General features: G+C 40.8%; 1 protein-coding gene across 3 annotated transcripts; it reads left to right on the plus strand.

Annotated features, from left to right (window-relative positions):
- The first annotated feature begins 22,980 nt into the window (after window positions 1-22,980).
- Window positions 22,981-91,280, plus strand: ITGB6 (integrin subunit beta 6). 3 transcript variants are annotated; one of them, XM_032638320.1, is made up of 16 exons: window positions 22,981-23,104; window positions 23,199-23,274; window positions 24,022-24,101; window positions 26,666-26,870; window positions 27,488-27,734; window positions 36,500-36,665; window positions 37,926-38,087; window positions 41,188-41,283; window positions 56,730-56,819; window positions 64,357-64,491; window positions 64,713-65,130; window positions 71,721-71,943; window positions 74,720-74,817; window positions 79,763-79,882; window positions 85,151-85,317; window positions 90,978-91,092. In XM_032638320.1, the coding sequence occupies exons 1-16, from the start codon at window positions 23,060-23,062 to the stop codon at window positions 91,074-91,076; spliced, it is 2,427 nt and encodes an 808-aa protein (XP_032494211.1). In that variant the 5' UTR covers window positions 22,981-23,059; the 3' UTR covers window positions 91,077-91,092. The 3 variants fall into 3 exon arrangements, with proteins under 3 accessions (XP_032494211.1, XP_032494213.1, XP_032494212.1); XM_032638322.1 differs by lacking the exon at window positions 22,981-23,104 and having other exon boundaries at window positions 23,260-23,274; window positions 26,666-26,697; window positions 90,978-91,280; XM_032638321.1 differs by lacking the exons at window positions 22,981-23,104; window positions 23,199-23,274; window positions 26,666-26,870 and having other exon boundaries at window positions 24,037-24,101; window positions 90,978-91,280.
- The last annotated feature ends 15,352 nt before the right edge of the window (window positions 91,281-106,632 follow it).

Below are 106,632 nucleotides of genomic sequence, written 5' to 3' on the forward strand. Positions count from 1 at the left end.
GTTGCATGAAAGAAGCGAAAGCTAACAAGAATGGAGCGTTCTTTCTAACTGTGAAGTGCACCTCCAGAGGTAAAGCCCTGGAGTGTGGTGTGCAGGAGGCACGTCCCTAATGCCATGGAGGGAACCAGGTCCTTTCCCATCAACACCCCCAGGAAAAAGAAAACAATGTTACTTAAACAGAGCTGAATTCTAAGTACAATAAGAAGTTAATGCAACAACCCTACCTTTCGTGGTGGTCTAGCTGTCCCCACTCAAGAAAAGATTCTCACATTTGGTTTTGTTCCATTGATGGGGAACCTCTGAGTGTGTATGTGTGGATACGGTCAGTGAGGTGTGTGCGCCCATGAGTGTTTGTGTGTTAAGTTACCACAGGATGGAAATCAAGACAGCCTAGGGCCACAGTGGTGAGCCCTGCGAACGCCACTGCTAAGTGGGCAGGGTGGACACTTAAAAGCTAGCCTAAAAGCAATGGGCTACTGCCATCATTGAGTAACCCAGAGACCTCTGAACAGTCAGAAAAGAAAGCCCTGGGTCAGTGTGGGGTAGAGCGGAGGGTTGGTTTTTGTGACTAAAGAGGATGAAAATGGTCATAGAGTGGCAGATGTCTGCTACAGCTGAGTAAGGAGCTCACAGCTACACCTCACCTACCCCTCCTTAGATAGGCCTCCCTGGGGCCGCTCAGCGGACCAGCCGGTCACTTTGGTCCCACGTGGAATCCAGGCAGCATGGCCACCAGCTCTGGGAAGTCTGCCTGTCTCACAGTTGACTTCACAAATAGATCTCCCAGGGATTGTCAGGCGAAGGCCTTGGACTTCAGCATCTCGGGGCTATCTGGTGCATTGCAGTCATTGCTGTTGCATCACTACAGCTGCTGTTACCAGGAAGGCAATGTATGCTCTAGGAAACATATCAGTCCTTGTAGGGTAGCCCTCCTTTTAAGAGTTCAGGCAACTCCAAGACCCTGACTGCAAACTCATATGACTTTTGGCAGCCATACATCCAGGTTTCCCAGAATACCCCCAACCTCTGATATCCCGCTCCCTTGCAGGCTGGGTAGACTTTGTGAATGCCGGCGCTTCCTATGGGTTGGGGGGGGAAGTATAATTGCCCTAGTCAGATCACAAAACTAGCTTCTTTCCATCAGCTTTTCCTTCTGAAATGATGGTGATTTATCTGTCCCCACCATCTTCGGAGCTGAAGGTGAATCATCACGGAGGCCGGAGATGGCTATGCAGACCCTGAGGGCCTGGGTGGGAATGAGAAGAGTGAGTCAGACACGACAGGAACAAGCCAGCTGTCCTTAGCCACCCTCTCGGAGCTGAGCCACGTTAAGCTTGAAAATAAATGGAATCCAGTTTTTCTCCCACCACTGTTCACTTTTATTATTACTACCCATTGAGCCAGAAGCGGAACGGTCAAAACATTTCCCAATGAAGCTGAATTTTCAGGGTATTTACAGTCAGCCTGGAAGCAGGAGGAGAGGGATTTATAGGTTTGTATTACCAGGCAGGCAATCTCCCAAGCCTCAGCATTTGGACTTGTTTTTAATTAAATAAATGTGCAGGCTTTAATCGGACTGGATCTCTGGAAACCTGGAGGATCTCCCAATAAATTGAGATAAGATCCTTAACCCAGAGACATTTGCATCCCCTAGAGAATGCAGACAGGTGGGCGTTCCAGAAAGTGGGAAGGATGATTGCAGTGAAATACATTCCTGGGAGGTCAGAAAGGACTTGGCAGGTATGAAAGGTGCTGTCACATCTATGACTAGGCTAGAAGGGAAAGGTTCTTGCGGCATAATGAGTTTTTTCAGCAGTGGAGAGGCAGAAGCCATTGGTGATAAAAGCATGGCTCATTCAGCTTGGGTTCAAATCCCAAACGTCTCCACCAAAGGTTGCTATCGGCAAACTCAAATGGCCGCTGATTTAAAAGCCCTTATCTGCATACATCGAATCTCACGTTACTCCTCCTGCTCAAAACCCTCTAACGCTTTCTATCTCATCGAGAGGGAAACCCAAGTGCTCTCTCGGACCTTCAAGGTCTGGTCCCCTGCTAGCTCTCTGCCCCACCTCCATCACTCTCCCCGAACCCATGGTCCCAGCCCACCTGACGGTCCTGGCACACAGAGCGGCCTGCATGCTCCAGCCTCAAGGCCCTTCGAACTTGTTCTTTCCCTCCTGAAATGCCCCTATCCCCGTGCACTCCTCCTCGAGGGTCATTTGAGATAAAATGTCACCTCCTTAGAGAAGACCACCCTGACCACACTGGATAAACTTCCCCAACACTCCCTGAAAATCTGGTGACTGAAAGACAGCAGGGTCTCAGCATCGCCCAAAGGTCTCCCAGATATTGCCCAGGGGTTGGCTTCTGAATCTGTGAGGTGTGTAGTTATGGCCACAAAGACAATTAGCATCTCTCATCCCGGGGGCCCCCTGGTCCCTCTTCCTCACTCACAAAGCTACAGGCAACCTCTCTGCCACCAGCCATCCTGAGGTGGGCAGGGTTCCTGTCAAGGGCACAACGGCCACCCGATCCCGAGGCCCGCAGTCCTCGGGGGCAGAAGAGTCCCGGGCGCCAGGCAGAGAGGAGAGGGACTCCTTCCCCAGTGGCTGTCACTGGGCCCGAGGCAGTTCACTGACCACACTTCACCTCCCGAGGCTTCCTGAGCAGCCTTTATCTCCTTTGGACACCTCCCACCACCCCCATGACCAGAGTTCGGAGTCCTCTAAGCAGGAGGAGGATAAAGAACACACCAGTTCCCTCCTCCAGCAGCTTCTTCCCCAATTTCCCTCCCCAAGAGGAAAGAAAAGAGCTCTGTGCAACGACTGTATATAGACACCAATAGACGCGAACAGAAATCAATAGCGAGGCATGTGTGTGAGGAGGGGCGTGATCCAAGGAGACTGATAGTACCCACGTGGTACCTTTATGCGAAATTAGAAAAGAAGGGGCTTCCCAGGTGGCGCAGTGGTTGAGAGTCCGCCTGTCGATGCAGGGGACATGGGTTTGTGTCCTGGTCCGGGAGGATCCCACATGCCGCTGAGCGGCTGGGCCCATGAGCCGTGGCCGCTGAGCCCGCGCGCCCGGAGCCTGTGCTCCGGAACGGGAGAGGCCACAACAGTGAGAGGCCTGCGTACCGCAAAAAAAAAAAAAAAATTAGAAAAGAAGTTACCCCTTCCTCAAGACACTTTACTTTTATCTCTTAGGAAATTGTCACAATAATTAGACAAATCTACGATGTCAACAACGGAATTGTTTGCCCAGCTGCCCCGCTATGCGAGTTACCTGAATTAAGCAGGCACCTTCATCCAGTGCCTGAAACACTGTGAGCAACCTTTGGATTCTTCAGTTAATCATGTCCATCGACGTCAGGAGCACAGTCAACAACCTGGCCCTTCCCACAATTCTCAGCTGTCTGCAGATGACTGATCCTCCCAGCCTCTCTCTCTCAATCTATGAAATGGGAACAAGGACATTGTGAGGGACATGAGGGTTCTGCCTGCCCCCAGACCACTCCCAGCCACCTTCCGGGTGTCAACCTGGTCATCCCACCTAGAGCCAGGTGGGGTAGGAAGCAGGGGCTCGAGGCGGAGGGCAGCCCGGGTTAGGTCCGGAGCATCTTTCCGCTCCCCTCCAGGATCTGCTGAGGAGTCGGCAAGGACGGTTCAGGGAGGGAGCAGGAGGTCTGGGGCTCACCTCCTTCCCCATGCCACCCGTCTCAGCCTCACCCACAGCACAGGCCTCCACGTCAGACCTGCAGGAAAGTCCCAGGCCTGGAGACGGTGGCTGGGAGGATGGACTTTTTGCATTGTTCTGCTTGTTTGGTTTGAAGAAGGGCCTTCCAGCTATGAGGCTAAGCAAAACCACATCACCCTGGGCTGGCTTAATTCATGGAGGACCAAGATTTAAAGCCTCAGCTTCCTTCTCAAACACACAGGCCAAACACTTGGAAGCCCCCAGCAGATGCCAGCACCTACTCACTCCTGCCAGGCGTGCCCCCTGCCCCCGCCCCCGCCCCGGGCTCCTGGCTGTCCTGACTGCACACGCTCACGTGAAGCAGAGAGAACTCTCAGGCAGGGCTGCAAAGTGCTTCCTGGGATGCCAGGTCCTGAACTCTCGACATGGCAGGTGTGGGCACCAGCAGCAGCTGGACAGGCCATGTCTCTGGCCCCTGACCGGGCTGCACTCATGCCATCCCAGGGTGGCGGGAGAGGGGGGTGGGGAGAGCAGCCTTCTGAGTGATGACACAGGGGGATACAAAGGAGAGAAGTCCTCGCAAAAGTGAGCAAAAATGAGACCCCAAATGAGAGTTATGACCAGGGCCCTGGAGTTAAAGGGGGTTCTGAATCCTCACTTGAATTCAATTATTATCAGCATGACATTGGGCAAGTTACTTAATGGCTCTTAATACCAAGCATCAGCTATCTTATTTATGAAAGGAAAGGAGGAGAATATTTACCTCACTGTACCAGGTGGAGTCCCAGCAGGAGACAGAAACTACACCAGTTATTTCAACAGAAAGAATTCACTATAAGGAATTGTTGACTGGGTACAAAGTTTCTACCTAGACATCTGAGAGGGTAAAAAGTTACTACAGTATCACCGAGGTAGCAACTGCAGGAAGTAGCTCCCATCCTTACGATTGGGAGGAAAAAAAGGAGGGATCTGGGATTATTAATTTAGAAATTTAAGGAGGGTTCTCAAAGGGCCAAGACTCAGAGCTCTGAGGAGGGGCATTGCTGGGCTGGCACTGGGGTCTCTGAGTGAGCGTGAGAAGGCTGGTTCTGCCTCCTGGTTCTGAGTGTTGAAAAAACAGCAAACTGGATTCAACCCTCATCATTGCAATGAACTCCACTGCCAGGGCTGGGAGGTGCTGCTTGGGAGACTCTGGAACAGGAATCAGACAAGAAGAGGCAGGTCCCTTCTCCCTGCCCCGGCCCTGCAGCCTGCCTCCATGGCTCCTGTTGGCAGAGCCTAACACGAAGCAGCTGGCAAAGCAGAAATGTGGTTTGCAGAGTCCTGGTTTCAGCGTTGCAAAGCAGGGTCTAGAGGGCTGGGTCTGGAGTTCAGAGACATTAGTTTAACAAATGGCCCATTCACAGTTAGGATTAAATGAAAAAATGTACAGTCATCCCCCCCTTATTCTCAGTTTTGCTCTCCACAGTTTCAGTTACCCACGGTCAATCCCAGTCTGAAAACATTAGATGGAAAATTTCAGAAATAAGCCATTCCTCAGTTTTAAAGTGTGTGCTCTTCTGGGTAGTGTGATAAAATCTCATTCTGTTCTGCTCTGTCCCACCCAGGATGCGAATCATCCCTTTGTCCAGCACATCCCAACGGTTAGTCATTTATTAGCCATCTTGGTTATCTGATCAGATCAACTGTGGAGGTATCACAGTGCTTGTGTTCAAGTAACCCTTTTTTTTACTTAATAATGGCCCCCAAACTCGAGAGTAGTGACGCAATTCGGATACACCAAGGAGAAGCCGCAAAGTCCTTCCTCTAAGTGAAAAGGTGAAAGTTCTCAACTTAACAAGGAAAGAAAAAAAAAAAATCACATGCTGCGGTAGTTAGGATCTATGGTAAGAAGGAATCTTCTATCCATGAAATTGTGGAGAAGAAGAAACATGGTGCTAGTTTTATTGTCACACTTTAAACTGCAAAAATTATGGCCACAGTGTGTAATAAGTGCTTAGTTAAGTCAGAAAATGCATTAAATTTGTACAAGATATTTTGAGAGAGAGACCACATGCACATAACTTTTACTGCAGTATATTGTTATAATTGTTCTATTTTGTTATTAGTTGTTGTTGTTAATCTCTTACTGTGCCTAATTTATAAATTAAACTTTATCATATGTATGTGTGTTTAGGAAAAAACACAGTATATATAGGGGTCAGTACTATCCGTGGTTTCAGGCATCCACTGGGGGTCTTGAAGTATATCCGCCATGGATAAGGGGGTCTACTGTATACAAGATGCTTAGCACAATGCCAGGCATAGTAGTTGCTAAGTAACTACTATTATCATTTATTATGATGATAGATAAGTGGGCTTGGCAATTAGATGGAGGATAAGCAGACTCTGTGATGAGTTGATACTGAGAGTGGAGATAATTTTGGATTCCTTTTTGGAAGGTTCACTGATTTCATGTGTAATATAAAGGACAAGAGTTACATCAAATAGTAGGAAGTCTGTAAGTCAGTCACATGAATTTGATCTCTAAAATGTCCATCCCTCTTCACTCGCAATGCCCTGCACTAGATCAGATACCCTCACCTCTTGCCCAGCCTCATTAATGCCCTTCTCCCACCTCAAGTCTATCTGAATCATGGCTCTGGGTCCAACAGTCATTCTTACAGCACTTTTGTCATCTCAGTAGACCCCCAACGCCTGCAGATGAAAAGCCACATTCCTGTGATTGACATCTAACACACTCAGTGATCTGGTGGGAGCCCCAGAAATACTACTTTCCATTGGATCTGGTGCTGCCCTCCCAATGTCAGGGTCAAATTAGAAAAGTGAGGAGTGGGAAGGAAGTCAGGTTTGGTCTGACACCTGAGGAATCTCCCTCCGGTTGCCCTAATGTCAGCTCTAATTCAGAATGTCAGAGCAGGACAACTTTAGTAGGTTCCTTGTCATCGCTGAGATGACATCCTAACTCCCGAAGCCCATGAGATGCTGCTCTGCTTTCCCTCATTAAATTAGCAAATCCCTTCTCCCTGTGTTCTCTTTAATGAAGTCTTCTTTTATTGTTATCTGCATGGTCAGCTAAGGCTAACATAAGCTAACAAATAATTCCAATTGAGAGATTATCATACTAAGTGAAGTAAGTCAAACAGAGAAAGACAAATGTTATATGATATCCCTTATATGTGGCATCTAAAACACAAAACAGATTATTTACAAAACAGAAACAGACTCACAGACGTAGAAAACAAACTTATAGTTACCAAAGGGGAAAGGGGAGGCTAAGTTTGGAGGAAAATTAAGTCATCTAGCTCCTTGCTACTATTCTTCCCCCTATCAATTTGCCTTTTTAAATTTATATCCATTTCTCCAACAAGATGATAACCTGCTTTAGGGTGGGAATGTCTCATTCATTATCTGTTATAAAAGACCCTTGAGATATATTATCTCTAATTCTAACAACAACGTTGCTGGGTAGCAATTATTCTTCTTTTACCAGTGAGAAGATTAAGGGTTAGATAAGTCAAGTTATGAACCCAAGATTAATTAATCAGTAAATGAAAAAGCCAGGGTTTATTGAACACTTACTGTGTGCTTGAAATTGTGCTCAATTCTCACTTCAAAAAAAAAAAAAAAAAAAAGAAATACAATTTACTTAAAAAATAAATGACACAACTTGAATATAGTTCATAACAAATCCTAAATGAGTAATGTATTTAGGACTATGGGAAATCATGTAAGGCAGGCATTGTGGCCAAGATACTTAGAAAGAGATTGGACTTGAGCTTGGGAATTAAGAAGGCACAGGATACGTTTAATCTAAGCAGATGTGGTGGTTGAGTGCAGACATTTGCAACAAGGGTAAGGGAGTGAGCAGAAATTGGTAAAACTGGGTTGCTTGGAAATAGGGAAAAACCTGTTTGGCAGAAGCCATAGTTTTCATAGGAGACTCACGCACAGTAAGTTATAACAATAGATCAGGGCAAAGTTATGGAAGGCTTTGAACGTCAGGTTAAGGTATTTGGAATTTATTCTGTAGGTTATGGGGAATCACCGAAGATAGTTGACATACAAAAGTAGTGTTTTAGCCAGTTGTGTAATGGGTAAAGGGAGGAAAAAGGACTGGGAAATAAGAGACTACTGAAAGACATCATGAAGTGGATTAAAGATTATTTTAATCGCTTACTCTAAGTGAGAAGCCTGGCATAGGGATGCGCAGGTTTGGAGGGTGATGGAAATAATATTATTGGTACTGGAGTTATTACTGCTGTTTGTGGAGGTGGGAGTTGGCAATGTGAAATATAAATATTTTAAGTTGTTTGTTTAAAAACAGACAGTCCTGTTTTCCTGAAAACACGTATGGAAGGGTCTAAAAGCTAATGAAAATAATTCCTTGAAAGGCGGGGAGGGAGATTCTGTTCCCAGAGAGTTAAAAAGATTTATACCCACAATCCCATTCTACCTATCCTCTGCATGGTCTTCAGTGGTGTGCTTCTAATACATACTCTTTAATTTGGCTTTTTTCTTTCATAAGTAAACCTACAGTTCAGCGAGCATCCACATGAGGCTAAATATGGGCTGCTTTCTACCTAATGGCTTCTGAATTCACGGTATCTCTTCTTATCGATATTATCAGCACCTTTATTTTTTTCTATCGAATTCTTTGAAAAATAAAAGAGCCAAATTTAACAAAATATTCAATTTGTTGCCCGAATGGGAATCAGTAGGTAGGGTAGGGATGTCATACCCACAATGAAGGTTGAATAAATGTTGAATTTAAGACGTATAGATCAATGCATTAATTATTTGCATACATTTCTTTAAAACTTTCTTTAAGAGCTTTTTGTTTTCCACCTTGGAATCATTGTTGGGACTCCTCTCTGGCCCCTCTCAAAACTCAGGGTCTCTCTTAACCTTGGAGCTCAGGAGGATCTGGAAGTATTGGCCTAACCAACAGCAATGGTAGTCAAAATTGACCACATAACTCCCAAATACTATACCTTATTCAGGTCATGCTTGTTTCACCTTTCACAGGGCCAACTTATACATTTAATTGGGTGATCCAAGAACAACTGTGTGGCCTGCATCTGTATATCTGATGTCTCAATCTCATTTCAGGGATAAAGGGATGGAGAACATTTCAGTAGATTTTTGAAGGTCTAGAAAAAGGGTCTTCAGCCAGCATGACCAGTTTCCTTTCCTTCCTTAGGGGTTCTGAACTTTTTTGGTGTGACATGAACCTCTTTGACTATCTAATAAAACCTATGGACCCCTTTTCAGAAAAAAAAATGTCTGAAATAAAATACATACAATTAGAAAGAAAGCCAATTAGATTGAAAAATAGCTATCAAAATACAGAAAAACAAATTTTTGTTATAGTAACACACATACCTCTTTATTAACACTTTATCAAAGCCCAGTGGCAGGTCTAGTGACTACTGCGATTTGGACACAATGATAAGTGTTGACAACATTTTGAGATACCTGCAACAACTATAAAGTGATATGAAAAATATGTGTGATTCCTCTTGGTGAGAATTACAGGTACTGCTAATGACCGTGGTTTCTTGTCTACATTTATAATGAAGGAAATGTTTAATTTCAGTTTGTGATAGTGCAAATGATACAACTTATTTCCCCTTCCAAGGTCATGGACCTCGCCCCCCACCCCCCACAAAGGTGCTGTTAAAAGATAGACCTCAGGTGAAGAGCACATATATTAAACAATTGTTTCTAAGTAAAACATAAGCTATCAGTGCTCATGGGAGATCATCTGGATGCTTACTCAGCAATGTGGAGGTGACCCACTGTCGCTCTGGGAAGCTGCTCTGTAACTAGCACCTAGCATCATGCCTTACCCAGGGTAGATGCTCAGTACAGATCTGGTGACTGACTGAAGAAAGGGTCGGAGAGACAATGGAGTGGGGTTGGACTTGGCTTTCTAAAGGCCCTTCCTGCTGCCCTAACATTCTGAGACTGTGGCTCTCTGACAAATGCAGAAGGAATTCAGCGAAGCCAGCTCGGAGCCCTGTGGCTGCCAGAAGTGACCGCAGGAGACAGTGCAGGCGGCGGGGGGTGGGGTGGGGGGGGTAGGGGGGGTGGGGGGGTTGGGGGGGGGGTGGAGAAGCAACGCAATGCAGTGGGGTTGGAGTGAGTTGTAACTCTGTCCCCAAGATAAAGATCTAGATCAGAAAGTGGGGTTGCTGCATGCAATGACTGCAGAGGGTAACCAAAGGGCAGAGAAACAGCTGAGACTTTCCAGCTGTTTTTCTGCTGCATGTCTATCAGCCTGGGCAACGGACAGGAAATTCATTCATCAGCACCCTGGCTCGTAATTCTCTTGAAGAGGAGATCATTTATAAGCTTAAAGCCCTTCAGTGTTTCTGACAAGTGTCATTAGCTAAAAAGGGTTGACTGAGGATGCCCCTCCCTCCTTAGCACGTAGAAAACGTATACGAAAGGCTGAATTCAACCTTGTGGAGTTCCTGGCAGGGCTATATGTTAGAAACTAAGAAGACCATAATATGAAGCAATTATTAAGGATAATAAGAGTCATATAAACTAGACATAGATGAACAAATTTATTTCAGTTGAGACATTTACCTAAGTTAACACTTTTGTAATGGGGGCCTCATATTGTGCTAAAGAGTAATAATAAAAAGGACGGCTGTGTTTGAAACATGTCTAAGCCAGCATCAGGTATCTAGTGTAATTTTATCTCATTTCATCCTCACAACAATGCTGTGTGCATTACCGGCTCCTATAGCGGTATGAATGGTGGTCCCATCAAAAGATATGTCCACCCAGAATCTGTCATCTTATTTGGAAAGGGGTCTTTGCAGATAGAATTAAGTGAAGGAGTTTGAGATGAGATTATCTTGGATTATTGGGTGGGCCCTAAATCCAATGACAAGCGTCTTCATAAGAAGAGGAAAAGACACGGAGAAGGAGAACACACAGAGGAGAAGGTCATGTGAAGAGAAGGCATTGGAGTGATGAGTCTACAAGTCAAGAAATGCCAAGGGTTGCTGGCGGCCACCAGGAGCAACGAGAGAAGCATGGAACGGACTCTCCCTCAGAGCCTCCAGAAGGAAGCAACCCTGCCAACACCTTGATTTTGGACTTCTGACCTTTTGAACTGTGAGAGAATAAATTTCATTTGTTTTAAGCCACTTGGCTTCCTCCAGAATCTATCTACTCAAGGCTCTGAGAATCAGGGAGCTATTGTCCTATTACTGAAAACTGCCCACGTGACTATGGCCAGTCCCAGACTAGGGACACCTGGATCAGGTATGCTCACCTCTCAGCTGCCTGAGCTGACAAATAACTTAAGAAATTCATGCTGAAATAATACTACTAGGGTAACAATAGACAAAGGATAACCACATGCCTGGAGTCAGACTGCCTAGATTTGAGGCCAACTTTTCCACTTAGTAACTATGAGACCATGGGTAAGTTATTCAGCCTCTCTCTGGGCCACATTTTTTCCTTTCGTATGATGGAGAGAATTCAAGAGGAGCCTGAGGAGACATGACAACAGATGTAATGTGCTTTCCCGGATGGGATTTTTTTTTTTTCAGATTCTTTTTCATTACAGGTTATTACAAGATATTGAATATAGTTCCCTGTGCTATACAGTAGGTCCCTGTTTTTTATTCATGGATTGGATTCTTCAATCAAAAAAGGACATTAAGTAAAAACTAAGGAAATTTAAATAAAGTTTGGACTTCAGATGATAATAATGTATTGGTTTATTAACTGTAACAAATGTACTATACTAATGTGAGATGTTACTAATAGGGAAAAAGAGAGAAGACTGGTGCGAGGTATATGGGAACTCGCCGTACTAATCTAAAACTCTTCTAAAATATTAAATTAAATTAAATTAAAAGTAAATATTATTTTTTAAATGGGGAAAATTTCAGTACCTCACAGTGCGATAAAGATTTAGAACAGTGCTTGGCACATTGTAAGAGCCATCGTTAGCAATTATTCTTTTACAGCGAGTATCAAGACCGAGGGATTAGTATTTGCAGTGTTCCATGAAATAGGCTAAATAATTTTTTTTAAAGTTAAGATGATGCTATATTTTTAGATGCTATGTATATATTTTTATAAATCAAGAACCTTTATTAAACAAACTTTTTTTAAAATTTATTTTATTTATTTATTTTTCCTGCATTGGGTCTTCATTGCTGCGCACAGGCTTTCTCTAGTCGCAGAGAGTGGAGGCTACTCTTCCATGTGGTGCGCGGACTTCTCGTTGCTTCTCTTGTTGCAGAGCATGGGCTCTAGGTGCACAGGCCTTAGTAATTGTGGCATGCAGGCTCAGTAGTTGTGGCATGTGGGCTCAGTAGTTGTGGCTCATGGGCTCTAGAGTGCAGGCTCAGTAGTTGTGGTGCACAGGTTCAGTTGCTCTGCAGCATGTGGGATATTCCCAGCCCAGGGATCGAACCCATGTCCCCTGCATTTGCAGGCTGATTCTTAACCACTGCACCACCAGGGAAGTCCTAGATGTTATATTTTGATGCTATATTTTTAGGGTAAGTTTGTCCAAAATCTGCTACTAGATTCAATTTTTTTAAACACCTACGTTGTACTTTACCTTCTTTTTTGGCAAATCAAGCAGAATGAATTACAACGACTCTGCTATTTTGACATCCCACAAGGTAGACAAATTATGTTTCTTATATATTCACTTAGATTCCCAACTCAATGAAAGAATAGCACTTTTATTGTTAAAGAAGGACATGAAACTGACCATTGTAAGAAGAGAGGTTTTTCAGGAGAATGATGACATCAAGAGCAGAGATCCAGACTCAAGCAGACTGTTCCCACCTTGCCTGAAGCCGTGTGTCCTAAGACCCTGAGAAAGCAGGAAAGAAACAGATTTGTAACAAATTGTCGCACGCTTTCTCACCTGAAGAGAAGCTTCTTACCCAAAGGAGAGGATGCTGTTGTCTTAAGGGAACTACTCTTCTAGACCTTCTGCAAGCAAGATGGGTTGGTTGATAGACAGATGAGAGCTTGAAACTGAGCTCAACAGCTCAAAAAGGAATAGGCAAAGGATTGACTCATGCAGCAACGGGGTGCCCTCTGCCCAGGGGAGAGTGTATCATAAGACAGCAACATACAACGGTGCTTGGAATCCATTTCACAAGGGAAGCTAGCCTAGCTTAAGACTGTAATGTTTGGGCTTTTAAGTAATCAAGGTCAAGACCTGGGTATGAGTTTAGCGATGAGTCATCACTACTCCAAGTACTTCATCTGAACTATCATCTAAATGGAACCGCCCTCTGGACTTCCCTCAGAAAAAAGAATTTTCTCCAAGAAGATCCATCTTGAAAGGTCTTTGAATTGGATAATGCATTCACAGTGCAGCAGGAAACAAATGAATTCACATCAGGATTTTCTTAAGACATCTGGCTACAATTTTTTTTTTTTACAATTTTTTAATTGATTCTGGGTCTCCTCTTGACAGCAGGATAGGTAAAATTTCATAAAACTTTCAGTACATCTGTACTCTCTTCAAGCACCCCTGAAACTATATCAGGTAGAAATGCTAATAAGTACAGGGAGGAAAAAAGGCTTACTTTTTGTTTAATTGTTAAACAAAGGTAAGCAATTCTCTTCACTGTGGGGCTTCTTAGGGTGTTTAATAGATGAGTGTGTATCACCAATTTCTAATAGGGGAGATTTAATAGTCTATAGTAACTAAACTATCAGAACGTTTCACTTTTAGGGCAAGGAGTACAGTTTGGGAAATAATATTGATACATGATTATTATCTAAAGTCCATACTTTATTCAGTGCTCTTCCTTTAGGGACATACATAAAAATAAGTCATTCTGTAGGTTAACATTTAAATCCTGTCTTCCTCACCCTTGATTGCCTGAAGTTTAGGCTCCAAACCATTTCTATAGATTATACCATGCAGCAAACGGCCAGTAATCCACCAAGGTCTGGACTGAGACCAGGGCTCACAGCTGCATTTTCCTATTGGAAAATAGGAAAATGGAAAATTGGAAAATAGTCGTGCTATTGGACACGACTCTACGGGTGTCCAAGATACCATAACTTCATCCATGTGTAAGGAATATTTGCCCCCCCAGACCTCCCAAAATATATGCAACTAACAGCAGTTTTCTCCTGTCAAAAAATTTTCACTATATGTGTTTGGGTCGGAACTTTAAAACTTTGAACTCAATATGAAGAAAATTCTTTTTTTTTTTTTTGGCTGCATTGGGTCAGTTATGGCATGCGGGATCTTTTCCTTGTGGCGCAAGCTCTTTGTTGCGGCCTGCGGGCTTCTCTCTAGTTGTGGTGTGTGGGTTTTCTCTCTCTAGTTGTGGCACACAGGCTCCAGGGTGCACGGGATCTCTAGTTGATGTACACGAGCTCAGTAGTTGTGGCACATGAACTTAGTTACCCCGAGGCATGTGGGATCTTAGTTCCCTGACCAGGGATTGAACCCACATCCCCTGCATTGCAAGGCGGATTGTTTACCACTGGACCACCAGGGAAGTCCCCAGAAAATTCTTAATGAATGTTGAAACTACGGTTGAGTCGTTCGCTGCACCAGGCATGGGTTGAAACCCTGTCACTCTCCCGTCAGTGACATCTGGAAGGGCCATCTGCAAACACAGCTTCACCCAGAGTGGTGCTGAGACGACAGGTCGCAGGACAGGCGGGTGGCTGTCATACTCCCTCAAACTAGCCTCTCACATCTGACAGCTCATTGGAGCCACTTCTTGTCTGAAAGTAATTACACCCAGCAATATATAGATTCATTGCTTCTGTTGTATAAAAATCCAACTTACCTTTTAATTAGATGCCAGCAGAGTTTGCTTTTAAAGGTTTTTCTTCTTTCACCTCTTCTAATCCGGTTAATTTTGAATAGCTTTTTAGAATAATTTACTGTTTGGTCTTTTTAACGATTAGGGTGTTTGCATCACACTCAGTCCTTTTCCCTATCCAATTTTTGTAAACGTACTGATAGGATTCAGTGAGTGGGCATCAGCCACAATCAGAGAGGTCCCTAAACTGGCAGTTGAAATAAATCATCCATGGACCTCCTCAAGGATATTCCTCAAATGTAATCATTGGTCACCATTTTCCCCAGTTTTTTAAAGAATAACAAGCTTCTTTAGTGTTGCGGCTTCATAAACTGCCTCTTTAAGGTGAAAAGAAGTCTGAAATCCTACTTTGCAAGATTCTTTTTTTAATGTAAAATATGTCCATCTCACCTGCCTTCCTACAGTGGCCTAATGAGGAATATGTTTTGTTTTGTTTTGTTTGCACTACGCGGGCCTCTCACTGTTGTGGCCTCTCCCGTTGCGGAGCACAGGCTCCGGACGCGCAGGCTCAGCGGCCATGGCTCACGGGCCCAGCCGCTCCGCGGCATGTGGGATCTTCCCGAACTGGGGCACGAACCCGCGTCCCCTGCATCGACAGGCAGACTCTCAACCACTGAGCCACCAGGGAAGCCCCAGGAATATGGTTTTTTTTAATCTGTTAGGACAGATTCTTTTGCTACTGAAGCTGACCCCAGTAGTCTACCTGTGCAGCCAGAGAGGGCTGCAGGACCACAGGGATATTGCAGATTTTCTTTTGTTCCCGCAAACCAAGTCACGGTGAATTCCAGAATAGAAGATGCCAGCTAATCACACTTTCACTGGACTGAAGGAATGTTGACAACACAAGCGTGTAGACGGTCTCACCCTAGAGCACTTCCTGCGTAGTTCTGGCCTTTGCTGTTCTGCCACAAAACACCTTTTGCACAATTATCATTTCATGGGTTATGAGAGTTGACTAGAGCTCACTGTGACTCTTTTGATGGGCATGCACTAGACCACGTGTCTCTGACACACCTGGAGAAACCTGCTGGTGATGGTGGGGTTACCACGTGGGAGCCTCCATTACTCTTGGAGTCATCCTTGAGCCCCCGCTTTCTCTCCTTCCCTACAAGCAATCCATTTGTAAATCCTGTCTGCCCTGGGAGTATATCCAGAAACCAATCACTTCTCACAACCTTCCTCGTCCAAGCCTTCATCTTTGGCCTCAAAAGTTGACATGGCCTCTGATAGGTCTCCCTGCTTCATCCTTGCTGCTTCTAGAGTCTCCTCAGAGGGATCCTTTCAAAACATAAGCTATATCATCCCCCACTGAAACCCCATAAAAACTTCCCTTCACACTCAGAATACAAATCCAGAGTCCTGACCGTGACCCACGGGGCTCTGGTGACAGCTCTTCACTGTCCCTGTGCCTCTCTGGCTGGTCCCCTGTTACCTCCTTGTGATCACCCGTCACTCCTCTCCGGTCTCACCGGCCACCTTGCCTTGCTTGTCCCCAGACACTCCTGTCAGGGGGGCCTTGTACTCATGTCACCTTATCAGAGGCTTCCCTGGCCAACACACCCTGCTCACTCTCTGACCTCTTACCATTCTTTGTTTTGTTCAGCACGGATCACCATCTGACATCTTTATTTGTTTGGGTGTCTATCGTCTGTCTCTCCTACAGGAACACAAGCTCCACGAGGCAGAGACCTTGGTAGTTTTAATCAACACTGTGTTCCCAGAACAGTGCCTGGCAAGTAGTAGGATCTCGGTAGATACTTCCTGAATGAGTGAGTGAGTGAATGAATGAATGAAGAATCAGAGCTTATTTTTGCTAATCATGTCCACCCCATGGCAACCCCAGACGTAAGAGATGGTGCTCATCAGAAAAAAAAGAAAAACTATGCTTAAAACGAAGGAATCCTAACGTCGGGTTAGACTGCTAGAGTTATCTCTTGAAAGGAAAAGAGAAAAGAGTGCTCAGCAGTTTTGCAAGCTGTGAATGAGTGAATTACTCTGCAATCAACGTTTCCGTCTGTTCACATGGACTTCCTGCCATGACATACCATTTGCTTCATAGATGGGGAAACGGGCAACGAAGAGAGAGTCGTTCTGAGAGTCAAAGCAGATTAAACTCATATTCTCTGATATTTTATGGAAAATCTCATCTGTGGATTTATTCCACAGCTCAAAGACAGAAGGAGCTCAGGTCTTTTAGGATTTCAAAATAAGTTCCCTAACAATTTCCTTGAGTACTTTTCCCAAGCAGGTCTGACGTACAAGATTGGCATCAGACTTGCCGAGGGAGAACCGTCCTCCTTTTCCTAGTAGGTGACTGACTCCTGTGCTCCAGAGTGAGGTGCAGGGTGGCTGCCACCGGAGGCCCAGGAGTTAATCAATCCTGAGTCACCGCCGGCCCACGAGAAATGCCGGCCACCGCCCTCTCCTGGACACAAGGCCAGGCCCAGCGCTGTCACTGTCCCCTGAAGGGCAACAGGTTTTGTCTCCCTTGCTTTTTTTTTTTTTTTTTTTTTTTTTTTTTTTTTTTTTTTTTATGCGTTACGCGGGCCTCTCACCGTTGTGGCCTCTCCCGTTGCGGAGGACAGGCTCCGGACGCGCAGGCTCAGCGGCCATGGCCCACGGGCCCAGCCGCTCCGCGGCATGCGGGATCCTCCCAGACCGGGGCACGAACCCGCGTCCCCTGCATCGGCAGGCGGACTCTCACCCACTGCGCCACCAGGGAAGCCCTGTCTCCCTTGCTTTTAAGTGATTTAACGGGATGCAAATCAAAGGAGGAATAAGAAAAACGTTGTACAATCCAGGACCACATTTCTGTCTCATTTTTGGTGGTGAATGATCCACAGGATGAACAACAAGCAAACCAAAAAGGAGACAGCTGGCTACAGAGCTAGAGCTGGAACGAGGGGTCTAGAGACGGAGAGACAGACTTACCTAAATGTTCCTTGGGGAATTTCATTTCTTGCTGACAGCTGCTTTAGGATTCTCCAAACATCTCTTATGTACCAGGAGGCAGTTTGCACGGTGATGCGGAGCTCGGACTCGGGGGAGAAATCCGTCTCCAGGGCTCTGCTGGCTGAGCAGCGTTGCAACGGTGGGCAGGTTCCACGGCTTCTCCTGCCTCAGTTTCCTCATCTGGTAAATGGAGGTCAAACAGTTCCTACTTCTGAGGGGTATTGTGAAAATGAAATAGGTCAACACTAGGAAAATATTGAACAACACCTGACACAAAGGAAGTGCCCAATAAAGCTATCTACGATAAACACAAATCCTGAGTGAAGTCAGATGGGGATTTACCATAAACAGATGGAGCCTCAGTCCCAGCCCCTACCTTGTCCAGGTGCCTGGGAGCTGCAGGTGGCTCCAGGTGGGGATGGGAAGCCAGATTACCACTAGGAAGCATTTCTGGGTAAGCATTTCTGGTTAATTTACCTAATGTGATATCAAGAAGAAAGGGCCTGGACTCTCTAAGCCTTCAGTAATTTGTTGTCATGGTTTTGTTTTATTTTCCCCCCTCTCTCTTTCTCACTTTAAATAAATATACACTTTTATATCCAATTTATTTCCCATTTGCATTCCTTTTCTTAAACAGGGTCCCCCAAATTATACAATCTTCAGGCCCTACCCAATCTGGGTTCATTCCAGAATGGTATAATTAAATCTTCTCCATAATCCTGAAAAGTGGATATTATCACTATTTCACAGACTAGAAACTAAAGTGCCGAGAGATACATGGTATCCCCAAGGACATACAGTAGGACTAGACTCAGGTACTGTACACCAATATTCATAGCAGCATTATTCACAATAGTCAAAAGGTGAAAACACCCCAAATGGCCAGCGACAGATGAATGTTAAATAAAATGTGGTATATCCACACAATGGAATATTGTTCAGCCTTAAAAAGGAATGGAATTCTGCTACAAGCTACAACGTAGATAAACTTTGAAAACATTATGCTAAGGGAAATAAGACAAACAAAAAAGGCTTCATTGTATGATTCCACTTATATGAAGTACCTAGAACACTCAAATTCATAGAGACAGAAAGTAGAATGAATGGTAGTTTCCGGGGGATAGGGGGTGGGGGAAATGGGAAGTTACTGCTTAATGCACACAGAGCTTTGGTTTGGAATGATGAAAAATTTCCGGAGATGGACAGTGAAGGTTGCACAACAATGTAAATGTACTTGATGCCAATGAACGATACACTTGAAAACAGGTATAATGATAAATTTTATGTTATGTATATTTTATCAAATTAAAAAAAGTAAACTCCAGACTAGAATGTAAGTCCCAGGCCACAAAAAATTTCTCTAGCACTTAGCATGTTGTGGGCATTACACACTAAGGTGACAGGAAACTGTTACACATCCTTCTTTATTTTTATTATTATTATTTTTTTTTTTTGCGGTACGTGGGCCTCTCACTGTTGTGGCCTCTCCGGTTGCGGAGCACAGGCTCCGGACGCGCAGCCTCAGCGGCCATGGCTCACGGGCCCAGCCGCTCCGCGGCATGTGGGATCTTCCCGGACTGGGGTACGAACCTGTGTCCCCTGCATCAGCAGGCGGACTCTCAACCACTGCGCCACCACGGAAGCCCCGCACATCCTTCTTTAAAAGAATTTTTCTGAAGATCTTGAAATGTGAAATGAAGGCGTCCACTTCCAGATTCTGTGCCCCCAAGTTACACACATCTGAGGTCAGCCATAGCATCTTGTGAACAGCCCGCCATGCAGTGTATCACAAACACAGTTACAGCAGTGCCAGACGCAAAGGGATAGCATTCATTTCTACGTGTCCTTTCAGCTACTCAGTATAAAATGCTTCATAGAAAGACAACTGGAGGGAGACTTGTCACTGGTACTTGAAAGAAAGCTGGTAACATAGCAAGGCCATCCCAAGAGCTGGCAGTCATCACTAAGGTCACTACAGTTCAAATTGGCTCCCAGCCAGGTTCACTCAGTGTTTACTCTCCCAGGAGTGTTTTCAGGTGCCCTGGGGCTGGCCCAGCTGACCCTAGATGGTTATTCTCTGATGTGAATGATAGGCTGGGTCCGGGAGAGACCCAAGCCAAATACGGTGAGTCAGATGGGTTCCTGAGGTCAGGGTTCCACTGAAGACAATCTCAGAAGCAGAAGGCAGCTGAAGAGAGGAGTGCAGGCGACGTGGCTTCCCTGGGCTGTGTGGTGCTCTGCTATTCCACCCACGCCTCAGCTCAGACGGCTTGGCCCCCAGATGGAGTCAGAGTCCCCGGCTGGGGCTCTGAGCATTTGGGATGGTAGAATTCTATCCTATGGGCCCAAGCAGCCTGTCTGAAAGTCTTAATGGTGTGACTTAGGATCTCTCGATTTTAAGAAATACAGAGACACCCTCAACAACCCATAAGCAATGGGAATTTGTTCTAAGAATACACATTGTTCCAAGAGACAAGATCCTGGGGAAACCCAGGAAGGGCCGGGCCTCAGAAAGATCCAATCTGGAAGGGCATTTGGAATCATGGCAGCTGTCGGCCTGGGCCGTGTTCCTTCCCCTCGGCAAAGTAAGTCTGTGGGTCTAACTCTAGTGTTTTCCATTCATGTGACTCAGGGGCCCTTCTCGGCTGCTTTGACTAGTGATACGCTCAACCCACCCCCTTGTCTACTCATTATAGATTTCCTCTGCCTTGGGCTTCTGTCTCCTCGTAGCTGCCGATTCTTCCTAGTATGGACTCACTCCAGAGGCATCACTTTTCCTTCCACCTGAGGTCCTCTCTCTGCCAGCTTCAGCTCCCATTATTGAAGCCCAGTTTTAGTCTGTATTTCCCAGTTTAAATTCCATATATATACAGAAACAGAGGTAATTAATCTGGTTGGCTTGGCTAAGGGGACAGAGTTTTCATTCGGGCGGGTTTATGCAGCGCTGGCCAGTTTATGGAACAAGTTGGGCTCCCTGCACCCCCAGGGGCATGGATGGGTACTTTCCAGGAGAGGGCACCAGGCACCACATCTTCAGGAAGCCAGAATACTTCCCCTGTGCCGAATAACCTGGTACGGATTCTCCACAGTGGTGCCAAGATAAAAACAGAGTGGATGGAGGTTTTCTTGTAGCGTTGTTCTACTTTGTATGTTCTCTTCAATTCTGCCCCTGTCCTCCACCCTGCATTTTAAGTCTTTACTCAGCTTCCTCACAACGCAAGCAGGGGACGTCTTTCCTCTCTCCTATCTGCACTCACTGCGTGTCTTCTAAAACCATTTATTCATTTACACATCTGTTTACTCAATATTCGTGGAGTAGTTGCTTTGGCACAGGTAAAATACTAGACAGCCAAGACATAAAATGTATCCATTTAGCTGATGAATATTAATTGACTACTTACAAAGTCTGGCATTATGCTACTTGCTGGGAATAGAAAGATAACTGAGACACTGTCCCTGCCTGAGACATAGTAAAGAATTCAATAAATACTCGTTGAATAAATCAGTGCCGTAAAGAACTTCACAGTCTACTGGGGGAGAGAGGCAAGGATCTTGGCAACTACAAGCAAATTGGAAAGGGCCATCCTGGGGAAAGTCCACAGGAAGGGAGGCCTGGCGAGACCAAAAAGGTCTCCCTAAGGGCATTGATGTCTGTACTGAGACCTAGACAAGAGCTGAGTCAGCCAAGTGAGAAGAATGAGGAAGAAGCACACGCCTCCAGACAGCACAAATGGTGTGTGCTCAGCCTTGGAGGTAGGGGAGGGAGTGCGCATCACAGGGGCTGTGACTGAGGACAGATGGTAAACAAAGCAGCACAACTAGGATTTTAGGGCTGGGGTGGAAGTCTGTACGTAGGCTAGTAAAACAACACACCCTTCCTACCCCTCTTTCCTCTTTTTTTTTTTTTTTTTTTTTTTTGCGGTATGCGGGCCTCTCACTGCTGTGGCCTCTCCCGTTGCGGAGCACAGGCTCCGGACGCGCAGGCCCAGCGGCCATGGCTCACGGGCCTAGCCGCTCCGCGGCATGTGGGATCCTCCCGGACCGGGGCACGAACCCGTGACCCCTGCATCGGCAGGCGGACTCTCAACCACTGCGCCACCAGGGAAGCCCCCCCTTTCCTCTTGAACCCAGATTTATCATTTTTCATAGCCCTTAGGACAGCCTGATTTTAAGAATCTGTCTGTTCCCCAGCCTAGAATATATACTTCACAGGCCAAGAGCTTGGCTTTGTTCACTGACATATCCTCTGCTTCTAGAACAATACTTAACACAAAGCAGATGCTCAATAAATATTTATTGAATAATGGATGAATGAATGAATACATGAATGACAGCTAATACAGGATACCAGTATTAACCAGAGGTAATATGAGGGACACAGATATCTCTGCCTTAATCTTTCTTCTTCAGCCTAAATCAACTGATTTCATATAACGTATTTTTCTCCCAAAAGGTATCCTCTCAAGTCTTTAATAATTCTGGTTTCTCTCTGAAGGATTCTTGCCATGTTCTTGCAGATTCCTGTGTATGATGGAGCTCAAAATTGAACATAGCTTTCTGAGAAGAACCTGAGCAGACTATAATTAGTTTTCTCTCTTCACAAGTTTCACATGCTTGCCTAGAAATATACCTTTAAAAGATAATCTCCCAGGACATAAGCAAGCCACAAAGAAGCCTGTCTAAGGTCAAGCAGTTTGGAGAGCAACGAAATAAATATTTGTTTGCAGTATCTGCAAACCCCAAACACTGTCTGGAATATATTAGGAAAAACACATAATCAAACCCTGAAATTAGCCATAGATTGTTGTATTTTAAATGTGTCAGTTTTCTGTTCAACAAATAAATATCTTCTATGTGCCAAGTAGTGAGCTGGGAGCAGGGACCGTACGTGAGAAAGAGAACTTGGTCGCTATGCGGAGGAGAGGGATTCAGAATCTTGGGCACCATTGTTTCTGTTTCCACTGTTATTGTTTGAGACTAATTTTGAAATATTATATTTTTTCTAATAATGCATTTAAATAGGAATTTTATACTTATGGAAAAATATCTTTCATCCAACTTAAAAAACAAGGGAACACAGTATTTTGCTTTCCCTAGACTGCCTTCCAAATTATAAAATAATGATTTTTATTTTTCAGAGTTCATCTCAATTCTCTGAAAGGATTTAACAATGGAACATAAAAATCTCAGGTATTTTCCTTTAGCTCATTTTTTAAACCCTCCTTATACATAACTTACATATTTGTGTTTTATTTATCATCTTTATTGTTTACATTGAATTATAATTATTTTAGAAACAACTTTAGATCATATTTCAATTGTTCTTTTGACATTTCATCGATCAATATTTTACTAAAGGTGTCAACTTTCTCTAGGATGCAGAGAGACTAATAGAATTTACACAAAAATTTCTACTGAATGAATTTTCCCCACCTTCTTGGTGATTGTACACCTGCCTTCCTTATAAGGAGAACAAGGAAGTAAATCATGCCGAAGTTGCTCTTAAGCACAGCTTTTCTTCTTTACCTGTCCAGGTAGCTTCTGTTTTCATTTCAGTCTTAATGAAAACTTTTTTATTTACATCTCAAGTTGCTTTTCAAAGCAGTGTAAGTAGTATTTACAATTTTACACTTCAAGAAAGATGTTCAGCTTTAGTCTTGTAATGTTGAAGGTAATTCATTTTTTAATCTGTCTGCACAGCGAGAACTGAAACGGATGGGGATTGAACTGCTTTGCCTGTTCTTTCTATTTCTAGGAAGGAATGATCACGTACAAGGTAAGACTTTAGTTCTCCAATATATTGCTTTCGTAGTGTGCTTGACAAACCTGCTGTGTGATTCAGAAGCTAGATCAGAAGTCATTTTTTATTTGATCTGTTCAATTGCTCTTTTGCCATTGAACGAACACTTGAACAAATTACAGGCAGCCGCAAGGCTGTTCCCACAGCGAATGCTCCGGGCTTAAGATAAATAAATACAAAGGTTGCATGGGCACCTTAATGAGAGAATTAAACAGCACTACTGCACAAGAGGACTTCTTAATACTCTTGTGACAACCATTTTGGTAACTTTTCTAGCTACCTTATTGTACAACAGGGCCTTCCACTTGAGAGTGATAACCTTGAGAGAGAAAAGGGACTTAGTTTTTAAATAAAAATACAGTACATTTAAGAGAGAAGCATTCTTTAATGGGTACGAATAATTTTTAAAAAGTTAAAGGGGGGTGATACTGAATGAGGACGATAAATATGATGATCCTGTATTTGTGAACGTTAAGATATTTTCATATCTTAAGAAAAAAGAGAGTGATTATTTTTGGCTACTAAGACATGCCTGTTTTCAACGTGATAGATGTAAAATATGAAGTTTACTATGGATTGCTCTCATTTTGAGGACTGATCTTTGAAGACTAAGAAATGAACTTTGGTATTGTTTTGCTCAAGTACCTTAAGAGCCGTAGATCTCATGAATGGAGTGGCAGAGAGTGTGCTGAATCCCTTGTGTCTTGCTGGGCTTAAAAACAGGTGGCTGTGCCATGGGGGATGCAGAGACCTGTGAGGACTGCTTACTCATTGGACCTCAGTGTGCCTGGTGTTCTCAGGAGGTAAAACAAATGACCTCAGCCCGTGTGTAAAAAGTGCACTTACATTTACGGTAATTCCATCCTTGAGTGTTCTGATAGCTTCCTGCTTTCTCTAGGGTTATAGAAGTAAAACAGATCAGGAAAGGAAAATGTAAGCGTTTGTGATTCCAAGTGTCCTTCGTGTGATTACATTCAAAAGCAATTTGAGGGCAGAGTGAATGTCAAATTATTCTGAAATATACGTAACTCAAGATTCTTTATTTAACCTGATGCCTCCTCTGATTTTAAAGCCATTTCTAATTGCTTACATGTAAAATGCTGAGGCTCTGGGTAACCAGAGATCATGAAGTTGATAATTTTCAAACATACATTTGATTTCAATATCATAGTTGTATTCCATCTGTGGACCAGCATCCTTTCTGAATCATTACTAGGGTCTGAGGGAAGTGTTCTAGGCTTGGGGTAAACTTTACTGTTCAGACATTATCCAGTTCTTTTAAAAACTACGTGAGCTTGGTGACTCTGTACCACACTGATGACAAAACCCGAAACAGACATTCCTTATCTGATCAAACTGAAAACTACGTGAAGGTAGCAGAAGGGGATTGGGGAATGTATAACAAGCCATCCAGAATCAGTGTCTCCTGTGACACAACTGGGCAATCTGTAAATGATTCCTGGTAAGAAGGAGCTGCCTTAGCTCTTTCTGGAATGAAAGCAGTTCTCTGCTGAATCTCATAAAGAGAATCTAAACACAAATCCAACCATACGAATGCCAAGTTCAACAAGAATTGAGTAGCATGTTCAAGGGAAACAAACCTGGTCGCCTAACTCAGGTCCAGGCTGTCACTGTTAAAACCCACATTTCGGTTACATGTGTCCGTGGAGGGGCTCGCAGACCGGAGCACAGACACAGCTCACTCCCCCGCTATCGCCTCTGCTGAGGGGCGGAGCCCACGTATCAAAAGAAGGTTTGGGACTATACAAAGAGCGGAAACCCCACATTTTTTGACATTGACTCTCTGAAGAAGTCAATGTTAGTTTCATGATAGAGACATAAAACAACAAATCAGTCTAACAAAATGCCCATCTCTAGAATTTTCACTTACGTGCTTCTTTAGCACTTACTGAAGAGAAGCTTTTAAGTTACTATGGATAGCTTTGCTTGTGGATAATACTCCGTAGTCAAATTTTCATCAAATTTGAAGACCAGATTATTCTGAGAGGTCACTCACTGATATAACTAATAGTAGAAGTAGTGATATCAGTAGAGACAGTTGGAGCAAAAAGTAAATTAGGTTTCTGCTTAGAGCAGATAGAAAATAGGTTCCAGGGTTAGCACTGCCTCTGACCTTTTGGCAGACAGAGTGATTACAGGTGGTAGCAGTGACACTGTGTTAAGAAGGATTCTGAGGTCTTGTCAAGCCATGGTTTGCTTTGGATACATCATGAGAAGTTACAGAATTTGCTACCCCTCTCTAAGGCCTTAAATATACACAGGCCTTGCTGATAGATAACACATTATATTCTCAAAAAATCAACTTCCGAAGAAATGTAACTTTCTTAGTTGGTGAAACAGCAAGAGTGGCTTAGAATTCTGAATGAGGAAAAACAATATGAGCTTGGTTTGCTTCTCTCCAAGTATGAGAATCAACGGGCCCCAAGATCAACCTTGCCCAGACGCTCACCTGCTCTAGAGCAGCCATGGCTATTAGGTGAGATAGGTGTTTATCACTTAACTGCATCTCTCTGTTCTGGGTGTTCCAGGGTTGGATGGCCACATTTCTGCCTGAAAACACTTCATCTCACTGCCTCCAGATACCCAGGTGGATCAGAGGGGAACTGGGAAACTCCCGAGTCCTACACAGAAAAGCAGTCTTTTACACAATTTCTCGTTCCCTTCCCTTCCCTTCCCTTCCCCACATGTTCTCCAAATGTTGGAGAAATTTCTAAAAGACCTTAAACTGGAACACTTTAAGACCCTGAGTTTAAAGTCCCCAAGAGGTCAACTTTAGTGAAGTAATACTGTAATAGAAGGGTAAATATATCCATAAATTAAACTGGGACAGAGAGTAGATAGGGAGATGTCACAATCTTTGCCCTTTAGGAAGCCACAGAAAAAGCTCTTTGTCACTGGATTTGGTAATAGACACACTGAGAGTCTGGACAGTCCCAGGATTCCACAAACCTACAGGTTATCCTGAACAGATAATTCATACGATGATGTCAACTCTATGACCCAGCTCTTTCAAGGACCTGGTCACAGCACAGGAGACGTTGTAAAGGAGTGAGCATTAAAAAAAAGAAAGAAAGAAAGAAAAGAAAAGAAAAGGAAAGGAAAAAAGAAAAAAGAAAGCTGTTAAGTGAATTCTCCTGAGTATAATTAAAGGAAATTCCAATTTTACTGGCAGAATTCTCTGGTTATTCTGCTATAACTTAAGACCTACAATCAATGTCAGGCATGTGGGGATATGGTATACTATGACGAGATGCCTAACTAGAAAGCAAGCAAAAAGTAATCATAAGAAATGTCTTCTTTCTTGTCTTTATTGTCATCTTTTTCTTATTGTTTTTTTTTTTTTTAGAATTTTACCCATCTATCTGGAGTTGGAGAAAGGTGTGATACTCCAGCAAATCTTTTAGCTAAAGGATGTCAACTAACCTTCATCGAAAACCCTGTCTCCCAAGTAGAAATACTTATAAATAAGCCTCTCAGTGTAGGCAGACAGAAAAATAGTTCCAGCATCGTTCAGATTGCCCCTCAAAACTTGGCTCTTAAACTGAGACCAGGTATGTTATGATTTACACACTCACTGGCTCATGTAAATAAATCTAACATCACATGTAGTAATACTGCTATTCCATTAATACACCTTGTACCATATTACATATCATTGTTTGTGATGACTCAGATTTCCCATTCTTAAGGAAATAGAGAGTTGCTAGGCTAACACTTTTCTTTATTCACATTGGTCACTTTGCACTCCAAATGTGTTACCAAAAAGAGCCTTATCTAATAGTAACCATCTGAATTACTCAAACGTTGCTAAGGCTTACCTCACGTTTCTTCGAGGGTTGTAATGTAGCTTTAAACTCCTCTTTATTTTCTTCTTTTCTAAACCCACACACACACACACACACAAATTCAGCTTATCTTCCATCTAAATGGATGCTAGTTCTCCCAAGGAGATATAAAATATCCTAACTTTCACCTCCTTCAGTTACTCTAAATTCACTGCTGAAAGATTTTCATGGGTTTGTTCATTTATAAACTTTTACCACACAGTGTATGAAATTGTAAGTATCTTCAGTAAGTTCTTATTGAAATGAAACAGCCAGTGATTGCCTAGTCACAAAGAAGTCTCCATGCGTTTTTATGATTTGCTTTTCTTGCGGGGGTGTTGCAGGCAGTGAACAGACTCTGCAAGTTCAAGTTCGCCAGACCGAGGATTACCCGGTGGACTTGTATTACCTCATGGACCTCTCAGCCTCCATGGATGATGACCTCAACACAATCAAAGAGCTAGGCTCCCTGCTTTCCAAGGAGATGTCTAAATTAACTAGCAACTTTAGACTGGGCTTCGGCTCTTTTGTAGAAAAACCCATCTCCCCTTTTATGAAAACGACACCAGAAGAAATCACCAACCCTTGCAGGTAAGTAAATGATTTTCTGGCATCTTTGAACACTGATTTCCTGTAGAGCTGGCCCTGCTCTGAGCTGTAGGAGCTTGCTAAGTGGCTGCAGTTCCCTCCCATCCGGTTGGATCTCTGCAGCTCTCAGTTGCCTAGGTTTTCAGAGCCAAGGGGAAGTCAACTTAATAGCTGGTTCTAGCTTGGGTCCTCACAGCACCTGCAGCATCTGTCTCGCTGTGGAGGTCAGTCTGTGACAAATTTGGCTTTGTGCTCTGCAGACAAGCGGACCAAGTCTTTCACTGCAGGTTCCACTGGCCTGAGCCCTTCCCAGCCCCTCAGAGGCCTTCTATCCTCAATGACCACCACTCTCTGAGGCTATTTGACAGTAACCCACACTTTCTCAGAGTATATGTCTCCACTCCAATGATTGCAGCCAAAATAACAGCTTTTGTAGCTACCTCTGATATACTTTGGGAGATGTGAATTTCTCTTATTGCTTGGAAAAGCCCTTTGTAGCCTTCACTGTTGTCAAATTCATTAGGAAATTAGGCAATGACTCCATTATAATATGCTCTGATCGGCTACTAAAACCATGTATTATCCAGGTGATGGTCAAGGGCAAGTTGCTTTGAGATGACTTACCTGTACATATCAATGACATGGTCAAAATAAAATTATTTGATATCCTTCTATTGAAAAAGAGCTTCCATTTGCTCTGTGCCAGACCCTATGCTAAAGATTTTACATAGATGACCTCATTCAATCTTCATAATAGCTTCAGGTCAAAGCGGGCTTCATCATCCCTATACTCAGAGGAAGTAACAGAGGCTCTGAGAGGTTAGTAATTTGCCTGAGGCCACCTGACTAATCAGTGATCTGTACCAAGATCTGGGCTCGTCCAAAGCCAAGCCTTTTACTCCTATAAATATAGTATATATGTGAAATGGCTTTCCAAACATACACTAACTTTGAACACTAGTATACACCCAAGGAATCAATCTCTATAGAAGACAGTTTTTATAGTATCGTTTTAAGACATTTCAATGCGGTTCCCAACTAGAATCTGACAGCGAAAAAAAAAAAAAAAAAAAATATATATATATATATATATTTTTTTTTTTTTTTTTTTTTTTTTTTTTCTGGTACACGGGCCTCTCACTGTTGTGGCCTCTCACGTTGCGGAGCACAGGCTCCGGACGCGCAGGCTCAGCGGCCATGGCTCACGGGCCCAGCCGCTCCGCGGCATGTGGGATCTTCCCAGACCAGGGCACGAACCCGTGTCCCCTGCATCGGCAGGCGGACTCTCAACCACTGCGCCACCAGGGAAGCCCCAAAAGTATTTTGACCTTGAAAAGAATTCATCACTGATTGCAACTCTTAGGAATTTTGTTTGGTTGCAAATATCAGAGATAATATCTGTTCCCAACCCCCCTTCTTGAGGTATAATTGACAGGTACTAAAATACACACAGCAGAAATGTTCAGTTTCATGAGTTTTGACAGTTGAATATACCAATGTAAGCCCCACTTAAAACATGACATAGGACATTTCCATCACCACACAAAGTTTCCTTATGCCCCATTACAGTCAGTTCTGCTTCCCCAGAGGCAACCACTTTCTGATTTCTATGAGTTAGATTGGTTTTGCCTATTCTTGGATTTCATATGAATGGAAAAAATGGTATATACCTTTTGTGCCTGGCTCTTTTGCTTAACATAATGTTTTCGAGATTCTTCCCTGATTTTGTGTTCACCAGTAGTTTGTTCCTTTTTGTTTTAAGTAATAGTCCCTTGTATGAATTTATTATACTACACTTTATTTATTCATCTATTGATGGACATTTGGGTTGTTTCCCAAGTTCTGGTGATCATGAAAAAATACTGCTATGATCATTTGCATATAAGTCTTTGTGTGGATGTATGTTTTTGTTTCTCTTGCATAGATACCTAGAATTAGAATTGCTGAATAGTATGGTAAGTATAGTTTTAATTTTTTTAAGAAACCATCAAATTGTTTTCCAAAGTGCATGTACTATTCTGCATTTCCATCAGCAATGTGTGAGGCTTCCATTTATTTCAAATCCTTGTTAATACTTGGTAATTTCAGTCTTTTTAGTTTTAACCATTCTAATAGGTGTGTATCTCATTGTAGCTTTAGTTTGCATTTCCCTAATGACAAATGATGTTGAACATCTTTTCATGTATTTTTTCCCATTCTCATATCTTATTTTGTGAAGTATCTTTTCAAATCTTTTTCCTATTTTTAAAAATTAGATTTTCTTCTTAATATTGTATTATATAAGTTCTTTGTATATTTGGACAAAAGTTCTTTGTCAGATATATTTTGCAGATATCTCCTCCCAGGCAGTGGATTGTATTTTTATTTTTCTATCAATGTCTTTGGTCAAGCAAGTGTTTAATTTCGATGAAGTCCAGTCAATCAATTTTTAGTTTCATGATTAGCGTATTTTTTTGTCCTGAGACATCTTTGTCTATCCTAACGTCTCAAAGATTCCTCCTCTTGTTTTCTTCTAGAAGCTTTGTGGTTGAAGCTTTTACACTTAGGTCTATGATCTCAAATTAGTGTTTCTGTTTGGAAGGAGGAAAATGTCTAGGTCTATCTTTTGTTTACATGCAACTATCCAATTGTTTCAGCACCATTTGTTAAGCAGGATTTTCCTTTCCCCATTGAATTATCTTGATGCCTTTGTTAAAAAGCAATTGACTGTATGTGTGTCTAATTCTGGACATTCTATTCTGTTCCACTGATCCCTTGAATACACCCATGTTACCAGGTAACCATTCATCTGCTCACTCATAATGTCACCTTAGGGAAACCGCTTCACTTCTCAAAGCTTTAGTTTGGAATAATAATACCGATCACACAGAGGGGTTGTAAGGAGTGGGTGAGATAATGAAAGGAAGCATTTGATATTGGGCTTGACCATGAAGCTCTCAGTAGGTGGTAGCTACTATCAACACCAACAGAGTGGGGTAAAGGGAGGCCAGAGCACTGCCCAGGGTTCGGTGAACGGGAACCCAAAGGAGGATCACATATTTGAGCTCTTGAAAGGTCAGCGTCTTCCTATTTCATAGAGGTTTTTCTTTTATTCTTGTTGGCAAAATTTACTATTAGCTAAAGTTATAAATAATGAGTTCTTTTTTGCTGCAACATTATATTTTTTCCTTTCTAATCACGCCCTTAATTCTCCCAGTTTCTCTGTCCAGATTCCACTCACCACACATTTACACACCAAGAACCCAAACACCAAACACAGAAGTCAATCCTTTGATCAATCCAAACCTTATAATTATGGAATAAAATGTTCTTTAGTACAAAGGCAATGAGAGGTAAGAGAAAAGAGCATGGCATTTTCCAGACCTGGGCTTAAATCATAACCTGGGAGCTCCCATCTCTTCATTTATAAATGAGGATAATAATATTCACTTCCTGGGCTAATCATGAGAGCTGAATAGGCTCAGAACATAACAGACATTCAAAACCAGTTTTAATTTTTTTTCTCTCATTAACACTTATTTTCTCTAGTTATTTTTGTCTAATGGTCCTCAAACTTTTAGATCTCAGGACTCTCTTACACTCTTAAAAATTAAGACATCCAAAAGAGCTTTATATCTATCAATATTCAGTGTCTTAGAATGTAAAACTAAGAAAATATAAAAATAATTATTTATCAATTTATTTAATAATTACAATGAAAAATACACTGCATATTACTATAATAATTCCTTTAGGAATAATAACTACATTTTCCAAAACAGAACAAAAGTTAACAAGATGAGTGACACTTTTTTACATTTTTACAAATCTCTTAAAATATCTGATTTAAAAGAAGACAACTGGCTTCTCATACCTGCTTCTCCATTTAATCTGTTGTAATACCTTGTTTTGGTTGAATTCCATGGAGAAAGTCAAACTTCACACAGATATATAGTTGGAAAAGGGAGAAGCAGTTAATAGATTTTTCCAATAACTGTAGACATTCTTCTTTGATATTACATTCAAACTGTACAAGAGGTAAATTTATTTTCAATGTGGAATCTGAAAAAATATCAATGAAATTCATATTTTGTTACATTAAATACCATTGGTCTGTTTTGCGCTTTGAATCGCTCTTTTACTGGTGTGTGTGTGTGTGTGTGTGCGTGTGTGTGTGTGTGCGTGTGGTTTTTGTAATATAACGCTTTGGTCATTTGGAAAATGAAGTTACAGTGAGTTATGTAGATCTTCCAAATTTCATGATATAATATCTAAAAAAATCATATTTGTTAATATCATCATTAATCCCATCAGATAGATCTTGAAGTATTGGGAAGCCATTAAGCCATGGGTGGCAGATGATAATTTTCTGAAGTTCTAATTTTCTAGTTACTTCAGATTTCATCATTGGCAACAAATACTGACAGTCATTTTCCTGGAAGTAGCAGGCTTACTTTCTTCATTTTTAAGAACATGTCTGCCAAAAACTTAAGTTGGAATGATAGTTTGGCTTTCAGATCAAATGATTGTTCCATAACATAGGCCAGTTCAGTTCAAACAATCGCAAGTGTTTCTCCACTATAAACATGTATTTCACTGTGCAGCAGTAATGCTGTATGCATATTCCCCATGTGGTCACACAGAAATATTTTTTTTAAAAACACGTATCCAAGGGTGTAGACTTAATAAAATTAATTTCTTTTACTGCTTCATCAAGGACAATCAAGTGAAACTAGCATTTAAAAAAAAATTATAAGGAATACTAGGCAGTTTGGTGCCACTGCCTTGATCTGTGCTAAGGCACCAGCAGTTTTATTCACCATTGCTTTGCATAATCAGTGAAAAAGACAAATAACATCTCTTATTATTATGAAATACGTTTGACCTGAAAAACCCTCTGAAAAGGTGTCAGGGACCTCTGTGGGTCTGCACACCACACTTTTAAAGCCTCCGTTTTAATCTAGTCTCTAGTGCTTTTTGAAGTAGCTTGCTTTCTTTATCTTTGTTAGATGGAAAGTCACTAAAACTTCGTTTCACCACGTAAGAAGCCTGAATGGTTTACGTTTTTGAAAGAATTTTCTCTTATGCTGCTGTCTAAGAAACATCAAGAAAAACCATATTTTCTCCATTTTCCTATTTGTAATGAATTGTAATATGCATTTAAAAATATTTAACAGCACAAAGATAAAATTTTCTCCATCGAACATTTTGAGGGATTTTTTTTTAACATCATTTCACGTTTGATTTGGTGTTTTGTTTTATTTTTGAAGACTTGAAGTGAGGAATTCATTGTAGTTTTGCAAAAGAGATAACTGAACCATGAAATGCTTAGATTTCCTATATGAACACACAAAAAACCATATATGAGTATATAATATAATTTTTAATAACAAGCCCAAGTGAGAATACAGACAAAAAGAAGAAAATGGAAATTATTTCTAATCCCACTCAAAAAAGATGTTGTTAACCTTTTAGTATATATCATTATAGTCTTATTTTATGACTTTTATTTAAAGTTTCAATAAAAATATAAGTAGCACTTTTTATATTGTGTTTTACAATTTTAAATTTGAATGCATTTTAAATGCAAATCTATTGTTGTCTAGGGACTCAAAATCAAGTTATTCAGCAATGAGTAGTTCCTTCAATTTCTATCTTAGAAAATAACAACCAAATATAAGCATTTGTTGGAGGAAGAACTTTGACCAAAATAGGCAGTCTCCAGTCAAAATTTTCTGGTGTGACCCAGCTCTGACATTCTGCTTTGTTTTAGCTTCATTCATCTCCCAGCACATGAATATGTTTATTGAATTAAATAAATGTATTCCCCTTTCCAAAAGATTAGAGTTCTAGTAAGAAGTACATAGCAAATAATTCTAACCAACAAAAATGCAAATTTCTTACCGAAAGATAGGAATACTAGTTCTCTGGCTCCAGAAGATTCTCAAATGCCATTTTGGTACAGTGTGAACCAACACCCCCAAACAAAAGATTAAACGAAACATTTCCAAGACTAGTTGGGCTCCAGGGACAATGGTATACTTCACACAGTTATATACTTTTTATAAAATACTTTTATGTAATTTTTACAACAACTTTGTGAAGTAATTATTATTATCACCCTCATTTTAGATAGACAACTATTTAGTCTTTTTATTCTAAATCTAATGGCATTTTCTTCTACCCTGTAGTTGCTTTAAATACTACAGGAGCAATTAGGACAAATGCTACATTATTATCATTTAATAGGTTAACTTTTTTTTTAATTCCTCATTTCACATTTCAAAATACATTCATCTTTGAAGGTGGGAAAAAAATCGACTATATAAAAAATTTTAAGGTATATATCCAAAAACACTGTAAACAAAATTTAAAAACAAACTACAAAGACAAAAGTTTGATACTATTTAGAGATAGAGTTCTCAAAATCATTAGAAAATAAAAAATACCCCATTAAGAAAATGGGACATCACAGACTGTACCATTCAGTGCTGGCCACCTTTAACCCCCCCCTTGTTCTGAAATCTGAGGACGCATCAGATTATGACCTACTTTTTGTGAAAGTCTACTGACAGGAAGTAAATGATTATCCTTGCAGACACCAGCATTCTGGTTCTGGCAGAGCTTCATTTCTCAGTGTAAACAAATCCATAGTCATTCTGACTTATATATATATATAGTTGATTCTCATCATTTACAGAAGTCTTGTTCTGTAAATTCTCCTCAACAACTGCATTAGAGAATGCTGAGCATTTCTCCTAGGGGAGACACAGGGTTAGGTTCCTACGAGTCTCTGGTCACGTTTCACCAACTGAGCAATACATAACTTTGTTTTCTGTGTGTTTCTATTTAAAGACATCTTATTTAATACATATTGTTGATTTATTAATGTTGAAATCACAGCCAACAGCACTGTAACTCATGCCAGAATAAAGTTTAACTAACACGTGTATTTTCCCCATAAGACACATCAAAGTCTTCCTGCACTTAGGAATACCAGAGAGCACTTCAACACTACACTTGGGAGCCACTCTAAACAGCAAAATTACCCAAAAATCACAAAAATGCAAAAAAAAAAAAAAACCCCCATGGCACCAGATAGACCACAAAATAGACCACATACTGTTTACAGTATGACAGCTGGAACAAGAAGGCTGTCTTATTTGACCTCAGCTGGAAACATACGTATCATATCAGGTGACTCAACTTTTTTTTTTTTGGCTGTATTGGGTCTTCGTTGCTGTGCGTGGGCTTTTTCTAGTTGCGGCGAGCAGGGGCTGCTCTTCCTCACGGTGCGCGGGCTTCTCATTGTGGTGGCTTCTCCTCTTGCGGAGCACGGGCTCCAGGTGCATGGGCCTCAGTAGCTGTGCCCTGTGGGCTCTAGAGCGCAGGCTCAGTAGTTGTGGCTCACGGGCTTGGTTGCTCCGTGACATGTGGGATCGTCCCGGACCAGGGCTCGAACCCATGTCCCCTGCGTTGGCAGTCAGATTCTTAACCACTGTGCCACCAGGGAAGCCCAGCTCAGCTTTTTTGTCACTCTGTGCACGTACACGAAAGACAAAGTACTGAAAGGACTGATTTGGGGGTTACAAATACATTTTAGCAATATGGATTTTCAAAGATATGGAATCTGTAAATAATGAGAATTGACTGTATACCTCAGGCAGGTGACTATGGTGAAAAAGAGCCTACTCCTCAAAGATGCATCAGCTCCTTGTATGCTGACAAGACAGGCTGTTGAACTTGCAAAGACGCTCACCTAAGTCAACCAGCTCTCCTCAGAAGCATACCACAGCCTCACTGGGGGCTACTCCTTTTTGTCTCTGTGCTTCTACACCTATGTTTCTCAAACTTTGGAATGCATCAGGAAGACATGGCTCAACACAGGTCTCTGAGTCCACACCTAACATTTCCGATTCAGCAGGTCCAGAGTCATACCCCAGATTTTGCATTTATAACAAGTTCCCATGTGATGCTCACGTGGCTGGTCCAGGGACAACACTTTGAGGATCTCTGCTCTATGTTATTTATCTCTACTTTACAAAGGAAAACCTAAAGCTCAGAAGGGTTGAGTAACTTGCCAAAGTCTCATGCACAGCTACTAGCTGGTTTTCAGAATAAAATGTGGCTGATTCAGGATTAGCAATTTCTGTTCTACTGTGATGTCTTTAGGGCAGATCTCATCCTAACATGGCATTTTCCTCACAGGTAAACTGTTTTTTAGTTTAGTGGTGGTTTTACCCCAGGCTTGTCCACAATAGTCTGTTCTATCACAATAAAGTTGGGCTCTAGAATCAAGAGCCTTGCTCTGATTTTCAGGCCCTGGGCAGGCAGGACTGAGCAGAGGACGAAGTAGACAGGTTCCTCTCTCAGTCTTGCTACAGGGAGACTCATCCTTGGTGACAGTTTAAGCTATCAAAATACAAAGGAATTGTTGTCATCATGTAAACTTAATGGTGGATTTTGGTTGAGAGGCAATAGAAGGTAGTGATTACACACACACACACACACACACACATGGGGAGTCTGATCACCTGATTATCTGCTTTCTGTGTTTGAACCAATGCAAGACACACAGCAAGCTCTAAGTGTTAGCTAATGTGGCCAATTTGGAAGGGCTGCGTGGGAGATGATGAAAACAACCTTAACAGTGAGACTCACAGCCAAGTTACGGAGTCGGGCACTTTAGAAAAATGCATCTTCATTGAAGGAAATGCTGTTAGGCTATTAAACCCATTCATTGTGTGTTGTATCATATTTCAAGAACATTTTACATCTTCCTTTTGCAGTAGTATTCCATACATTTGTTTACCTACATTTGGATTCAAGCACATTTTGCCGTTGACAAATGATGCAGAAAGATTCAATGAAATTGTGAAGAATCAGAAAATTTCTGCTAATATTGACACCCCAGAAGGTGGATTTGATGCAATTATGCAAGCTGCTGTATGTAAGGTATGCTGAGGGGAGCAGTGTTTCATTCTGTTGACACAAATTTCATCTCTTGTGAACAAATCTCCTTTGAAAAGCTTAGCTAACTTTATCTTTCCTTTAATCGCCATATTTCTACAACAGATACTTAAAATTTTTGTACTTTTTTAATTCCATCATGTCGAAACGGGAACAATTTTTTATGCCTAACATTCAAATAGTCTAATAACATTGTAGTACAGTTGGGAAAAATTGGTTAAAAGAATAGTCATGTATGATTAATTTTCAAAGATCCAAATCATATTCATTAGTTTTTGAATTAACCATGGTGAAAAAAAAAGAAAAAAACAAAGACAGCAATTAACGAAAAAAAGTAAAAATGCTCTGATTCAGAATAAACGTCTACATATGATCAGATATCTATTGTTTCGAACAACAAAATAAGCATCAGAAGCCACAGTGTCTCTACAGCAATGCAAGAATTCCTCTCCGCCTTGACAGTCAGACCCATATCCATGGGAACGATTCCCCTGTCTTCAGATGACAGTCTTCATGGAAAATATCAGGAAACAGATAGGGCCGAAGGTCCTAGAACGTGGGAGGGCCAAAGAATTAAGGAAGGAAGGAAAAAGATAAAGGTACCATGGGGCAGCTACGATGAGCTTCTGTCCAACTAGTTCCTTGACTAATCTTAATTAAAGGGGAGAGCTCTGCAAAGAGACAGAAAACAGACCATCTTAATTAACAGTACTCTGCAGTCATACTTTGATAAGCAGCTTTTATCCTTGTATTACGTTTATAATTTTTGGATGATATCAGTAAAAAGAGAAATAGGTGTCTACAGGTTGGGTGAAATTTTAATAAAACAGGCTTACTTCGGGTCCGTTCTGTATTGCATTCTTACTAGCTCTGCTTCAGCTTGGATTTGGGATAATCTATGACCTCCCTCACTCCCTTCTGTCATTTTTCTGGTAAATTGAAAACTGGACAGTAAAAATAATTAACTGTGTAAATGTCAAGATCAACTGGATACTGATTGTAGTGGAACCATTTTTTCTGAAGCATAAATCATCTGAAAATGTAATCCAGGATAAAACAAAGGTCACAGAGTTTCATGTTTTTAATATGTTAATATTACCAACTCACAATAGGTGAAACAGTCTAAAATAGATTGAGCAGCAATATATATTTTAATAATCTGAATGTGTCCGAGCATAACTGATCCACTCTCAATAAACGTCTGCCCCTCTCCCATACAAGCTAAATGCTTCTTTCTCACTGTAGGAAAAAATTGGCTGGCGTAACGACTCCCTCCATCTCCTGGTCTTTGTGAGTGACGCCGATTCTCATTTTGGAATGGACAGCAAACTGGCAGGCATCGTCATTCCTAACGATGGGCTCTGTCACTTGGACAGCAAGAATGAATACTCCATGTCAACAGTCTTGGTGTGTAACCTATACTCTACACTGTTTTCAGGGCTACAAGCAGGCGAACGGAGCAACAATTGCTGTAATACACAGCAGAGTAACCCACCCTTGGTAGAAGCAGTGCACATTTTCTGATTTGAGATTAACACATTGGCCTTTCTCCATCCTCATCGCCCTTAGAGGTCCCCTCAAGAGCACAGATGGGCGGTGGCGATGTGGGATAAGTTCAGATTTGCTGTAGTACGAATGATCCCAGAACCTCCCCAATTTTTCAAAGAGCCCGAGGCCAGCAAAATGTAATACAGTCAGCTTATTCTGTTTGAACCATAGCCCTGGAAAGGAAGGCGCAGACCAGAACAGTAGTCACCTAGGAGCTGTTTTAAATGATGGTCCCAGAGTCATGCTGCCTCAATAATTCCGTGTTTTCATGGACCCTGGGATTCCCTGGGAAACCACTAGTCAGGTGCTGCTTGGCTGGCGCTTAATAATTTGGCTTATTTTCGTCATTTAAAAAATGCTCATGACATTCAAAAAAAAGAAAAAACACTTGACTTCTGTAAAACAAGGTAAAAATTTCAGAGCTCTTTTGAGGTACATGATCTCATTTGATCCTCACCAGAACCCTATGTGTCTAATTGTTTCCCTTGAACAGACTGTGAGGCTGCCACGCTGGTGCATGTGTCCTTCCCTCTGTCTGGAATGCCCTTTCCTCCAAGGCTGCTGAGAAACTCTTACTGATCTTTTAAAACCCAGTTCGGTCATGACTGCTCCGGGGACGGGGAGGACCCTGTCTGACCTCCACTGGGCCCCAAAGCGATCATCTCTCCCCTGGCTCTTATACATAGATGGCTTCTTGGCCATCGCCATACGGAAATGTGCTTGTTGGTTTCTGTCTGTCTTTAACATACATCCTCAGTACCAGAACTGGTTTATTATCTCTATTTGCTGACAGCACAGTGCCTGGAGCACACTAAAAATAGAATTGAATTATGAAGCAGAAACCTGGAAAGGTCATATTATCCCCATTTAACACTTGGGGAAAAAATGGTACAGAGAATCTAAGTGACTTTTGAAAATGACAATGCTGTAGAAGTGTGTGTAGGGGAGAGAAAGAAAGAGGGAAGAGAACGCAGGATTCTAACATCAGATTGGAAAAACTATCCTCTAAAAAGAAAAGAATTTAGTGAGATAATGTACAGAAATGCTTACTACAGTGTTGGCAGTTAGTTTTAAAAAATCTAACGGTTCATGAATTATCTGCTATCATTTCTTGACCTAAATTTCTAAACTTCAACATGGCTGTTTCTACCTAACTTTTGATCAATAGTGTTCACCAAATTTATATATTTTTAATTGTATCGGTTGTCCTTCCATATTATAGGATTAGTGAGGGTAGCCACATTTTGTCTTTTAGCCAATGAGGGGTGATAAACCGTGAGAAGTGGATCCCTTTTTTGTTACTTTTTTCTTGCAACTATTCAAATGTCCCATAATAGACATCTCAGAAAAAAGCAAGATCACAGAAGCAAATACTGCCTGTTGCCTAATATGACCTTCTCCTGTAATATATGTTCAAGTGATTCTTATTAAGTTGCTACAATGCACAGAGCTGTGGGCTATTTCCCTGCCTGCAACATAGCCCCCAGGTCCTCTGAGCACTTTCTATGCTCTCAACACTGGGCCAGGCTCCTGGGGCCGCAGAATAACAGGGCATGATCCCTGGCCTTGAGGAATTTAGAATATAGTTGTGGGAATTAAACCAATAGATCTGGATCAAATAGAAAACCATATTCACCCACCTATGGAGGGCTACGTGGTGCCATCCTGGCTTCATGGTGCCATCCTGGCTACACAGGCACAGCAGTTAAAAGTTCGGAGAACATCTGGAGATAAGTAGGAACCAGCGTTGGAGGACCTCAGGCTTAAGGTTGAAGGATACTTAATGTCTGGGCAATTGAAACACAGAGACTGAGAATGTCAGACTCAGAAAGCTTTATAGATAGTATCTGGATTCTGCTAATATCCACTAATAAAAATCCAAATGGGATAGAAAGCACGCATTACACAGCCAGATTTGCAGTTGGGTAATTGACCTGAGTATCTTAGGCAAAACTATACTTTTCCCTCAACTTTAATTTTGTGGCTGAAAACAAAAATATTCCAGAAGTGCTGAGAATATATGAACATACCACATTCGTGCGCAAGAAGGCTTATTCGTCAGTGTTCCTGCACTTTGGCTGACTGCAGTCATAAGCAACACGGTATTCTTAGTTCCCTTGTTTGCAGGCCACTCCCTCATTTGAGGTTTTTTTTACACATTATTCACATTTGGAGTCATACACCAGGCAAATGTGCTCCAGGTTTTCCAGGCTTGGAAAGTAAAGGTCATCTGCAAATATGATAATTAATGACTTTATATTTTAAAGTACTTGTATCACTCAGGGATGAATGTATCAATGGAACAGAAGTAAATTGAATACAATGGCTTTTCAATTGCCCAGTAAAAATATTGCAGCATCCCATAAAACCAATTTGTGACATCAAAAAGGCAGTAAGACCAAACTGGAGAACTGGTACAGGAATCTCTCAAGTCAGAGGGATTTAGGAGTGGCAGTGTGTGCTTCCTCAGCAGGTTGGTCCTTCCGCAACCCTCATCCCGCCCCATCCAATTCCAGTCAGAGTTTCAGAACTGCAAGTGTCACCTCGGTCACCTTCATCACAGCCATGGTCCCTCTCTCCATTCTAACATTCCCTCCAATATTTGCCTGCAGGCAACTGGCACTTAGAAAAAGACATGTATCTCTACCCTTGAAAAGATGAGACACTGTAAGTCTGTAGATAAATTTAGTGATCTCCTTGGAGGTGAAAGAGCATAATACACCACGTTGACAGGCACCGACTCTAAGGAATTAATCGACTTACAATATCTAGGAAACAATTACTAAGCCAATTAAGAAAATAATGCTAATTGCGTATTTGTTTACTTGGAGTGATAGACACAGTAATGCCTGTGAGAATTGAAAATGCCAAACTCAGTAAGATATCTTTGAAAGAGATATTCCTTTATTTTACATACTTTTGTTAAGAAGATACTTAAAATCTTTGTGTTCAATTTTAGGAATATCCAACAATTGGACAACTCATTGATAAACTGGTACAAAATAACGTATTATTGATCTTTGCTGTAACCCAAGAACAAGTTCATTTGTATGAGGTAAGCAAACATGATTTAGGAAATTCCTTCAGGGAGATTATTGGACATGAAACTTTAACTCTGAATTTAATACATGGGAGGCCAATAGGTAATCATTAACACGTACCAGATACACTGGACACTGGCAAGGTGGATTCAGTTACTGTTTGCAATTTAAATTATAAACACAGAGGTGCAGCAGGGAGTGGAGGACAGATGTGGTGGGATAAGGAAGAAAGAGTTATGGAAATGAAAAGTTGGAAGAGAGTCCCAATAAACATAGGACCACCTGTCTAATGGAAAATCAATCTATCTTCCCTTGAGCTATTTCATCTGATAAGGAGAGTTAACAGTGAGCAGAGAAAATTATGAGAATGGGAGGAGACTTGACTTAAATCTCTGACGTTTGCAAATTCGATACATAGAAAATACACAAGTAGAGATACAACTCAAACTATTGAGAAGTGAAAAGTTGAAAGAAAAAGATTTGTTAAACCCTGGGCCAAAAGATAATTTCTCCCTTAAAGTAGTTGGATTTGCAGTTCAGGTTTTTGAATGGAAGCACCAATGGCAGAAAGGAAATTGTTTTGTTAGATGAAAAAAATGTTCATAAATCACCGCATACACAGTAAAATACATATTACAAGTGCAAATGTTTTCTGTGGCTTCTTTCCAGCCTCAGAAAAACAATATGTCAAAATGCCAGGCATTGGGGTACTAGCAAATGATCTATTATTCCTCATGGGCAGTTTCACAGAGGAGGAATCTCTAGCCTGAGTCCTAGAAAATGTTGAGAAAATATGTGTCCGTTAAACTGTCTGTACCTTCTATGCAGAAGCTTCAAATACTCCTAAATTCAAAGTCGGATCTCCCATTCCTTTTGAAAGGACCTCTTAACTCGCTTGGTGAATTTACAGGGCTCAGGAAACACTGAGATTATTTCACAGAAGGCTTTGATTAAATGCCACTCACTGCTCAGGACGGTACAATCCATGAACTTGCATCAAGTTCTGTAGAAAGGATCCAGGAGGAGATCCTATCTTGCATTTTTAATGAGAGGAGGGTATTGTACTCCAGGTGAGACTGCCTTCTGCTGAAAACGAAGGAAGTCCCTTGCAATCAAGCTACATACTCGAGGGCTTTGTTCTACTCAGAGACCATGTGGGTTCACCTGATCTAGGCATTTTCTTAAGGCTTTTTAGTATGTGATACTCGTTTCCAGTGGTTTTAAGTAGTAGAGTTGCAGTAAAGATTTTTTAAAAGTACCCCAAATACAATAGTGAGTCTATTCTGCCTTTGATTCTTAAGGCTAGAGTGAGAGGACCCTGGGGGTCACCACACCTCCTCCAAAGCAAGGCTCCTGTTCAGAAAGGGGAGGAGAAGTTGCACAAAGTTTTCTTAAAAGAGGGATCTGGGAAACACGATTGATGATCACGAACAGAGACGCCCATAACTCACTTTGGTAATAGTCTTTAAGACACAACTCATTCAAATGCCTCCTCAAAATTGCTATTAAAAAGACAGAGCAAGGTGAAAAATAGCTCTGTGGCAAAACAGAATGTCGGATTTAAACAGGTTGCATCCATGGTTCCCTGTTGCAAAGGAAATGATCATTTCCAAGGAAAACACCCGATTAGAGCCTGCCTCTAACGTAACAGCAGGACATTTATTTTGCCTGCCTACTAATCTCATCAGGAGGTGAATTTCTGTTCCGTTGTGACCTGTGGTTTTTACCATCTAGGCTCCATTAAATTCAAAGGGACATTTGCAGGGAGCCATGCAGTGGACCAGGCCAGCAGCCCGCTCTGTGACTCTGATCCTTTCATTATTTTATTTTCATTCTGATGGACTCATCATTTCCTCTGCATTAGTGGGAATAGACGGCAGACTGGTCTAAAGATAATGACAGCAGCATTGCACTTCCCTGAAGGTTTTGCACAGCATGAAAATGCTGGTTTCTTGTTTTATTGATAATGGAAACTGAAAATAGACCAGTAATGGCTTGGGTTGCCTTTCCATTTAAATCTCTTAGAAGGAGCCCTATGTGTGCAGGAGCCCTATGTGACCTGATGTTTGGATAGCTGTGATAGAGGCAGCATAACGACCAAAGAATCACTGAAAAATAAAACCAGTGATAGGATAAATAAAGCAACTAAGTGGTTGGATCTAATGGAAATTCCAGGAGGCAAACTGTTTGCCCCAGTTCTGTGTTAAGCACAGTTATGTGTACACACCCGGGACAGGAGCTAGGTCAGGTTCAATGGTGCCCATCTTGCAGCAAATAAAGAGTTATGTTGCCCGTTCATGGAATGCAAGAAAAAATGACTATTTTTTAAAATAACTTTGGTAAGATGCCTTGGACTGCCCAGGTGTGTATGTTGCCGTACTTTGTGGTAACAGAGATGAACGAACAATGGAAAGGCTACAGTGAGCAGTTTTGCCTCCTGTTCATTATGACTGCAGTGTGTGCCCCAGACTCCAGCAAACAGATGATTTTGAACAAACTTATTATCATGGATAGTTTCCTGTTTGTCCAATTACAGGGTTCAAAAGATAATGATAGATAATAGACTGAGTAGTAGGTAGTATATTACATTCAACTGCTAAATACCATTTTGAATCAGGATTCAATTACCCAAGCTTTAAAAAAATTTTTTTATCTCCTCTGCTGTTTTCAAATATTTACTGTTAATTTACATCAATTTAGTATCAGGCTACTAAGCCCCAACTGTCTAATTTGACTAGTCTTTCCTTGCTAATGAGAGACTGAGAGAAAAGCAATTAAATTAGCATCTTTTACTACATTGTCAAATCCTGTTGTTAATCACCTGGGATTATTTGCAAGACTTTAAAATATCTCATTATCTTTCAAAATGTCTACCTCTGGCTGGAAAAGATGAGTTTTATGACGTTAATTGTTATTGTATATATATATATATATATATATATATAATAATAATTGTATGACCTGGTGTTTATGATGTAATGTTGAAACACCACTTAGAAAGTAAACAAGATGTATTGGTAAAAGACACTTCACTAACATCTGTGGCCACTAATTGATGACCCTGTGGTTATTAGGACAGAATGATGGGTCTAAAGCATGGGGACAGGGGCCCAAGCAGGTTGTTCTACCAACCAAAAGGCCCTCCCCTCTGGAGGTAAAAAACCTTCTATTATTAACTCTGTAAAGAGCATGGTGGGTCTCGCTCATCTTTCTGTTTAGGCCAATTCTCAATACAAAGTAGATTCTCAGTCAATATTTGTTGAATGAATTAAAAAACAAAAAACTGCAATGCAAGCACTTCATTTTTTCTCAAATGGGCTTTGTGTGACAAATGCCTGTCAAGGTCAAGGGAGCCCATGTCCAAGAGCAGGTGGGGGAGCCTGACCTACCATTATGGTCTCCTGCAGCCTTGGCTGTTTCTTCTCCACTTGAATCCAGTTGGCACTAGAGAGGAAAGGAACACTCTGCCATCAGCCTTGGGATCACCCTGTTGGATAAGCTCCAGAGCCTTCTTCCTAGTCTGTAAAAGGAAAACCCGAGTGATTAACCACTTGACGGTCATTAATGCAAAAACAAACACAAAGGCTACTGCAATATGCTATGAGCCTGATGTTTCAGAAGTGTGGCTTCTGAAATTGTCTACCATATACAAGTTTCAATTTTTCAGGAATCAAAAACCCAGTTTTTATTTCACCCTTTCTTTCCTTTTTCTCCTCATCTTTTCAGCTTTTCACCATAGCAAGGGAACTGAAAGGAGGCAGAGAAATTAGGGAGGGAGATAAAACAATCATTGGACACTTTTGCTATTTGCAGCCTGTTCTATTATTGTTTTGCTTTATAATGTTTACTGTTGGAAAAGACCAAAACAATTTTTTCCAGTGAAAATCCCTTTATCTCTCCGATCGGTTTTTACTGAATAAAAGGACTGGAGTGGATGACCTCCAGCTTTGGTAGTCAATGATTCTGGACCTGGAGGGGGCGCAAATCACCATAAATTCCGATGATTTACCCATGGATAAAGTATAGCTAGCTGTAATATAGCTAATTTTAGGGCACGGTCTAAAAACTTGTTCTTTATCTATGAACCCCATCCTGTAATTATGGAAATTCCAAATTTACGCTTTTAATGAAAATAAAATCATGTAGGAATTAAAAAGAGAACTTCTGGATTACGAGAAACATCCATGGAGTTAATAAATTGCTCTCAATTCAAGTGTAATGGGAAAGGATTTTGATTTCTCTTTATTTGCTGGTATCTGAGAATAAAGACCAAGGAGAGCCAGCTGCCTGCACTTTCCTCATTAATAAAAACACCTCTCAGAGAGGGAGATTTTAGAAAAAAAAACTCATGTCCTCAGATTATCAGGGCAAAGTGGTTGGAAGTATTTTCCAGACTAATTAATAAACCATAAACACGAAAAACATCAGTAGTTACCCCCTGGGTTACACAGAGTACTTTTCTTCTAAAGAACACAAGGACTCATAATCCAGAAAATAAACACACAGAAAAAAAGATACAGATTTATAGTCAGGGTCTTACTGAGATGCCTTCTTAGGCCAACCCATGTAGAAATATAAAATGAGATTTCATCAATACTAGGCCTAAATATTTCAAGATTTACATAATACCCAGAATGTCTAACATCATTAAAACCAGGGTGCTATTGACCATAGTCTTCATTCATTCATTCATTTATCAAACATCCATGAGCCAGGCCAGGGTTGGTGACTAGAGAGAAGAAGACACAGTGTCTGCCTCAAGAGCATTAGCAGACCTGTAAGCCAATGATTTACCTAAAGGTTAGAGGTTATTTTAGAGGTTATGTTCTAGAGACCCCAAGGCAGAGTTTCCCTGAGGGGCCAGAGTTTTCACATCTGTTAATGTTTTTACTCTTTTCTATTCACCATTTTTATTAGAAGGGGCAGCAAATTAATCGGCAATCTTAAAACTACCTTCGATGCTGAGGGTATCCTAGTGCTGGCCCTTCACTTTATAGAGGTGGAAACTGAGGGCCAGAGAGAATCAGCAACTATGACCATGAGAATAATAGGGAAGGTTTTGCTAAGGGCTTATTAGGTGGCAGCTGGGGTTAACTATTTTTAACTCACTTTATCTTTTAATCTCCTTTTTTAGCGCCCCCCCAAATCCAAAAGCAAGTGCATGTCGAGAGTCAGGATTTGAGCCCAGACAGTTTGAATCAACAGTCCCAAACAGTGAGTCGAGTCACAACTGAACTTGAGTTTCTGCAGTGAAAGAGCAGGCCCATTCCTAATCATTAGGCCAGCAGAGAAGCAGCCTTTTCACAAAGTAACCGGCTTTTGAAAGTCACCTGAACAGTAAGGCACAGAGCCCACGGGAGCAGCAGAGCATTCCCTGCAAACGGCAGAGTCCTTCAAGGCCAGTAAACACTGGATTTTACTTACTCTTGCTGTTAACTTAGACAAATAGAGCAATCTGAATATGTGTGGACTTGAAAAGAGACACCATCTGGATCTTGCCTAGTGTGATATTTAAGCCCCTGAGCGGTAAGAACGGGCCCCACAGTTAGGGAGCTTATGCCATTGGCCAACCCACCAAAAATAGCTAGTCTCTAAGGTGACCGCTATCGAGGTTTCGGCCAAAGGGAGAATAGGGGACACATGGTCTGACACAGGCTGTAGGCCTCTTATGATGATACCATTCAAGCACATGGAAAAAATAGAGTAACACAATGAAACACCCACGTACCTCCTGCCCAGCTTTCTCCAATCTTAACACTTTGCCACTATATTTTGCTTCCGATAATTTTACAGACATAAAACATTTCAGATCCAGTTGCCTGCTGTGTAACTGCCCACCTCCCTCTTTCCCTCCATAGAAGTAACCAGTATCCTGAACTTAGTGTTTATTATTCCCATGTTTATTATGTGAAGCATTAAAACATATGTCTACCCATAACTAATTATGTAGTTTGGGCTCACAAGTTTCATTTCATGCTGTATGTATTATTTCTATAGTTTGCTTTTGGACTCAATGTTATGTTTTGGGTTTTTTTTTAAATGATGGTAAAATATACACAACATAAAATTTACCATTTTATAGGTTAAGCATATAGTTCTGTGGCATTAAGTACATTCACACTGTGGTGCTCAAAGTTACATTTTTGAGGCTTATCCATGGAAACACTTAGAGCTCTTGTTTACTCTGTTCCACTGCTATACATATTTCATTATGTGTATTTACTGTAGCATGTTCATTTGTACCTGAGGGCTTCAGATCATTTCCAATCCTGCAGCATTACAATTGTTGCAGCCATGCACATCCTTTCAGGCATGTTCTCTGTTGAGGATCCATGTCTGGAAGTGAAGCCCCTGGGTCACAGGGGAGTGGCATCCTCAACCCCCCTGGGTGTATCCAAGTTGCTTTCCAAAGTGGTTGTATCACTTACTCAGTTACTCTCCTACCAAAACATGAGAGTGTTGAAAAAAAAACCCGAAAGACAAAACAGAAAAAAGAAAAACCACACATTAAATTACTCTTTTTCTGATGATAAAATTAATACATTATTTAAAAAAAAAAAGAGGGGGATACAGAAAAGCACAATGAAGAAAATAAAGATCACTCATAAACTCACTACTCAGACACAGCTAACCATTCTTGACATTTTAGAATGTCTTCTCTTTTGTTTTTACGTGCATTTACATGTTTTAACATAATTGGTATCAGATTGTACATATTAAGTATGTTCAAATTTTTGGAATGTGTTTATATATTTACAGTCTCAAAAAGGCATAAAAATTAAGTTGCACTTAGTTATATGTCGAACAACCACTTTTAATAATAAGAATAGCATTAGATGAAATCAGGGTCATTCTACAGAATTCTGAATCTGTGGTTGCCAGACTTAGAGGGTGTGTGTTTTAAAATAAAAGCAAACTTGCTGCCCGTCCCTAGCAGCCCCAGAACATCCAAAATTACTACACTTTTACCTACCAGGTCACTTTTTTACATATTCCAATGATACTTGGTTACTTTTTCATACATTCATGCAACATCTTTAATAGGACCAACAAATTATTTCTAGTACCCCTTTTCTTATCCCTGAAAGTGCCCTACTGGTGAGGACTCTGACATCTGTGAACAAACTCAGCTCCTTCAAAGGCTCTTCTCCATGCTGCAAAGTGCTCAAAGCTGTGTACCTACACTTCCCTTCCTAGGAGGGTCCACAGTGTGAGGGGACTCAGTTACCTATCTATCCCCAGAAGCCTTTCCTATGGCTGCAGGTGGCCACTCTGTATCTGTGAGGCTGGACCAAATTACAGCTATGATTAAAGGAAGCTCACCCCTTCTTGGACCAGCATGCAGAGTTTAACTGTACCCATGCATTCTCCACATGGCACAGCCTTTCACACAATTACAGAGGACATCAAGGCACAAGGGACAAATTAAACTGACAGCTCCCAAACATAAGAGAAATTTGAGAGTATTATATGTTTTAACTTTATGGCTCATTATCTGAAAGAGCTCAAACTAGGCTACAACGGGGCCACTGTTAGTTACAACATTGTTCAGTATCTTGTTGCCCTTACGGTCTTGAATCTTCACAAAGTAATCAGAAAATTTTTGAAACAGAAAATTTTGTTGAGCTTGAACAATTTGGGCACATTTTATTCACTAATTCAGGGTTTGGCATACTACTTCTATAGGGTTGCCAGATTTAGCACATAAAAATACAGGATGTCCAATTAAATTTGAATTTCTAAACAGCAAATAATTTTTTATGTTTTAGTATGTTCATGCAATATTTGGGCCACATACTAAAAGCTTTGAAAGAATTACTAAGAAAAATGGAACAGAGAGTACAGCAATGGGGAATAATGGAAGAGGAGAGTGTGAGACCTTACTTCCATAGGATCTTCAGGGAAGACCCTTTTTAAGAAGTGATGAATAAAGCAGCAACCTGAAGGTTAAGAGCAGTCAAGAGGAGAAGGAGTGTGCAAAGGCCCTGAGGTAGCAAAGTACTCAGTGCTCAGTGTGTTTGACAAACTGCAAAGAGGTTTGTCAGCCTGATGTGAGCTGGGGTAGAAGGGGATGGAGTGGGAAAGGTAGGCTAAAACAAGACCCCCCAGTCTTAGTGCTATTCCATGGATAGAAGGCATTCAAAACCACCACTTTTGTTGTTGAGTAGAAAATAGATGTCACAGGTGTATGACAAACTGAGGTCACCATATGGGTTACAGGTGTATAGTTTTAAAAACATAACACCTTTATTTTCCAAATTGCCAGAGCTATTCCTGGAAGCATCCTCTCGACAACAAGAATGGTGTGGACCAGACATTCTTAAACTTTGGCGCTGATTAGAATCATCTAAGAAGCTTTCTAAAAAACCCAAGGCCCAGGTCACACCCTGATCCAATTAAATCAGTATCTCGGGGGCTGAGACCCAGGCATCAGTATTTTTAAAAATCTCCCTTGGTGTCTCCAATCACCCAGGGAGGCTGTTAAAATATAGACTCTGATTTAGGAGGTCTGGGCTGAGGCCTGAGATTTTGCAATTTTCTTTTCTTTTTTTTTTTATTGAGGTATAATTGACATATAACATTATGTTCGTTTTGTCTGTACAACATAACAATTCAATATTTGTATACACAGCCCAAAGAGGTCACCACAATAAGTCTAGTTACCGCCTGGCATCTCACTGTTACATTTTTTTCTTGTGATGGGAACTTTTAAGATTTACTATCTTAGCAACTTTCAAATATGCAATACAGTATTATTAACTATAGTTACCATGCTGTACATTACATCCCATGACTTATTTTACAACTGAAAGTTTATACCTTTGGATTCCTTCACTCATATCACTCCCACTTCCTGCCCCCACCCTCACCTCCCCACCCCTGGCAACCACCAATCTGTTCCCTGAATCTATGAACTTGGCTTTTTTGTTTGTTTATTTTGTTCTGATTTGATTAGTTTTGTTTGTTTTTAGATTCCATGTGTAAGTGAAATCATATGGTATTTGTCTTTCTCTGTCTGACTTGTTTAACCAAGCATAATGCCCTCAAGGTCCATTCTTGCAGCAAATGGCAAGATTCCTTTCATTTTCATCACTGAGTAATATTCCATTGTATATGTATACAATATCTTCTTTATCCATTCAGCCATTGATGGGCCCTTAGGTTGCTTCCATATCTTGGCTATTGTAATAATGCTGCAATGAACATGGAGTGCATGTATCTTTTCAAATTAGTGTTTTCATTTTCTTTGGATAAATACCCAGAAGTGGAATTGCTGGATCATATGATAGAAATAAACCTACTCATGTGTGGTCAATCAATCTATAATGAAGGAGGCAAGAATATACAATGGGAAAAGGACCATCTCTTCAATAAACGGTGCTGGGAAAACTGGACATCCACGTGTGAAAGGATGAAACTAGACCACTATCTTCCACAATATACAAAAATTAACTCAAAATGGATTAAGGACTTAAAATGTAAAACCTAAGACTATAAAACTCCTAGAAGATAACACAGGTGGTGAGCTCCTCTTGACATCAGTCTTGGCAGTAATTGTTTGGATCTGACTCCAAAGGCAAAGGCAACAAAAATTAAACTGAATAAGTGGGACTACATCAAACTAAAACACCTCTGCACAGCAAGGGAAACCATCAACAAAATGAAAAGGCAACCAAAGAATAGGAGAAAATATTTGCAACCCGATAAAGGGTTAATAACCGAAATATATAAAAAACTCATACAATTCAATAGTTTTTAAAACATCTGATTTTAAAATGGACAGGGGGGCTTCCCTGGTGGCGCAGTGGTTGAGAATCTGCCTGCCAAGGGAGGGGACACGGGCCCGTGCCCCGGTCCGGGAAGATCCCACATGCTGCGGAGCGGCTGGGCCTGTGAGCCATGGCCACTGAGCCTGCGCGTCCGGAGCCTGTGCTCCGCAACGGGAGAGGCCACAACAGTGAGAGGCCCGAGTACCGGCAAAAAAAGAAAAAAAAAAAAAAAGGCAGGGTAATCTTATTAAGAGACGATCTGAAGTATCTTCAGGAACAAATACTCAGTGTAGGCCCTTTGTTCTCTCAGCCTCCATTCTCCAATGCCTCTCTGTGCATTTGTTTGTCTCAGAACAGTCACGCACGGTGGGCCATTTGTCTTCCCTTATCGCACTGTGACTGCTGCCGAGCACTCGTTCAGCTGTGCGCTGCAGCTTCTCGGCTGACAAGATAATTACATTCCAGGGCAGACTGGGAGAAAGACAGGGAGTGCTCAAAAGTTCCGAAGCCGACTACCTAGTCATCGCTGGTACGGACTTCAAGATCAAGCACCTGATCTAATTAGCACACCCCCATCGCTGCCGGTCTGACTGTGGAATGCTGACAATTAAAAGCCTGAAGGCAAAGCCGATATCAGGCAACCCAGAGACAGACATTCACGCTACCTAGTGCCAGAAACAATTACATATTCTTTTTGGAATCTTGGGAGTCCTAGTAACACAGTCGAGCCTGGGGGTAAACTTTTGCATAATACTGGGAGCCCTGCGTTTATCGGTAATGAACAGGAGAATAAAACCTCACAAAAATGAAAGACCTCACGGGAAGAAAGCCTACTGATTACCTTCAGAAGGACTTATTTCAGCCAACCCAGCCGGCCCCCAGCTCTGGAAGAAGCACACTTCCTGACAAAAGCGGGCTTTCACCTGCAAAGAGCTGTTTTTCTTTGACCAGATAAAAAGTACAGTACAGTCCCCCAGGAAAAAAAAATGTTTTTGCCTCTATGGTTTCACGACTTCTTACGTTTCTTTCAAGATGTAGCCTTTCAATGTGAAAGTGATTACGGACACAAAGCTTTTTCTTCCTTTCTTTTTGCTTTGAGTAGGAAAGTGTTCTATAATCTCTAAACCCCTATATATATAAATACCAGGCTTTATTACCTTAACTTCCCGATGAGACCAACCCCCGCCCCACCATGTCTGCTGGCATTTGCACAGTGAGCACGTAGAGCCCAGTGAGCGCTTGCTTTAAAGTCAAGACCTGTTTTTACCACTTATTAGCCCTGTGACCAGGCAAGACACTCACTTTTCCAGGTAAAATGAAGGCTTAAAATCTTTAAAGATTAGGGACTTCCCTGGTGGCACAGTGGTTAAGAATCCGCCTGCCAACGCAGGGGACACAGGTTCGAGCCCTGGTCCGGGAAGATCCCACATGCCGCGGAGCAACTAAGCCCGTGCACCACAACTACTGAGCCTAGAGCCTGTGCTCCGTAACAAGAGAAGCCACCACAATGAGAAGTCTGCGCACAGCAACAAAGAGTAACCTCCGCTCATCACAACTAGAGAAAAGCCTGCGTGCAGCAACGAAGACCCAATGCAGCCAAAAATAAGTAGAATAAATAAATCAAAAACTATATATCGGGCTTCCCTGGTGGCGCAGTGGTTGAGAGTCCGCCTGCCGATGCAGGGGACGCGGGTTCGTGCCCCGGTCCGGGAAGACACCACATGCCGCGGAGCGGCTGGGCCTGTGAGCCATGGCCGCTGAGCCTGCGCGTCTGGAGCCTGTGCTCCGCAGCGGGAGAGGCCACAACAGTGAGAGGCCCGCGTACTGCAAAAAAAAAAAATTTTAGCAAAAAAATATTTAGTAAGTATAGTTAAAGAACAAGAACAGTGGCGTTGGTTAATCATATAATGTTGAAAATAAACGGCGCTGAGCATAAAATCCCTCCACATCGGTGAGGCTCCATAGAAAGAGTTAAGCAAGCACAAAGTCTAAAGAGAAGCAGCAGTTTGCTCTAAATATTTGGTTTTACAAATTCTTTATTGAAATGCTACTAGCAGATATACGGCCAGTTGACTTCTGACTTCCCCCCCTCCGACGAGGCACATGAGAAGTGCGGTCTGTGTAAAACGGTGGCTGACAGGTCTGAGGTGGCGAGGAACCCATGATGCTACGGCAGAAATGTCACCAGAGGAGGACATGAGGGCACGTTCGAGTCACCATCCAAGGCAAAAACCCAATCACAATGCCCAGCAAGGATACAGCCAATTATAAACTGTACCCCAGAACAGAGCCAGACTCTGAACCTGGAGGTGAGAGTGAACCCAACAGGAAGTACAGTCAAAGCAGGAATGAAGGCCCCATCAGCAGCTGTGTCTTCCATGGGGAGAACAGCAGTATAGCACCAAGAGCAGCCTAGAGGCTGCCAAGGTCCTCAACCTGAGTCTCTTTAAAGAAAAAACCAACCAACAGCCGGTCTACGGCTACCTGGGGCTGCAGGTATGTGGGGCTGCGGCTCCCCTGCCCTCAGCCCAGCAGGAGTGCACCCCTGATTTCTGGCAGCCGGACGCCCAGAGGCCCTGAACTTAGTGACGCTCTCTGAGAGGAACCTGAAGTGTGCAGGTGTGAATCCAGGTACTATCTCCTGAAGCCTTCGATGCCTGCCCGCTAAATCGCGGCCTGTCCACTTCTGATCCTCTAGCCTTGACAAACAGGAGATTTCTAGGGAGCAAATGCAGACTGTTGGACAAATACAAAATCTTTTTTGAGGTTGGGGCAATGTGAACGAAAAAATAGGGCTTGATGAAAGAAGTCAAGGAAACGAAGGTGAACAGAAAAAGCCAACCTTGCAAACACGAGTGAGAAAAGCAACCTCAGGAACTCCTGGGTGGCATGGTGGGGAGGAAAGGGAGAAAATCCATAATTAAGATAATCCATGGACCGAGAACAGGGAACGTAAGCCCAAGAAATTCAAGTCCAAGCATAGGAGTTTGCATTTCTACTCAGCTCATGCCATGTTGCGTCTTCAGAGTTCATCATTTCTAATACCCAAGAGTTCTCTTTTCCGGTCACACTGCTATAATTTATCACACCCAGGCATGCAAAATCATCCTTTTTCTAACATTAAACATGTTTAATCAGGACAATTTATAATAACACTTTAGGGCTTTAGTGACTGAATTTGACACGTGATATTTACAGTAATCATAATACTACAAGATTTAAAGTGTAATGTTTTTACAGTGTTAGATCAAGAAGCCAAATTGTCCATGTTCTTAGTTAGTTATTTGCAATGCTTCTGGGGGGAATCAGCATCCAGAAATTAATTAATAGTCTTCCTCTCCACAATGATCAGTGTCATCCTGGGTACTTCTCCTAGATGCCAACTCCTTTGTACCCTCACTCTGGTGACGATCAACAAATGTGATTAATGTTAAACCACTCGTCCTAGTAGCCAAAAGCCAAATGTCACACCACATGCAGGATCGTAATTATGCTTTAGGAAGTAGATGGATTTGGCTTTGTTAACCAAGAATTAACCCAGAATCTGGAGGCCCCTTGAACTATTGCGTCTGGAAAATACCCATTATGTCTTGGCCTGGGGGATACCAGGACATTTTTCAAGGATAGCAGTTTCATGCAAAGCTAAGGGCCTTGAAATTCCTTTTCAAAAGGCTCTAAACCTTTCTTTGTCAAACTCTAAAGTTTCCCTCTGCCTTCTCTTCTGGAACCAGTCAAATTTACACATATTCCAGCTCCACTTGAGTGAAATTCAAGTTCCCATTTAGGTATTTGCTGTTAACCACAGCTCTCACGCTTCATGGCCCTTTTGACATGTGTTTATTTGAAAAGTGAGTCGATGAACCAGTGCCTTCCTCGTATTTGACAAGCTGTATCTGACTTGGGGACCCACCTCAATAGTCAGTGATGGAGGGGCCCAAAGTAACGGGAGGGATGTTACCTGGATTCTTATCCACAGCCCCTTCAATAATAAAACACAGTGTCAAGGCAGATGGACGACTGACACTTTTTTAACAGTTCAGCTTTCCATCAGCTTCAAACTTAAACACAATTATGAATGGTGAAATAAGTAGAACATTGCAAAACCCACAAATTAAAACCAAAGCCCATTTTTCCATAAATGAGGAGTAGAAGGTTTGGATTTGAGCCGGGTGACCACCTCTTGCAAGTGCCCGGGACCTCCCAAAACATGTTGGTGTTCCCACATCACCCTGGCTTCATTTGTTCCTCCCTTGGGTTCCCCTCATCCTGATTTATTTACTTACTATCATGATTATTAATTCTGATTTAGTTTTGTGCATTTTCTACACTACTTAAATCTTCTTTGGAATAAGATAGGATATCATTATGCTTGAACCTTAGGAGATGCCCTAAATTCTTCACTCAAAGCTTAGTTTTCTTTCTTTGCCTACAACTGTGATAAATTCACTCATCGGATTTCACAATACACGGAAACTTTAGAAGAGAACAGCTGACAAAATGAGTGATCGTTTCTTCTTGATGTAGCACGGCATATTAAGCCTACTGAATTGATGTTGGTGAATGCAACAGCAAATGAATAAATGAGTGAGTTGGTAGGCGAGTGATACCTTACAGCTTAACAAGGAGAAGACAGAAACTAAAAACAAAGAAATGAAACGAAAGCATAGCAGTTGGGGTCCACTTGGTAAGGATGTGATCTATCTGCAAATTCTACGGATAGAAGCCTTTGACGATTATAGAGTTACAGTTAATATTGATATGTATGACTATTTCTTCAAGAAAAAAGTCAAGGTATGCTTGAATGTCTTTATTTATGAAGACAAGAATGTGTCCTGTACATTTTCGAAAACTTTCTGTTTGAAAATAAAGTTTTAAAACATAAAACTTAAGGAAGGGGTAATTTTCAGCTGTCTAGAAAGTTGCCTTCTTTGAAACGCTTCAGTCCTCGGCCATGTTTGGTACCTGAAGGGATGAGCTAATATTGTGAGTTCTCCTCTGGTAGGAACGACATCTCAGGGGAAGCAACGTAGGTGGAGAATGCAGACAGTTTAAAGGTAGGTGCTGATTCACAGGGTCATGATGTGTGGGGAGCGATCCCAACCAACCCCAGTACCATGCTGACATCCCTAAAAGTGTACTCATTACTTCTAGGAAAGGGGGAGTTAACAGCAAGCATCCAAACAGTTCACTCCTTTGCTCCACCAAGCGATTGACAATGATTGACAATTAAGACCTCTGGACTGAATGACCTGCAGGGCGACCTGAGAACAGTGAGGACCCACGTGACCCAAACCTTAGTTTCTGCAATGCTACAAAAAAGAGAAGACAGTTCCTGGTAGTATGCTCAGAACTTTTTAGACAAAGGATGCTCCACGAATGGAAGATGTTATATAAGTGTTATTTCTATTTGAGACTTGAGTCCCATTGTGATGTAAATCACAGCCCTAGACTAAGGCCACCACAGGGGCTGGATTTCCCCAGCAGCAGCTCTGGCCTTTTCATTTTTCCACCTGAGCACGGGAAGCAGCACCAGACAGGGCTACAGTTTCAGGAGAAACACCCATTTATTATCTGGAGCCTGTTTCTCCTGGCCAGTTAAAGAGAGGTGATCTCAACCAGCAGGTTGAACCCACACTTAATGCTTCTCAATTACAGTGAGCAAAGATTGACTTATTCTTTTTCGTTTACAGAATTATGCAAAACTCATTCCTGGAGCTACAGTAGGGGTACTACAGAAGGACTCTGGAAACATTCTCCAGCTGATCATCTCGGCTTATGAAGTATGATATTTCACTGCTGGGTTTTCTTTTTGCATTTCTTTGGTATTTAAAAACTAAGATATGTTTTAGGCTGTTAAATGCGCTCTCCTTTGTTGGTAGAGACAGTGCTTATCCAAAGAAAATCTCTCTGCATTAATGGATATAAAAAATTATATCCAAAATATAAATTTTGTTCACCTTATTTGCAGTTATTCTTCCCGGAAGGTGGGGCAGAATGTAGAAAAATCATAAACCTGATCAAAAAGGTTGTTTTTATAGTAATAACCAACAACAGCACTGTCACCTGCAAAATTTTAATTCTACTGAAAAGGTTTCATGAGTCATACAATTAAGCTTCCCTCTTCTCTGCCTGAAAAAAAATTAAGTTTAAATTGCCAACGAGTAACAGAGCTATGAGAACTAACTCCACAGGCTTAATGAGACTAAATCATAACTCAAGGGAAAAAACACCAAAGCACACCAGGAACCACTTTGTAGATTTTCTGCTTTTGAGAACCAAGGAAATTTTCCACTGGTTTTATGTCATATATGTACATAAATACATTTATTTTTCTTTTGCCTTGTCTTTGTAAATTAGTGCCTGAAGACAGAATTCTTCCTTTAAAATAAGATCCATACCTACAGGGTTGCTATGTTTTCTCTCTATGTCACCATTTTATAACTCAGTCAACAGTGGATGACCAGTTGCCAACTCTTTTTTATTTCAGTTCCTAAATATCATTATCATTCCCCCTTTTTGCCTTTACTTACAAAGAAACACACACACACACACACACACACACACACACACACACACAAAGATGAAGCTCTAAGTTAGGACAGGAATGAAAAAAATAAACTTTTATAAAGCAGTAAAGCTCTAATATTTGCTCTAAACAGAGTTACATAATAGCAGATGAATAAAATTCTAATTTTGATCCTTTAAAATGACAAATAAATGACCCATATGCACTCTATGCCAATACTTAGCATATACTGAACCAGTGTTCCTTGACATTTCAGAATCATCTGGAAAGTTTTTTAAAAATAGGTGTGTCCAGATTCCTCTCACAGATGTCTTGGGAGAATTTTAAGGGAAGGAAGAGTCACGTATTTTGAGAAAAAAACCCCAGTGTTTTTGACATCACCCCACCAATTTTGAAACTCACCTTAATAGGGAAAAGCAAGTTATTTTTTCTCGAATACATTTTCTCAAAGAAGAAAATACAGATGGTCCATTAAAGTTATAGGATGAGAGGTTTTTTTAAAATTCATACCCTCAGAAACTTCAGTTTTCTTAGCTCACATAAAAATTTAATCACCATGCTAGTTCACGCATGAAATTCTTCCAGACAGGAAAGCTTGTCAACAAAATACCATAAAAACCTTCCTCCCTCTTATGCAGTAAAGTTCTAATGTGTAGAATCAAGTAAAATCACATGGCAATTCTTCACTGAATTAGAACACGCTCAATTTTCTTTAACTCAGGACTCTCAAAAGTGCTGGCCACTAATATTTTCAAAGGAGTTAAGCAAAGTAGAAAACAGTGAATTGTCAAAAATATTTCCCCTCCTGTCTGACCAGCCCTGTCTGTGCCCCTGCTTGCTCTGTCAGAGTTTATGTCTCACTTTACATCTCCAATCACTCACATTATTTACAGAGTAGTTGAAATCAAGACATCAAACATTTGAAGTGAATCTTGTGTCTTCATTTTACTGTCTCAAAAATATGAAGTGTCTGTTATTCTTATATCAAACCATCTTGCTCTAGAGGTATGATTGAAACTCTATGAGTCACTGTGAGGTATGCAACAGATCTTGGCACTGGTTCAAATTATTTTTCTGTTGTGCTATTTTTTAAATGTATCCTAAAAGGACCTTAAAATATGGGGATCCATAGACTAGATTTCTTTCCAACCTATAAAAAAGAGAGAGAAGGAAAGAGACTATATTGAGAGAAAACATAAAACGCTTCTGACTTGTAGTGGGGCAGAGGCAAACAATTTGTGTGTATGATTAGTGACGATAAACTTCAGCTCAGTATTTTACAGTGCTGTATTGACATTTAAAAAGCCTTAAATACCAGATGTGTATTCACCTGGCCATCATTCACTACTTTCCTTCCTTCCCTAACCACATAATAAAAGCGGCTGAAATATCCATACTCCCAAGGGTAAGGTCCTCTGTTGGCATTTAAGTTCCAGAAGGGAAGTGACTTGTTTTGTTTTGCCTGGTTCATAGTATATGCTCAATAAATGAATGAGTGAAAAGATGATATATACAAGCAAACACTTATGTCTTTTCTTTGGGAAATTCACATTAAAATATTCCTGGTGAAATTTGCAATATGATATTCCAATTAGATCATTGCTGAGATTTCCTTCATTTTGGTTAGATTATGTAACTCACTACTCCTAATTGCTGTCATCTACAAACGTTCAGGTCATATCCCTCATTTCTCGTTTAGTTCACAGTGTCACTGTCTCCAACACCACTCCTGTCTTATTTCTTGATGATTTCAGCCCATATGTATACGTATATATGATCCTTCCCGTACCCTGGACTCTCAGTTTCTTGAACTCTGCTTCTGAAACGATCTTGTTCCCTTCCCTCTTAATTACCTCCTCATACCTTCACACTCTTTTCATACCTTAAACGTTATCATTGCCGATAGTCTCAGTTACATGCAATCCATTCTCTGCTCACCATTTCCAATCTTTTCACCTCACTCTTGCTAGTTCCCCTAATATTTCTTCCAACCCATCAGGATCTCCAATTAATTGACCCTGTCCTCTGTGTACAATTCCTCATCCCCTTGATGTCCTCTCTCACTTGGCCCCTCAGCTTAAATTCAAACATTGTGGTCACTCCTTAGACACACTCTCAATTCCCCTGCACCTTATAACTCCTTTGAGGTGGTTGGCCAATAGTGGTCCTGGTAAAATCCAACTGTCCACTCTGCACAGCTGAATGGGAATGGGAAAAACATACAATTATGCTACTGGATCTCACTTTAAATTCATGATCACAGACTTCAAGCTGGCCCTCAATGCTGCCCAGCAACCATGCTATATTTCTCTAGTAAACATCCAAATGGAGAGATCTAGGAGTCAGTTGATATGTTAGTGGGCACATCAGCAGAGTAACCTGGACTCTCCCAAACATACTTCGCCATAGTTTTCTGCTTCTCAACTCATGGTAATTCCATCCTTCATGTGGCTAGGACCAAAAAGCTTGAAACGATCCTTGACTCCCCCCTCTTTCTTTCACACTGTACATTTAATCCATCAGGAAATCTTGTTGACTCTACCTTCAAATTTATTTGGAGTTTGATCCAATTGCTTCATCTACTGTCCTCATCCTGGTTGGAGCCACCGTCCTCATTCACCTGAATTATTGCAAAAGCCTCCTAAATGATATTTCCCATTTCCACCTTTGGTTTCCTACAATCTGTTTTCAACAAAACAGCCAGAAGTTTCATTAAACGTGTTAAGTCAACTCCTATTACTCTTTTGTTGGTAACCCTAATTGCTTTCTCATTTTACGTAGAGTAAAAGCCGAATTCTTTATAACAGCCTACGAGAACCCTATCAGGTCTGTTCCCCTCCACCCCATCACCTCTGACTTCACCTCCCGTTATTCTCCTCTAATTCTGCTCCAGTGCAGCAAACCTGCCCTCTTCGCTCTTCTGCTCCCAGAGCAAGGCAGACATGGTCCTCCCTTAGGGCCTTTGCATTGGCTGCACGCTCTTCCTGAAACACTCTGTTCACATATATCTGCGTGGCTAATTTCCTCTCACTTTCTTGAAATGTGACCCTCTTTTTTTTTTTTTTTTTTACATCTTTATTGGAGTATAATTGCTTTACAATGGTGTGTTAGTTTCTGCTTTATAACAAAGTGAATCAGTTATACATATACATATGTTCCCATATCTCTTCCCTCTTGTGTCTCCCTCCCTCCCACCCTCCCTATCTCACCCCTCCAGGCGGTCACAAAGCCCCAAGCTGATCTCCCTGTGCTATGCGGCTGCTTCCCACTAGCTATCTACCTTACGTTTGGTAGTGTATATATGTCCATGCCTCTCTCTCGCTTTGTCACAGCTTACCCTTCCCCCTCCCCATACCCTCAAGTCCATTCTCTAGTAGGTCTGTGTCTTTATTCCTGTCTTACCCCTAGGTTCTTCATGACATTTTTTTTTACTTAAATTCCATATATATGTGTTAGCATACGGTATTTGTCTTTCTCTTTCTGACTTACTTCACTCTGTATGACAGACTCTAGTTCTATCCACCTCATTACAAATAGCTCAATTTCGTTTCTTTTTATGGCTGAGTAATATTCCATTGTGTATATGTGCCACATCTTCTTTATCCATTCATCCGATGATGGACACTTAGGTTGTTTCCATCTCCGGGCTATTGTAAATAGAGCTGCAATGAACATTTTGGTACATGACTTTTTTTGAATTATGGTTTTCTCAGGGTATATGTCCAGTAGTGGGATTGCTGGGTCATATGGTAGTTCTATTTGTAGTTTTTAAAGGAACCTCCATACAGTTCTCCACAGTGGCTGTATCAATTTACATTCCCACCACAGTGCAAGAGGGTTCCCTTTTCTCCACACCCTCTCCAGCATTTATTGTTTGTAGAGTTTTTGATGATGGCCATTCTGACTGGTGTGAGGGGATACCTCATTGTAGGTCTGATTTGCGTTTCTCTAATGATTAGTGATGTTGAGCATCCTTTCATGTGTCTGTTGGCAATCTGTATATCTTCTTAGGAGAAATGTCTATTTAGGTCTTCTGCCCATTTTTGGATTGGGTTGTTTGTTTTTTTGATATTGAGCTGCATGAGCTGCTTATAAATTTTGGAGATAAATCCTTTGTCAGTTGCTTCATTTGCAAATATTTTCTCCCATTCTGAGGGTTGTCTTTTGGTCTTGTTTATGGTTTCCTTTGCTGTGCAAAAGCTTTGAAGTTTCATTAGGTCCCACTTGTTTATTTTTGTTTTTATTTCCATTTCTCTAGGAGGTGGGTCAAAAAGGATCTTGCTGTGATTTATGTCATAGAGAAACAAGTGACCCTCTTAATGAATCCCACCCTGATCACTTTTTAAAAATTGTAGCCTATACCCCCTGCCCACACTCTCTTAATCTTCATTATCCCACCCTAACTTTTTTCCATAGCATTTATCACCTTCCTGGTACTACATAATTTTCTTATTTATTGTGTGGTTTCCTTTCTGTCTTCCCACACTGGAGTATAAACTCAATCCAGGGGTAAGCTATTTTAGACGTTTTTGTTTCTCAAGCACCTAGAACAGTGTCTGGTACATAGTGGACACTCAACAAATATTTTCTGAATGAATAAACTGGTAATGTAACTAGTTGAGATAAAACAGATTTAAAGGGTATATTTTAATGCTAAATTGGCAGAAATTGAAATCTTAAGACATGGTGGGAATAATCTTTAGGACTGCGAAACGACACTTTAATCTCTGACAAAGACTACATTCTGAAAAGTCAGCCTGTGCCCATCTATGGAAGGAGTGACCACGTGGGGCAAATAACAAAGCAGAGAAGAGGAGTGACTTAGAATTTACAGTCAGCACCTTAGAATTAGGAGGAAAGCAGGGTTATCGTACCATGCAGTTGGCAAAATTATATTTCAGGAAAGTTTGAAGCAGAATATGCTTTTAAAATTCTATCAATGAAATGGGTATAGGGACTCAAATCCTTTTCGATGAAGTATAACCTACTTCATAGTATTTTACAATTTGTTTTTATTCTGTTTTCTAAAAATAATTTGGTTTTGAAATTAATTGAAATTAATTTGGTTTTGAAGTCCCCCAAATACAAACTTCTATAAAAGAAAGAGGAATAAAGAAGGTCTGAATAATAACACTAGCTTTCCCCAAACAGCAGCCCTCCCTTCCCCTTCCTTGACATTCTTCCTCCTGGGAAACGTTGCCTCTACGTACCCCTCTGCCATCACCCACACAACCTGTATCTAGTCTTCCCCTCTTCCAGCCCCGTCATCGCATATCCCAGCCACTGCATCCCTGCTCCTCATGCCTCAGGCGTGGTGAGTGCAGCAACATGCCAGCCTCCTTGACTTAAATCTTCCTGTCCACTCCTCTGGCCTGTCCTGCACATGCCTTCCAGACAACCTCCCTGCAGCTGCCTTTTCAGTAAATCAGGCCCCTGCTTAAAAGCTTCATGGAATATTTCCCGCAGGTGTTAACTCATCTCTCCAAACCTCAGGGTTCTTTGTGGTCTGGTGTCTCCCCGGACAGTAGGGGTGCAGGCTTGGGCTGAGCCTCTCTTTTCTCCATTCTGTACCACTCCTGGCACTGAGCTTTCTCTCTTTTGGTCCCCTCACCTGAAATACCATTGTCATCCCCTCCACACATCTAAATCCAACACAGCCATTAAGGACTAGTCTTCTAATACTTCAGTCTTCGCTGACCGCCCTCTTTCCTGAACTCTCCCAAACCCTTATGTATTACACAATTTTTTTTTTTTCTAATTTAATGGTACATTGACTGACGTTGTACGTTAACTGCTTCACTTGGTTCCACCTTATTTTTTCAGCAAGATGATCATCTTGGGGGCAGAAATCCTGTCTTATACCCATTCCCCCAGACCTGGCTCTATACTAAATGTACAATAGGGGCTCTATAAATTCCAGCACTGATTTCAAGGCACAGTTTCTCTCACATTTTAACATCTCTAAAATTGGGATACATTTTATAATTAGTCATGTCTTACCAATGCTTTCAACAGAATGGAAGTCACAATGTAGTTTTCATGGTCTGCACGTGTATAATCTTGGCAGTAACTGTATGTGTTATTGTCACTTCAATTCGTTACGCACGCTGTTGGTAGTGTCGAGTACAATTGCTATTTTTAAATATCTTCCAGGTTTGCACTATGACTCGATAATGAAAAGTTACTGTTTGCGCAGAAATGTACCAAAACTGAATAAGAGGGAAACAAATACTGATATCAGCGAAGCAAATATTCATTGTTGGAGGAATGATCTGTATTCCTTATAAAGTAACAACCAGCTGCTTTATGGGACCTAAAAATGATGATACATAGGATACAAGTAAAGCAAGCTATTGTTATATTTTGTTACTGAGATACAGCAAAAGATTTGCCTTTTATATGCCAAGCAATGCAATTCAGGACTGGAGAAATTTTTCCAACCCTCAAAATGGATAAAATAATTTTTAAAACAATGATAGACGGACAGGTTTGATTCATATGTAGTGCCAAATGATCTCGAGGTATTTTGTCATAGTTTAATTGTCATAAAATAATGGTGTATCTTATAATTGATGGCATCTTAGATTCGATAAAATATGATGTGTGTGTGTGTGTGTGTGTGTGTGTGTGTATTGCTTGCTTTCTTGCTTGATTGGTGATATGGTGAATTTCTTTTAGACCCAATTTAATTTTATTTATTTGTTGTTTAATGAACATGATTCACAGATTCTTCTCTTCTGGCTCTATTTTTTGGTTGTGACTTCGTTCAACTCTTTATGTCTTATCTAAAGGAACTCCGGTCTGAGGTGGAGCTGGAGGTGTTAGGAGACACAGAAGGACTCAACCTGTCATTCACAGCTGTCTGTAATACTGGGACCCCCTTTCCACACCAAAAGAAATGTTCTCACATGAAGGTGGGAGACACAGTAAGTAGACGGCCCATAGGTCATCTGAAAAAACATCTAGATGATCTGTCAGAAGTTACCTTAGTGCACTGAAGCTAGACTTTTCCTTTCAAGAATCTCAAAAGCGATTTTCAAAGATTTCCTAATAAATGCTTTCGCAAAGCTGATCCCCAAGCAGCTTTGTTTCTTCCCATGCATATTGGTGGCTAGCAGAAGATAATTAGTATTTTCTTTTTTTCCAGGCTTCGTTCAATGTGACTGTGAGTATACCAAACTGTGAGAGAAGAAGCAGGCACATTGTCATAAAGCCTGTGGGGCTGGGGGACGCCCTGGAGATCCTTGTCAGTCCAGAATGCAGCTGTGACTGTCAGAAGGAAGTGGAGGTGAACAGCTCCAGATGCAGCAACGGAAACGGCTCCTTCCAGTGTGGAGTGTGCGCCTGCCACCCTGGCCACATGGGTCCTCACTGTGAGTGTGGGGAGGACACGCTGAGCACCGACTCCTGCAAGGAGGCCCCGGAACTCCCCGCGTGCAGCGGAAGAGGGGACTGCTACTGTGGGCAGTGCATCTGCCACTTGTCCCCCTATGGAGACATCTACGGCCCTTACTGCCAGTGTGACAATTTCTCCTGCGTGAGACACAGAGGGCTGCTCTGTGGAGGTAGGCCATGTCCAAATCCACCTTACAGGGCGACCGTGCACGTATCAAGGAAGGGCTGTGCATCCTTTGCACCTTCCACAGCCACCTGGGCACAGCAGGTGCTCAATAAATGTTTGCTGATCAGTTGAGTGGGTTGACCTTTAGACTAAGGTAACTGATCTTCCCTTATGTTTTTTTCTGGCTCTGACATTCCCTAGGGGTGAGATCTCTGCCAGCTGAACTTACATCTCTATTATTATTTCCCTGGGAGTAAGTAGGTGAAAGACGGATGCCTTCTCTTTGGTTATTACCCAGACGCCACAAAACTGCATGTAATCGAACGCCATTATCTTCCAGACTATTCTGGATCAGGCTCTTGGTATCTGACTCAACTCTTAAATGCTTATTACTTCGGAAAGATAAAAAGCCAGGCTACTTAAGGAGCATACTGCAAAGGACGAGGGACACAAAAATTCTAAATGCCATGCATATTTATTAAACACCTGTTATGTAACATATACTAGGTTAGGCACAGGGTATAATAAAGATGAATAAGGACATATGTGAAGAAGGCTATGGAAACGGTAAAAATGAAAAATCCTTGGAATTTTTTGAGATTGAGAAAAATTTTAAGTAGCAGAAATATTTATGTTCTAATATCCTTTGTAGATGTAAAAATCACTTTAGTTTAAAGCTGTATGACATATAACATGACTATTATAAAATCATTCTGAGAGATGCACATACGTATTTAAGTACAATCTAGTCAGACAAGAATTACAAATGTGTTAATTATACTTTTAAATGATACAGATTTGTGCTACAATTGCAATCGTAACCGACTGCTGAATTTAAGCTCATGGCTTTTTTTTTTCTTTTCACAATGTGTGAGCAGATAGCTTTTCAAAACAGAAAGCCATTATCTTTACAGAAAACTAAGCAAGTTACGTTTTCAAACCATAGTGTCAGGAACATATAAAAGAGACTGATTTTCAGGGGAAAAGGCCTTTGAAAAACATCTGATACCCTTAGAAGTGCGCCTCTGTTTCATTTCTTGGCTTTTGCTGTTGCTGCCAATAGACTCCTCTGAGGCTGCCTTCTTTCTTCCCCACCGAAGAGTGAAAAGTTTAGGGTCTGTCCAGATTGAGACACATTTCTCTCCCCTTTCATTCAAAGGTGTTTTTCCTTATCTAATGGGTGTGTTTCCAAACCCACATTGGTCTTCTTTTCACACAATGCAGACAGAACACAGCCTGAAGCCAGAGGCTGTCACCAAGTCTCGAAAAGAATCTATTCAGCAGAACCCCAGATTGCATTTCTAATAGAAATCTTTAATAAAATATGTGTGCTTAAGACATTTGAAATTGCCTTTTCAAAAAAAAAAAAACAAAAAACTCCAAAGTGTAATCAAATACAGTATAACAGCAATTATGACCCCACCTGTATTTCACCCTTTAGATCTGAAGTCAGAGGTCTAAGGCTGTGTAAATCGATGGGTTATGTTCAGCCACACAGTTCTTCCCATTTTTTGGTGGTCTTTCAGTTTATTTTGTGTCACGCATGCAGACGGACATAGATTCAGAGTCAACTTGATCTGTGCATTTGTAGTTCAGATGGTCTGACAATAGTGCCTCTCTTTGAATCAGATTCAGTGATCGCTAAAGAAATTCTATTTAGAAAATACAATTTTTTTTTCATTTGGACTCAGAAAACTTCACCAATGCCCATTTCCTTCATACATTGGGGTACTTTCCCATCCTCAACCATGACTGTTTCTCGAATGCTTTTTTATGTTCAGTAACATCTCAAAGGATGTTCCTCGATTATTAGTAACTTTCTCTTTTAAAAGGTATAACAAAAGTACAGTCATTCAAATTCAACGAAGAACGGAGCACCTACTATGTGCCTGGCATTGTGCTTAGTGTAGGGATAAAACTGATCCTGGCCTTGTGAACACACAAGCTATGGTTGCTGTTGTTTGTCACAGAGGCCTGACTATGCTACAGCCTCATTTCTCATGTAAATCTCACTTATTTTACAACTAACATGCTCTGCAATGTGTTGCTTCTCTGAAGGGCCATTATCACAATGTTCTTTTCATGCACCTTCTTCCATCCATCTGTAAGCACTCAAAGATAGAGGGCTCCATTGATTTTTCCCTTGCCCAAATTCCATTAGTCATTTAAATTTTGATTCTAAGAGACTGGAAACTCTAACAGGCAAACAGCACTACAGAAAAAACTTCCTGCCATTGTGCACTTAGTTATCAGTCAGTGGCATTCCAGAAAGATATCTCCCTCTCAAAAGAGCCTGATAATTTTTTCTTGATCTTTGGTTATCATCTTGCCTCTACATGAAGCCGCTATGAAGTTTTGTTGTTGTTGTTATTGTTGTATGAACAGGTACCTTAGATAACTGGCTGTTTGTGGATATCGATTAACAACATTTGTGACTGGGTTAATGGTTCTGGAAGGCCCACAGAAAGGGAGGGTTTCTAAGTTCTGAAAGGAGCTCTTGGAAGGGTTTTCTAAAATTTCTGCCAAGTAATCCTTATATGCAGTGATACACTTGGGCATTCTCAAAGCCTTTGCAAGTGCACATTTCATTTGACAATATTTATATACCGTATACATTTTTCAGAATAAACTTCAACGTGGAAATCACCCCCCTATCATGAAAGTAAGTTTCCCCTCTTGCTGAGGAAGAAACAAAAGGCAATTGTACTTTAGAGGACAGCTTACATATAAAAATTAAATGAATGGTTTTGGCCTAAATAACCTAACTATTCTTAGCTTTGAATTAATTAGTTCAATTATGAATTAAATAGGTTTTGAAATGCAGTCTTAATGTCATGGATCCAGATAAATTTCAAGTCATCTTTCATTAGAGAAGTGTAAGTCTTTTTAGTATATATATGTACAAATTACTATATTACCCTCTCTATATAGATATAGATGATACAGATACAGATGTAGATATATAAATATAGATATAGATATAGATATAGGTACATATACACCAGGAGAAGTCAGAATCCAGCTTCAAAATCTTTGTGGTTTATCCTTTGTTCTGTGATTTCCTACTCCATGTCTCTTAAGGCCAGGTCATGAAGATAGAAAAGTAATGACCTTCTAGACCAAAGTTTACAAGAGAAAACCCAGAATGCTTCTTTCTACAATGAACATGGCAACGTCTCCTACAAATGGAAACCTGCCTCACTTGTGATTTCTTTTACATCTGTTTGGTTTTCAGTATAATTATAGGAGTTTCAATACTGATGGATAATTTTGCTGTCAGATTCTTCTTACTGGATAGTGTTTAGGAGTAATGATAATAACTTAGATATTGTTTATTTATGGGCCAAGCACTGTTCTAAACGTTGTTATATATTATCTCAGGTAACCATCATAACAGTCTGATGAAGTAGTGCTATTAATAACCCCTCCTTACCAATGAGGAAACTGAGGCACAGAAAGGTTGAGTAATTTTCCCAACTTGTCCCAGCCCGTACCAGAGCCAGGACCCAAACACGTGCTGTCTGGCTCTACACGTGTGCACTCACCCATTACGTACTCAACCACCGCCACCATGCCCACATGCCTTTGGAATGTTGCCAAAGAGCAAAACTTGGGAGGCGATGGCTGGTACGCTTTTCCTTTTCTGAAGAAAAGTGTCAGTTACGAAATTTGTAAGTAAATGCTGTTTGTTTGGAACAGCAAAAGCCAATTTAGGATCTTGGGCATGGCAGGCACCCAAAAAATATTAGGAAAGAGCACACAAGCCCATTTACCTGAAACACTTTATTTAACATTTTATAGTAGTTCGGACAGTACTCTGTGGCCAGTTCTTCAGGACCTCTTCAGGAGCCGCTCTTGCCTCTCAGCCTCTTCTGTGAGGATCCCTTTCTCTGATTACATCTTAAATGCTGATGCTCTCCAGGGATTTCCTCACTCTATCTGCTTGCCCTAGATGATCATATCCACATCAGCTTCAACTGCCATCTATCCCTGGTGGATTCCAAACCCCAAACTTCAAGGCTATATATACGTATTCAACCACCCATGGGTCCCTCAAACTCAACAGAACCAAAAATGAACTCATCGTCTTCCCCATCCTAAGCTGCTCTTCCTCGTCTGCCTCAGAACAATCTATTCATTTAACAATTAAGCACTCTCTGTGCCAGGCACTGGGGATAAGGCACCGCATGAGTTAGTTCCATTCCAGGGCAGTAAACAGCAGCCCCATCCAGCTAGCAGCCCAGGGGGGTGACCTGGGGAGGATTCCATCCTCTCTCTTCCCCTTCCCCGCCGCCCTGGGCATCCCATGCCGTGAATTTCACCCGAACCCTTTCCTCTCCATTCCCATGGACACTCTTCAGGGCCTCATATCTTCTTGCCTCTATTGCTGGGACAACCTCCTTGCTTTTCGGTGTCTAGTTTGACTCTCTCTACTGATGCCAGGACATTTCTAGACACATATCTATCTCTTCAGGTCTCTCCCTTACTTAAAATTTCATAACTTTCAAGATAAAACCTCTTACTTTAGTCCATAAAGCTTTTCATGATGTGATTTCTGATTTTTGTGGACCTTTTCCTCCTATCCTCACAGGCACCCCATACACACCTTTGGCTTTATTCATGTGACTTTACTATGGGTATTAAGCCGGTCACGTGATTACACACTTCTGTCATTTACCTTTGCTTTTTTCTCTGCTTATAATGCACGTAACCCTCTTCTTCTATCCTTATCTTCCAAATTCAGCTCAAGCATCACTTCCTCTGGAAACTTCCCCAGATCTCTTGTCTAATTTGGAAACTTCCTCTGTGTGTATGGCACTTACCACGTTGCACTTATTAGCAGTAGTATCTATTTGCCTGTCTCCTAGACTAAGCTATAAGCTCAGCCACCTTGTCTTATTTAATTTTGTATCCTCAAGCCTAAAACAATCTTTGGCACACGATATATGCTCAATTAAAATTTGTTAAATAAATGAATTTGTTGGGCACTCACTGTATACCTGTAGGACATCTAGTTGGTGAATACAAAGCTAGGAGATTTATACATTATCTCATCTGACCACAGCCACTGGAAGCAGGTTTTATTCCCTCTACTTTATAGATGAGGCGTTCATGATTACTCAGCTTGAGTGATGTAGAGGTGGGGTTACTAAAGTCTATCTTGTATGTCTATCCTATGGCACCTTAATTGAAAGCAAAAAATTTTTAAAACTACATATATATATATATATATATACACACACACACACACACACACACACAGTTGGCCCTTGAACAACATGGGTTTGAAGTGCGTGGGTCCACTTATGTGCAGATTTTTTTTCAATAAATACATTGGAAAAATTTTTGGAGATTTGCAACAATTTGAACATACTCACAGATGAACTGCATAGCCAGAATTATCAAAAAAATATTTAGGTATGTCATGAATGCATACAGTATATATAGATACTAGTCTATTCTTACATAGGCATAAGGTGAGTGATATTTAATATAAAATTAATAATGTGTTAGTTTTCTTACTGTTTTATAACTTTGCTTTCAAAGCATTATATTACTGTACAGTATGCCTTTCTCATAATTGGAGAAACTGCGTATCAGCCTACCATTACAGGTAAGTGGTTTTTTAGAAAATGTAATCATGCTTCTATATGAATATGTCTATAATATTGTATGCCATAAACATTTTTAACAATTCATTCGTTGGTGTATAGGCTAGGCTACTGGGAAGCAATTATATCAATTATACTAGGCTACCATAAAGCAATCATATTGCTGCTTCTTCGTTATCAAGGCATGAATAGCTATATCTGTAAATAAATATGAATTTCTTTTTCACATTATCTTTTCATTTTTGATGTCTAATGTTGGTAAGTTGTATAATATCTACAGTGTTATAAGACAATATTGATGTAGGTACTGCCAGACGATTCGTCTTGTAAATTTACGGCATTGATAAATACAGTACGGTACTGTAAATGTATTTTCTCTTCCTTATGATTTTCTTAATAACATTTTCTTTTCTCTAGCTCTCTTTATTGTAAGTATGCAGTATATGATACATATAACATACAAAATATGTGTTAGTCAACTGTTTACATTATCAGTGAGGCTTCCAGTCAACAGGAGGCTGTTAGTAGTTAAGAGTTGAGGGAGTCCAAAGTTATCCTCAGATTTTGGCCTGGGGGGAGGGGTGAGAGTGGGGCGGGGGGCGGGGGTGTCAGTGCCCCAACCCATGCGTTGTTCAAGCGCCAACTGTATATACACACACATACTTGCACACACACACACCAAGTAGCTATTATAGGCTTCTGGACTATCTTATTTCATCTGGTTATAAATTCTGTTGGATATAACATCAGGCAATCAAGTTGGTTCAGTTAAGAGACCAGATCAATGAATGTACACAGTTCGCAAAATACGTTCCATAAAATCTATCTACGCTCACTCCCCCCCGGACCCACACACACGCACTCACTTTTTTTCTCGTTTTTTTCTTGTCTTTTTGATGGTGTTCAAAGGCAAAGAGAAAAGATGGCCCCCAGGAACCGGAAGTGGCTTTAGCCCTAAGAAACCCAGGGCTTTGTTTTGCAGATAACGGCGACTGTGACTGCGGCGAGTGCGTGTGCAGGAGCGGCTGGACGGGCGAGTACTGTAACTGCACCACCAGTACGGAGTCCTGCGTCTCCGAAGACGGGGCGCTCTGCAGCGGGCGAGGGGGCTGTGTGTGCGGCAAGTGCGTTTGCACGAACCCCGGAGCCTCGGGACCCACCTGCGAACGTTGTCCCACCTGTGGCGATCCCTGTAACTCTAAATGGTAATGTCTCTACGCTCACCAGTCCTTCCTGTCCATAGGGTTCATGGTGATCAAAGTTATAATGACATTTTATACACTCAGACCTCAGATTGTTCTTGCTGGCTTTGGTCTGCAAGCCTCCATCAAAACACACAAACCCGCAGGGCCCCTGCGATCGTCAGCCTGGAACGTCAGCCTCTCCCTTGCCTCTCAGCGCTGATGATCCAGGACCACAAAGTCACATTTCTGCAAGAGAGCCTAGCGGGGAAGCTGAGCTGATGTCCCACGCTGATAACATCGACAGTCTCTCCCTTACAGTACCAACCACACAACAGGAATGCCCTGGGAGTAGATTGAGGACACTCACATTCAGTACTTTTTTAAGGGAAACAGACAAGCTTCTTTCTTATCTAGACGTTTATAGCCTGACCTTACTGATTCATTCCTATCTATAAACTCATAAAGGCAAAGAGGCAGAAAGATGATCTTGGCTTTCCATTCCTTCCCTCTTCTTTACCGCTCATGCTCTTTGGCACCTTTCTTTGGTTGTCATTCTACACAGCTATTGTGACTGACACTTTCTTTTATACAATGTGAACAACAACAGCAACAAAACAACCACGTTGCTTTTATTTTCCAGTACCAAAAAAAAAAAGTTTCTTTGCTTGGCAGCTAACTTCTTAATGAAAGCGGGGCAACATTTGCAGGTTAAGTGAAGCAAATCTCCAAACTGGCTGTGTTAGGACATTGCAGGTATAATGTATTATACAGCAAACGTGCTTAAGCAGTTCATACTTTCATTAACTCTGGTACCTAAAATGGGGACGTGTGCATTTCCAATGTAAACAAAGTAAGAAAATCAATATCAATATTCACTCAGTGGTTGCTCACTATCCAAGGTGTCAGAACTTCTCAGTCACTGTGCCTGGACATATGCCAAGAGAAGCACGGGCGCAAGGTTAGACTTACTTGAATAGAATTTAATGTAAAATGTCATTTCAAGGTATTTCTTCTATTATTTTTCTATTTTATCTTCTCTGTAAACATGATTCAATCTTCTTTGAAAATTTTTTTTATTTAACTATAGTTGATTTACAATGTTGTGTTAGTTTTAGGTGTTCAGCTTCAGATTCTTTTCCATTATAGGTTATTACTAGATAGTGAATATAGTTCCATGTGCTATACGGTAAATCCTTGTTGTTTATCTATTTTGTATATAGTAGTGTGTGTATGTTAATTCCAACTTCCTAATGTATCTCTCCCCTTCCCCTTTCCCCTTTGGTAACCAGAAGTTTGTTTTCTTTGTCAAACATAATTCAATCTTAAATCTGGTTTATAAGACATGAAATTAATAGTCCAAGTAGTTTGAATTTGAGAAATCGGGTAGAGTGATCCCCTTGGTGTTTGTTAGTTTTGAGGTGAAACCGTTCTATTTATTCTTTCATGCACTCATTTATCAAATAGGTATTAAGTACTTACTATAGGCCAGGGATCATGTTAGGCCATAGACATACAGTGATACTGAAACAGTTACAGTTCCTGCTGTCACGGCTGCTGAGCATCTACTGGGAAAGACAGAACATTTAAAAATGTAATTATAATGATATCTGGGCTAACAGTTACAAGAAGGGATAGAGAGGGTGCAGTGGAACTATATGGCAGGAGATAAAGCTACCAGACTAGCTCGGGCAGCCATCAGTGGCATGCACAAAGGTGTAGAGCTTTCAAGGGCTTCCGTAATCTCAAGCAGCCCCACTGCAAAACCACTCCAAGTAAATATATAACCCAGATACGTGCAGTGTGCTTGCAGTGCAAAGGCCACTTCCAGGTAAGACTGCTACCCCTACTCCACACAGACTGCTGCTCCTAAACCCTTCCAGCAGAGGAATTCAGAGGCTTCCACTACAAGGGAACTAACTGATAAGGATCAGGGAAGGCTTGCCTAAGAAAGTGCTGTTTCAGCTGAGATTTGGCGAGGCATGGTGGGCGTGGGCAATGTTTCCAGCACTTAGAGGAGCACACCTTTCCTGGGTCAGCATAATGTGTGCCCACAGTAAGAAAACTTGCAGCTTTGGGTTACTCCAAACACTATCCATCCGTAAAGTGATTGTCAGCACGAGATTAATTCAGGGTCTAAGCTTTACTTTCTTGTGTAGACATCATTAGAGTAGCTTAATTCCTGGGCTATGTTCTTGGAAATACACTTTTCTATAAGTAGCAATCCTTTATTTAAAAACCTGCATTAATGAGGATCCAGGCTGTAATCCTCAGCTTTTGAAAATACCCCTATCAAGGCTTGGACGCATTCAAAAGGGTTACAGAAAAGTGAATCTTTAAAATAGTCATTCAGGACGTATGAGAATTCTTGGAATTCTTGTTAAAACACAGACCATTTCTATTAAGAAAGTCACACTTTGTCTAGTACCATAAACCCTTCCCAGGAAAATGTTTAATGAAAATATAGATAAATCAAATACCAAAATAATTGGGTTTTTTGTTGTTGTTGGGGAAAAATAATTTTAATCTAACCAATCAGAAGCAATCAGTACAGATGAATGAGGATAGTAGCTATTATCAAGGCTGGCTCATGGAACACTGATTACTGAATGGAATTCAGAATAAAGGAGTTTCCTCTTGGACATCACCCAACCATCTTTCTGAAAGTAACGAAACACAATATCCTCTCTGAGACACTCCTATAGCCAGAACCATAGTAACAGCATTAAAGCAATATCCCAGCTGCGTATCTATTTTCCACCAACACAAACTGATCAACTCTGTTGAATAATGTTCACAGGAGCTGCATTGAATGCTACCTGTCTGCAGATGGCCAGGCCGGAGAAGACTGTGTTGACAAATGCAAATTAGCTGGTGCGACCATCAACGAAGAAGAAGGTTCTACTTGTTTGAAATTGCTTTCCTTTCTTTGCACAGTTTTGGAGAGGCAGAAATTCGGTGGAGGGCTCTTCAGTAGCTCGACCTCATTTGTACTAGGGTGTTAATTCACTCGCATTCATTTCTAAGAGTAAATGCATTCCAGAAGGCTAAAGACTCGATGGTTTGGGAGACAAGCAATTTAAAGTCCCGGCTATGCTATTTGCTCTGTTGCAAATTCATCTCTGCTTAACACATGCAATTGGAGAGAATTCCAGAATGCTATATTTTTTTGAATTAGAAGAGTGGAAAATTGAAGAAATAGCTAAATGTTAACCTCCTAACCTGAAATCATCCTCTATCGTCCGATTACCTTATTTCACAATAGGACAAAGTAAGGTATAATATGGGTTTTCTGACAGCAACTCTCAGACACCAGGCAGTTTCTGGTTAGTGGCCATTTTTCCTGCCCTCCCCTGCATATGCTTTTACTCCCAGCTTCCCAAACATGGGCATTACATGGTCATCCTTAATTCCCTGTTGCCTTGGTCCCAAACTACAAGAAGGGCCTGTTACCTTTAACTGCTAAGCAAACTCTGCTCTTGCTTCCACCTGCCATTTTTGAAGTTCCTTACTTAAAATCAGATTCTTTCTAATGGCAAGATGTTATCTCAAATCTGTAAATTGGTTGTATTTTGGCTGGTAATGCATTTAAAAAATAACTTGTGAACTTTAAAACAAAGCCGATGACTGACTTCTCCCAAAGGGACCATCTGGGGGGATTTGCTTTTCCATCATCACAAACCCCCTGCCTTACCCCTGCTGCTCAGGTAGGGACGTTGTTCTGCACGCCTCAGAGGCACCGCCACGGTGCATCTCAGGAGGAGTGGGATAACCAAGACAATAATTTATGACACTCTAGGATATGTATCTTGAATAGACGAAGCTAGAATACAGAAATTAATCCATTTCCAAAGTGAAATAAGTTAGTGATATTTATATTGTTTTGAAACTTACCAACATTGTTTTAAAATTGAGGTTTCTGACTGTGCACAGTTAAATAACCCTGTATGGAGGGGCGTGATTAGTGCTCGTGAAACCCCTTGCCTGTGCTTTTCTGGTGCCTCAGATAAATATGCCAAATAACCATAAATTGGACAAGACGGTGTGTACCTTACACTAATACCGAAGGTAAGATGCAGTAAAAGCACCGAGTAAAGTGGGATTTGTAGCCTGTCCACATTAGTAACTAGTACGAAATCTCAGCATATCCTTCTGGCTTCATTTCACAGCACGCAGTTGGGATATTTACCAAGTGTTTTAAAGAAATGACTAAAAATTGCAGAAAATGGGGCTTCCCTGGTGGCACAGTGGTTGAGAGTCCGCCTGCTGATGCAGGGGACACGGGTTCGTGCCCCGGTCTGGAAAGATCCCACATGCCGCGGAGCGGCTGGGCCAGTGAGCCATGGCCTCTGAGCCTGCGTGCCCGGAGCCCGTGCTCTGCAACGGGAGAGGCCACAACAGTGAGAGGCCCGCGTACAAAAAAAAAAAAAAAAAAAAAAAAATTGCAGAAAATGCCCTGCAAATGACTAGAACTGAATTGACTAGCAGCGTGAGAAATCTAATGTGCTGAAGGGAAAAAAGAAGTAAACCTTGGAAACATGTAAATCATGAACAGGGAATTACTATATTTAAATACACAGTTTTCTGAGTATAGGTTATCATAAATGCTTGGATTTGAGAGGAAGACAAGATTCTCAAGTGGCATTTAAAATTTTTGCATTATTCTTCTTGTATAATTGACTAAATTACCTTCAAAATAGGGGACTACAACTATTTCTAACTCAGAAATCAAAAATAATAATTGGATTACCAGTACCATTTAGAGCACTAATCTTGATGAATTCGAGAGAAAAACTATCTTTGTCAGCCTGTGAATTAAAAAAGTCACTCTTCTAATGGGCCTTTTTATAAGTCCTATTTCAAGTTACTCATCCAGTTATGTTATTGATCATATTATCTTGAAATTATCACAACATATTTGCTCTTCCATGGGGTCTTTTATCAGCCCATTCTTCCCCTGATAAGGACATGGAGAGTAAAGTAAGATAACCATAAACTTCATAATCTGAATAAATTATTCCTCACCTGTGCTATGGTGACTTGTGTGAGTATTTCTAAGGACATATGGTTTAACTTTATTCACTCCATTTTACTGAAGTAGAAGTTTTTAATTTACCCCAATATTCATGTACTCAGAGCATTGTTACTCAAAGTGTGTTCCATGGAACACTAGTTCTGAAAGTGTTAAATGGACAAAAGCACCCATGGTCATATAAATTTTGTAAATGGGAAGCTAAGCTTTTTGTTTTCTTTGCAAGACTGAGAGTTGTCTTGTATATTAAATTAAATGTGCATTGTGAATTTGCAGGAGAAGCAAAGGGAGGAATTAGAGTAAGGAGGGATTCTCAAACTTATTTGACCATAGAACTCTTTTTTTTCCCCCCACTTGGGAAACTGTTTTCACTGAGAACTACTGCCTCAGCCCCAAAGGCGGGGTCTTAAACACATGGTTGTCTTGATTCAATGGTGCAGACAGTTTATATTTTCCACATCTTTTCTGGACCTTCCCAGACCCCAGCCTTTTCACCTCCATTCTCACATTTCTTCCTTTTCTAAGTATGATTTCACGGACTGCCTGAGATCTTATTTTCATCGTATTATTCTAGAACAGCACTGCTAGCACTCATAAAAGTGGGTAAAAAAGAAAGGTCCATTTCTAATGAACCAACAAAAGAAAACCTTAGCAGCTAATTATGCAAATCTCCAGCCCAAGCTGGACCTTTTCACTGCACATTCAATAATGCATTTTAATACCCAAACACTACAAAACAGGCTAAATCTAGAGTCATAACAGTCATGAAAAGGAGTGGTGAAGTAATTAAAGCAAGAAGGGAGTCGTGACTCAAAGGTCATATTAGTGGTTCCATTAAAACTTTAAAAATCCTGGCCAAGTAAATTAAGCCTCCCTGTGCTTCAGTGTAGCTCTTTAAGGGAAAATAAAAAAAGCAGGATTAATATTACTGAAAGGAGTATTATGAGCTGTCCACATATTTTCTACCTGAGAATAAAATGTTCCATTAAGTAAGTTTGAGAGGAACAGGGCGGGTGTCCACTGTCACGGCAGAGACGAGGAGGGAAGGAAAAGAACACTCCAAAACAAACAAAAAAAAAAGCATATTCCCGGAGACTTCATGAATCCTTGCTAACTGGGTGGTTTGGTAGGAGAATGTGTGGTGGAGGTCATCTAAAAATGACCAAAGTATGAATTATATATACACTTCTGTTGCTGTCAAACATGAAATATCACAAATTTCGCTAATCAGTGCTGCCCAAACCTCTTCATCAGAATCACCTCATTAAAAATACTGTTAACAATTCACTAAAATGCAAGCTCCTGTCCAAACCACGGACTTCTCAAATCAGAAGAGCCAGGGTGGGTCCCTGGAATCCATCACTGCAGAACTCTGAGGTGATTTGGATGATGGTAAACATTTAGGACCAGATGAGAATAATTTGTAATTAGATTTCTTAATATTCCTATGTAAATAGATGCTTCTAATGGATTCAAAGACAGTTTGTTCACTTAAATTTATCCTCTGAAATCTTATTAATAATGCCAAATGTTTTACTAGTCCCTGTTGTGATAGATAATACAGGCATGCTTCTTACAGACTCTGGCATGAGATGTTTAACTTATAAATTAAACGCAAAGACAACTTAATTTTCTATCTTGCTATGGCTATAGCATTGTTGAACCAAAAAATAGACTATTACTTAATTTTTCTTTGTTAGAATCAGAGGAACACATGTAGATTCTGTTTTATTAAAATCTTTTTATGTTGAAGCTAATGACAAAAGTTATAGGTCTAACAAGACTATGTCCAAGATTATCTGGGACAGTCCCAGTTTTGTATTCTGACCCACTGTGTCATAATACACTAATTTTGGATCATATGTCTTAAAATTTTAGGATAAGAGCAAAAGGTCATTCTATTTACAGGTTTCTGAGAAAAAGTGTTTGTAACAGTATCATTAAAAAAGTCTGTAACTTAGAAGATAGGAGAACTTTAAACAAGTTTTTTGTTTTTTTAATTAGAAAACTCCTACGTAATTTTGGCATAGGTACCAGATCACTAAAATGGCTCATAAATAGTATTAGCATCTTAGACTGACCATTTTACTATATTATCAATTACGGTCATGACATTCATTTTCTGCTTCTTGACTAAGCTCAAAATTTTTCTTCTACTTGGAAAAGATTTGAGGAAAACTGAATTTTTTTTAATTGAGAAAAGGGCTATACTGAGTGGTAGGCCCACTGTCATCCTGGTCTCCTTTTATTCTGGGATTTACCTTTATCCTGGTGGTCCCTGAGCCACATAACACTTCAATTTCCATTTCCTCATATTAATTTATATTTACTGTTTTGACAATACGTGGCCAGCAATCTTGACTATGCCATTGTGGGAAAGGCCCCTTTAGAAATACCACTATCAGTTTGGACTGTGTAGTCCCTTTCTGAAATATAATCTCAGCTTCCTCCCAGATGCTCTCAGCCAAGGAGAACTTATAGCTTCCTCATTACCATAATCAGAGCCATCCTATTCCCAAGACAGCTAAGCGTACCTGCCTTGAAGTATTTCACTCTACTGAAATCCTACCACCATCATTTTGATGGGTGCATTCGATGGTCAGTCCTGACTGACCACACCTGGAACTGTTCTTCTGGAACAGGAGTAGAAACTAAAACCTCAGTGGATAGGGAAAATTCTATGTCTTTTCTATTCCTATTCTGCAATGTTGAAAATTCCTATTTGTATAATAAAACTCAGTGCTACTTTGCTTTAAAAAAAATCTCTTTTGGAATCTCATTTAACCTAATGAATGACTCTTTTATCTACAGATTTCTCAAAGGATAGTTCTGTTTCCTGTTCTCTGCGAGGAGAAAATGAATGTCTTATTACATTCCTAATAACTACAGATAATGAAGGGAAAACCATCATTCACAGCATTAATGAGAAAGGTGGGTGACATGCCTTCCCTTGCCAGTGGTAAGAGATGTTACATGGGAGAGGAGAAAACAACCAGAAAGATGCTCTGGGTAGCTTGCCAGGAAAGACATTTCCAAATTTTGATGGAGTGCCTCTACTTTCCCAATGACTGAAAGATACCTGTTGAAAGGTTTGATATGTTCCAATGTCTCTTATTAAGACCAAAGAACAAGAGAAGTGTTTTTGTACCAATCCCCGAAAGCTGGCTGATGAATTGTAGAAAGGTGGACCAATTAAATGCAATGAAAGCAAAAGGTATGTTTTTAGGAAAGACTGACAGGGAAGAGAAGCATAGCAGTCTAAGAGAACGAGCCTTTTTTTTTTTTTTTTTGCGGTTCACGGGCCTCTCACTGTTGTGCCTCTCCCGCTACGGAGCATAGACTCCGGACGCGCAGGCTCAGCGGCCATGGCTCACGGGCCCAGCCGCTCCGCGGCATGGGGGATCTTCCCGGACAAGGACACAAACCCGTGTCCCCCGCATCGGCAGGCGGACTCTCAGCCACCAGGGAAGCCCGAGAATGAGCTTTGACTCAGGCAAACCTTGGCTCAAATCCTGCTCCACCACTTCCTTGGCATTCTGGAACATAATTGTCTCTCTGAGTCTCTATTTCCTCATCTGTAAAATGGGAAAAATAACAGTACTTTCTTCTAAGGGTTGATTCAATGATTAAATGAAATAATGCATGTAAAATATGTACCAGTTCATAACCTGCCTAATGGGTCTTTAAATGATAATGCTGAGTCAGGAAAGATGTGAAGAGACAAGGAAGGAAGGAAGTGATCTGTAAAGGAAGTCAGAGTCTGTGAGTTGCTTCTGTGAGTTTTTCTCCTTACCAATTCATGGAGTCAGCTTGGGACTCAGGAAACCCTCAAATAAAAATCTCATCTTCAGTGAAGGGGAGAAAGAAACTTGTAGCAGGTAGAAAAGAAATTAGTGGGGAAGGTATTGATACTTCTGTTGAGAAGTTCTTAACTTTTAGTAAGTTTCACGGGGGGAGCTTGTTAAACCGCCAGCCTCCTGAGTCAGCAGGCTGGATGTGTGGCCCAGGACTCTGCATTTTAACACTTCTCCAGGCGACTCTGATACAGGTGGCTTCCAGACCTCCTCTGAGTGACTCTGCCCTAAAAGCCCTGGCTGCCTTCTTAGATGCGCACAGGTGCCTCGCCTTTTCTGTCTTCAGTTAATGATGTGTCCCTAAACCTTCCTGGCAGAAATGACAGCTGCATTAAATCAGACCTCTCCAGATCTTGTCAGCAGCCTCCTACTCCTTCCCTCAAAAGCTTGAGGCCTAAGTTCTGGCCCAGACAATAGCAGCAAGGGCAGGCTAGAAGACAGATGTGTTTTGTTGTGTGTGCTGGTTTATCCGTGGGCTGACAGAGTATTAAGTCCTGAATTTGAAACCAAGAGTACCAAGCTGCCATCACTTAAGAGTGTGAAAAGCAATGACAAAATTACCAAAAAGTAAGTTCAAGACGTTATGAACTAACCAAGCAAACACGATTAGAAAAGTATCACACTGCAGTGCTGAGGGTCAGGGAGGGAGGGGTCGGCACAATGCAAGAGACAAGTGTATGATGGTGACCTTGCCACTCAGGTGGGCAGAGTGCACCAGGAGACTTGCTCTTGAAGAGCTTCTGTAAATTGACTTCTTTGAAATGCATATGTAAAGGGTATTGTAGAGGTCATTAGTTCAGAAAATCTAAGGTGAATCCTGCTGTACAAGGAGGAAATACTTTACAGTACGAAAACCGGCCTCCACGTTATGTATTTTATAAAGTCAAATTCTTCAACTACACCCCCATCTTCTGTTTGTGACCGTGGCAGTGGCTTTAGCGAGTTCTCCTGAAATCAAAGCCATTCCTTATAATATTGATTCCATTGGAGAAGCAAGTTTCAAACAAAAATGAGCTTCCAGAGTAGGTTCTGTTTTTAATACAGGGGATTTTGTATCTAGATGGTTTCATTTTGATTTTTTTTTTTCTTGTGAAACATGCTTTTGGTTGATAAATGCTTCCTCATTACTGAACTGTTGGGTTTTTCTTCTTTATTCATCCACACAATATGAGTGGTACATCAACATGCCATCTTTCCGAGAGCCCTCAGATGCCCTGATATCTTTTTATTAAAGCTTTTTATTCTCCCTATGCTTTTGTAGCAGGGAAAAGTGAGGGGGAAATGACCTCCCAGAAGTTTAACAGGAGTCACCTGACGGCTTCAAGGATGCTTCTTTCCTGGTAAATGTTCGAGCTCCTTGATAGGCCCGGAGCTTCCAGGGGCCCTGAGGACAGAGCCCGTCCCCAGGAATCTGTAGTCCCCTCTCACAGCTTTAAGACCAGAGAATTCCAGGGTAGCCGGTTGGAAGCAAGGAGAGAAAAGAGGCAAAATGACAAAGGAGGATGTGAAGATTAAGGATGCCCAGTATTCTTCAAACAAATAGAAAAAAAAAAAACCCAGTGAAGGGTCACCATCAGTGTGTGTGTGAACATAGGGAGAGCTTCACTCATCTTTTTTCCTTTTGGAGGAACTTTCAGCCACATTCCTGAGAGCCACAGTCAGTGAATGATAGTTGGGGAGCCTTCCTAGCAGGGATATGGGTGTGGATGTTACACCCACAGTTTCCAACTTGGAGATTCCAAGCCCTTGAGGTCTTGAGGATAGAAAAACGAGAAGGGTGCATTTGTTGTAATAATAATAATAATAACAGCAGCTCTCATTTATTGAGCCCTTACTAATACCATATATCAGGTGTTATGCTATATGTTTTACATGTATTGATTCATTTAACACCCTCAACAGCCATATAAAGCAGGTATTGCTATTATTTCCATTTTGCAGGTAAGGAAATTGAGAAGTTAATAATTTGCTAGGTCCTGCAGCAATTAAGTACCAGCCCTGATTGGGGATCTCCGGCAGTTTAGCCCAGAGCCCGTGCTCTTAACTACTGTGCTATACTGCCTCTCACTGGCTGTACAAGCATCGTAAATATCTGGATCCCCCAAATAGGTCAGATCGGCACCCTCTCCCATAGAAATGTTACGCAAACCACGTTGTAATTTAAAATTTTCTAGTAACCACATTAAAAAAAACAAAATAATTTTAATAATGTTTTCTTTAATCCATTGCATCCAAAATATTGTTATTTCAGTGTACAATCAATATAAAATTATTAATGAGATATTTTACTTTTTTCATATCAAGTCTTCAACATCTGTGTTAGGTTTTTAACACAAAACCTAATTCTGAAAAGTCACATTTCTAGTGACTATTGAGCAATAGCCACACGTGGCAGCGCAACCAGATTGGCAGCGTTAGAAACTCAGCGCCTTAGAATTAAGCACAGCGCTGACCCAGACTCAATAGGCAACCCCGGACGGAGCACAGTGATGGAGAAAGCGTCTTGCCCCACCTACAAATGTCTTTAGTCTGAGCATCTCAAGAAATACTAAAGAGAGTATGGAAAGTGGAAATTTCTGTTGTGTAATACCTGCTCTGGAGCTTGGGCCAAAATCCTTTCTTGAGAAATGTTTAATTCCCAATGACTCTAAGTTCTTAAAATAATTATCTCCACCAGGCCATGCTTGTTTCTCCATTATTTGTTCCCTACTGGAGAGCTCTCCTAATTCATGTTCTGACTGCAGGGTCTTGCTTCGAGCAGGAACATCCTATGCCCCACCCCAGACATTTCAGTCAAAGATGTAGCCAGTATACATTCTCATTGACACAGGCCTGCCGCTTTCTTTGCAGGAGTGTTGCTAACTTATTAGAAGCAGCCATGGTTCATTTGCTATGCTGGAAACAGTCTTTAGATCTTCATACTGTTGTACCTATTTTATTAGCTCCTTTACTTATTTCTGCATAATCTCCTTAAATGGTTTTTTTGGCCAAAGAACAAAAGTGTGTGAGGCCAGGCATCATGCTGTTAGGGGGCCATTAATTCTGCTCAAATTCAGATCAGCTATAGATCTTACCTTGAAAACGGCATGACTAGTCCTGTGTGTAAAACCCTCCTTTTTAAATATCTAAAAGCAATAAGAGTTAGGATAAACTAAGCATGATTCATTTCCTCCCAAGATACCATGAATTTGCCTCACTTCTTGCAGAGGGAAACAGATATTTAATGATAATTTCTGTGTGGGATTTTTTTCTCCCATGAAAGCAAAGGGGGAGCTTAATTATAATGTTTCATTAAGAAATGTATCATCTCCCAGGCATATTGCAAGTATTATTAGTCATTCTGCTGTCAATGAGAGAAGGTACTGAGTAATTGCAAAATTATATTATTATCACCAATAGAGTCAAAATAACATTTCATAGAATGTTCAGGTAGAGAGGATTATACAGAACACCTAATTCCTCAAACTTCCCTGAAGATAAGAATCACTTGGGATACTTTTAATAATAAAAAAATTATGGCTCCATCTAGACCCACCGAATCAGAATCTCAGGGATTCGGTCTAGCAATTTCAGGGGTGGGTTTAATAAGCGTGAGCACCTGGGCGTAAGCTTATCAGGAAGTTAAGGAAACACTAAACTCCCACATCTTTGTTTTACAGATGAGGGCACTGGGGCTCAGGGAGATGGAGGGACTTGATGGTTTCAGGCAGCTACTGTCCATCAGATGGGAATGGAACCCATCTCTCCTGAACCCAGTCCAGGAATTTTCCAGGACACCAGGGCACTGCATTAGAGTTGAAATAAAACTGAAAGCCACGATTGTCTTCTGTCTATATATTAAAAAAGGAAGCGCAAGTAGTATATTTCCCAGGGGTAGGTTGTATTTAATATTGAGTATAATCTCCTATACGGTTCAAGAAAATTCATGAAAAAGTAAGTGTGTGTGTGTGTGTTTGTGTGAACACGTTCCATTTCTGCTTTATCATATATCCAGAAGAGACCATCTTTAGTAAACTATAGTCTTTTTATTGACCCTTTAAATATTCCATGTGTGTTAATTGTCACTGTTTTGAATTCGAATTCTTTTTGAGTCAGCCATTCAAGTATCTATCCATTTGCTTTGAATAACTAAACTCTTACTTTATCTTTTGTTCTACTTTGAATGAATAGGGCTACCCTTCAACAAGTAACTCTTTTTTTTTTTTTTTTTTTTTTTAATTCAGCAAAACAAAAGGTGTTACAAAAGGAGAAAAAGTATGGTCGGAAAATTTCATGAGAAGTGTTTTCGCTACATCAGAACATTAATTGTACCACTTTCTTAATATAATTTTCTTTGCTTCCACAGACTGTCCAAAACCTCCGAATATTCCCATGATCATGTTGGGGGTTTCGTTGGCTATTCTTCTCATTGGAGTCGTCCTACTGTGCATTTGGAAGCTGCTGGTGTCATTTCATGATCGGAAAGAAGTTGCCAAATTTGAAACAGAAAGGTCAAAGGCCAAGTGGCAAACGGTATGTGCACACTTAGGGGCTACTCCTTTTCCTGTGTAAGAGATGGGATGTCGGCTTTCTTCTGAGCTGGGAGAGCTAGAATGTCATGCTCTTTCTCTACTCCTCTCACCCCGTCCCCAACAGCTGATTTCTGTTCTGCTTTGGGGACAAAGGGACCTCTGTCCATTATCTGGGACCCAGATAGCCCTCACAGCATACATTTGTCTCTCAGTGCAATGAGGATTTCCCCTACTCTGAAGCGTCTCGTGAAACTCCTTATACTGTATAGCTACTTAGAAACATCAAGAAGGTGCATTTTATTCTTTACCACCAGGAGGATCCCGCAGGTCCCATTTGATAAAGTATAGGTGCTCTATCTAAGTATTTCCATAAATCGGTTGTTAGAGCTAATGGAATAATGTTCATGAGTAGTATGACAGTTCATGCCAATTTCCGTGGAAATACTTATTACTCATAATAAGTTACAAAGTCAAGAAGACTTTTGAAATACCGTCCAATTAGTTTTTCTGAAAAACATAAATTTTAAACAGCTACCTGAAAAAAAACCCCCAAAGTATTAACTTTTAAATACATGTACTCAATAAATGTAATTTATGTGTCTCCTCTTCACAGTAGGCAAACACAAAACAGGACTCCAATTTTCTGTGTTTCTTTTCCACAGGAGAGATAATTCCATTTCTAGAGGCCCACAGAAACAATTTCATGGTTTTAATTTCATCTCTCTCTCTCTAATGGTGTGTCCAGCTATCTGATAGCAATTATCTTACATTGCTCATTCTAAAAACAGCGATATCACTGGAGGCAATACAGGCAAATACAATGCTCCTTTGGGTTCATCTCCCCAAGTAAATTGATGTTAACACTTTTTGCTCTAGGTCTATAATATCTTCAATACCTAAAGCAAATGGAATTTTCTGTTTTGATAAATTTATCTTGATAAGGAATGTTTATATCTTGTGCAGTTATTTTGAAACAACTATAATATATGGTGCAGGACAATGGACAATGAAAATTTTTATCTACTTTATCTTCCCATTAAAAATGCCTTTAGACAGAACAACCAAATGCAATGTATGGATCTTGTTTTGATCCTGATTTGAACACTCTAATATATATTTTTGGACAACTGGAAAAAAGTTAATATAGACTGGTTATTAGACTGATAGCTAGGAATTATGGTTAATTCAATTAGGTATGATAATGGCATGAGGCTGTGCTAGAAAATAATTAAGGTTTATAATGAAAAAGGAGTGAAGGCCGGGCTTGCTTTTAAAGAATTCAGCCAAAAGAGAGAGAGAGAGGGATAGTTAAGCAAGTGTGGCAAAATCTTCATAACTATTGAATCTGGGTCTACAGAGGTTCTTGATACAGCTTTCCTCTTCTTTTCTGTGTGTGTGGATTTTTCCTAATTAAACAAAACCCTTAGGAATGTCAAGTGAGGATTTTCAGTGAGGATATAACGTATCCATCTCTAACGAGGTAAAAATGTAACCTGACAGGTTAGTTTGGTGACTTAGAAACTAGTACTGTGAGGCCAAAGTGTTGGAGCAATTAACTTCACCTGACCCCTTGGCCACAGATGCTGTTATTAACTCTCATCCACTGCCTGGCAGAGGTCAGAAGGCAACCAGGCAAAACAATCTGATTAGTGTGTACTCGTCAATCCCAAACTCCCAATCTATTCCTCCCCTACCCCACCCTTTCCCCTGGTAACCATAAGGTACACACTACTATAGATAAAACAGATCACCAACAAGGACCTACTGTATAGCACAGGGAACTCGGCTCAATATTCTGTAATAACCTAAATGGGAAAAGAATTTGAAAAAGAAGCAAGCAAACAGACAAAAAAGGATGTGATTAAGTTGGCGCAAAACACAATAGCAGTTAGTTAGTCCAACAACCCCCAGCCCAGTGAAGTAGTCTTGACACTTTCGAATGTAAGAAAACTGAGGCTCAGAGAGGTTAAGAGACTTCCCAAACTGTTGGTCCATAGTGGAGCTAAAATCCTAATTGCAGCCTCTTCTTCCAAGCACAGCCTTGACCCTCCTAGAAGGAAGAGGCAGGTGTTCGCAAACAAGCGCTTGGGCAATTATGTGATGTGTATCTACTAACCAGCATATTTTCATGTTCTCCTACAAAGGCATGAATGCTGACAAATGATTAATATCTTTAAAATAACATTTTAATTAACAGTTAATTTCCCCTAAAACATGAATTGTTTTCCCTCAGGATGTAGAACATGACTGAAATTCAAATGCTGAATTTTTGCTGTCTCTTCACCTAAAATGGAACAAAAATATGCATTAAACAGATAAAAGCATAAAAGAAAAATATTATTCCCTGTTAAATTGAGTTTCTTTGAATAACAAGTGTTTGATGTTCTGGACTAGATAATGACTGGGTCATAATTATTCACTTGGATGCAAAAGAGGTTTAATTCAAATAACTCAATTCAAATTTCACTAATATGTCCGATTGGAAAAAAAAAGAATATTGCTCAGTGCATCCATTTTGGGGTCCCCGATTTGATTTTGTTTTTATCTAAAACCTATTTCTTCTTGAAGAACTGAATTTGGTCTTCAAACCCCTGGGGATCTCCGGGGACAGTAGTGGGACCTCTGACCCCTAGGTCCCCATTAGACTCTAAAGGTGACAGAGCTCAGGATGAGAAAGAGCTTTGTCCTTGCCTCCTGAAACATTTCCTTCATCGTAGCTATGAAGAAAGGTTACCTTTTATTATGCTTTTAGAAATAACACCCCCCATCCATATTCTTTATGAAAACACAGAGGGAAGATATTTAAATCCATTTTTGATTAGACATTTTTTCTAGGATGACAAGTCATTAACTAGAGGCAAAAAATGTTCAGTCTGACATTCGTTGCAGTCATGGATTGATTTTGTACTGTGCTAAGCAAATCAGGTCTGCGTTTGGCAGTTAGGCAATCATTAAGGGAGCTGTGGGTCGTGACAGAGAGCTTTCTTAATACCACTTTTTCAAGCTCTAAAAATGTGCCATTGCCTTTGTAAAATCCACAACCTAAATTAGCAACCTCCAGACTCCTGGGGGAATCAGCCTGGTCACCCCAGATGGTTGGGGGAAACCTGACCTTGTCTAAACAGTGCAGGAGTGCAGACCCACCCGAAATGGAGCCAGACCTGAACCTGTGTTTCAGCTGGAAATCCTAGGTAGGGAGGTTGCCACCTACGTGGCACTAGAGGAGGCTGTGTGGGACATTGCCACACTTTCACCTGCCAACAAAATCCTGTTTGAGCTCATTCTCCTAAATTCTGATCATCAGCTGAGGACAGGAAAAAACACTACTGCCCCCTGACAATGTATACTTGCTGTTTCCCCACTTTTAAGCTTCCACCTTACCCTCCTACTGTGGTGGGATCTACTTCATCCCTCAACCCTATTAGCATGCCCAGGCCCTATAACTAGCTTCTTAAGAGATGCTCCCCCCACCACTATTATTGTAGACCTTGATAAACAAAGTTGCTTCAAAACACAGAATGAAAACTGCATAATCAAAATTAAACATTCAACTAAATGTCCGCAAAATAGCATTGTGTATTCAGCCAATTGCAACTCAAGGCACCTCCTTTGTCGTGCATATAAATTATTTTTAGTGTGGGATGTTTGACATGATCTGGGATGTGGCCCACAACAGAACTCCTAGTCCTACAAAGATCTTCCCTGACCCTGCTCACAGACTATTTACTCTTAACCGAGTGTCCTTTCTGTTTCCTAAGTCCCTCTATTCCTCCAGGACAGTACCCCACCCAACATTCCCAGCCTACACATTTTACTTTTTCCATCTTTCCTCTTCAGTTGAGTCCTTTATTCTTCTGTAGCCAACTTAAACTTAATAGCTTGCAATCTCTTAAAGTTAATAGAATTCTACTCATGATTTTTGCTTGTAAACAAGACTCCACTTGCATCTAAGACCACATAAGTCTGCCCTACACCCTCCAAATCTCAAGTTCTTATTGTAGTAGGACTAAATAAGGACTGTAGGGTCCTTATGATTATCCAGGCTGACCTCAGGAGTAGAAGCAATATGGTGACTTGGCCTTCACTCATCATCCACCACCAGGTAACCTCTTCTCTTTTTGCCTTCATTACTGAGATAGCATCTCTCTCCAAAGGCACATGGACAAAGGTAACGTGTTACTCAGTTAGAGGTCAGGCCACTGGCTCTGGGCCATGTAGAAACAGGTGCAGGTGTGGTTCCTCTTCACAATGAAGACACTGCAGCGAATCCAAGGGCAACAAGGGGGAGAGGCCAGGGAATGGTTTTCAGTTTCATTCAGTTCCTCTGAGAGGCAAGAGAAATGTACTGAGGAGACAAGTACAGTTGTGTTTTTTTCAAACCTATGCCTAGAAATTGCTACCATGTCTGCAGTTCATGGGACAAGGAGACCAATGTATAACATTTAGTAATTTGGAAGGTTAGAGGTGGTACCCAGACTCCATAATACTCAGAAATGGGCTTGGAAATGTTGAGTCCCAAAGCCCTGGGGGGAAATATCTTTAGTACCCTCTCTAGGACCTAAAAGAAAAGGAAATTCCAAATGTGAAGAAGAGTTATAAGTAAGTACTAATAAGGAGAGGCAGCATTTATTAATCACTTACTATGTGCCAGGCACCTGCTGAAGTACGTTACCTCGTCAACCTTGGGAAATGGGAGGGAAGAAACTGCTCCTTACCCAGACATTGTTCCTGCCTGGAACAACGAAACCAAAGGAGAGGAGTGGGAGGATCAGGCTGGGCATTTCTCCAAACACCTAGAGAGCTTTGGTCCTTCTGGTCCTGGTGATGGCACCTGGAAACACATCTACAGCCAAATAGCACAACTGAATTATCCAGGCTTTGACACACAACCTTTCTATTGCCCCAAGGGCAAAGCTGTCTTGCCCAACCTGCCTTGGGACCTGTACTCCTTCATGAGCCCAGCGTCTCACATGTCAGTCTCTTGTGACTCCCTCCTTCCCGCACTGTTATTCTCTAGTAAGGAAAAGCCACTGAATTCTTTTACTATCCACATCAGGTGTTTGCTGTCCTGGGGATCTTTCTCTGCTTCTCTCAAGCAGCTAGCTGTCACTCTTCCTGAATTTTGATCTCATTTTAGCAAGATTATTTGTGCCCTTGTTTGATGCCTCTCACCAGCAACACATTTCTTAAAGGCGGATACTATGTTGTTCATCTTTGTGTGCTTCTACCAGTTCACTTTTCCCATTTTTATTTTTTACATTTCATTTTTGGGTCCCCTATTGGTTCATTCTATTCATTCAATAAATTCCGAGTGCCTGCTGTGAGCTAGCCGAACTGTTTTCAGCTCTGATAAAACGGCAGTGACCAAAACAGCCAAAGTCTTGTTTTCTATCCATGATTTAGTGCATTTCCAAAAAGGGTAAGATTTCTAGGTTGCACGCATGGGACTGGTTCTTCATAATAAAAAAAATAAAGTTGTATACATTTTTAAATGCTAAAATTATGACATATCAAATTAATCAAAACTATTCAAATGCCTTTCAAGATTGAGCCTGACTCTCAACTTCCAATCTGTAATACACAATGAAATTATTTAGCTATATTAAAACCATGTAATAACATAATATACATACTTTCATTTGGACCTTTTTTTTTTTTTAGGGAACCAATCCACTGTACAGAGGCTCCACCAGTACCTTTAAAAATGTAACCTATAAACACAGGGAAAAACAAAAGGTAGACCTTTCCACGGATGGATAGAACTACTTTACGCACGGAAAAAGTCTGTTTCACTGATATGAAATGTTAATGCACTATTTAATTTTTCTTTCTTTGTTGTTTCAAAATGAGGTTGGTTTAAGATAATAATAGGTCATTTGGAGATCAGTCATTCTCTGTGTGAAGGTTAGAGACTATGTTGGCAAGTTCAAAATAATCAAGAAGAGAAATATCCTTAAAAAAGGGGTGACTTTGGGCTTCCCTGGTGGCGCAGTGGTTGAGAGTCCGCCTGCCGATGCAGGGGACACGGGTTCGTGCCCCGTTCCGGGAAGATCCCACATGCCGCGGAGCGGCTGCGCCCGTGCGCCATGGCCGCTGAGCCTGCGCGTCCGGAGCCTGTGCTCCGCAACGGGAGAGGCCACGGCAGTGAGAGGCCCACGTACCACAAAAAAAAAAAAAAAAAAAAAAAAAAAAAAAAAAAAAAGGGGTGACTTTGGGGATCATTTCAGGAATACTAACTCTGTTGCATTCATGCCTCAAAAAATCATCAAAATAATTAATGGGGGCCTGATTTGCATTTTAAAAATGTTTGAAATTAGAATCTCATTTCTTGCAGGAATACCTGACGTCTTTGTCTCAGCAAAGTCAAAGTCCATATGCTCACATTATATACTCACACTTGCCAATGAATTCTAAACTTTTAGTAAATCTGCCCTTTCCTAAAGGAGGATTTTTTTTTAATTTATGAAAAAATGAGATGCTGACTTTTATTTCAGCCGTAGGATGCAATTCTTCCAAAAATGTCCCACGTGTAAGAATGAAAATGAAGTGTTAATAATTTCTGCGGATTTGAATGTACCCAAAAGTCAAGTATTTTGTTTTACAGATGAAGAAGAAGTAATTTATAAATTAGGAAGTCACCAGTAAAAAACAAAAATAACAAGCCTATCATTAGATTATGTTTAATTACCTGAAAATAAACTTCTATACTCAGTTTCCCTATTGACCCTGAGTTTTCAAACTATTACTCCTTCTGTATTTCTCAACCCATTTTACTCAGTTTTACAGTCATGTAAACCCTGTAAATGTCATGTGAAAGTTTTAATTTCTTGTCAAAAAATTTACTTTAACTGGTAGATAGCTTATTCAAAAAGAGCTCCAATAATATACAAAAGGACCATGGGTTAAACAGAATAAAATTGTTAGTGGTTTTAAATCAAACACATCAAGAGTACACAAGTGTCTCATGAGTAATAGGCTCATTTAAATCTATATTCTTTTCTCATTTGCATAACACAGCTTGCACATTTCAGTTGCATATGGTGAATATGTTACTTTAAAAAGTAAGATTTTACTTGCAGAATACATGTGGGTAATTAGGGGTCCATAGGTTAATTGAAGAGATGAACTCTGTAGAATATTATTTTTTTATAGTTAATACTGTTTTACAGAACACTTTCATCTCATTTGATCCTCACAAGGAAACTAAGCCTCAGAGAGTGGGTAGAACTGGTCCAGAACTGAGGTCTTCTAGCTCCAAGCCATTGCTTCTTCCCACAGGGTGAGACTGACTCTTGTCAGTGAAATGATAGAAAGATTTTGTTAAGTAAGTGATAACTACCATTTGTTTGATAATGTAGTGACTAAGCAAATAGCACTTAAGCTACTGGAATGTAGGTGAGGTTTTGTGCTTTTGTGCAATGTTTATTACCTTTGAGTAAATTGTAATGTGAAGCCTTTTACTAGGTGAGGACTTCATTAGGTAATGGAGCCTTCATATTTATCCACTGAACTGGCACAGATGAATCTACAGTAAGTCTCTTCAATTCTATCAGTTAGCTTGGTACACATTTGATCACTTGGAGACTTTTTTTTTCAGGCTTCTAAATAACTCAGGTAAATTAGACACTTGGGTAGTATACAGTTATACTAAAAGAATTACTAATCACTTGGGAAACCTGAAGAGCTGATGTACCCATACGTTCCTGACTGAAGCTCAGGGTCAGTGGGAAACCTAGAGCAAGAAGGAAGTTGCAATACCAATGACACAATAGTGGTATTCATCTCTACATGTGATATTTTTGTATTATTACTGGAATGGGATTTTAGAATATATAAATTTCCTTTGTGTATATATTGGGGAAGGTAGAAAAGAATCTGCTATTTCTCTGAATACTGTTTTGACCCAAGGCTGGACCTTGAAAAGGCCAAAACATTAACAGTAGTACTTCTGTTCACTGAAGAATTATGTTACGTGATGATAAAATGGGTTTTTTGTAAGTTGTTTTATTGTATTTTGTGTTGACATAAATAAACGTGGTAATTTAAACAATGAACCTTAGATGAATGGTAATTCCTTTTATTTACGTGACACAAAACCCTCTTCTTGGATTTCTGGATGCCTGGGTGACCTGCTCTGACCGCCTTGCTGGTCTCAGTCTGGGGCCAAGGAGAAGAGCAGAAAGAGGCAGCCACCAAAGGCAGGAGACAGCAGGGCATGGGCTGTAATTTGCTGCATGTTTACAATACTGAAATCACTAGGTTTTTAAACAGGCCTGGACATTACCTCACATTTTGTAAAATCAAGTTCTTTAGGGTAAGTGTTTTGGGCTGAACTGTGATTCTCACCCCAAAAATTCACATTCTGAAGTATTAACCTTTAGTACCTCAGAATATGACTGCATTTGGAGATAAGAAATTTAAAGAGGTAATTAAGTTACAATGAGGTAACCCTAATCCAGTATGATTGGTGTCCTTATAAGAAGAGATTAGGTCACAGACATGCAGAAAGGGAAGATCACATAAAGACACAGGGAGAAGACGGCTATCTACAGCCCAAGGAGAGAGACCTCAGAAGAACCTGCCAACAACTTGATCTTGGACTTCTGGCCTCCAGAATTGTGAGAAAATTAATTTCTTATTTTTAGGCTCCCCAGTCTGTGGTATTTTGTTATGGCAGTTTGCAGGGGCAAACTAATACAGTCAGGTAGTGCTGTCTTCCTGGGCATCCATTTGTATTGGGTTGGCCAAAAATTTCCTTTGGGTTTTTCTGTAAGATGCTATGCGAAAAACTTGGAAGAAATTTTTGGCCAACCCAATAGATTCCATGATGCCATGCTCATTTTCCAAATCAGAAAAATTAAGCAGAGAGAGACCAAATGCTCACAAAAGGAGTCAGCTTAGAAAAAATCCTTTCCCTCAGAAAGACCCTCTCTTTACAAAAAGGCAGGGGAAGTCAAGTGAAGAGTGCTAATATTCAGAAACAAGCTGTTTCTTGTAGACGAAAGGCCAGACGTCTGGAAATCCAGAAACTGCTTCCACTTTGAATAGCTCTGAGAAAGTCACTTTTCTCCTTAGTTTTTCCATCTGTTAGGTGGTGGCAGTTCCTGTCTTTTCTAGCACCTATAACAATCCCCAACACATAGCAGGAGCTCAATAAATTCATTCAATCTATATTGTTGAGTACCTAATATATGCCAGGCACATCTCTTATGAATATGGATTCAGCAATGAACAAAATAACCAATCCCTATGCTCCCAAGTCGGGGGGAAGAAAATAAACAAATAACTATACACTATCAGGGTACTGGATCCAGTTTACACACATCCCAGATCCCCTTGTCTCCACCTGTTCCCTGGGTCTAAGCTGGGAGTTGCTCCAACATCTACTCACACAGTTCCCTTCGGGGTAGAGCCTCAACTTCCACCTAACTCCCTAGGGCTCGGGGGCCACAATAAGTCCTGTGCCCAAGTCCAGAGTGGCAGCTAAACCTGGGTAATTAAGAAAACAGAAATGTTAAAAGAAGAATGCAAGAATAAGTCGATCTGAGTTGAGCCATTAAGAGGAAGGGAAAGAAACAAAATGTTTACCCAGCTAGATTTGGGGAAGAGGCAGGAAGTTTTGGGGGAAAGGGAAGAGAAAGTTTTTGGGACAGCTACGCTGGGCGATATTGAGAATGAGATACATGGGGGTGGGAGTGGTTGGCTGTTCATTTTAAATGTATTCATCCTTTGGGGCCTGCTGTTCCCCTGACAAAGGCATCCTGCAGGGCTCCAAGGCAAGAGTGAGACGGCCCAGCACCATGGGGATTTCAGCTGAGCCCACGTGGTGCATTTAATCTGGTTCAGGTTTAACACTCCTCAACATCAGAAACAGTCATGCCCTGAAATACTCTTGTGAAACCCCCCGAATGGAAGACCCCGAATCCTCCCAAAGCAAGCAAGAGTCCTCTGAATCACTCTCTTCGCCTCTCCACACCCATTTCTTCCAGCACTTCTTGAAGTGACATGATACGAGCGAAGCGATCCCACCAATAATATTCTTTAACTGCAGGAGAAAGTTGATCTCTCAAGAGGGTAAATTTATTTAAATGTTGTTCATAATGATTTTATATCAGCCTCATTTTATGGAAATCTAAATGGGAAAAAATCTCATTATTCATTCCCCTTATTCAGAGGGAATGAAAAACAGGGATTAAATGAAATGTGATAAATAGAAATTCTCCCTTTTATTAAATTTCATTATATAGCAGCAAACTCAAGCCAACACAGCTAAAAAGCAAGGGAACTTAAGTGATCGGGGCCTCTTTTAATAGCTGGACTAGGTAGGACGCTCTAGTACTAAATGAGTAGAGTTTTACATGAGGCCAGGATGGTGGACAGTGGTCAAATAGTCACTACTTGGGCCAATGTATGAATTCTTCTGAGCTGTGGACTGTAGGCTGTTAAGTGTGGACTGTAGGCTGCTAAATGTGGGCTATAGGCTGTTAAGTGTGGGCTGTAGGCTGTTAAGTGTGGGCTGTAGGCTGTTAAATGTGGGCTGTAGGCTGTTAAATGTGGGGTGTAGGCTGTTAAATGTTGGCTGTAGGCTGTTAAATGTGGGCTGTGGGCTGTAGGCTGTTAAATGTGGACTGTAGGCTGTTAAATGTGGGCTGTAGGCTGCTAAATGCCGCCACCCTTGTGCTTTAGAGGCATCCAAATGTGAATCACCCTAGGCTGAGCAAAGGGTCAAATATGTGATCTTCTGTTCTCTCCCACTTGGCTGCACAACCAGCAAGGAGGGAGCAGCACGGGCAACTTAGGAATTCTTCCTCTCTTAAGCTTGTCCCGGAGCTAGACCCTGGGAGAGACTGGGCCCTGGAAGGCACAGATTAGACTCACACATGCTCTTTGGTGTTGTGAACAACTTCAAGGCTTTACAAATCCCACAGAAGTTCTAGGTCAGTTTGAAATTTCAATCTGATCTTTGAGATTTCTAGGTACACGTTTAATGAGGAGACTTACTGCTCAAACAGTATATGCTTTTCTAGCCTGAAATGTGTTTCCATTCATGGTCCTTGTATAGTAGCCAACCCAGTTCCAGGTCAACATTGAAAGACAGTGCATTATGACACGCCACTGTTTGTCAATAACTGACTGGGGAAAAAGTCGCTGTGTTTTTTTTTTTTCATCCAGCTGGCTTTGCTAGACCTAATATCAGTGTGTGTTTGTGTGCATATATACATACATATATATTTCTTTCTTACTTTAATGGATGTATCTTATTAGATACATCTATTATTTTAATGGAGGTATTTATTTTTTCTTATTTTAATAGGTGTAACTTACTAGTATTAAATAACTTGCATTGTTAATTAAAAATAGGTAACATCTACTGTTCCAAGAGCTTTTTATATGCTCGTTTATACAGAGCTCACAACCATCCTTTGGAATGGAATTATTAGTATCTCCTGTTTTACAGATATTAAGTAACTTGCCCAGGTCACGAACTTAGCAAGCTTTGAAGCCAGGATTTGAACTCTGGATTTGGAATCCATGTTCTTAACCACCATGCTCTCCTGTCTTATAAATTGCAGTTAAGGACATAATAATGATAAAAGCCACCATTCATTGATTATCTACCATAACCAGCATTATGTAAAGTATGTTATGTATCTTATTGTATTTAGGCTTGTATTGTTTTCCCCCACTTTACTAAGAGGGAAACTGGCATTCAGAAAGCGGAGGGAAAAGAAACGAAATTGAGTTATTTGTAGTGAGGTGGATGGACCTAGAGTCTGTCATACAGAGTGAAGACAGTCAGAAAGAGAAAACCAAATACCACATGCTAACACATATATATGGAATCTAAAAAAAAAAAAAAATGGTTATGAAGAACCTAAGGGTAGGACAGGAATAAAGACGCGGATGTAGAGAATGGACTTGAGGACACGGGGAGGGGGAAGGGTAAGCTGGGGCAAAGTGAGAGAGCGGCATGGACATATATACAAGGGCAGGATTTTGACCTGAGCGCATCTCACTCTGAAGCCTCCGTCTTAATCACCATACTATCCTGAAGGTCAATGGCAGTGCTCACCTTTGGCTCTGCCCCTTCCTCTGTATGCCAAGAAAGGCGCTACTACGAATATGCTTCTGGTAGGATATGTCTTAGAGTTGCTTTCCCAGATGTAATCATGGATTTGCCCTGAACCACGTAGGCTTCCCTGCAGGGTTATGATCAATCTAGCTGTAAAGTAAAGACCCTTTCAGGGCATCAGACTCCAACCAACCAAGTTAGCCAGCCTGAGCATCAGTGTGGGGCGTGTCCAGCTCAGTTCTCTTTCTAGAGCCCTGCCTGTCACCCTTTAAGTCAGATACCTCAGAGGACTGCCACTATGCACACATGTGATGTTCACATTGTGAGTTCTGGCAGGAAAGTTTAGGATGTTTTGGAGGTAGGGGTCTTGACATGTCAAGGAAACTCCTCTCAGCAGCAAAGACTTCTATATCCACAGGGGCGTTTTGTGGGACGCTGGTGTTTTATGCTAAGTGGGTGGACTTGGTTATCTGACTGGAGAGCCCCTGTCTTCCTACAAGTCCTTGCTGAGCACACACATTGCTCTCCTCACTGCCCCCCAGCCACCCTCGGGGCTGCTCCAGCAGAAGCCAATACCTGCAAGCCCTCATCTGGCACCTCAGAGAGGCCCAGCCTGGGCGGCAAGACAGAGAACTTGGAGGGAAAAGTGGACAAGTGCCCCCACTTTGCTAGCTAATTAATTAGAAAGGAGAGGCAGGAGTGGGGCTGGGTTGATGGTGATGGCAAAAGAAATCAGAAAATAGTAATGACTGTGGCAGGAATGGCTCACCAGTATGGGTAATCAGGAAGCCCTTGTTGTGTTTGTTTCCCCAAACAAGCTAGTGGAGATACAAGTTGTGATTAGTCTTTGAAATACTAAAGGTGATGATTACCATTTGCTTAAAACTTCTTTTAAGAGTTCTTCTTGGGGCTTCCCTGGTGGCGCAGTGGTTGAGAGTCCGCCTGCCGATGCAGGGGACACGGGTTCGTACCCCGGTCTGGGAAGATCCCACATGCCGCGGAGCGGCTGGGCCCGTGAGCCATGGCCGCTGAGCCTGCGCGTCCGGAGCCTGTGCTCCGCAACGGGAGAGGCCACAACAGTGAGAGAGGCCCACGTACCGCAAAAAAAAAAAAAAAAAAAAAAAATGTTTAAAGAGTTCTTCTTAGGCTACAGTGTTTAAAGTGCTCAAATTAAAGTTGTAATCGCCTTTATGAAATGTCTTACAAAAAAACACTTCTTAATACTACTAATAAACTTAACAGTTATTTCATAATTCTCCCCTTTGATTAACAACTATTTTGTTTCATACTTTTTAAAAATAAAAACTATGCTTCTTTTATTTGTTTATTCATCTCCTGTAATAAATGACTATATTCTACTATATTCTCTACAAAATATTATTAGTTTTATAAACACTGCAGTGGGAAAATGAACATTTAAATTAAGCAGACTATCTATTAAATGTATCTTGCATAGTTTTGGTATATTAAATGCTATTTCATTGATTTCAAGAAGTGTGTCAGATTTTGGAAACTCTCTTACTAAGAAGATGGAATTGGAGAAGGAAAATATAAATAAAAGAAGATTAAAAACACTGCGAATAATAAAAGAGATGAATTTGTCATAAAGGCAAGAAAATATATACAATGTTTTTCTTAGGCTTTCTTGGTCATGTTCAGTCATTATTTGGTTTATTCAGATCTAATATTAATTTTAAGAGATAACCAGCCCATGCTTTAATAAAACTCTATGATTAATTTAAAAACCTGAAAATGACTTCAGCTCCAGACGCACACAGGAAAGGACACATAGTAATTTTTTTTTTTTTTTTTTTGACAAGGGTCAAACTGTAAGAGGGGAATGCTGGTTCTGAGTATATGGGGTGACAGCTTCTTAAACCAGCCCTTAAAAGAATTCTGTGTAAACTGAAGTCTGACCTGCTAAACCCTGAGGCCTATTGTGAGGCCCCTTTGAAAACAGAGGGACACAGTAGAGAGGAGCTGCCTCCAAATGGCAAAAGAAAGACAGATGGTCTCTGTTGGCTGGGAAGGCAGAGCGTCCACCTGTGGTGCAGAGGTGAGTGGCCATCACGGGACAGGTCCTGCCAGGGCTGCTTGTGGAGCAGAGCCCACAAGCTCAGGAGGGATCACAGTGGGTGACGGGAGCCTCAGGGGGGCCTGGAGGCACAGACTCAGCTCAGGCAGTGGAGTTGGAGTGATGTTCTGGGCCTGGGTGTGGTGCCATGTAGGCAGCTGCCAGAAAGAGCACCACCAAGTTGCCATAGAGCATGGGACGTGCCCCCTGGGGATCCCCAGAGACTAGAGGTGAACATGAACCTCAGAAGAGGTCCCTTAAGTCTTCTAGGTACCCTGATGAAAAATACCACCAGCGAAATTCAGGTCTCAATGTTAAAAAGACTTTGTTCATAACCCACTGGGTGCTGACACTTGGAAGGGTTTGGGACTCAAAGGACAGACATATCTGCTATGGAGGTAGACAAAGGAAAAATAATTTCGAGCAACATTTCTCAAATTAACATTTGTACACCCGTAGAGGTCATTGCTCAGCTCTAAAAATAATTTCACAATAATGTATCTCACTTAGTCCTTTCCCTAGCCAGCCCCCCACGAGGGGCAGCCCAGAAAACAAATCGTAGGCTTTTCTGAGAAACAGGAAGGCAGTAGGGAAAATTGGGGGGTGGGAGACAGAGAGTAGAGGAATCATGTAGGTCGTGAGGACCTACAGGCAAAATTAAGAATTCTGATGGAGATAACAAGGCCGCAACTACTTATGATAAATAACGAACACAAGTAACAGATTTCATTTTTTAAGAAACTCGAGCTAACAAGCCAAGACCAGTTCAGATTTGGGCTTAACCTTTCTTGAAAATAATTGCTCTTACTAACAAACTGGAATTTGCCTGAATAGAGAGCACAGTCAAAACATAAAAGATGTAGTGAAAAGAGATGCAGATTTTCTGTAGCTCACATAGGTGAGTCACACAACCCCCTCAGGGAGCACAATTAAAGGCAGAGGACCAGAGTAAAAACCAAAGGCAGAGTATTTCATCACACTGGAGGAAGTGGAATGGTATAGAAAGTACTCTCGAGCTGCCTGGGTGATTTGGTTTAAGCATAGCATCGCTTTATCCAGCCCCCAGAGGGCAAGCGTGCTGTCCCCAGAACGGGAAGTTAAATTACTCTGGAAATGACACTAGTGAAAATCAGCACAAATGGGGATGATTAACCCCTGTAGATATAACCCAAGAGACCATCTTGGAATAAGTGACTCAGGAAAATGTGGATATCCATAAATAGAAATAAGACAACTAGAAAAGGGCTGGAATGTTATTTCTATAAGAAAGATACAAGACAGTTGATGGTAATTTCTACTCTATGGTCTGAGGACAGACAATGCTAATGGAAGGCAAATGGTTTTCATGGAGTCTAGGAAAAGAAAGGTGAAGGGAAGACATGGTCAGTGTTTTTCCCGCACTGCCTAAGATGGACTGGAAGCTTCGGAAACAGGGATGCCCTGGCCTGGAAAGGGATGGCTGCTGGAGTGCAGATGGGACCCCTCATCAGGCTTCTCAGGGTGAATGCCTAGCGCAGCCCCTTGTCCTTCAAATACCATTTCTGTGAAATCGGATGGAAACCTGATGTCCCAATGTTAGAATCATTCATAAGACTATGGGTCTGAAGTATTCTCCTTAAATAAAACACAGACTTCTAAAAACTTTTTATTGGAGTATAGTTGATTTACAGTGTTGTGTTAGCCTCAGGTATATGGCAAAGTGAATCAGTTATACATATACCTATATCAGCTCTTTTTTTTTTAGATTCATATAGACCATTACAGAGTATCGAGTAGAGTTCCCTGTGCTATACAGCAGGTTCTTATTAGTTATCTATTTTATATATAGTAGTGTGTATGTCAATCCCAATCACCCAATTTATCCCTCCCCCACCTTATCCCCTAGTAACCATAAGCCTATCTTCTACATCTATGACTCTACTTCTGTTTTGTACATAAGTTCATTTGTACCCTTAAAAACACAGACTTTTTAGCCCAGACACTTCAGTAACATGCTTCTAAGATTTTGCATCTAACTTGGCTGCTCAGATTTGATTGGTTGGTTTGTTTTTTGTTTACTCATTGGTTCTGAAGTCTACTCATTCTAGCTAAGTGTGAAATGCGTTACCATATGCACTAATCACACACACACACACACACACACCCCACACATACTCCTTGGGACAAAACCAAGCAGAGTCATAAGCCATTGAAAAAAAATGTTATTTTACAGATTTCTAGAGTTCCTTATGCTAGTGTTTTCTCCCTGTCTCCTGCTTCCCCTCATCTAAAGGTCAAATGCCGATGTGAGAAAAAATATCCCTAAAAAAAAGACATTTCTGCTTTCAAAAAAGAGTAACGGGGACCAACCAGATTTACCTTGCCACCTGTATAAACAAAAACAAACAAATAAAATACATGAAACAATGGTTTTCAAGACAATGGACATCAGGCATTAAAGGGCAGTTATCCCTGAGATATAGGAAACAAACAAGGTGAGTCCCAGTTGGGCTGTATCTCTCAGGCTTGCAAGCCCTCTATCTGCCCAGCCTCAAGACTGAAGAAAGAGCCCGGAGTCAGCGACAGAGACATCAATGGTTTAATGGGTGGAGGGAATCTTACATGTCTGAAGCAAGGTCCTGGAGCGACACCCTACCCAGTGAGTCAGATGATGGGCAAGACAAGGCAGCAGTCTTTGCTACCTGGGGAGAGGGAGGTTACCAGTTATAACGGAAGTTGACCTCAGGTTGGCTCACTGGTTACCAGAGAAACGAGCAGAGGAGCACGCCTCTCAATACCCTTTGACAAACTATCATATTGGAGAGAGTTCTGACCTAAAGATTAGAACAACCACTAGCTGGTGCCGGGGGCAAGTAGGTAGGCATTTACTGATTAGGCTCTATGATTAAAAGGGAAGGTCCGTCAGATGAATAGGGTGTAGGTAAGGCAGACACTGCTCCAGCAGGGGATGTAAGGAAAGCAAGAGAACAGCCATCTTGGGTGGCCTGACCATACAGTCCTACAATTGTCCCAGATTACTTAATTAACATTTCTAGAACACTCTAACCAGAAACAGAAGAAGACATGATCTTTTTAAGCACACATGAAATATTTAGCATAATTGCAGTGACGCGGATGGACCTAGAGACTGTCACACTGAGTGAAGTAAGACAGAGAAAGACAAATATAATATGATATCACTTATACGTGGAATCTAAAATAAATGGTACAAATGATCTTATTTACAAAACAGAAGTAGAGTCACAGATGTAGAAAACAAACTTATGGCTACCAAGGGGGAAAGGTGAGGCGGGGGAGGGCTAAATTGGGAGATTGGGATTGACATATACACACTACTATATATAAAATAGATAACTAATAAGAACTTACTATATAGCACAGGGAACTCTACTCAATACTCTGTAATGGCCTGTATGGGAAAAGAATCTAAGAAAGAGTGGATATATGTATGTGTGTAACTGATTCACTGTGCTGTACAGCAGAAACTATACTCCAATACAAATTAATTTAAAAAAATAATTACAGATGCTTACAACAGGTATGATATAAATAAACAAGGTACTATAATTTTCACACAAAAAAATATTTAGCATAATAGACCATACTCCTCCAGGCCATAAAACGAATCTCAATAAATTTAAAAGGACTTAAGTCATAAAGTGTCTTCTTCGACCAAGGAATTTCATTAGTAATTAATAGCAAAAAGATATCTGGACAATCCTCAAATATTTGGAAAGTAAATAACACACTTCTAATTAACCCATGGTCAAAGAAGAACTCAAAATGAAAGTTAGAAAGGTTTTGAACTGAATGAAAGTACAATATACCACAATACATAACATGCCACCAAAGCAGTAATTAGAGGGAATTTATAGTAATAAATGCTTATATTAGAAAACAAGAAACGTCTCAAATCAATGACCTCAGGCTTCTACTTTAAGAAACTGAAAAAGAAGAAAAAAATAAAGCACAAGTAAGCAGAAGAAAGGAAACAATAAAGATCAAACTGAAAACCAATGAAATAGAAAACAGGAAAACAATAGAGGATATCAATACACCAAAAGCTTCTTTAAGGTAAATAAAATTGGTAAACCTTTAGCCAGATTGATGAGGGAAAGAAAAAGAGAGAACACAAGTTACCAATATCAGGAATGAGACTGGTGACATCACTATAGATTCTACAGATATTAAATGAATAAATAAGGGACTATTATGAACAACTTTATGCCTACAAATTTGAAAGCTTATATAAAATGGAAAAATTCCTTGAAAGACAAGAGCTACCAAAGTTTGTTCAAGAAAAAAAAATTAGGTAACCCAAATTGCCTTATATCTGCAGAAGAAATTGAAATTATAATAAAAACCTTCTCACAAAGAAAACATCAGGCTCAGATAGCATCACAGATGAATGCTACCAAATGCTTAAGGAAGAAAAAATACATACCAATTCTACCCAAACTCTTCCAGAAAATTGAAGAGAAGGGAATACTTCCCAAAGTATTCTTTGAGGCCAGCATTAATCTGATACGAAAGCCAGATAAAACATTACAAGGAAAGAGAACTAAAGACCAATATCCTTCATGAACATAGATGGAAAAAATTCTAAACAAAATGTTAGCAAATTGAATCGCACAATATTTAAAATCAAATGGGCTTATTCACATGTAAACAAATGAAACTCATAGTAACGAATATTAACTCAAAATGGACCAGAGATCTAAAAGTAAAGTCTTAAAATATAAAGCATTTAGAAGAAAGCACAGAACATCATCATGACCTTGGATTAGGCAAAGATAACTAGATTTCAAAAGCATGATCCATAATAGAATAAATTGATAAAGTGATCTTTATCAGAATCTAAAATTTCTGCACTTCAAAAGACAATATTAAGAGAATGAAAAAATAAGCTACAGTCTGGGAAAAATATTTGCAAATTATATATCTGATAAAGAACTCATATCCACAACATATTAAAAACTCTCAAACCTCAGTAATAAAAAAATAAAATAAAAAATGAGCAAAATATTTCAGCAGATACTCCACCGAAGAAGATATATGGTTATCAAATAAGAACATGAAAAGATTTTCAACATCACTAGTCATTAGAGAAATGCAAATTTATTTATTTTTAATTGAAGTATAATTGACAAATAAAACTGTATCCATTTAAATTATACAATGTATGTATACATTGTGAAATGATTGCTATGATAAAGTTAATTATCATATCCATCACCTCACATAGTTACCTTTTTTTTTGGTGAGGACACTTAAGATCTACTCTCTTAGCAAATTTCAATACATAACAATACATAAACTTATTAATTACATACAGCACCATGCTGTATGAGAAATGCAGATTTAAGCCACAATGAAATATCACTATACTCCTATTAGAATGGCTAAAATTTAAAAGACTGACCGTACCAAGTGTTGACAAGAATATTAAATTCCAAGGGCTCCCATAACAAAGTACTACAAATTAGGTGGCTTAAACAACAAGATTTATTGTATCACAGTTCTGGAGGCTAGAAGTCCAAAGTCAAAGTGTCAGAAGGTTGGTCCCTTCTGAGGGCTGTGAAGGAAAGATCTGTTCCACGACCCTTTCCTAGCTTCTGGTGGTTTTCTGGCATTCTTTGGCATTCCTTATCTTGTAGATGTATCACCGTAATCTCTTCCTTCATCTTCACATGGGATTTTCCCTGTATGCATGCCTGTCTCTGTGTCCAAATGTCACGATGACCTCATCTTAACTTGATCACCTGTAAAAACCTCATTTCCAAATAAGGTCACAAGTACTGAGGATTAGGACTTTAACATCTTTTGGAAGGACAGAATTCAACCCATAACAGTGAGGAGGATATAGAGGAACTGGAACTCACATACTACTGGTGGGAAGGTAAAATGGTACAACCATTTTGGAAAACAATTTGGTAGTTTCTTAAAAAGTTAAATACAGGGCTTCCCTGGTGGTGCAGTGGTTGAGAGTCTGCCTGCCGATGCAGGGGACACGGGTTCGTGCCCCGGTCCGGGAGGATCCCACATGCCGTGGAGTGGCTGGGTCTGTGAGCCATGGCCGCTGAGCCTGCGCGTCCAGAGCCTGTGCTCCACAATGGGAAAGGCCAAAACAGTGAGAGGCCCGCGAACCGCAAAAAAAAAAAGAAAAAGTTAAGTACATAACTACTCTGTTATCCAGTTATTCTTCTTGTAGGTATTTACTCAAGAAAAATGAAAGGATGTATCCACCTGAGGATTTATACATGAATGTTCTTCACAATTTTATTTATAATAGCACAATACTGGAAACAATCCAAATATCTATCAGTAGGTAAATGGATAAACAGATTGTGGTATATCCATACAATGGAATATGACTCAGCAATAAAAAATAATTGAAATTTTAATGCATGCAACAATATGGCTATATTTGCAAATAATGATATTGAGTGAAGAAACCAGACCCCCCAAAAAGCATATATTATATGATTTCATTTATATGAAATTCCGGAAATTTCAACCTAATCTATAGTGACAGAAAGCAGATCTATAGTTGACTGGGGCCTGGGATGGGGAGGAATAGAACAGAGGGCTTACCAAGCATCACAGTGGAATTAGTAAGGATGATGGATATGTTCACTGTCTTGATTATGATAACAGCTTCATGGGTGTAAAGATATGTCAAAAATTCTTAAATTGTACATTTTACATTTATGTAGTTTATTGTTTGTCAATTTCATCTCAATAAAGGTCTCCTATAATTTTCTAATTTTCACTGGATTCACTAGGAATATGTTAAAAATGTTATTTAGCCCATCAATCTTAGTTTAAAAGGCTGAGGTTTCTGGCCTTATATTAATAAATTGCTTTTTTTCTACTAATAAAATGAAAATAAAGCCACTATGCAGGAACAAAACTATATGTTGATTTAATACAGGAAAAATTAAGTTATATTCACAAATTCCTGGTCATTTAGCCAATGATATCTTCCCCTTTTACAAAATCCATACATTCGACAACACTATGACTCCTGTTTTAACTTAGAAAAATTGTTAAGGTATGGAAAAGCTATGCAGTATGCCTTGGAAGATTCTAGAAGCCGAGCAATATAAAACAGGTTTGCAACCTTCTCAGTGCTCTATTCACTTAGCTTTGCAGACCTTCTTCTCAGA

The sequence above is a fragment of the Phocoena sinus genome, chromosome 7 (assembly GCF_008692025.1).
Source record: "Phocoena sinus isolate mPhoSin1 chromosome 7, mPhoSin1.pri, whole genome shotgun sequence".
Taxonomy (NCBI): domain Eukaryota; kingdom Metazoa; phylum Chordata; class Mammalia; order Artiodactyla; family Phocoenidae; genus Phocoena; species Phocoena sinus.

What these genes read in the sequence shown, in the direction of transcription:
- ITGB6 (XM_032638320.1), top strand. Translation starts at nt 23,060, where the DNA reads ATGAAAACTTTTTTATTTACATCTCAAGTTGCTTTTCAAAGCAGT. An exon ending in TGATCATCTCGGCTTATGAA is followed by an intron (nt 56,820 to 64,356) that starts GTATGATATTTC and finishes TCTTATCTAAAG; the next exon opens with GAACTCCGGTCTGAGGTGGA. An exon ending in CAAAGGCCAAGTGGCAAACG is followed by an intron (nt 85,318 to 90,977) that starts GTATGTGCACAC and finishes TTTTTTTTTTAG; the next exon opens with GGAACCAATCCACTGTACAG.